Here is a 144,179-nt window from a genome sequence, read left to right on the forward strand (position 1 = left end):
TTCTTTTGGTAGCGCGCTTGGTTTCAAGTAATCGTAGAGTGGGTCAATCCAGCTCGACTCGATGGTAGTGATGTTGGCAAGCTCCTCTCTTACTTTTTCTATCGAAGGTTGTGGTAATTCTTCTATATAGATGGTTTGTTTTTTTTGAGTCAATTGTGCTCGCTAATTTGGAGAGGGCATCAGCCTCCATGTTTTTCGATCTTGGAATTTGTTTGAGATACCATGATTCAAAAACTGGTAGGAGTCATCTTACTTTGGTGAGATACGGTGTCATGGAGGAGTCTCGAGCCTCATAGTTCCCATTTACCTGGTTTACGATGAGCTATGATTCACTACATATGACTATGTGTCTGGCTCCTACTTCCTTCACTAATGTCAATCCTGCTAGCAGGGCCTTATATTCAGCTTCGTTGTTTGATGCTCGGAATAGAAACTGAAGCGTGTATTCTAGCTTTGTTCCGCAAGGTCCGTATAGTATTAATGCAGCTCTACTTCCACCCCAGTGAGTCGAGCCATCTACGTGAAGTATCCCAGGCTCCTCATCCCAGCTCGGTATCTCGCGAGGTGGGCACCACACTGGATAAAAATTATGTTGCAAGCACCATCTACCCGGGCGATTAGATTTGAAGGTACACTCAGCAATGAAATCTACCAGGACATGTGCTTTAATTGCTTTGCGCGGCTCAAACCAGATATCATATTCACTAAGCTTGATTGCCCATTTGGTGAGTCTTCCTGAGATCTCTAGTTTCAGGAAATTTGTTTCGACGACTGATCTATTAGCACCACTATGGAGTGCACTTGGAAGTAGGGTCTTAGCTTCTGGGCAGATAATACCAAGATGAAGGCAAGCTTCTCAATGTTTGGATACCTTATTTCAACAGCATGAAGTACTTTGCTAACATAGTGTGTTGGTAATTGTATTTTGTCTACCTCTCTGACAAGGATTGGGCTTTACTACTTCATCACTTGCAAAGAGATATAGAGTTTGAGCTCATCTCCTACCTCTAGCCTGGTCAGCAAAGGGAGCGAACTGAGGTATTGGTTTAGTTCGTTGAAGGCGAGCTGGCATTCCTTGGTCCACTCAAAGGCCTAGTTCTTTTTTATGGCATTGAAGAAGGGAAGACACTTCCCAGCCAATTTGGACATAAACTGGTTCAAGGCTACTATTCGTTCTGTTAACCTTTGGGTTTCCTTAACCATCTTGGGTGGTCTCATGTCTAAGATCATTGAGATTTTTGCTGGGTTATCCCAGGAACTATCCTTAACCATCTTGGGTGGTCTCGTTAGCTGACGATGTAGCCCAAGAACTTTCCTGAGGTCACAACAGAAGCACACTTGTTTGGGTTCAATCTTAGGTTGTGTTTTCGCAAAACTTTAAATACAAGATTTAAATTAGAAACTAATTCTTTTGAAAATAGAGTTTTTACAACCATGTCATTAACATAGCACTCAACTTTATTGCCAATTAACTCTGAGAAAACAAAATTCACTAATCGTTGGTAGGTCATTCCAGCATTTTATAAACTGAATGGATTGACCTTATAACAATACTGGCCTATCTCGGTGATAAATGCAATCTTCTTTCGATCCTCAAGGTCCATCAAAATCTGGTTGTAGCAAGAATAGGCATCCATAAAGCTGAGCAGTTCAAATCCTAAGGTCGCATTTACTAAGGGATCTATGCTAGGTAGGGGGAAGTTGTCTTTTGGGTAGGCGTGGTTTAAGTCCATGAAATCTATACACATCTGCCATTTTCCGTTTGCTTTTTTCACTAAAGTTGGGTTCGCCACCCAGCTCAGATACTGGACTTCCTCTATGAAGTTCGCAGCTAGAAGCTTCCCCTCTTCTTCATTTACTTTCCAGGGCAAGGTTTCTCTTCCTTTGCCGGATTGGTCTAACTGTATGGTCCACATTATGTTTATGAGTTATAAGATTAGGGTCTATACTAGGCATTTTAGTAGCTGACCAGATGAAAACATATAGATTTTTTAATAAAGGCTTACCAATTCAGATCGCAAAGGATCTTTTAGGTGGGCTCCTATTTGAAGGATTTTCTTAGGGTTGGTGTTAGAGACCAGTACTGCTACTATATCCTCAGTCGGGCAAGCTCTTTCTTCAGTGTTTTTTGGTAGAGGATCTCGGTCGATGTTGACTATCATTTTACCTTTGGCTTTCAGCAAAGCCACGTAACATTTCTGAAACTCTAGTTGATCACTGTGTAGCACTCCCACCCCTGTGACTGTTAGAAATTTTAGTGCCAAGTAGTAGGTGGACACCACAACTCACAATGCATGTAGAATTGGTCATCCCAAGATCGCATTGTAAGGCAATGAAGCTGCTACTAGTAGAAAATCATGTTCCAGGTGAGTTGTGTGTGTGTGTGGGGGGGGAGCTTGCTTCAATCGGTAGTCTGATCCTGCCAATCAGGCGAACAACTTCCCCACTAAATCCTACCAGCGGTATGTCAGCGGGCTGTAGGTCGGCCTTACTTAGTTCCATTCCTTTGAAGGCTTTAGCAAACAAGATGTTAGCCGAACTACCTGAATCTACCAAAATCCTTTTTACCTTGAATCATTGATGAGCAATTTTACCACCAAAGCGTCGCCATGAGGGTATTGGATTCCTCGCATATCATCTTCAGTGAAATAAATGACTTCTTCTGTTTGGGGGCATTTGTGTGGCGGGTTATCTTCTTGTTCCAGTTCATATATTGCATTCCTCCTAACAGATGAGGTGCATCCTACTATAATCGAGCCCCCTGTGATCACGTTGATAGTTCCTCTAACCTGTCTCTCTGGTGCTTGTTGGTTTTTAGCAAGTGGTTCCTGTTGTCTACTACTCTACGGTGCTTCCCTGTTAGCTTATGCTTCTTGAGTTCTCTCATCCTTGATGAAAAGTTTCAAGTAACCTAGCTTAATGAGGTCCTCAATTTCATTCTTCAATTCCAACAGTTCTCAATATCGTGTCCGAAGTCCTTGTGGAAATGGCAGTACTTATTCGGGTTTCTGGTGTTGGGGTCCCTCCAACTTGGGAGGCCATTTCATATAATCATTAGATTGAATATGCATGAGAAGCTCCTTTCTACGAGTGTTCAATGGCATAAATACCCTACTATACACGGGAGGTGTTCCTGGACGTCGTCCTACTCTTCTGTTTGGCAACCTGCTTTTTCGGCGTGGCAACCTGCTATGTCTTCTCCTTGGGCATCTACTTTTATGAGGTGACCTTCTCCTTCGCTTGGTTTGACTTGTGCTTGCCTCTTCATCTGTCTGCTTCCTTTTTCCTACTATTCCAGCCTCTGCTCCTACCGCTTCTTCTGCCCTAATGAATTCATGGGCAACCGTGAGGAACCTTTCCATGGTAGCTGGAGGGTGGAGTTCCTAGTTCCCATTTTAGCTTTCAATGCTTAACACCCTTTTTGGCTGCTATTAACACTACAGAGGGATCTAAATCAAGAATCTACAACCGTTCCATGTTAAAGCGTCAGATGTATTCTCTAAGTGGTTCGTTGGGCTTTTGTAGTATGCTAAATAGGCATGTAGCTGATTTTGAATGCGACGTGCTTGTGATAAATTGGTTGATGAAAGATTGGGCAAACTGGTCCTAGTTTTTTATAGATCTTGGGGCCAATCCCAAATACCATACACATACTAGCTTCTTTTGCTCCGTGAAGGAGCATTAGAGCTTGGAAACTGTTAGTGTGTTCTGTTGAGTCTGATTTTGCTTGGTAGGATTCCAAGGTAGGTGACCTGAAGTTTTTAGGGTGTAGAGCTCTGAGAATTTCCAACGCGAGAGGGGTTTCCCTGGTCAAGCTGGGTTGTTCAAATAAAGTAATTATTCTCCCTGTTGTCGTGCTACCTTCTCCCAAACAAACCTCGCCCTCTGCTCGAGCCAGTTGTATCTTCCTTCCTGTGCGGTGTGTTCTTTTCTTTTTTCTGGTGCCTTCGACAGAGCTAGCTGCATTAGATTCAACAAGGGCCTCCACATGGCTCTCTTCTGGTCCTTGCTCATCCGGGGCAGTAGTATCTTCTCTGTTTGGTGCATGGATTTGGCTACACTCTCGCGATTGGGGTAAACCTTCTTGATTCAAATTGTTGGATTGTGGGGGTTGTTGGTTGTTATGAGGCTGGCTGTCCTTTGGTGCTGCTACTTGTCCAGATATCACCGGATGCTATGGTTGACAATGATGCTGAGATTGCTGGTGAAGTTGTTGAGATTGCTGATGAAGTTGCTGCTGAGACTGCTGTTGGTGTGGTTGTTACTGGCGTGGTTGCTACTGGGACGACTGCTGCTATTGTCTAGCAATAAGAACAAACAGGTTCTCTCATGACCACATTTGTTCAGTCGTGGTATTGACATGCCATAGTAGGTCATTAAACTATCACATATCCACTACTGCGGGAGGGGCTACTGGTTCCATAGATGAGGGGGCATATTCACATTCTCTGCTTGTCGCAAAGGAACGCCGATTTGACCAATGGTGATGGTTGGGATCCGGTTGTTGATGTTATTGGTGGAAGGATTTCCTGAGGATTCCATTGAAAGGTTTCTTTGGGTAAAATGAGAAGGATAAAGAGATGAATGAAAGGAAACACAAGCTTTTTGCTATGCTTCCCACTAACCGCGCCAATTGATGAGGCACAAAATATGCCCACCAATAGATGAGGCATAGAATTTGTTCACTCCCTCTTGTCTGAAGGTCCAAGCTGAGATCTATACAAGAGAAAGAAGGTTAGAGTGCCTGTGTAAATTTTACCCAAGAGGATACTCTGATGCTTAAGTTATTGAGTGGTTCTATCAAAGAAATTGGGAGAGAGTGAGAACTTATGTATGCCTCCCTATTGGAGTGGTCCTGGGGTCTTTTTATAGCTACCTGTGGTTCAAGTGTTGTTGGGTAATGTCTCAGAGCCTCGTACAGAGCTGTTTCCTAAATTTTGGGTGTATTGGTCAGTTGATTGTTGGATCCATGCGGTGGTTACAAGTCACCTGCTGGTCTTGAGGCGGTCAACTCGGTGGACCGTTCCCTTTGTTGCGGCTATAGCACTTATGCGAGTGTTGCCTTCAGGACTGTTTCGAGTGAGCTGGTGCTGTCAGAAGATTGAGCTCGCCCTAGCTCAGCTGTGTACCAGATACTGACTGTCACGTGTTACTTTGGCATGCTATGCCGGACGCTATGGGTCGAGCTCGCCCTATCTCGGTCGTGTACCTGATGTTGGCTACCACATGTCGAGCTAGAAAGCTGTCTTGCTGAGTGGGACACTGTATTGTTGACAACATCCACATGTCCACCATCAATTAGGTTGACCAAAATGTCCCTCATCAATGCCCAAAGAAGGTACCAAAATCCGCTTCCACTGAAGATGGCACAACTTGAGATGAAGCAGGTTCAACAATGTAGTTCTTTAGCAAGAACTACAATCCAACAACTTAAATCGAGCAAGGGAGGTGAGCACAAATTGGATTTGATGTTTTCTTGCAAAAATCAGAATCAGAACTGATCTCTATTAGTTCAAGAATGGAGGTCTAATTAGGGTTACGACGGCAAGAGCAGAAGGAGATACAGAGAACTGAGAGTAATGTATTTTCTGGAGCAGTTCACCATCTCCTTTTATAGATCTTAAAAAGCACATCTCTTAATCCAATTAGAAGTTTCCTAATCCAAATCTTTATTTGGATTTAGACTCTTTAAGTGGATAAGAGATATCCTCTTATCTTATATGCTGATCGAAACCTAGATGCATACCCATATTTTCCATTGTCACATGACTGCTTAAGCTATCATGTGACACCCCTAATTAATCAAATTAATCTTGGGCCCTAGTAAGTAAATGACTCACATCCCTAATCAATTGTTGGATAACTTGGCTCTCTTTGTATGGCGTGAGACCCTAACATTGATCTCACAAAAGCCATATGGGTTCAGCCTAGCTTCTGTGACAAAGCCTGGCCAAATTCACTACTAAACACAGTGAACTCCTGAGTCCATCAGTATGGGATCTTAATAGGCCCAACATTTACACTAAATGGTCATTGAGTCCAACCATCTTATGAAGGCCTAAGGACTATGGTCTTAAGTGAGATTAACTCATTAGGTATAATAGCCTTAAATGGTCTTACACTTAATCTCTCAGCCCTTAATGATTAAATACTACCGACAAGAGAGGACCTCTCCCTCAGTTGCAAGGTACAGTGTTAAACTCTCTACTCAAATGGATCCTGGGAATTAAAACCTTTTGCAAACTATTTTCATAAAACATAATATATATTTTCATATAAATATATTTTGCAAAATAAATCTCAAACATGGTTGAAATTGACTACTAACAGTTTTGGTTTCCATCAAAGAGAGTATAGCCCCCGATCATTCACTTTGTCTGATAAAGGGGATGATCCTGTCACTATGATCACCCACTCGAGTGAATTCTTAGACTGCCCCAACATACCCAGATTTTGACCCCCAAAGGATCTCATTGATTGGCACATCAAATAGAGCCTAATCCGACCCCTAGTGCAATACCATAATCGAGTCTAGGGGTTAGGTGTAACTTTCTAGTTTTGCCCACCAGTCTCCAAGGTCCAGGGCATAACTGAAAAATGGTCCGAGATCAGTGTTTCAAACAAACACACGCTACATGTGCTTTGGGTCTAACCCTGGTAGCTGAGACAAGCTACCCCAACCTTCCTGGCAACACATTAGTGTCAGCCTTGGCAGGATAAATCTCCCTAGGTCTATCCAATGACTGAGAACATTCTAAACTAACACGAGTCTCATAAGTGTCCAATTTAAGGGTAATTACATAGAAACACACCAAATACAACATGACTGAATTATGTACTTTTATTCATTTACAATAAATATTTTATGTGCATCAATTTGATTGGAGCTAAGGGCATACACTATCTAGCAGCTTAGCTCTTTACCTAGAGTATTTTTCAGTTGTTTGATGTCCCTACCATCGGAGTTGGGAAGACTACTAATATGTGCTCTCCGGTGAGCAAGGTTTTCTATGGAAGAGAATATAGATAAATAAATGAATAATACATCCTAAAAAATGATAAAAATCATTTAAAAAGGAAAAGGGAGGGGTCTAGGTTTGATATCTCTACAAATCAGAACGTTGAAGAAGGTTGCTTAACATTTTTTCAGTTGTAGTAGTAGTAATAAAATAATAATGATAAATAATAATAATAATAATAATAATAATAATAATAATAATAATATTATTATTATTATTATTATTATTAAAAGGATAAAAATATATAGAAAAATAACAATAGGAAAAATTTTCTTTTAACTTGTTCTTGAGATTTGATTTCTTTATTATTCTTTTGCATTATTTGTTGTTTTTTATGCTTATGCTCCTTTGGGATTACCATGTGGGACCCACCAATTGGATCTAGGCGAGGGGGTGCCTAACCCCTTCTCTCTCCCATTCGAGTCTTGCCCAGACTAGTTAGCTAGTATCTTAGGCTTTGGAGTCACTACAAATTAAAACAATTTTCTTGAAATCATTCTCAGATGTCCCATTACCTTCACTTCCATAATTGATGGGTGGCGACTCCAAATCCAGCCCAAGTCAGCCATTTTCTGACGCTCACAATAAGCAATACTATTTTTTATCTTAAAATCTTCCACCATTGAGTTCAAAATTGGTTCCCAATCTCTCACTTTCTCCTCTATAGTAACAACGTATCTGTTCTCCCATACACTGTTTTCCACTTCCAATGACAACTTTGGGTTATTATGTGAACTAGCTATTATAAATGTTAACAATAATGACAAGGATAATCCACGCACTCAAGGAGATTAGGAGACCTTTGGAGATCTGGAACTATCCTCCTAGGATAATTCCTATATAATCAAGATAACCTCTATCCTAATAGTCTAATCCTATTGTAACTAACCATCCTATAATTATCTCCTTATCTGTACATTCTCTCAAACCTTGTAGAACTCCTCTCTAATTTAAACTCCTCTTCTATAAATACCATACGTCAGATGGTACCCAGCACCATCGACATTATTCTTCTCTAATTATTCTTTTGTTTTTCAGTTTTATTACTTTTTTAACTTGGTATCAGAGCCATGGCTCACAATGGAGTGCACTCAGCAGCAAGCTCAAATACAGGAAGCTTCAACCAGTTTCTGAGTTATGTGTTAGAAACATCAGTAATCAACGTTCCCAACATTTCTCTTTCGCTTCCCATCAAGATGAGTCAAGTCAACTACCTACCTTGGAGGGCATAGATGATCCTAGTTCTTAGAACCCACAAACTACTCGGTCTCGTATAAGGAACGATGCAAGCTCCTCCAATCCATATCGATGGTCCTGATGGACAGAGAGTGATAAACCCAAAATATGACAACTGGGTGCAGCTGGATCAACTTGTTCTTGGGTGGATTATTTCTTCTCTCACTAAGAGCATAGTAACAGAGGTGATCGGTCTAACCACAGCAGCCGAAGTTTGGTAGGCCCTATCTGCAACTTACTCTGCCATTTCAAGGTCGAGAGCACTTCACCTGAACAATAGCTGCAGAGCATCAAGAAAGGTTCAAAGTCAATAACCGAGTATGCCAAGAAAGCCAAGGTAATTGCCAACAACCTAGAAGCAATTTCTGAACTGGTAGGCAAAGAAAATCTTATACTCTGTATTCTTTCTGGATTGGGGACCGAGTATGAGTCCATAGTTACTGTGATCACTAATAGGACTGATTTTGATGTTCTTACTACTAATGATATACTAGGACTGCTATTAAATCATGAGGCCTGGTTGGAACAATACAACCAGCCCGCCATTGATAACCCTACCATAGTGAATTTTGCCGTCCATGGTAAAAATAAAAATAATTGGAACTCCAAAAATACAAACCGTGGGGGTGGTTCTGCTCCCGGCAATGGCAAAGGTTGTGGCGGTGGCTGCATCCGTGGAGGTTACCCAATTAGTACAATGGCGGCAAAAATAACAGTGGTGGCCATAGGAAAGGCAATTTTTCCCAAATTATATGTCAGGTCTGAAGTCATGGATGCATTTCTAAGTTTCAAGCATCATGCAGAATGCTTGTTATCTACAAAAATAAAAAATTTTCAATCGGACTAGGGAGGGGAGTTTCGCAGTCTCTCCCAGTACCTCGACTCCAAAGGCAATAATCAGCATCTGGCGTGCCCACACACTCATGAACAAAATGGTACAGCTGAAAGGAAGCACCGACACATTGTTGAGTCAACACTATCTCTATTGGCTTCCACCTCTCTCCCATTTTCCTTCTGGACTGATGCAACACAAATGAAAGTATATCTGAACAATTGCCTTCCCTCTTAGACTCTTCGTTGTCGCTCTCCATATGAGGTACTATTTCAAAGAATCCTGGATTATACATTTCTCAAAATTTTTGGTTGTGCCTGCTATCCTTTCTACAATCTTATAGTCACCATAAATTCAAATTTCGATCACAACAATGTATTTTTCTAGGATATAGTGCTGCTCATAAAGGTTACAGGTGTTTGCATCCTCCCAGGGGATGTGAATACATCAACCGGCATGTCATCTTTGATGAATCCCAGTTTCCCGGTATGCAACTCTTCCCAGTTGACCGCTCAAGTATTGATCGTACCACTTCTCCTTCAGTTACCCCTATCGAATTGGTTACAGGTCCACCGGAGTTGTGTGCAGTAGCTCCACCATCAGTTGGCATCTCTTCTCCACCATCAGCTGATGTCTCTTCTCCATAATCAGACATCCACCGCCAACCCTTGACATCATCAGAGACCTCCTCTGCTCCTCCAATATCAATTGATTCTACACCCTGCAATGATCCATCATCTGCTTCTGAGCCTCCTCGCCAAACCAGACTAGTCCAAGAGATTCTTGATGTCACTCCTGTTGTACCTCCACCTCCACAGAACTCATACCATGGTCACAAGATCGATGAATTCTTCAAAATTGTTTGCAAATTCCACTACAAGGTATCCTATTCCAGCAAAACTTCTTGCTCACATCACACTAGAGCAATGTGAACCGGCCACATATTCTAGTGCGGCCAAGCATCCAAACTGGCAGCGCGCTATGCAGCAGGAATACCGTTCCCTCATGAACAATAATACATGGGATCTTGTTCCATACCATCCAGGTATGAATGTTATCGGAACCAAATGGATTTACAAAATCAAACGTAAATTTGATGGCTCTATTGAGCGTCACAAAGCTCGCTTGGTAGCACAAGGTTTTAGCCAAGTACCAAGTCTTGACTTCTTAGACACTTTCAATCCCGTGGTTAAACAAGTTACAGTCCGTACTGTCATTGCATTAGCCGTATCTTTTGGGTTGAATATTCAGCAGCTCAACATTAACAATGCATTTCTGAATGGGTTTGTTTCTGAGGAAATTTATGAACAGAAACCCAGGGGTTTGAAGATCCTTCAAAGCCCACTCATGTCTGCAAATTATGCAAAGCTCTGTATGGACTACGACAAGCTCCATGAGCTTGGTTCTCTCAGCTGAGTTCAGCTTTCCTCAGTCTTGGCTTTCGCTGCTCCCAGGCTGACCCATCCTTATTCATATATAAGCATGGTAAGGTCTCCATATTTATTTTGGTTTATGTTGACGGCATCTTAATCACGGGATCCTCCCCGCATGTTGTCTCATGCATCATCTCCTCCCTCTCGGAGACCTTTGCGTTAAAGGACTTGGGTAACCTGCATTTGTTTTTGGGAATAGAAGCTTATTCCACTTCTACAGGATTGGTCCTAATGCAGCAATGTTATATTCTGGATTTACTTTGGCGAAACAAGCTAGCAGATGCCAAACCCATTACTTCACCCATGGCTTATGCAAATTGTTCTCTCTCCAAGGTGTAGCTCTATCGAATCCATCCGAATATAGAAGCATTGTGGGTGCCCTTCAGGACATCACCATCACTCGACCGGATATAGCCTATTCGGTCAACAAGGTTGGCATATTTCTTCATGTCCCCACAGATGCTCATTGGGCTGCCATCAAACGGATCCTCCATTACTTAAAGGGCACGTTGGATGTTGGCCTCCATTTCACGAAATCCACCTCTCTTCAGCTCCATGCGTCCAGTGATGCAGATTGGGAAACAATCTCATTGCAAATCCATCGTAAGTCCACAGGAGGCTATTGCGTACACTTGGGAAACAATCTCATTGCATGGAGTGCCAAGAAACAAGCAACTGTAGCTCATTCCAGCATAGAGGCAGAATTTCGAGCACTTGCAAATTCGGTGACAGAACTAATTTCGATCCAATCTCTCTTTTCTGATCTGGGATTCTCATCCACATCTCCTCCAGTTGCTTGGTGCGACTATGTGGAGGCCACACACCTAGCTGCACACCCGGTGTTCCAAGCACCAAGCACATATAGGTTGACTTTCATTTCTTGCGAGATCTAATTCTCAAACAGAAACTACTGGTCAAATTCATCTCTTCAGAAGACCAAATAGCCGACATCATGGCTAAAGCTCTTCCAACACCACGGTTCCTTCATCTTCAGTCCAAGCTGCAAGTCTTCGCAAAGTTGTTCCGCTTGAGGGGATGTGTTAAGGACAATGACAAGGATAATCCACACACTCAAGGAGATCGGGAGACCTCTGGAGATCTGGAATTATCCTCCTAGGATAATTCCTATCTAATCAGGATAACCTCTATCCTAATAGCCTAATCCTACTGTAACTAACCTTCCTGTAATTATCTCCTTATCTGTACATTCTCTCAAAGCTTGTAGAACTCCTTTCTAATGTAAACTCATCTTCTATAAATACCATACCTCTGATGGTACCCAGCACCATCGACATTATTCTTGATCTCCAATTATTCTTTTGTTTTTTAGTTTTATTACTTTCCTAACTATAAATGACCCTTGTTTCTTCTGATCATTGTTATAGGGCGGTCAACTTCCATAAAAACACTCAACATCTTTTCTTTCGGAGAATCCAATGCCCGAGAAACAGAGGTATTTTTGAAAATCTTCTGAAAACCTTAACCGGCCACTAATTCCCTTCCCTTCTAGCAAGCAAATCATTTGGTTATAATATTCATAAGTGAATCTGTAACAGTAACATTCCAACCTTTTATGTTCTATTATAGCACTGACTTATACCATTTATCTATTGAGCTCATGGAACTTCTTCACCCTACCATTCGAACAGAGAATACTGCCCCATCCACAAACCGTTCAGCCATCGTTTTGCTCCTTTGATTAGAAAAAAATGTAGCTTTCCTCTCCTCCTTTAACTTCAAATACCTTCGATCCTACCCTATAGAATCTTCTAAAATCAGATTTTTTGCTTCAATTTGAAAACTCCTACTCTACACCGTTGTCTCCATCGCCGACTATGCTAGAGAACTCAGATTTTGGTTTGGATTTTTAATAAACTGAATGATTTGATATGATTTTTAAAAATCAGTCACAGTTCGATTAACTGAACCGTGAGCACGACCATCATCAATAGAGTTTTTCTTGCCCTTTATTTCTAATATGTTGCTACCCTTCCATTTCTAATATCAAATGTCACTTCTCATAAGGAGGTAGTTTTGGGGGACTTGCAATGCAATCTGTTAAGAGGCTTCAATACTCTTTTTGGCTTATATGCTTCTTGTTTGGCACTCTTTTAAGTGCCATTATCTATAGTTGCCCCTTGTCTGGTTTGCATTTCTTTTCCTTCTCATGGGCTTTTTCTTTCTTTATTTTTTGTGCCTCCTTTGACAATTGAGAGATTTACTTCATTTCCTATAAAAAGGTAGGGTGGAATACTGGGATAGATAGAAAGAAAATGTTTAAATCAGCTCAACAGGCTAACAAGGGTACATATTGATTCAGGGGTTGAGGATTAATGATGATGTAGAAATGAGGGCCTCCTTTCTAGGCCTACTAACAATTTCAACTTCTTCTTAGCATTGATGGGTGGTTGGCTTCTTCCAAGCCAAGTCCACTCCCATCCCTAGGTATAGTATATGTGGCTCATGAAAGAAAGGCTTATCATTATAAGGCTCAAAGGACTAATTAGCGGTAATTGACCATACTTATTGGGCTTTATCAAGGGATTAACAAACAACCAAAGATGACTTCGCTTCCTTGAAACACACATTGTAGGGGTTTCAACACATCCAATTATTTTAGTAATGGGCTCAAACTTCCCATCCCAATTAAGGCCTATGAGGTAAACCCACCCCCGGTTCTTAAAACAACTCCCAACCTGGTTGAGAATTGGGGCCTCGGCTCCACTCTTTTATTATTATTATTATTATTATTATTATTATTATTATTATTAGTTCGATTTCCTTACACCTTTGGGCATAGCTATAGTCACAACATAATAAGGTTAAGTGAAAACATCAATGAAAAAATTCCACCCGTTCATATTAGAATTACTTCCATCTAAATCACATGTCAGAGCAAGCCATAAGATTACAAATGGAAGATAGGTTCCCATGACGGTTTGGGTGTGCCCCTTATTTTAGGAGTGTAGGTATGTAGCGCTCACTCAGACCCTCAAAGAACATCAAACTTCAAGATTAACACCACATAGTACACACGAGCAGCTAACAACCAACCCCCACGCTATGATGAACCTGCAGCACACTAGCATCCCTGCGATGAATTTGAAATATGTACTGTAGCAATCACGATAAACCCGTAGTTCACCGAGTAAAACCAGTGTTATAACCCAAAGAAACCACATCCGAACCCATCCAAGAGTCCCACGCCCTCAAGAATGTGTGATGAAGCCACACCCACTAAGGCGTGCGATGAACCCACAGCACGCAAACGTGCTCGTGACAACTAGTCAAGAGAGACCCAAGCTGAGCCCATGGCGAGGCACACATATGCCCAAAGGCATGTGGAACCCATGACAGCAAAGGACATAGCGAGCCACCACATGGAGTTAGCAAAGTGCCTCCCGCCGAATGGTGACATCACCGATGCCACACAGGATTAGTTATAATGTGCAAAAAGGCAGTAGCACACACGAGTAATGAGCGGTCTTAAAGATAAGGAAAGCCAATCCTTGAGAAGATCCTCATGAGACACATGGCAAAACCCAAGTAGTGCACCCAATAATTGACAACAAATCAAATATTCCCTTTCCCGATATGGAGTGAATATCCTCATCTCCTACCTTTTAGGATCTCAGGACCTCTCCCATAAATAGAGGTCCTTCTTATATTGAATGGTTGTCGAATCCCAAGCATTTGTCACCCAGTATTCCCTAGTATGCTCCAACTCTCCCATTCTGCATCCTTAACCTAAAGATCCTCACTTCCCTACTTACGAGACCTTTCTCTGTCTTTCAAAGAGACTGCTCCCTAACCAAGCCTTACCCCTCCTACAATAGAATCCATGGTTCTGTCTTTGATCACAAAGAATGGTCTCAAGAATGATTAACCTCACCACCGTTCCCGAAGAGCAGAACAACACTCAGGAGAATGCCTGTCTCGAGGTGGAAAACCAGCCTGAGATGGAAACACCCAATCATGCCAAGATCGAGATATTGTCAAATAAGGTTTACGGGTTCAAAGCGCTTCCAAGACCGATTCTGGAGGCTAGAACATATGCAAGAGGAGACGAGAAGCACCCTCCAAATTCTGCTCAATTGTTTGGTCCAAGCCAAACAAACCCCTATCGCCACTCTTCCCAGCGTCCCCAACTCAAACCCTAACCCAAGCCGCCATGCTTCCAACCCAACGTCTACCATCCCTGAACAACCTAACAAAGTCAACCCAACCCTAACCCAAGCGGGCCATAAACCAGCCCACCAATACCATGCCTTCTCCCACGCCGACCCAATAGTAGAGGCTCCCCTCAATTGGGACAAATTGAGGGAATAAGTCCAAGGGCTGGTAGTCGAAAGCCGTTACCAATCCCAGGACTCGGCCATCTTGCAAAAGTCGTATTCCAATCGCATCCTATACAAAGCTTATCCTGTCGGGTATACCCCTCCCCAGTAGTGGCCACAATATGATGGTTAGAGAGGTAGCCTACAGGAGCATATCAACAAGTTCAAAGACATCCTCGGTTCATTCGCTTTCGATGGAGATCTCAAGGTATGAGAGTTTTCAAAATCATTAACTGGTCCAGCCTACATGTGGTTTGTGAACCTCACCCCTAGAAGCATCAATTCATGGGGAGAGCTAGCTAAAAAATTATTGTCAAAGTTTTTCACCCTAGAGAGGAAGTTGACCATGGCTGACCTACGAAACATGGAACAAGGGCCAAGGGAGGATCTTCTGGCCTATGTTATGAGATTCTAGAAGCTCACGCACTCTGTTTTCGATGAGCATGCCACCGAGAAAAGCTTCCTCGAACAAGGTGTACAAGGTATGCGTCCCACCTTCAGGATCGACATTGAAAACATCGAAGTCGAATCCTCCAATCAACTTTGGAGGTGCACGAAAAGGATAGCGTGAACCGTTAAGGACACCTCCCCATACAACAGGAATGCAACATATGCGGTCAATAGAAGACCCAAGAATAACGGAGGAGCAAGACAAGGGCCATATTAGCGAGATAATGCCCAAGGGAAGAGAAACACACCACCACCTCTCCCCTTCCCCTGCACAAGGGAGGAGGTAATCATGATAATGAACAAGTTAGTTAAGGACAGGGTCATTAACCTACCGCCACCAATGCTAGGAATAGACACAGAGAAGGACAAGCGCAATGGGATATGGTGCAATTACCACTAGACACCACACAACGACATGATGGACTGCTTCACGTTAAGAAGGTTGTTCATGCAGAAGATAAAGCTGGACCAGTTCGTGAAGAAAGACCCAGCTTGTGTGGAAACCAAACCACTCCCAATCCGTACCCAGGGAGGCAACATCAATGTGGTTGGGGCATCTGGCCAGTACCAATCTGACGCTTTGGTAGAGAAACAAGAGTAGAGCGAAGAACTACAACAATTCTTCACCAAGCATGGGGCCAACATGATGACACAAAAGTTGGTCATCAGAACACTAGTAGAGGTATTCCAGAACCCACTATAGCCCTACAGTCGTGACCGTATGGTGTATCCGGAAGCGCATCATCAAACACTCTAAACACCAGTTTAAACATTTATAATTTTTACCGTTTCTCAAACAAGCGCGTTGTATCCATAGGGAAGCACGGGGAAAATTAATATATACTTAGATCCGGACAAAAAAATGCAATCAGGAATGGCAGAAAATATGAAAATAAAATCGATTATTGCTGACATTAAATGTTTTAAATTTAAATAAGACAATAAATAAAAATCAGAATTTAATAAAGTATGGGAATCAACAAAGAAAATAAAAGAAATAAAAAAAATGACCCAGAATCCGAATCCGATGGCGATAGCTACAGATCGACTAGACAGCTTGCAAAAACTCATCCTGACAAGAACCAGGCGTCTATCCTTTCTACAGCCCTCAAACCCCTCAAGACACCTTAGCCTTGAACCGAACAAACTCAGATCTGCAAAACAGAGAAACGAACAAGAACTAAATCTAAAAGATTGCAGAAATAAAAATAACAGAAAAGAAAATACTGGAAAGAAAAGAAAATTCTAAAAAGAAAAGGAGAAGGCACCCAATATTATGTAGGGCTGAGATTTAAGGGCTAAAGGCTGAATGGTGAAGATTAGAAGTTTGGAGGCTCCCTACAGTTAGAATGCTAAAAAGAGAGTGCCTTAGAATGGATGGTGGAGATTAGAAGGGATGGAAGGTGAGGACTTAACAGTTAGGGAAGGCGAGGGTTTGTTAAGGATCAAAAGAATAGGTTAAAAGGTGCCCTAGGGTTTGCTAAGGTGTGTGGAGCATGCTAATACAGTAGGAAGGGCGTCAAACTGGGTTTAGCAACTAGGAGGCACCCTCATGCTTTTAGTTTTTCACAAAAACACCCCCTCTCTCAGTTGGATTTAACACCAACTTCCCAAAATTAGAATTTCAGCTATGAAATGCATTTAACAAGAAAAATGGCTCATCTTGACTATTCTGATGCAAAAAATACCCTTGAATTGATGCCCTTAAGGCATCAAAATGTAGAGTTATCACACCCCCAACTTAAACATCGCTAGTCCCTTAGCAATGCAACCTTAAAATTACACTGATCATAGAGATCTTTCTCATCTCAAGATCCTCTCTGACAGAATTAGTCAAGCATCCTGATTCCAGCATTCTCAAACTTTGTATAAATCGTTATTGGGCTTAAGGGGTAAAATCATCTTGGCTTAAAAATCTCATTTACCCTTCCATTTGCAGACTGTCTTGATAATTTGATATTGATTTTAAAATTATACATGTATTCTTCTTATCATTTCTGACAATAGATTTCTACCCCTGAACTTGATATGCATACTTATTTTTTGTTACATTCCACCGTTTTACACAAATCTTGACACTTGCCTTAGGTGAAGAGACCTGGTAAGTGTTAGGTAAGTGTCTTTGGCATTCCCTTTTCCATTTGACGCAAATCTCGACACTTGACTTAGGTAAAGAGACATGGTTACTAAGTCTAGGATGTTCATTGACCTTTTTCTTTCTCTCTCTCTCTTGTTTTTTTTTTTTGCAACATTGTTCAGGGAAGTCCACTATTTCTAACAATTTGAAGAATTTTTGTCTAATTTCTCCATCTTTCTCTTCTTATCTTGGCAGGAGCAAACTTAGGAGTATTTTTCAATTTCTAAACAGTTTCAACAATATTCAACAAATAAGATCAATTTTGACTCCTATCACTTGCTACCAATTTCTATAAAATCCAATATTCTTTTATCAGTTTCCTCAAATTTTTCTGTTTGGGAATCTCTTTTAATGGAAAAAACGTTGAAATTTTTAGTGAAATTTAAATTCTACATATTTAAAGGCTTAGCTTCTCAATTTTTTTTTTTTCATTTTTCTCTCTCTCTCTTTCCTCACCCCCAACTTAAATGCCATTGTCCCTAATGGCATGACTAGAATGATGCAAAAAGGATTTGGGCCAAAGGGAACAATCAATAGGATTTTCCTGAGGGGTTCAAGGTCTTCCACCTGGTCTCGAATCAAGAAAAAAAAAACTCAAATCCTAACAGAAGAAGCACTAAAAACTACGTTGGGTTGCCTCCCAACCAATGCTAAATTTAACATCTTCATCCAGACACATTCACGCACTTCTTCCATATACATTCTCTGACTCACTTTCATCTTCATACAAACAGGGCTCAAACTGGGCTAACCAAGGGGCAGACATGGCATCTAAAAGATCATCAACTACATCTATCTTGCACTCATCTTCCCCTAGGTTAGGATATTTAGAGCCAATAAAAACATTTAACCAGACTTTCTACTCCCCAAATGAAATGTCCATTTCTCCTGATTTATAGTTAGTGTTTGCGTTAGTCGTTGCTAGAAACGAACATCTTAAGATTATTAGGATGTGCTTCAGTTCCTCAGTTGGGGTCATGTTTGGGACAATAAAATCCACAGGGAAGTGACAACCCTCTACCCTGACAATGACGTCCTCAATGACACTTTGAGGAGTCTTGACTAACCAATCAATAATTTACTGAATTACTGGGGTAGGATTTAACTCGCTGATCCTAAACCTGTCATGAATGGATGGAAGCATATTTATACTGACCCCTAGATCCAATAAGACCCGAGCGAAGGTGATTCCAGAGCATTATTCTTTGTGGGGCCAATTGTGGCTCCACCATTTGAGTACACAGCTCTTTTAAAAATTTGGCATAAGCCGGGACATGTTGGATTGCGTCAAGGAGAGGGAAGTTATATGGACTTCACTGCTCTCCACATTGCGAGTCTCTTTCTTCTTTCGCAATGACTAAACTGTGAGTGCAGTTGGAAAGGGGACCACAGGTTGGTTCACTAAAGGCTCATCTTCTAAAGTTTCCTTTCCTTCTTCTTCCCCCCTTAACTTAGGGTCTTCTTTCTCCTTTTTCTAACTCTCTCACATGGGTCCTCTAAAATCCTCCCACTCCTTAAGGTTGTAATAGCCTTGGTATTTTCAGACTGAGGGTTCTTAGGAGGTGGTTGAATTTGTTGTGGAGGAAAACCTGGTAGATGATTTCTAGGAGTCGTAACCGGTTGACTCGATATTTTCCCTACTTCTCTCCTCTTCTTGGCTTTGGCTAGTTGTCCTATTTGGCTCTCTAATCTATCGATGGACTGCTGCTGATTTAGGATTAGCTGCTAAAGTTGCACGAATTGATCATCTACTGCATGGATCTGAGGAGGTTGGGGTTAAGCCTGGTACGGTTGGACTGGTTAGTTCCTAGGGTACACCTACTGGAATGAACTATGTACTTGTGGCCTCTAAAATTGCTGAGCCATAGAGTTAAATGTGTGGTATTGCTGGGACTGTGCGTAGTTTTGACATGGTTGAGCCAGTTGAGTCCTAGGGTAATCATTGTACTCCCATTGGGTTTGGGCTTCAGACCACTAGGAGTGCCTCTCTGGCTGGGGGGGTTTCTTGGTTTTGGGCCCTATAAGTGAAGTTGGGATGATTTTCCCACCCAGGGTGGTATGAGCTAAAGAATGGGTTAGCATTGGGTTGGAAAGATGAAATGGCTGCATGTACTTTGTTTGGAATGGCTAATTGACATGGGCTCATTGTAGGGCATTGGCTAACATGATGGATCGGGCTTGCATGGATGGAACATGATGGATAAGATGACAACGTTGGGTATTGGCCACTTTGTTGATGATATGCAAGGACATGGTCAATCCTATGGTCCATCCCATTAATCTTGTCCAGTTGTCAAGACACATGGTTCTAGTTTATCAATGACACAGGTTGGAACTAGTTTCTCATTCCGCAAACTCTAACCATTGAATTCATTTTGTTTTAACCCCCTTTTTTTTTAATTTGAAATTTAAATTCTGCAATTTAAACTCAAATTTGAATTTTTAATTTTATTTATTTTTTTTAAGTTTGAACTTTAAATTTTTGAAATTTAAATTCAAATTTAGATTTTGAAATTTAAATTCAAATTTAGATTTTGAAATTTAAATTTAAATTTGATTTTTTTTTGTGTTTTTTTTTAATTTTGAAATTTAAATTCAAATTTGAATTTTTAAAATTTTATAATATTATTTTTTACTTTTTTTAATTTGAAATTTAAATTTAAATTCCTGATTTTTTTTTTGAAATTTGAAATTTAAATTCAAATTCATATTTTGAAATTTAAATTCCTAAAATTTCAATTCAAATTTAAATTCTTAAATTTTGAAAAAAAATGCAAGCAAATCAACCACACGACCTAGGGGCAGACCTAGGGCTTCCTAAACTAGTGGTTCAACCAATGTGAATCATCTTAGATTCACTTGCAATTACACCACTTCCTTTGGATAGCCAAGTAAGAAGTGGGGATGTGGGAGGCTCCCCTTGCTCTCACAAGGACCTAATTAAGTAACCACAAAACCTGCTTTGGCGTAGTCGCTTAACCTCTTTCCTTAGACACTAACCGCCGGTTATGCAAATTAATTACAAGCTTTCCTAAAATTAAGCACACCTTTGAACCAAGTGTGTGGCTTCCCAAAAGGATCTTGCTATCCAGATTTTAAATTAGGGTTTAGGGTAAACCGCATGTGAAGGGTGGTGATTTTTTGGGCCAAGGAAAAGTGATGAAATTCCCACCTTATCTTATTTAAGTTGGGTGCCTTTAAATGAATTAATGAAACAAAAACAATCAAACAAAATGAATGCAACTAATTACAATGCATGAAATTCCCACCTTATCTTATTTAAGTTGGGTGCCTTTAAATGGATTAATGAAACAAAAACAATCAAACAAAATGAATGCAACTAATTACAATGCATGAAAAATTATTTCTAAAACGTAGTTCAACAATATAACATACAAGAATAAAATAAACTAAGCACAAGAAGCAATTAAAATAAAAAGAAAACCTAGCACATTCACAAATAACAAAATAATTTCAGTGTTTAAATAATCCTATATGATGCATGCTCTAAAACATATCAAATCCTAGATGTTGGTATGCAAATGCAAAACTTTTAAAATATTATTTTTTATTTTTTATTTTTTTTTGAAATTTAAATTTTAAAATTTAAATTTCAAATTTTGAAATTCAAATTTAAATACAAATTCATGTTCGAATTAAAAGTAAAATTTAAATTCAAATTTGAAATTTAAACACATTCAAAAATTTAAACAATTTCCTATTTAATGATTAATTATTCAATTAAATAACTAAAAAGAAAGAATTAAATAAGGCAACAAATAATTATAACATACAAAAAATAAAAGAATTAATTATGCTAAAAAGATTAACAACTACCAAAATAAATTCTAACAAGAAAATTGCTATTGTAAAAATTAAACCAAAAATAAAATAAACAAAAAAAATTATGCGGCAATAAATAAAATAAAATAAAATAAAATAAATGATATTTTTTTTAAATAAAAGAAAAACACGAACCTAATAGGACAAAAATTCAAACAAGAAATTAAAATAAAGAAATAAAAATAGATCTAGAAACAAAACAAAAGTGAAATAATACTAAAAAAAATAAATCAGATCTAAAAAAATTAATTAAAAATTCAAGAATCGCTATTCAACCAAAAAAAAGAGTTCAAAAATAAAAATTAAAAAATTAAAAATAAAATGGGATGACTACACCTGAAATGGAATCCGATTTCTCTTCTCTTCTCTTCTCTCCCACAATCCCGCAACGCTCCGGTATCCCACCTTTCACTATTCCGTCCTGCAGAATCAAAGAGAAACAAGAATTAAACTGACATAACGGATCAATTAACAAAACAAAAATAAAAAAAATAATGAAATAGATCCGGACAATGCAAATAAACAATTTTCTCCGTACTTCCTTGGCAACGGCGCCAAAAACTTGGTGTGTCCGGAAGCATGTCGTTAAACACTCTAGAACACCAGTTTAAACATTTATAATTTTTATTGTTTCACAAACAACTACTAACGTAGTAAATGGGTGAGAACAAGTCGTATCCATAGGGAAGCAAGTGAAAAATTAATATATACTTAGATCCGAACAAGAGAATGCAATCGGGAATGGCAGAAAATACAAAAATAAAATATATTATTACTGAAATTAAATGTTTCAAATTTAAACAAGACAATAAATAAAAATCAGAATTTAATAAAGTATGGGAATTAACAAAGGAAATAAAAGAAATAAAAAATAATCCAGAATCTGGATACGATGGCGGTAGCTGTAGACCGGCCAGACAACTTACAGAAAACCCTCTTGACAAGAACCGGACATCTATCCTTTCTACAACCCTCGAACCCCTCGAGACACATTACCCTTGAATCGGGCGAATTCAAATCTACAAAATAGAGAAACAAACAATAATTAAATCTAAAAGATTGTAGAAAAAATAATAGAAAATAAAATAAAGAAAAGAAAAGAATGGTTGATCAGAACCAGTGGCGGAAGTTGCAAAATGGTTGAACAACTAGTAGGAACCCCTTTTGACAAGATCTGGGCGTCCTCCCCTTCTACAACCCTTGAACTCCTCAACAAACTTTAGCCTTCTTAACTCAGTGAATTGACCAACCCCTTCTCCAGGGCCCTTAGGGTCCTTTTTAAAGAGAAGGGTGGATAAAACTGAGATTAGAGAGAAAGCGGGGGGCAACAGCTGGGTTTTTGCAGAAATATGGCACCCTATGATTTAGAATGGAGGGTTATGATTGTTCTAAGGTGATCCTAAGGCTGAAAAGAAAAGGAGAGGGCACCCAATATTATGTAGGGCTGAGATTTAATGGCTAAAGGCTGAATGGTGAACATTAGAAGTTAGGTGGCTCCCTAGGGTTGGAATATTAAAAAGAGTGCCCTAGAATGGATGGTGGAGATTAGAGGGGATAGAAGGTGAGGATTTAGCAATTAGGGGTGGCAAAGGTTTGTTAAGGATGAAAAGAATAAGTAAAAAGGCACCCTAGGGTTTGCTGAGGTGTGGGGAGCATGCTAATACAGTAGGAGGGGCGCCAAATTGGGTTTAGCAACTAGGAGGCACCCTCCTGTTTTCAGTTTTTCACAAAAACACCCCCTCTCTCAACTGGACTTCACACTAGCTTCCCAAAATCTACATTTCAGCCATGAAAACTTACCATTTTTCCCCAGAATTTGAGCAGAGACCCTTAAAGGCCACAACATTGCATTTAACTGGGAAAATAGCACATGTTAACTATTCTAAGGCTGAAAGTACCCCTGAAATGATGCCCTTAAGGCATCGAAATGCAGTGTTATTGCCATAGCAATATGGAGTTCATAGTGGACGAAATGTTGGTTGCTAACCCCTATCACAATAAACCCTTATACATCATGGTGCAAATAGGGGGTTTCGATATAAGAAGATCAATGGTTGACCCAAGAAGTTCTATCAATCTCATATCTGTCCACACACTAGAATTAATGAATGTTCAGAAGGAGGATATCAAAGGACTGCCATTAGAAGCAACAAACTTCAGCAGGAATCCATCCATCACCAAAGGATTCATCGAGCTGCAAGTAGCGATTGGCCCATTCAGCATTGCGCAAGAATTCCAGGTAATCCCGGGAAGGACTTCTTACCATGCTCTCTTGGGGCGTCCATTGATACATGAATTGGTCTTCATCCCCTTGACATACCATCAATGCATCAAAGCCAGATACTGAGGGAAATCAATAAGCATCCTAGACACCAGGGCCCCATTCGATAAGTCTGAAACACACTTACAGGACGCCATCTTCACCAAGTTGGCAGATGACTATGAGATGAGGATAGCCAAAGTTGAAGGAACAAAGCTGCCTCATCCACCAAAACATAAGAAGAGAAGTAGGTGTGCCCGAATGAACAGGAGCGACGGGAAGGATTATTACACCATTATCAAGCCTGTAGGAACCACAAAACGTAAGAAGAGAAGTAGGTGCGTCCAAATGACTAGGAGTGACGGGAAGGATTATTACACCATCATCGAGGACGATGAAGGCGACGAACCACCAACAGCCAAGAAGGCGATACTTGAGGTATGACTTTACAATATACTTTATTTAGTGCAACCTAATCGCAATATGCAATAATAGAACAAATCTTGTTTATCAAAATACAGGACAACCTACACCTAATGTATGATTAGTTCTTCTCGATACCAAATACATGCTTATCTAGTCATTTCAGTTTTCTGATAAGAATCATGAGTAATGTTTCAACCGGTACTATTTCACAACATCTCAAAATGACATTGCAACAATCTTACCGTTACACAAAACTCCACCGTTGGGCATCACACAAAGGTAAAATATTCAACCACAACCCTTTAAACACAAATAAATATTTAGAAGAACACTTAATAACACGAGCAACTTCAGGAGCCGAAAGAAGATATCTTGGAATACTACGATGAAGTCAAAGCGCCTTTGAGGTGCATGATGGATTAGATCGACACGGTCGAGGAACCATTAGAGGAGATCAATTTAGTGACTGACGAAACAAACAAAAGACCTTTATACATATCCGCCAAGCTAGCACCTGAGGACAGAGAAAAGCTCATGACACTCATAAGAGTTAAGGAGGTATCCTTATCGCAAAAACCTTAGAACCTGGATCCAGCCTAACCCGTGTTCTTTCACAAAGTTTTAGGACGTCTTCGCCTGTTCATACGACCAGATGATAGGATTAGACTTAGAGCTTGTCTGCCAATCCCTGTGCATAGGCCCAAAATTCTAGCCAGTAAAGCAGCCGTAGAGGATTTTCAAGTCAGAGATAACCCTAAAAGATTAAAGAGGAAATAGAGCGGATTTTGAAAGTGGGCTTTATCAAACCTATAGCACATCCTCAGTGGCTAACCAATGTAGTCCCAGTGATGAAGAAGAATAGACAGTTGAGGTTAGTACCTTCCCACCCAGCTCTTTAGCAATAGTACATCACCCAAACACTAATTCCACATTATCACAAATGTTGTGTCAACTTTAGGGACCTAAACAAGGCATGCCCAAAAGATGAGTTCCCTCTACCCAACATGGTGGTGCTGATCGACTCCACTACAGGACATGAGCTCTCCTCCTTCGTATATGCTTACAGCGGATACAATCAGATCTTCATGGAACCCGCAGATGCACCCCACACAGCCTTCAGGACACCTATAGGGAATTTTGATTACAAGATGATACCCTTCTAACTGAAGAACGCGGGGGCCACATACAAAAGAGCGATGACTAGCGTCTTCCATGATATGATCCATAAGGAAATGGAGTGCTATGTAGATGACATATTAGTCAAAGCAAGGAAGAAGGAGGATCTCTCCTGGGTTTTGAGGAAAGTGTTCACAAGATACAGAGAGTTCAAGATGAGATTGAACCCACTAAAATGTGCATTTGGGGTGCAATCAAGAAAGTTTCTAGGCTACCGGGTAGATCAGACGGGGATACACCCAGATGAAAGAAAAGTTAAAGCCATCCTAGACCTCCCACCGCCAGTAAATGAATCCTAGCTAAAAACGTTCCTAGGGAATGTCTCATATTTAAGAAGGTTCATTCCCGGCCTCTTGCACACAGCTCTACCACTAAGAAATCTAGTCAAGAAATCTATTAAATTCAAATGGACCCAGGAGCATCAAGAAACCTTTGAGCAGTTAAAGACAACACTGGCTAGGGCGCCAATGATGTCACCACCCAAAGACAGGTGAGAATTCAGAATATACATCGCAATAGGCACAGAAGCCATAAGATGCCTATTAGCACAGGAGGATGATAGAAAATTGGAACTCCTAATTTATTACGCCAGTAGAACCCTCAAACCAATGAAGAAGAATTATTCTCACATGGACAATGTCTGGTACTGGTCTTTGCTACACAAAAATTTAGACACTACATCCTAGGGAAAAAAGTAATGCTTATTGCACGGAACGACCCAATCAAGTTCTTCATGGACAGACCTCCCCTTTCCAGCAAACTTGTCAAATGGATGATGCAGCTCAATGAGTATGAGATAAAGTACACACAGCCTAGAGCCATCAAGTGTCACGCAACGGCAGATCTATTGGCCACATTTCCATCAACATTAATTTTTCTATATCGGATGATGTTCCTATTGAGACACCAATGGTTTCCCTAGACAAAAGAAGAGAGTGGGTCCTAACCTTTGACAGGAGTAGCACAAGCACCTCGGCCGGCGCTGGAGTAACCCTAACCTCGCTTGACAGACAAACCACCGCCTACTCATTTAAACTTCAGTCCCCTTGCTCTCACAACATAGCAGAATATAAAGCATTGGTCTTTGGTCTGATCAAGGCAATAGAAGCTAGCGCAAAGAAGATAAAGGTAATTGGTGATGCTAAACTAGTGATCAGACAACTCGATGGAAGCACAACAGTGAAATAACTAACTATACCCAGATCTAGAACCTAATCCATAACCTGGACGTAGACTTTAGACATCAGAATAGAGCTAAAAACAGGTTTGCTGACGCATTAGCTACCTTAGGGTCCAAGATGCAAGCTTGCACAGAGCCAATAGATATCACTATCCTATCAGTCAACAAACAATTGATTTTTACCCTAAGAAATCAGGTGGAAGAGGAGCACAATAGCAAAGGATGATTGGAGATACAAAATAATATAAAAGCTAAAAAACCATACCATAGGGACACAAGACATCAAGTTAATCGCGAAATTCTAACTGGTAAACGGGGTACTGTACCACAGAGAATCAGATGGCGTAAGGACAAGATACCTAGGCAAATTGGAAGCTGAAGCAGTGTTGAACGACATACACAAGGCCAGCTGTGGAAATGTCACAATTACACTATTTTGTCGACTACAAAGGTTAGGTTATTACTAGCTTGTGATGAAGTGGGATTCTCCCAAGGTACAAAGAGAATGTGATAAATGTATCCCACAGATGGATGGCAGAGAATGTCTAGCAGTCTGTGAAGAAGACTGGAGGAGAATGTATATAGATTATCTACAGGAGTACACGTTGCCCATTGACATTACATTGAGGAGGAAGCTATTGTCAAAGGTTAAGCGATTCTACCTCCAAGACGGAGTACTGTATAGGAAATCACACACAAGAAAACCTTTCTGATGCCTAGCTAGCGATGAGATTAATGGAATGCTAGAAGCAGCCCATAGTTCTGAACCTGCAACTCATCAAGGGCAACTTGCACTACACAATCACATCCTACACCTAGGGTTCTACTAGCCGACCATGATGGAAGATACAAAACGGCATGTGCGCGGATGTCGCAAGTTCCAAATCTACAGCGAAAGGGTTCATAAGACTACCAATAGCCTTCACCCAATCATCACACCCTGGCCATTCCACACTTGAGGGGTAGACCTAACAGGCAAGATACACCTACCCTCTAGAGGGTGCTGTTTCATCATCATAGCCACAAATTATTTCACTAAATGGGCAGAAGCTATTCCCTTGCGATGAATCTGTGCAACCAACATAGCAAACTTTCTGAGACAAAATATAGTCCACAGATTCGGAGTACTGATGCAGATACTGATAGACAACGACCTATACATCAAAACCAAGAAGTCTGTGACCTCCTAGGGCAATTTGGTGCAAGAATATGGACATCCACAACATATTACCCCCGTGAAAATGGTTAGGCAGAGGCCACAAACAAGATTTTACTAAGGATGTTGAGAAAAATAGTGGATGATAATCAAGAGGATTGGGCAGATAAGCTGTCAGAAACCCTTTGGACTTATCGCACATCTATCAAAAAGAGTACACAGGCAACGCCCTACTCCTTAGTCTACGGTCAAGAAGTAGTGCTCCCAGTAGAGATAAGAGTTGTATCCACTAGGATAGCTTTCGTGTTGGGTAAGAAGATTAGACCAGAGGACTTAGATTCACTACTTGCAAAAAGACTAAGGTAGTTAACGAAGTTAGAGACGTGGTGTTGCAGAAGCAAATCAAGTACAAACAAGCCCTAGCCAATAACTTCAATAGACACCTGAAGCCTAGGAATTTCAAAGAGGAGGATAAAGTACTGAAGACGACTCTCAGTGTTCGGCAAGGCAAATCTGTGGGAAAGTTCACACCAACATGGGAGGGGTCATACTTAATAAAAGAAGCCCATAGTTCAGGCTACTATGTATTAAAAACTATGGACACAGGCGAAGAGGATGAAACCATAAAAGGTTATTAGTTGAAACCTTACTTTGATTAACTCTGTGTTTCTGTAATCACACAAATACATGAACATGTTTTATGAATAAATCTATGATGTTTTATTGAACTCTTTATTAGTCACTCTTTTGCTCTGTGATAGTCTATTTCCCTCCATAAAGAATTCTGATTGCGATGAAGTTGTTTTCCTTTCATTTAAGATTACACACATTTACACACTGTGAAAGTAGTGAAATGAATGGAACACTACAATTTGTGCCAATATGTGCCACATACTTGCTTACATACATATCTTGTTTATAATTCTACAATTTGTCTTACTATGCTCTCAAAGCCCCGGTAATCCCAGGTACCCTACTAAGCCCTAGCAACCCCAGACACTCTCATTATGTGGCCGGTTTCACAATTCCACTTGCTCCATGCAAAGGCCCTGGCAACCCCAGGCGCATCTCAAAGCCCCGACAACCCCAGGCACTCTATACCGCATGCTGCATGCAAAGGCCTTGGCAACCCCAGGCGCAGCTAAAAGCCCCGGCAACCCCGGACACTCTATATTGCATTCTCCATGCGAAGGCCCTGGCAAACCTGGACACTCTATACTGCATGCTCCATGCGAAGGTCCTAGCAACCCCAGGCACAGCTCAAAGCCCCAGAAACCTCGGGCACTCCATGCCACATGCTCCATGCAAAGGCCCTATCAATCCCAGGTACAGATAAAGCCTTGGCAACCCCATGTATAGATAAAGCCCTAGCAACCCCCAGGCACAGATAAAACCCTAGCAATCCCAAACACAAGTAAAGCCCTGACACCTCAAGCGCAGACAAAGCCTTACAAAACCAAGAGAGGACACACCCCCATGTAATTGTTGGGGGTTTTGTTAACAACATCGATGACTTCCCCAAAATTATGAACACAATTTGCTCTCTCCAAGTCCACGCTACTGGAGGCTCGACCAAAAAACAAGCTCACGCTGTTCATCTCCCCTAATGATTTGTGACAAAGCGACAGTACGCTTGCACTTGATCGTCATAAAACCCAACAAGGAACTCATTAACTAACACTTATTGATACCGCCATCTTGTGCGATAAGTATACGCACAAAAACAGCATGCCGCGATTAAATTTTCTATATGTTCACATTACAACCATCACTCATAGAGACCCACCAAAGGCCTCAGTCATGACAAGCGTTACACTTAATAACTCCTAAGGGCACACTAGTAGCATCACTCAACTACCTTAGCACACTACGATAAACTTTACCATACCAGTACCACAATGACAAGAAACACACGATGCGGTTGATAATTAGGAGTGCCCAGAATCTAAAAACTTTTTTTCACACATTATATGACAAAAGTAAGAATACACATCATTGAACTTTTCACTATCTACCAAAAATTATTATACAATATAATCATTGGACAACCCCGGAATAGTCCATTACAACCCAACACAACCAATGGTCACTTGGCCCACTCTTCCCGTATCGCAGATATGGTGTCCAACACTCGGCTAGTTTCTTTAAATTTCCTCAGACTTTCCAACTCTGCCTTGTAATCCTCAAGGATCTGCTCCAGTTGTGCACATTCCTCCATAAGACCTTTGAGCCTATCCACAACTCTGGTGACGCCTGCCTCAACTACCTTCCAGCGCCCATGGACATCCTTCAAAGAACAGAACAAATCGACCTAAGGTATGCCTTGACCAGCCTTCCAGAAGGCATGCGCTAATACCATGACATGCTTTTCAATCTATTCCATGAAGAAACCCATTGACGAAAAAGCTCGACAGGCCTCCAGCCAACAAGCGCAGTCAGTCAAAGATAAATCCTCTACTGGGTGGGCCATCACACGACTCTTTAGTGCAGCAATGGTGTTCAACGCAGGCCCTACAACCTCTAGATGCAGCCTTCCTTCCAGCAACCACTCAGCAGGAATCGCAGTTGACGTGAATTGGGCAACCTTTGCCCTGAACTAGTACCGGATCTATCACTGGGAAGTACAATAGCAGGATGTCATGATTATCGCAGTATTCCAACAGCTCCCGTCGTATCTAGACCAACTCCCGAGTGGCATCCCAAGTCAGTAGACACCTCAAGCGCCACAAAATTATTGACCTCAGGCCACGGAGAAGCATCCCTAGAGGCACCACCCATCGCAGCAGGGGACTGAGACTCAACAAAAGTCCCACCCCCTACACCATCAAAGGCATCAGCATCGTCAACAACAATAGTGGGCTCTGCACGATGTGTTGCTATCTCTGACCCCACAGCCGGCTGGCCGGCCTGGTGCACCCCCTAGACAACATCATCACGAACGAAGTTGCTACCTCCAACGTCCTCAGCCACTATGGAACCAAAACTGGGGAGCTGCATCGCCCTCAATTCCTCGGCCAGCTGAAAAAATCCGTGTCTAGATCCCCGGGAGGATACTCGGAGAAGGGCACTTGCAATACAGTCACATATCAACAAACTGTCACAATGGCTCTGGCCACGGGTTAAATAGTAGACAAGCAACAAAGAACAAAACACGCAACTAACACACCTCTTCCCCCGGTTCAGTGACCCCCGTAACATCCTCGTTGGACTACGCCTCATCGCAACCCACCCGCTTCAAAACAAAAGATTGTTCAATTGTCAGCCGCCATGGTAAGCAAAAAGCATAACATTCCCAAGTAGGCACAAACGCTAAGTTTGCACGAGCGCCATCATTCTCCATAGACTACAAAAATGAAAAGGAAAACAGCATTAGCACAATTTTTTAACACAACCTAGAAAGGAAAAGTAGAGCGCAAATTAAGAGAAACTTACTGAATCATCACCCTCGGGACCTCACTTGGGGAGAGGAGGAGCCTTCCTCTTCATTCACCCGCTGGAGAAACGGACGATGGCACCCCGAGGGAAAGGCACCATAACTGGCAACTCCACTGACTCCATGGCCAGTGTAGTCTCGCCCACAGCAGCTGAGGCCGGGGACCCCTGGCCACCCTCACGAACTTGCGATGAGGCCACAATCGAGGGCTCTGGTGCCCTACTAGACTAAGAAAAGTGAGGCACCCTCGTAGACCTAGCCTTTTCACTGGAAGGGGACGGCTACACTCCCCCTCATCAGTAGACGATCATTTCACAGCACGCTTGGCCTGTGACGTCCTCGGCGAACTGGGGCGAACAACAACTCCACCTCCCCTCCGGCTAGCAGCGTGACCTTCAAGTGGAGCTGACGCGTGACATAGAAGGGGGCTCGTCTACAATAGCTCCTAGAATCCCCCCAACAATGCATAGAGATATGACAAGTGGAGAGACTTTCATACCTACACCCTCCCATATCCAACCATTGGAAGCCGAGCGCACCTTGGGAAAGCATAGTTGTGATGTAGGACCCAAAACACATCCTTGTTGTCAGATGATAAGTCTGCATTTTGATGCGTTAAGGACATGATTTCAAGGGTATTTTTCGGCCTTAGAATAGTCAAGATGTGTCATTTTCCCAATTAAATGCAATGTTGTGTCTTCTAAGGGTCTCTGTGCAAATTTTGGGGGAAACTATGAAGTTTTCATGATTGAAATGCAGATTTTGGAAAGCTGGTGTGAAGTTCAGCTGAGAGAGGGGGTGTTTTTGTGAAAAACTGAAAGCAGGAGGGTGTCTCCTAGCTGCTAAACCCAATTTGGCGCCCCTCCTACTATATTAGCATGCTCCTCACTCCTTAGCAAAACCTAGGCCTCCTTTTAACACATTCTTTTCACTCTTAACAAACCCTATCCGCCCCTAACTGCTAAATCCTCACCTTCCATCACTTCTAATCTCCACCATCTATTCTAGGGCACTCTCTTTTCAGCATTCTAACCCTAGGAACCACCTAACTTCTAATCTTCACCATTCAACCTTTACCCATTAAATTTCAGCATTACATAATATTGGGTGCCTTCTCCTTTTCTTGTCAGCCTTAGGATCATCCTAGAACCATCCTAACCCTTTATTCTAAACCCTAGGGCAGCCATATTTTCACTAAAACCTAGTTGGTGTCCCCCTCTTTCTCTCTAATTCTAGTTATACCCACCATTCTCTATAGAAAGGACCCCAGGGGCCCTGGAGAAGGAGCTGGTCAATTCACCCAGTTAACAAGGCGAAGGTTTCTTGAAGATTTCAATGGTTGTAGAAGGGGAGGATGCCTAGATTTTGTCAAGAGGGGTTCCTACAAACTATTCAACCATTTTGCAACTACCACCACTAGATTTGATCAACCATTCTTTTATTTTCTTTATTTGCTATTATATTATTTTTATTTCTATATTCTTTTAGATTTAATTCTTGTTCGTTTTTCTATTTTGTATTTCTGAATTCATTTGGTTCAAGGCTAAGGTGTCTCAAGGGGTTCGAGGGTTGTAGAAAGGACGGATGTCGGGTTCTTGTCAGGAGGGGTTTTTACAAGCTGTTTGGCCGATCTGCAGCTACCGCCACCGGATCCGGATCCGGATTCTGGATTTTTTTTTTAATTTATTTCTTTTATTTCCTTTATTGATTCTCATACTTTATTAAATTCTTATTTTTATATATTGTCTTGTTTAAATTTGAAACAGTTAAGTTCAGCAATAATAGATTTTATTTTTATATTTTCTCTCATTCTTGATTGCTTCCCTATAGATACAACCCGTTCTCACTCATTTACTATGTTAGTAATTGTTTGAGAAATAGTAAAAATTATAAATGTTTAAACTACTATTTCGGAATGTTTAACGATGCGCTTCTGGAAACACCACCAGACCTCAAAAATTGGGTGACCGTGTCATCATACCCGAACTACCGAATCACCCGATTTGGTCAGTACATGGAGAGTTGCGCGAGCAATCAATATAGCCAATAACAAGAGGCCATAGGATCAACCACGCCATACTCACAATAACGCTACCCATATCAAGAGTGCACTGGTTATCCCTACCCTCCGCAACAAGCACGCCAATGTAGAACGACACGGAGTGGCACACCACCTAGGCATACGGCCTCTGCACGAAGCCGTCCAAAGAGGCCAACTTCATGCTAATCTCACTAATTTTGAGAATTTGGTGCCTCTTAGCCTGAAGCCAATGCTTTCCCCTACAAAACTCGAACACCTTCTCCTCCAACTCGTCACCGTTAAGAGTAGCAACGTGCATGCGAAGAGGAAGCAGACTTCATGCCGTCACATTAAACTCAAACCTCTCATAGATGAAAATCCAAAGGAAGGGTGCAATAATATAGCTCACACGCCTCTTGTAGCTGGGGTCATTGAATTGTTGCATAGTGTCATCCAGCTGCTCGTATAAATACCCGAGAAGCATGGACGCCAACGGAATCTGATGCCCATTGGCAACAATGATAGCTAAAGGAATCAAGACGGTGCAGAGACCATAGTCTGGTATCCCTGGGAACAAAAAACGGGAGGCCACATGGAGGATATCGGCAGCAAGGTGGCATTGAGGGCCCGCACCTCGCACCATGACGTCCTTCCCGCCATGGCACTTGAACCAGTATGCCATCCATTGATCCAATGGCACTTTTCCCTGGAAAGTGGATTGGTCCACCAACACTTTGTAAGGAGGAACTTATCCAAGAAGCTCCTCGCACAACTCCCTCCGTTTTGTGGGGACAAATTCAATATGTTGCGAATGTTGCATGGACACAACACCCCCAACTGGCAATGCAACAATGCTGCCACATCGTCCACTGTGATGGTAAATTCTCCAAATGCACCCACGAAGGTGTGGGTATGAGAACACAATGACTCAAAAGGTGCCCAACATACTTGACACCTTCCTAACCTCGGAGACTTGTGCAGCAATCCACAAATCTAAGAAGCCCAGTGTCTTGAAGCATAAGGCAATACATAGGGTTTTCAAGAATGTATCACATCCAGGCAGTATAGCTAGTGGGAGATCTTGAACTAATGGTTTGGGGCTCCCGACACTTATAGGACATAGACACATCCGCAGTGTCACAAAGACACATTAATTATGTGACAGTGATGACATCAAAAGAGTCTGTTTTTCCCTGATGATCATCCATAAGGAAGACAAAATAGATACAGAACAGAGAACGAAAGGGGGTTCGAACAGAAACTAAGGGCACAAAACACCCAACGGAGATATGACACGGAAATGGACATCAAAACACAAGAAAACGAAAGACACTAGAACTGGTTTTACGAATAAACCAAGGGTCATGACACACACGACGCGAACAACAAGTGGAGTTCCCTTCGAAAAGAAACCTAAGGCACAAAGAATTCAACAAGAGCAATAGAACTGGAACCCTGGGAAAATGCAAATAGAATGTGAAAGGAAAACCACCTCAGTTCCCTGACTTCCCCACACCAGCACGCACAGAAGACCAAACGGTGCCGAAGAAGATGAAAGGACGCCTGTACAACGCCCAAAATGACACTTAGCGAGAAATCAAACCGTATAAATTTACCAAAACACCCTCAGAGAGGCGGGGCCAAAAGGGCGCATTAATTGAAAAGATGTGCCACATCAATAACCGCCATTGCATGCGCATCGGATATCAAAATAACCCCACACGTGCGACTAACATGGAGTGGCCATCCCTAACAGGTTTCCTCCATCACCGTCGAGCACAGAATCTCGACAAGACAACAAACCACTCGCTATCAATAGGAAACATACATTGAAAAACTGATCCAACGATCGCGAAGAGGGGGCTTTACCCCTACCAAGCCCAACAATAACGCCAGTTCCTTCCTCGATAAAATAGTAGTTTGGGAAGGAAGGACAGTAAAAATAACATACCAGCCAGAGAGGCTGGTACTCATGAATGGAGCACGTCAACCTTCGTGTTCCGCGCCAATCACCCTTACACCCACATCCAGGTAGGGGCAACAATGCAAACAAATCTACGCACTAAGAGAAACATCGCTCAATGCTTGACAAGTTCACCACGACAATGATATCAAACAGTTATGGCCGAATTCAAAAGCTTCAGGGACATTTGCAATCAGGTCTTACGAACACAACACAACGCAAGAACAGTACATTAATACAAGAGACAGTTGCAGAAATAAACTCTAGCAATTCATTAAATATCAGTTTAAATAATTACATAATTACAGATACATATCTCACGAAGCAGCCAACTCCTCATTAATACTACATTTTCAAGCAGAGGCCTTCGAGCCTCGAAAGCCTTCAGCTCTCCCACCTCCACTTCATATTCCGCCACCAATTTGCGCTGATGACTGCACTCTGCCATAAGGGCCTTTAATTCTTAGTAGCTTCGGTGAGCTTTGCTTCAGCCATCTCGATATGATAGCGCACGTTCCTTAGAGATCACACATAAACCAACGATGATTCTCCAAGACCGGCCTTTAAAAATAAATGCGCCAGCAGGACAACACGTTCTTCAATACACTCGACACAAAAACCGATAGCTGAAAAACAGTCATAGGTCTTCAACCATTGCACGAAGATGAACCACAACAACTGACCGAAAGGGAAATTCATAATATCGCACATCATTGTCACAAGCGTATTCAACATAAGACCGGCAAGGATGAAAGGTAGTTCGAAGGGAGGCAACCAGCCACCTCGGATAATAGCTGCAAACTTAGCCACAAATTTCGTCACCACAAACCTGTCGCCCTGGATGAGAAACGTAGTACACAGCCTCATACCCCAAAGGGGTACATTGTTCTCATCACAATATTTCTTGAGCAACCCACGAACCAATGCGAGTTCCAAATTATCTGCTAATCTTTTAAGAGATGACTCTGCCAGAGACAACGCCGTAGAACCAATGGCCTCGCTGATATCCATCATGCGCGGGACATCAGGAACCCTAGCCTCTCTCTGTGCACTGTACTGATAACAACAACCAAGTCATCCGTCGTAAATCAATACCATGCAGCGAAAAAAAACGAGCACCTATTGCTAAAATGCAACACCCATAACTATAATTTGTATCATCTTTCGCTAATTTCCTTTTAGTCAACAGTTAGGGGGGCTATAACACATAATTAGTGTGTGACACTAACTGCTGCCAGAAGCAAATCACCAAAAGACAAGGGGTTAAGCCATAGATTATAATGAACTGTCAAACGCGAGTACAAGGTACATGGGATTTACAATTTACACAAAGCTGTAAAGTAGGCAAAACTCCATAACCAACGTATATAGGAAAACTTATCACAAAACTAGAAGACGAAAGGACAATGTGCTTATTGATAACGTCCCACACACCGATAAGCAGGGGACTAATGTAGGTATGTAGCGCTCACTCAAATCATCGGAGAACATCAAACATCAAGATTAACACCACACAGTACACACGAGCAGCTCACAACCAACCCCCACGCTGCGATGAACCCGTAGTACACTAACATCCCTTTGATAAACTCGAAATATGTACCATAGTAATCGTGATAAACCCATGGCTCACCGAGTAAAATCAGCATTAGAATCCAAAGAAACCACAATCGAACCCAATCGAGAGTCCCAAGCCCTCAAGAATGTGTGATGAAGCCACGCCTGCTAAGGCATGCGATGAACCCACAGCACGCAAATGCACTCATGGCAAAGGGTAAGGAGAGACCCAGGCCGAGCCCATGGAGAGGCATGTGGAACCCATTACAGCAAAAGACATAGCGAGCCGCCACGTGGAGTCAGCAAAGTGCCACCTGTTGAACAATGATGTCACCGATGCCACGTAGCGAAACATCAGTAGTGCATCTAATAATTGATAGCGAATCAAATATTCCCTTTCTCGATACGGAACGAATATCCTCTTCCCACCTTTTAGGATCTCGGCACCTCCCCCATAAATAGAGGTCCTCCTCGTATTGAAGGGCTATCAAATCCCAACCATTTGTCACCCAGTACTCCCGAGTACGCTCCAACTCTCCCATTCTGCATCCTTAACCTAGAGATCACCATTCCCCTACTCACAAGACCTTTCTCTGTCTTTCAAAGAGACTGCTCCCTAACCAAACCTTACCCCTCCTACAAGGAGAAGGTTCACAAGTTAATTCCAAAGAGTTCACACTCAGGGAGCTTCACTAGGACACAAGTGGACAAGCAATTTAGGGTTACTTTATTAACAAAACATTTAGAAAAGCAACCTTGTTTTCAAAATGAAAGGAAAAAAGATTGAATAAACAACTCTTCAACTAGAATTAGTTTTACTAGAACTGAAGGTCTAGGAGGCCATAGGGTTTTTCAAAGATGACTTAGTTGGGTTAAACTAGGTTTATAAAGGTCTGGACAACTCTAGGTTTGGGTATGAAATGGGAGACCTAGAAAGCTAGTAAATGATGATTGAATGTGAAGTGACTAGAACATGACTCAACAAGGTCTAACAAAGCCTAGGTTTGGTTGAACTAGTGATAAAGTTGAGATCGAATGTGACTTGAAGGGATCTAGACACAATTAGGTGTAGGTGAACCAAAGGATGACTCTATAACCACCGGCTGGTTGAAGGTCTGACTAGATGAGGAATACTCAACCAAGCTATGGTTACATTGGAGACTGAGGGACAAGTTATGACTATTTTAACACTAATCCAGGTTAGATAAGGAGCAAGCTTTCAGACATTGAACTAGATTGGTTGGACCTAGGTTAAAAAGACTATTATGTTGACACTGTACTAGGTGAGGTTAATCTGCAAATTTGGGGATAAAATGGGACTCTAGTCAGGTTAGAGTTAAAACTAACCAAATTTGTGTGAACAGGATGACCCTAAGATAGTTTAACCGAGTTGGGGTTTGACCACAAGTAGAGGAGGATACTAGGACGGTTGCATCGAATCTGTGCTTAGACCAAATGTACGATAGGGTTGAAAAACACTAGTGTTGATCGTAGCCTAAGAGATAGGGGACGACTGAATTGAGCTGAAATTGGACCAATGACAAAGAAAGATCCTAAGATGCGTGAACCAAATATGTATAAGACCGTGGCTAAAGGATAACTCTAGGATGATTAGAGGAAAAATGTAACCGTATTTTCCCATATAACAAATAAACAAAACTAAGTTTGCACTCGTGGTGTCAGCACTCATTTGCATTTACTAAAGATGAGTAGAGCTACCACTCTAAAAATTTGAAACTCAACTCAACATCTAAAAAAAAGCTCAACATCTAATTCAATTACTTCATATTTGGTTTTAGAATCCACCTCTAATTATTAATTAGATCAATTAAAAGTTATTGTTCATATATATAGAAATATTAGGTACTGATGTAGGTGCTTTCGGCAGACCACTGGCGTGTCGACACGTCGCCGAGGGCAAAGTCAATCAGCATGTTCTCAGGGCGGAGGTCGATGCCTAGCGCGGGACCAATGGCGCGACCACACATGGCAAGCTTGGATCCGCACCCGCCCAAGGTTATACCGCATCCTGACCGTCCGTGTGCATCCATTGTCAGGCGACCTCAAGTATAAATAGGGCACTAACCCCTCAAGTTAAAGGATCCCAGAACTCATCCCTCTCTAGCCTTGGGCTCTCATTTTCTCCAAGCTCTCTAGCTCTTTGATGACCTCGTCCGAACCCCTCAGACCTCATCTGCCCCCTTTTCTACGCTTTCACTAACTTGACCATCAGAGTCCCTACCTCAGGTTATCACCCAGGGCCTCTAACATTCCCTCTCTCACACAGCCGACTACAGCTAACCTCGGTCGACCTCGAGTAGACTTCACCAGCCCTCAACCACTGCACACCTCGGGCTCTCCTAACCCTTGGCCTCAATAGCCCTCAGCTCCTTCAACTAGCCAGCTCGTACAGGAAGTGAAGCAAATTTACTGTGTTGCCCTTGGCCAATCCGAGCACCAACAGTTGGCACCATTTGTGAGAACACCATTAAGAATTCCCCCCAACCTACAACTCAGCTTCCAACAGAAGGACTAGAAAGAAGAGAACTGCCCAAAAATTGGTGACTAGGAACAAACTCCAAATAGTCCTCGACTGGCTTGATAGCCTCATGCAAAGGCTAGACGAGGTGGGGTGACCAGCAGCAGGCCACCCGTTGGAAGCCTAGGGCATTGCCACAGATGCCCTTCGCGGGCTCGGCCGGCTAAGCGCCCTGTCAGATACCCCCATGCTAAGCCCTCAATGTCTGGCAAAAGTGGTCGAAGTGTGAATCAACCACCGAGAACCCTCCAACCTCCCGGTCGAAGGGAGAATGAATCAATACAGTTTTGCAACCAATGCCAACATGAAACGCCTCCTCCACCTCGCACCTCAGACCTCTACGACTACCTCGACAACTGATGGGCCAAAAGGAACAGAGATACAGCCAGCCCAACTCACTTCCGAGGAGACCTAGACGAGGTCGAGGTGCCTATCAGCTAGAAGATCACCGAACTACAAGCGTAACTCGGTGCGGTAAAAGACGAAATTCGGCAAGTAAGGGAGAGTCAAAGTGACACCTCGACAGCCCAGTACACCTACACCAGGATGGATGCCTTCACCGTCACCATCACCTCGGAGCCTCTCCCACATCATTTCAAGGCTTCCACACTGGAGACCTACGACAACAGCTCGGACCCAGACGAACACCTGGACAATTTTTGGGTACTCATGCTCCTGTACGGGTACTCCGATGCATTGATGTGTCGAGCCTTCTAGGTGACTTTCAAGGGGATAGCTTGGCGTTGGTTCTTGGGCTCCTACCTTTCTCCATCAACTCCTGGGACCAGTTCGCCAACCTATTCCTCGCCCACTCCATCATCAACTGACGATGCCAAAAGAGCATCATCTCGCTCATGGCCATCCAATAGTGACATGACGAGAGCCTGCGATCCTATTTCAACCGCTTCAAGAAAGAAGAACTAAAGGTCCGCAACCTCAACCCCATGGTCTCTATGCACACAACAATCCAAGGCCTCCTCTCCGAGTCGGCCCTTAAGTGCTCTACCACCAAGATGCCACCCAGAACCAAGGCAGAATTTTTGAAGAAGGCACAAAAATACATCACCGTCGAGGAATCCTCGGCCGGCGAGCCCCAAGATGGAGAGACCGATCTCTACCATGGTGACCACTGACATGAAGACAGCCGCGACGACGACAACAAGAAGCCGTCGGCCTCATCCTATGACCAATACACGCCACTAAACTCCACCCGAGCACACATCCTCATGCAAATAGGAGAGGAGGAGTACTTGAAGTGGCTTGGGAAGAGAAAGAGGGAACCCCAAGAGGGAAGACCCAGCAAAATACTGCTCTTTTCACCACAGCACCAGCCATGACACTGAGGACTGTTACGACCTCCAATACGAGATCGAGTCCTTAATCTGCCACGAATATCTGAAGCAGTACGTTGGCACCAACCTCATCACCTTGCCCCAGTAGCAATGATAGTAGTCAGCCACTCGTCATCAACACCTCGGCCTCGGCTGCACCCACAGGCCAAGCTATGTAATCATAAGAGCTCGGCTTCGGCTGACCATGTAAAAAGTATTTGTAATAAAGCAAGTTTTTCTCACCTCACCTCAAACCCTCAGCATACACGTTCTCATCTTGATTGAGTGACCTTTGGAAGCATACAACCTTCCCCAAGGTTACACGCTCGGACTGGACCTCAGCCCAAGGCACACAACCCTTGGAGGTTATAAGCCTAGATGCTAGGTCCCTCACCTCGGTCAACTGCTTGGCTGCGGCATACAACCTTCGCCAAGGTTACACGCCTAGACAGGACATCGACCTAAGGCATACAACCCTCCAGCAGCCACATGCCCTCGGACGACTGGCTGGTCGTGGCATACAACCTTCACCAAGGTTACATGCTTGGACCAAACATCGGCCCCAAGGCATACAGTGCACTGGAGGTCACACACCTGCTCGCCCCTTTTGACAGCGGACCTATTAGACCTCGGCTGCAACTAACATGATGTCCCTTGATTTTGGCTTCAACCTCAGAGAGACCCTCCAAGAGAGCAACTCAAGAGTTGGCATTGAACCTCCGCTCGGCTCAATTCATGACAGAACAAACATGCAAAAGGGAACAACTCCACCTCGTTGAGACTAGGGCGGTCCACAGCACCGGCCGGGCTCCCTTGCAACCTCAGCCACACACGGATTTATGCACCCTATCCCCCATGGGATGGGTAACCAGCACAGCTATGGCATGCACCACCTTTTCTTTCTCGCCAAGGAAGAGGGGCCTGTTTTTCGGTGGCGAAGCTGGCCTCGACCTTACCCACCTGGGTGCGTGAGCAGATGGGTTATTGAGCAGTGAAATCTTTGGAACTTGTGACCTCTCAAAAAGGGGCACCAACCCCTACACAGAAGAAACGCAATCGCGACAAAGGCACAATATACACAAAAATTCCACGCCAGGCAACTTAGAACAAGATTTGGACCTCGGCGGCCTCCTCAGCTACCGCAGACTGCTCCCCGAAAAATATGCCTCCTCGACTCACCATGGTTCATCACCGTGGGTGCACTCTACACCTCGGTGGCCCTCTCTGCCCGCCTCTAGGCACCCGCACGACCCTCCACTTCGGTGACCTCACCTCCTTAAGTTGGAGCACCATCACCTTGAACAACAACTGCAACTCGGCGGCCCCCTCTAGGCGTCCGTGCACCCCTCCTCTCTGGTGACCTCACCCCTTCAGCTCGGGGCAGATTCACCTCGAGCACCACCTGCACGTCGGCGGTTCCTCCTTGCTGATAACCTTGCCTCCCCGGCTCGGGGCATTAACTCCTCAAATGTCGGCCATGCCGCACGTCCCTTCTCACCAGCCATACCTCGCCTCCTTGTCTCATAAGCATCATCACCTTGGGTGGCCCCCTCTGCCCAACTCTCGATGAACGCCCACCCCTCAGCTCAGGGTAGCGCCACCTTAGACGTCCGCTACCTTACTCACAACAGAAGCACAACTGTCAACAAAAGAATTCTCCAAGCAATAGAGTGAGTACCCTCTTGGCCAAGGCACCCTCCTGGCCTACTCAAGCAGCAAGCCCCTGGCATTCAATGACATCCTTACGAAAGCACAAGCTAGCCGATGCTTATCAACGAGAAAGTGAGCCAACCACAAGAATTTTCCTACCTAGGCAAGTGAAGCCAAGGCCAGCCCACATCAAAGCTTCCTCCGCCACTAAGGGCTCATCTCGGCTCCTCGTCATGTTGACCTGGACGACCAACCCTCTACACCAGATGCCAAGGAAACACTATCATTGTCTCACGTATGGCCGCGACCCAATGCCCACCTCGGGCATGGCCCGGACCTTTAACGTCGAGACCTTCCATGCGCGCAACACCACCCGACACTGGAATCTGTCCAGTGCGAGGCCATGGCACACCCACTTGCTATAAAAGGCCACTCAGCACCTCCCAACAAGAATGACACTCTCTTCGGCCAAAGCGAAGGTCCTTAGTTGAGACCTCCACCATGGCCTCAAGAGTGGGGGTGGTGTGTCCAAAATCGCATTGTTAATGACTCTGAAACACCAGTATAAACATTTATAATTTTTTCATTTCTCGCAACAACTATAAACGTAGTAAATGGTGAGAATGGGTCATATCCACAGGGAAGCAAGGGAAAAATAATTACGTACTTAGATCCGGGAGAAGAGAACGCAAATGGGATCTACAAAAAAGAAATAAAACACAAATTAAATCTAATGAAAAATAAATTTGCAAGAAGGAAAAATTAAACTAGAAATTAAAGAACAGAAAGTAATTCTAAAACTGAAAAAAAAAAAAAAAAAAAAAAAAAAAAGTGGTTGGGATTCAAATCAAGAGGTGGCAGTAGTGGTGTTGGCGAATAACAAGTAGGAGCCCCTCCCCTTGCCTGGGCATCCTCCTCTTCCTCTACCCTTGAACTTCTCAATATCAGCCTTCCTTCTTTACTTGGGTGAATTGACCAACCCCTTCTACAGGGCCCCTGGGGTCCTTTTTACAGAAAATGGTGGATATAACTAGAATTAGAGAGAAAGAGGGGGGCGACAACTGGGTTTTAGCAAAAATATGGGTGCCCAAGGGTTTAGAATGAAGGGTTAGGATGGTTCTAAGGTGATCCAAAGGCTGAGATGAAAAGGAGAAGGCACCTAATATTATGTAAGGCTAAGATTTAATTGTTAGACAGTGTATGCCTTTATCTCCAAGCAGAACGATGTACATTATGACATTTAATGTAAATGAATAAAGTACACATTTGATTCATGTTATTATGGTGTTTTTCTATGTAATACCCTTAAACTGGACACTTATGAGACTTGTGTTAGTTTAGAATCTTCACAGCCATTGGATAGATCTAGGGAGATTTAACCTGCCAAGGCTAACACTGATGTACCGCCAAGTTGGTTGGGGTGGCTTGTCTCAGCTGCCAGGGTGAGACCTGAGGTACATGTAGTGTGGGTCTTCTTGAAACCCTGAACCGGACTAGAATTTCAGTATTGCCGTGGACCTTGGAGATAGATGTGCAAAACTAGAATGTTACACCTGACCCCTAGATTCGATTATGATATTGCACTAGGTGCCGGATTGGGCTGTCTTTGATATGCCAATCAGTGAGATCCCTAGAGGAGGTCAAAACCTGGGTATGTTGGGACAGTCCGAGAATTCATCTGAGTGGGTGATCATAGTGACAGGATCAGCCCCTTTGTCGGGCAAAGTGAATGGTCGGGGGTGCACTCTCTCTGATGGAAACCAAAACTGCCGGCAGTCGATTTCAACCATTGAAATTTGTTTTGCAAAATATATTTATATTGAGATATACATACATATATATATATATATATATATATATATATATATATATATATATATATATATTATGGTTTCAAAATGTTTGCAAAAGGTTTTAATTCCTGGGATCCATGTGAGTAGAGAGTGCAGCATTGTACCTTGTAGCTGAGGGAGAGGTCATCTCTTGTCGAGCAGTGTTTGATTATTATGGCCTGAGAGGTTAAGTGTAAAACCATTTAGAGTAATACCTAATGGGCTAATCTTGCATCTGCCCACAGTCATTGGGATTTTATAAGGTGGCTTGACCCATGGACAATTTAATGTAAATGTTGGGCCCATTAAGAGCCCATGGTGATAGACTCAGGGGTTCACTGTCTCCTACAATGAATTTGATCATTGAAAATGTAGTTTTCTAAAATAGGGAATGTGATTCCCACATGGGAGAGAGAGAAATTTTTTAAATTTCGCTCAACCTACCTATAGGGTTCAGCCATCCATATGATGGATCTCTCATCCCTTCATTAATGGCTAAAGGCTGAATGGTGAAGATTAGAAGTTAGGTGGCTCCTAGGGTTACAATGCTAAAAAGAGAGTAACCTATTATGGATGGTGGAGATTAGAAGGGATGGAAGGTGAGGATTTACCAGTTAGGGGCAGCTAAGGTTTGTTTAGAGTGAAAAGAATGGGTTAAAACGCGCCCTAAGGTTTGCTAAAACATGGGATTAGCAGCTTGGAGTTGCCCTCATGCTTTCAGTTTTTCACAAAAACACCCCCTTTCTCAGCTGGACTTCACACCAGCTTCCCAAAATCTGCATTTTAGCCATGAAAACTTCTCAGTTTTGCACAGAGACCCTTAGAGGGCACAACATTGAAATTAACTAGGAAAATGACAGAATTTCACTACTCTAATGCCGAAAATATCCCTAAATTGATGCCCTTAAGGTATCAAAATGCAGAGTTATCACACCCCCCAACTTAACCATTGCTAGTCCCTTAGCAATGCAGCCTTAAAATTATATTGATCATAGAGATCCTTCCCATCTCAAGATCATCCCTAGCAAAATTAGCCAAGTATCCTGATTCCAAAATTCTCAAACTCTGTATAGATCGTTATTAGGCTTAAGGGGTAAAATTGTCTTACTTTGAATATTACTGAAACTTGGCTTAAAAATCTTGTTTACTCTTCCATTTTCATGCTGTCTTGATACGCTGAGATTGATTTTAAAATCAGACATGCATTCTTCTTATCATTTTTGACAATGGATTTCTACCCCTGAACTTGATTTGCACACTTATTTCTATTGTTGCCTTCCACCGTTTAACGCGAATCTCGACACTTGCCTTAGGTGAAGAGACCTAGTTACTAAGTGTTAGGTGATTGTCTTTGGCATTCCCTTTACCGTTTGATTCGAATCTCGACACTTGACTTAGGGGAAGAGACCTGGCTACTAAGTCTAGGGTGTCCATTGACTTTTTATTCCCTTTTTTTTTTTGCATAACTGTTCAGGGTAGTCCAATGTTTCTAACAACTTGAAGAATTTTTGTCAACTTTCTTCATCTTTCTATTCTTTTCTTGGCAGGGGCAAACTTGGGAGTATTTTTCAATTTCTAAATGGTTTCGAAAATATTCAATTAAGACAAATTTTGACTCCTATCACTTGCTACCAATTTCTACAAAATCCAATATTCTTTTATCAGTTTCCTCAACTTTTTCTGTTTGGGAATCTTGTTTAATGGAAAAGTTTAAAATTTTTCAATGAAATTTTAATTCCGTATATTTAAAGGCTTAGCTTCTCTTTTTCTTTTCAATTTTTCTCTCTCTTTCCTTACCCCCCAACTTAAGTGCCATTGTCCCCAATGGCATAAGTAGACTAATGTAAAAAGGGCTTGGGCCAAAGGGAACAATTAATAGGTTTTCGTGAAGGGTTCAAGGTATGCCACCTGGTCTTGAATCAAGAAAATAAAAAACAAAAATAAACAATAATCTTAAAATTAACTGAGAAAAATTACATTGGGTTGCCTCCCAACCAGCGCTATGTTTAACGTCTTCAACCGGACACATTCATGCATTGTTCCCATCTATACTCCCCAACTCACTTTCATCTTTCGACATATAGGGTTCAAATTGGGCTAACCATGGAGTAGATAGGGCCTCTAAAAGATCATCAACTATATCCACCTTACACTCATCTTCCCCTGAGTTTGGATACTTAGAGGCACTAAAAATGTTTAACCAGACTTTCTGTTCCCCTAATGATATGTCCATTTCTCACGATTTATAGTTGAGATTTGTATAGACCGTTGCTAGAAACGGACATCTTAAGATTATCAGGATGTGGTTTAGTTCCTCGATTAGGGTCATGTCTAGGATAAAATCCAATGGGAAGTGACAACCCTATACCCTGACCAAGACATCGTCAATAACACTTCGAGGAGTGTTGACTAACCAATCAGCGAGTTGCAAAACTATTGTGACTGATTTTAACTCACCGATCATGAACCAATCATAAATGGATGAAGCAGATTTATACTGGCCCTAAGATCCACTAATGCCCAATCGAAGGTAATTCCAGTGATGACACAACTTATGAGAGGAGCACTAAGGTCTTTCATGTTCCAGGGGAGTTGATTTAGGAGAGTTGCACTAACATTTGCCGAGAGCATCATTTTTTGTGGGGCCAATTGTGGCTCCATCATTTGAATACACTGCTCTTTCAAGAACTTAGCATAGGCTGGGATATGTTGGATCGCATTAAGGAGAGGGATGTTAATAGAGACTTTCTGGCTCTCCTCGTTGTGACTTTCTTTGTTCTTTAGCACTATCCCAACTGTGAGTGCTATTGGAAAATGAACTATGGGTTGGTTTACTATAGGCTCTTCTTCTAAAGTACCCTTCCCTTCTTCTTATCCCCCCAACTTAGGGTGTTCCTGCCCTTTTTCTTCTTCTTCAATTTTCTTTTTCTCACACAGGTCCTCTAAAATCCTTTCACCCCTTAATGTTGTAATAGCCTTGGTATTTTTAAAATGAGGGAGGGTCCTTAGGAGGAGGTTGAACTTGTTGTGGAGGAAAACCCAATGGCTGATTTCTAGGATTCACAACCGGTTGACTTAGTAATTGCCCTACTCCTCTCCTCTTCTTGGCTTCAGCTAGCTAGCCTATTCGGCTTTCGAATCTATTGATGGACTGTTGCTGATTTAGGACCAGTTGCTGAAGCTTCATGAATTGGTCATCGACGATACAGGTTTGAGGAGGTTGTGGGTAAGCCTGATACGGTTGAACCAGTTGGTTTCTAGGGTACACCTGCTGGAATGAACTATGCACTTGTGTCCTTTGAAAATTTTGGGCCATTGAGTTAGATGGGTGGTATTACTGTTGGGACTGTCTATAGGTTTGACATGGTTGAGTCGTTTGAGTCCCTGGGTAATCATTGTACTCCCAACGAGTTTGGGCTTCAAACCATTGAGAGTGCATATCTAGCAGGGGTTTTCTTGGACTTGGGCCCTATAATTGAAGTTGGGTTGATTTTCCCACCCAGGGTTATATGGACTAGAGAATGGGTTAGCATTGGGTTGGAAAAATCTATTGGCCACATGTATTTGTTTTGGAATAACTGGTTGACATGGGCCCGCCACAGGGCACTGGTTGACATGATGGGTCGGGCTTGCACAGATGGAACATGATGGATATGACGACAAGGTTGGGTATGGGCCACTTTTTTGACGACGTGCAAGGACTTCGTCAAGTCTTTGGGCCATACCATTAATCTTGTCCAGTTGTCGAGATATGTGGTTCCAATCTATTTGTGGCTAAGGTTGGAAGTAATTTCTCATTCCACAAACTCCAGCCATTGAATTCATTTCCTCTTATTTTGTTTTAACCCCCTTTCTCTTCTTCTTTTTTTTTTTGAAATTTGAAATTTAAACTTTGAGTTTTAATTTCAAATTTAGATTTTGAATTTTAAATTCTGCAATTTAAACTCAAATTTAAAACTTTAAATTTTTTAGTTTCCTTTTTATTTGAAATTTGAAATTTAAATTTAAATTTAGAATTTGAAACTTAAATTCCTGAAATTTAAATTCAAATTTTATTTTTTTTTAATTTTTTTTCTGAAATTCGAAATTTAAATTGAAATTTAGATTTTGAAATTTAAATTCAAATTTAGATTTTGAAATTTAAAATCAAATTTGAATTTTTAAATTTTTATGATATATTTTCTTTTTTTTAATTTGAAATTTAAATTCCTAAAATTTAAATTTTTAAATTTGAAAAAAATGCAAGCAAATCAACCACACGACCTAGGGGCTGACCTAAGGTTTCCTAAACTAATGGTTCAACCAATGTGAATCCTTTTAGGTTCACTTGGAGTTACACCACTTCCTTTAGTTAGCCAGGTAAGAGGTGGGGATGTGGGAGGCTCCCCTTGCTCTCACAAGGGCTTAATTAAGTAACTACAAAACCCGCTTAGGCTTAGCCTTTTAACTTCTTTCCTTAGACACCAACCTCCAATTATGAAAAATAATTTCAAGCTCTCCTAAAATTCAACACACCTTTGAACCAAATGTGAGGCTTCCCTAAAGGATCTTTCTATCCAAATTTTAAATTAGGGATACGATGATCCGCACGTGAATGGTAGTGATTTTTGGGCCAAGGAAGGGTGATGAAATCCCCACTTTATCTTATTTAAGTTGGATGCCCTTAAATGAATTAATGGAAAGACAAAATAAACAGAACAAAATGCAACTAACAACAATGTATGAACAATTGTTTTAAAATACAACTCAACAATTAAATATAAAAGAATAAAGCAAATAAACTAAGCAAAAGGAACAATTAAAATAAAATAATATAAACCTATGCTCTAGAATATAACTTCAGCAATTATAATTTCAGTAATCAAATAAACCTATGCTCTAGAATATAAAACCCTAAATATTGGAATGAAAATGCAAGAAAAATAATAACTAATTTTTTTTATCTTTTTATTTTTTAATTCAAAATTCAAATTTTTAGAAATTAAATTTAAATTCAAATTTTAAAATTTAAATTCAAAAAATATAAATTTGAATATTCAAATTTTAAATTTTTTTAATTATTTTTTTTATTTTTTATTCAAAATTTTAAGATTTAAATTTCGAAATTTGAAATTCAAATTCAAATTCAAATTCAGATTCGAATTAAAATTTAAAATTAAATTCAGATTTGAAATTTAAACTCAATTTCAAAAATTTAAGCAATTTCTTATTTTACAATTAATTATTCAATTAAACAACTAAAAGAAAAGAAATTAAATAAAGCAACAAATAATAATTGCAAACAGAAAATAAAACAACAATTAATTGTGCTAAACATAATTAACAACTACTAAAAATAAATTCTTACAAACTAATTTTTAATCTAAAAATTAAACTAAAAATAAAATGATCAAAAAGAAAATTAGGCAAGAAGTAGATAAAATAAAAGAAGAAAAGAAATACAAATCTAAAAAAAATTAAACCAAAAATAAAATAAACAAAAGAAAAAAATTATGCTAAAAACTTTTTTTATTTATACTTTTTCGTTTTTTTTAATAAAAGAAAAACACAAATCTAAAAATTAATACGAAAAGAAAAATATCCTGCAAAAATAAATAAAAAAATGAAAATTTTTGTATTTCTTTTTTTATTTTTTATTTTTTGTTTTTTATCTGAAATAAAAGAGAGAAAAAAAATGAATCTAAGATTTAAACCGAAAATAAAACAAAATAAAATTATGCTGCAAAATAATTAAAATAAAATAAACGATGCTTTTTTGTTTTTTTTAATCTGAAATTAAAGAAAAATACAAACCTAATCAAGAAAGAAAAAATCAAACAAGAAATTAAAATAAAGAAACCAGCCCCTTCTCCAAGGCCCATGGGGTCCTTTCTATAGAGAATGGTGGATATAACTGGAATTAGAGAGAAAGAGGGGGAAGCAGCTAGGTTTTATCGAAAATATGGGTGCCCTAGGGTTTAGAATGAAGGGTTATGATGGTTATAGGTTGATCCTAATGCTGACAAGAAAAGGAGAAGGCACCCAATATTATGTAAGGCTAAAATTTAATGGCTAAAGGTTGAATGGTGAAGATTAGAAGTTAGGTGGCTCCTAGGGTTAGAATGCTGAAAAGAGAGTCCCCTAGAATGGATGGTGGAGATTAGAATGGATGGAAGGTGAGGATTTAGCAGTTAGGGGCGGCTAGGGTTTGTTAAGAGTGAAAAGAATGGATTAAAAGGTGGCCTAGGGTTTGCTAAGGAGTGGGGAGCATGCTAATACAGTAGGCAGGGCGCCAAAATGGGTTTAGCAGCTTGGAGGCATCCTCCTGCTTTCAGTTTTTCACAAAAACACCCCCTCTCTCATCTAGACTTCACACCAGCTTCCCAAAATCTGCATTTCTACCATGAAAACTTCCCAGTTTTGCACAGAATTTGCATAAACACGCTCAGAGGTCACAACATTGAGATTAACTGGGAAAAGTACACAATTTGACTACTCTAAGTTCGAAAATACCTCTGAATTGATGCCCTTAAGACATCAAAATGCAGAGTTATCATGGGGCAAACGATGTAGGTGCTTTTGGCAGGCCACTGGCACGTCGACACGTGGCCGAGGGCAGAGTCAGTCAATGTGTTCTCAGGGCAGAGGTCGGTGCCCAACATGGGACCAATGGCACGACCACACACGGTGAGCTCGGATCCGCACCTACCCAAGGTTGTACCACATCTTAACTGTCCGTGTGCATCCGCTGCCCGGTGACCTCAAGTATAAATATGGCACTACCCCCTCATGGTAAAGGATCCTAGAACCCATCCCTCTCTAGCCTTGGGCTCTTATTTTCTCCAAGCTCTCTAGCTCTTTAGCAACCTTGTCTGAACCCCTCGGACCTCATCCACCCCCTTTGCTATGCCCCCACTAACTTGACCGTGGGATTCCCCACCTCGGGTTATCACCCGGAGCCTCTAACATTCCCTCTCATGCAGGTACTCAGCCTCAGCCGACCACAGTTGACCTTGGTCAACCTCAGGTAGACTTCACCAGCCCTCGACCACTGCACACCTCGAGCTCCCCTAACCCTCAGCCTCAACAGCCCTCAACTCCTTCAGCTAGCCAACTCATACAAGAAGCAAAGCAAATTTACGATATTGTCCTCGGCCAATCCAAGCACCAACAGGTACAGTTTTTTATCAACAAAACAAGAACTTCATTCATTAATTAATATTATAATATACATAATTTATAATAAAATAAATTCCCAAAACACTCTCGTTGTATTTGTTTGAGTTTCACCCATTTGAAATCTCTGAACTCATGAGCATTGAAAAATGTGATTATCGATGTAAAACGTCGCTAACAATTCAGAACTGGTGGTGACGTTTTACATAAATCTTGATTTGCACTTCACACAAATGCCGACTAAACAGAACTGATGGTGACGTTTTACACTGCAAACCAACACAGGCTCTTTCATTCTAACCAAATTAGCATACTAATATTTAGGGTCCTTTGGTTCACAATCGGAATCAGAATCTTAATCAAAATCTTTCGGAATTGGAATCAGAATGGTTTATTCCCATAGTTTGTTTGGTTTAGACAGGAATGGGAATGGAAATTGAAATCAAAAGGAATAGGATTTTACTCCTAAATGAGGGGCAGGGAATAGCCATTCTCTAAGATGGGGGAAGGCCATTCCAGAAGGAATGAGAATGGGATTCCAATTCCATAAATAAACACTCCCTAAGATGGGGAAATGCCATTCTAGCAAGAATGGGAATGGGATTTCAATTCTGCCAAACCAAAATGATACATGTTATGCCATTGCAATTGTACATAGCAGCAAGGCTTTGTAATTAGAAAACCCTACAATCATCATCAACATCATTGTTCCATTGTCAGTTCACGTCTATTTATCGCATCTGCACTAGCAAGCAGTAGTAGTAACACCTTGGAGGTGAGAGAGATAAGTGAGAGAAGAAAAAGATGGCAGTAGAGAGGCCACTCTATCAACTACTTCGTTCATCTTCCCCACACAATGGTCATTTCCCTGCACCCAATGTTTTCAACCCATTGTTGACCTGGGCAATTGAACGGTTCAAACCGTCACCTTGCCTTCATTCCAAGTCCAGTTCTACTAAAATCCACCATTTGGTCAAAAAACATTGGCCTAGTAAAAAAAAACATTCAAGTCGCGTGATTCAACCATTGACCTATTTGACTCGATCATTGAGTTATAGATTGCACACTCAATGCATGTGCAATACTTCTAGAGGTGGGTGATCTTTTTTTTATTTTGGTAGTTTTCCGAACCCATTAATTTTGCCAAAAAATCCTTTTTTGGGCCTCAAATAAATAAAAGGCAATCTAGGAAGTACCCAAGAGTAGGTGTGTATAATTAGTCGATTCAATTCAATTTGATTAGAACCAAGGACCTAACTAACTATTTAGTTTGACATTTTTCTCCAACCAAACCGAACCGAATTAGAGTTCAGAGCCAAACGGGCCCTAACTGATTCCAGTTTGGTTTGGTTCTATTTTCGGTTCAATTGGACCCTAATTCCACATAAATGGTAAATATCATCAATTAATGAATAATTAATAATTAATAAGTGTTATTAATTAAAAAGTTAGAATAGGCCTAAAGCCCAATGCCAATGGGGAATTGTCGAAGCCTCTATTCACAAACAATTAATAATTAGTTTAGGTTTTAATTAACTATTATTAATTAAAAGTTAGAGTGGACCCAAAGCCCAATGGGGAATTGCAAAATTGGTCAATAGCAAAGATAATAATTAATAAATATAAAGTATTAAATAGAACACTAAATATTTAATATACTTAATTAAATAAAAGCACTAGTTCGGTTCAGTTCAAAATTTTAGTCAAACTGAATCGAAATTGAAAAGTGACTTCTAAAAACAAAAACTGAACCAAACTAGATTATTCAATTTGGTTTGGTTCGGTTTGTGGTTTATCATCCAAATTTGAACACCCTAGTAGAAGTTAGGACACAAAACCCAATAAAGAAAATCACATAAACCTAGTTAGATGGAAATGGGAGGGAAACATATCAATACATAAAAGAAAAAAGAAATCATTTGTCTAAAAGTAGACAAAATAAAATAAGTAGATCTATATTGCAAGGAAGGCGGCTGAAACAGGTATCATTCACCTTCAAAAGGTAGTTGCAAAGAATGTAAGGTGCATTGAGCATAAAATCATAAACAAGGTTCAAAGTATTGGAAACACAAGGTGCACCGGAAAGACGAACTTAAAAGACATATTGGGATACATTTTGGATATACATGGATATAGACGAAAAATCAAGATACACATAAATATGTTACGAAATTCAAATACATCATAAAAAATATATTATTAACAATACTTACAAGTTTTATATGATTACAAAAAAATCATTTAAATGTAAAAAACCATGATTTAATATTTATAAAAAATGTGACAGATCGAGATATAATTAGTAACTGTTAAAAAATGATGGAATAACTATAATGTGAAAAAAAAAACAAAAAAAAACTAAAATGTGAATGTATATACATCAATTTTCAAATAACCAATATAATTATCTTAATATTTATTAGTATATAAATTTTAATAATTAATTTCAGCATTTATTAATAAGCACCACTAAGAAAAGACAAAATTGACTTAAAACTAAAATGCATATAATTACAACAAACAAATTAAAGTGGTTTAGTGGTGAAGCTATGGGCATTTAAATCTAGTGAGAGAGTTAGCTAATTAATAGAATTATTGAGAGAATTGTAATTAGACATTAAAATTTAAATTTGCCTTATATATAAGAGTAATTAACTAATTAATTAAGAAGTTGGACTTAAACCGATACAGATTAGAAACGGCCCAAAACGGGCCTGTATCAGACAGACAAAGAAACGAAACTCATGATTTTTACACGTTCTGTGTATTGGTTTCTTATCGGAATGGTGCACATCACCCAATACATTACCATATTTTAAACCTCGAGCATAACACAACTTGGATTAGCTGAGCACAATGACTGTATTTCATATATTTTGACTGGTGTGAGGCATTATCATTGGTTTTAAAGTCTATTAAACAGCCAATACATTCACCTAATCCAATCATATCCCAACAATGTTAAGACCAATCCAGTCGACCCATACGGTAAGGTAGCTGATAAAGAAAACACGTTAAGGAAACGAGTCCTGGAGGATATTCCTTTTTAGGTCTGAACTCAATTTATTTTACACAAACTCCCTTTTGGTCTTTATGATTCTTCTAAGATTTGTCCATTGTTTTAATTACAAAAATACACTGCTACTTAACTCACCCACAACCATTGACAAAATCCCAAATTTTTGTAACTGAACCTTACCTTGTAAAGGTCGGCTGCAAGGCCCGTTCATTGGGTAATTCAGATAGGTTCAATCCTAAAACCAGCTAGGGTGGGAGTCAGTCACAAGAATCTGAAACCAGACCCTACCCTGTAACAGATTGGATAGGACTACTTCAAAACCAGTTCAAGGTTGGTTCCAAGTAAAACCTACCCATTTATTCGAACCAACCCAAAAATACAGTGACAAATATCGCCCAACAATGTTGGGATGGGGTCGAACCAACCCAAAAGCCTAGCCATTTAATCGTCCAGAAGATTTTGTTGCAAACAATGAAGAGTACAATCAGTTTGACAAGCGCTGCGACAAATTACTACATATTAAACCAAGACAAGTACATGCAACATAGTATAACGCCTGTTGACTGAAAAATTTGTGATATAAAGAAATGAATGCACCGTGTTGGTTTTACTTTTACTTCATTTGAAATACATGCTGTGCTCCCAGAAATTTGTTGCCTACCGTAAATAACCTTAGTCACAAACCACTGCGCAGTAGCTGCTATCCTGCTCAACCAACACTTTTTAGGCCACACGGCAGAATGGATGACTACAGCTAAGAACCATTAAAAGAATTATGCAAAATAAAAAAAAAAAGGATTCAAAATGTAGGAGAACATTTATCCTACTTCAATTTTACAGTTACATCTGCTGCTAACAAGTATGATTTCATAGAATATATGGACAACCAGTTCAGTTAGTCTTCTTCTCAGCTGCTGCATCAGTGCTGGATGAGGTTTGATCATCGTCTTCGCCACCAAAGCCAAACTCATTAACGCGTTTTTTGTCCACTGGATAAATCCACCTCTGGTAAAGATATATAAGAAAGATAACATCTGCAGCAGGTAATAGAATAAAATCAAAGTTAATAAAAATTAGGGAAAAGAAAAACCATATAAATGGAAGCTATTTCTGGAATGAAATGGTCACAACTTATAGAACTGCGTTACCCAACAATACAAAGTCAAGATGAACAAAAAAAGCCTCATTAATTGATATATTGGTTCTAGCCTTGCAGGATTTGAATAGTTAAAGTAGTTCAACTTATTGCAGTGCAGTAATCTCAAGCAGATGGTAACACCTCCAAAAATACAAGCGATTGAAAATTTAGCTTACCCTTCACAGACTAACACGTGGAGGACACACCAAACAGAACTACAACACCCTCCCCCCTTCTCACCCGACAAGCCCACACATAAAGGAAGAAAACAAATTAAAATGGTAAATGTGGACTATAATTATAAATCCTCCAGGGAAAAACATTCTTCCTTCCAGAATCATGATGCTTTTGAATAAATAGAAATGCCATCCCAGAAAGAAAAGGATTTGTAGCTTTTTTCCAGTGATTTAAAAGGTGCGCCTAATCGCACAGGTGAGGCGCATTTTAGGGTAGGCGCCTCGCCCAGGTCCTAGGCACAGCCCTTTCAAAAGGTGCACGCCTGGTGCGCCGTGCACTTCAGCCCAGGCATGCACTTTTTGAAAATTTGACGCTTTTTTGCTTTTTTTTGTGTCTAGTGGCTAGAGTTGTTTGGGCTTGCCTCGAGGGGCGTGGCACAAAGGCGGATCACAGAATCAGGAATGTAATATGTTTTACATCACATTAGCTACTTGAAGTAAATCAACTGAGAAAAAAAGAGAATGAGGGTTTTATATGTTTGAAAATGTTTTATATGTTTGATTTTATTTTTAAATTCTCACTTGAATATGCTTTACATGTTATGTTTATGTATTTTAATTTTAGATAATAGATTTTTTAAAACATTTATCTTAAAATTTAAGTTTAGATTTTTACTAATATTTTGTTTAATAATTTTTTTAATTTTTTATTTATTTTTTGGCATCTTTTTTTTATTTTTTACACCTTGCTTAAAAAAGCGCGCAACTCGCCTTGCGCCTCAGGCACAAATTGACCCTTGCACCTTTTTTGTGCCTTGTGCTTTTAAAACATTCTTTCTCCATCAACAATGCAGAGAATTGTAATGATCATTGTTCCCAATCCAGCTGAGCTGCTCAGCCATCTAGCTGAGGATGAAGTCAGGGGTTACTGATAAAAATATAACAAAAATAACAAAGGTATAATTTCTCTGTGCATCATGAGTTGTGCTTGTCATTATCCACCAAGTCAGCAGTGGAGGACAAATTCTCAGCCCAGGATAGAGAGCACAGGGCGTAGCCTTACAACTGCAGCAGTACCAAACTATTTCAATTAAAAAGATGTGATTTGGTACTGACTGCAGTAGTATAGCATTTGATTGTCGTTGAACAGAGAATTAGGGAAACATCGTAAATTGCTGTTAATTTCACTTACCATCTCGGAAAACAGACAGCCTATGGAGCATTGGCATTTTTATGACAAAGGCAAAGAGATCATCAATAATGGTATTGAGGAACTTGTATGTCATCTGTCTCCAAGGAAGATGAGCAACCGACTTCAGCTTGTAGTTTATGAACAATTGAGGACACATCATGATGAACCCTGTCAGAAGAGAGAAACCAAAAAAGACAAAAAACCACGAGTTATTAAAGATTGCACTTTATCAAGATTACAGGAAAAAATAAATAGAATGCTTCACAAGCGTCCACTAAAATCAAACCAAGGTCAGTTGCAGCCCAAACTACCCCCTTCCAAAAAAAAAACAAAGAAACTTGTCCCAATTTCTTCTTTTAACACAGATTCAATCCATATCCAAAGCAATCCAACCATCAACCGTGAAATTTTCTCAAGCAATCAAATTTGTTGTCCATCAGACCCATTCAAGATTGCCTTATGGTTTGAACCGTAGCAATAGGAAAGTGTCTTAACAATAAATAGGTTAATAAGGTGCAAATCGTGTATCCAACTTGGAGAATTTACACAGCATTGATTCAAATTTCCACAAATGTTCAACCCATGCGTGCCCAAGTTGCAGCCCTATAGTGAAATTAGAAGAGAAATGGAACTAAAAGCATGAATAGTTCTGTATGATCAATAGCAATAGCAATCATACATCATGCAGTTCTGCACTGAACACTTTGCTCTGTCCTGAACCAAATTTTGGAGATCTTAGATCCTTGTTCATAGTCTAACTCTACTTTTCTATTTAATAAATGAAAGAGATGATGAGTAAGAAGCAAAAGGAGTTAAAAATTGTTCCCTTTCGAAATTATTTTGGCAGTTTGAAGTGAAAGGAATGCACAAACATCTAAACACAAAAACAGTACAAAAGAGATTTCCCCAAGGATGTTCTCATGGTCATCCAAACTACAAAGAAAGTACAGAATAAGATAATCAGTCTTTTAATTAAGGCTAAATTGAGTGTGTGGAGTAATGCTCCTGTCTCAATACTCAAACACTATACCACTTAGCTCTATTTGAAAATGAAATCAATTGTAATCTTCTTTCCATGTTTGTGCATTTATGACCGGGAAATGAAGAGTCCTCACAAAAACAAACCATGACTAGGGATATATCAATGACATGACTTACACTGGAGTGGATCTTAACATCTTATTGGAGTGTCAGTTCTAAAAATCTATGAGAATACACTCCAACTAGCATAAAAATGATTTCCTACTACTTAGTTGTAAATCTAAAGTTCTGGTGTCATGTTACCATATAGAAATGCAATTCTGTCATCTTCTGAACTTTTTTTTATCAGCAGCAATTCTGCCATCTTCTCAACTTGGATAGTTTCATGGTCTTCCACTTTGATATATGGCATGTGTAACAAATATTCAGGTAGCCATCATGCTTCCTTATGAAAACCACAGTGACACAATCATCATCATCCATGCCTTGTCCCAACTATGTTGTTGGCTACACGAATCCTGTTTTGCCAATTCATTCTATTTGAAGACATTCCACCGTTAAAATATTAGTCCTCATATCATTTGTTGCTATTACCCATGTCCTTTTAAATTATTAGTCCTCATATCATTCCACCGTTAAAAGAGTTTTCACAATGCCAAATATATTGGATATGTACAAGGGTGTGTGTACACACATATACGCAAACTCCTGCTAACAAATAACGCAAAAGTGCCTATATATCAGGACAGCCCAATCCTTGTGTCCAATCTAGCTGAGTCACAACATCAGTATTTCCAATCATCTTATCAGTAAGGGGCTTGTATTTCATGTAAACCTCAAATCTAGGAGGACAACACAAAGAGGGGTTTTTGGACAAAGACGGTGGGCCATGACATCCATGGCTGTTATGCTAGCACGGTAGCACCAGCCTATCGATAAAATACCATGGTTTGTTGAGCATCAAATTCATGGATTTAAGTGCTAGTGATTGTTGAGATTGGGCTGATAACACTTGTTTTGTTTATAAAGTTGACTTGGAGTTATTGGGCCCAAGGCCTATTAGTTTATGTCTTAACCAAGAGTGTTTTCTTATGCTCTTTATTAGTAGCCAAAGGGTATTCTTGCCTTTGTATTTAGATTTTTTACGAGTCTATAAGATAATGAAAGGGAGCTGCCAGATCTGATTTCGGCTTGATACCATTCTTCTCAATTCTTTTCTTCTTCTCTTCTCTCCAAAATCTTCTTTTCTCTTTCCTTTCCATCACAGGTTTCTAATCAGATTGCTGTTCTTGCACTTTCTACTTGGTATCATAGCAAGACTAAGGTTTCTTTGGAGTTCTTCCATGCACCCTAGGTCGGCCAACTGCATGAGAAGATAAAGAGCTGATTGATATACTTTAGACTGCTCAGTTATTGGATTTTTTTTGGTGGGGTTCAGTCATCAAGAGGGTGATCTGTATTTTGGCATCAAAATTAGGAAAATTTTGACCTAATACTGGAGTGCGGGAGGTGGCAGTTCAGAAGCCCTTTGAAGGGATTTCTCTTCAGGTAGGATTTTCTTCCTCCAGAAAGTCCTACCCTTGTGTGTGAAATCGATCTAATTTTAGAAGCTTTCTACCTGATTATTTCTTATTTATGACCTAAATGAAATCAAAATAGAAGGTTGGAGTACTGAGCAGAAAGTCCACCAATGGCCTAGGTCTGGGTGGAAGAAGTACCAATGACTCTTTTGGGTTTGGGATTATTCCCATTGAAAAATGGATGGTACAAATTATTTAGAACGGACACAATCACATAAGGTGAATTTGGAGTTCATGGGAAATTGCAGTACATCACTGGGGAGGAGAAAAAACCTAACACAGATTCCTCCTGGTAGGCACAAGAGAATTACATGGTTGTACAATTCTACATTATCCCATATAAGTTGTTAGAATGCTCGGAGTCGGGTATTTTGGCCATTCTGGTTTATCTTCTTGAAAATGAAAGGTCTATTGTATCTGAGTTTAAGTTATGTGTCCCATCTTCTATGAGGGACAAAATAGTCTTTCTTGTAACTCTAAGTTTTATGAATAAAATTCAAGTGGGTCGGCTAGGAGAGTGGGATTTTTACATTCTCTCTTCTAGTCTGACCAAATACTCTTCTTCTCTCCTTCTTTCTCTTTTCTTTCTTCTTTCTTCTCTACTATGACCTAGAATCAACTAGGGTTTATTCACATGGTATCAGAGCAATAAGGTCTCGTGTTCTCTCTTCTTGCTGCTGTCCTTTTCCTGGGTTCGCCGCCAGCTTCACAGTAGTTCTCATCTTTCAGCTGACCTGATTGGAGATTCGATAAAGGGCATAAAAAGAAGTTGTCATTTTGAAGGCCTGGAGGTGAGAATGCCTCTGGTCGGTGCTGTGGTGGTCGTTGAAGTGGTACACTAGACCCTCTATTCAGTGTACGAAGAGGGCTGAACGTAGACAGGTATGAACACTGCTGTTGTGTGCTCAAATAATGGACTGTGAATGCTATTTTGTGCTTCAAAAAGTTAGTTGTTGTGGATCTTGGTGAGACTGATATGCATATCAATTATGTTCTTTATTTTTCTTGCTCATTTGTGTGCTGAAAGAAGAGCCGTAGACTGCTGAAGTCCACGACAGCAGTGGCGTGGTGGTGGTTGTGTCGTGGTGGCTGACATATCTATGATTCTAAATGCTTAAAAGTGAACTCCTAGACCATGCGTGTAATCAGTTCTGCAGTATGAAGAACAAGTGTTCGATATAATGACTAAGTGTTTTCAGCCTTGGCGTGTTGATGGTAAATGGTCCTGCAGTGTGCAGTCAAGGTGTTTGATGTGTTGACTGAATGATATCAGCCTTAGTGTGTAGTGTGTAATGTGCAGTTGAAGAAGTTGGAGTTGGTGGTATCATAAGTGAGACAAGTCTTGTGAAGTGTGTGAGGTTGTGGTGTATACTTGAAGGTGAAATAATTAAGATGGCTTCATCTGCAGATGGGAATGACAACAAAACAGGCATCATGCCTTCTCTTGATTATCTAAGTGTTCAAATGACATCCATCAAGTTGAATGGTGAGAACTATGTACCATGGGCAAAATCCGTGGAGGTGTTCTTGAAGGCCAAGAGGAAAGTAAAACATGAGAGAGGAGAAACCTTCATCTGATTCCCCTGGGTTCAGTGATTGGGAACAAGAAGATGCACAGATAATGATGTGGCTTTGGAACAGCATGGAACCAAAGATTAATGTGAACTTCATGTTCCTAGATACAGCCAAAGAAATCTGGGATCATGCTAAGAAGTTGTACTCTGGACAAGACAACATAACTAGGGTATATCAGTTGTACCAAGAGTACTTCAATTTGAAGCAAGGGAATCAAAGCTTAGAAGAGTACTATGCAAGTTTGAGGAACATCCACAATGAGCTTAATGTGTATCACCCTCTAACATCAAATGTCCAGATCCAACAACAGCAACGTCAACAGCTTGATGTGACTAGGTTTCTTGTGGGCTTGAAGACTGAGTATGAACCTGTTAGAGCACAGTTATTGGGGGGATCCGCTCTCCCCTCACTTGAAGTTTTTGCCCGTCCTAAGAGGACATCCATTGAGCCGGTAGAACATTCTTCCTTCTCTGATAGATCTGGTTTGGTAGTGACTAAAGGGAGTAGTCGTGGAAGTAGAAGTGTTGGTGGCAGCAGTAGACTTCCAAGCAACCATGGTGGACACATGTTAAACCGGGCTAGTGGTCGGACTGGAGGTCGAGAGTCAGGGGGGGCCGTGGAAAAGGAAGGAGTAGTGCTCAGAGAAAGTGTACACATTGTGGCTTAGAGGGGCACACAGTTAATTTCTGCTATGATTTGTGTGGTCCACCCAACACATGAGCTCACCATGCTACGTCTAAGAGTAGTAGCACAATTACTGAAAGCCAACAAAATGACCCAACCCCCTCCACATCTACTTGTGCTTCTGAGCAAGAAATGGTGAGTGTATCACGTGCAATATATGAGCAATTCCTTCAAACATCTCAGCAGAACACCGCTACACTTGCCCATTCAGGTATGGCTTGCTTAGCTTCCAAAGCCTCACCCTAGATCATTGACTCCAGAGCCTCGGACCATATGTCTGGGACTCTTGATGTATTTTCTTCCCTTTCTCGCTCCTCCACATCTCAAACAGTTACACTTGCTAATGGTTCTACATCTCCTATCTGTGGTGTTGGTGATGTTGATCTCTCCTCCTTGTCTTTAGCATCTATTTTATATGTCCCTAAGTTCTCTTTTAATCTTATGTCTGTTAACAGATTAACCAAGTCCCTTAATTGTTCTGTAACCTTCTATCCTTCTTCTTGTGTGTTTCAAGATCTCAAGACGGGAAAGAAGATTGGTGGAGGGCATGAAGCAGGAGGTTTGTATTACCTTGATGGTGGTGGCCCCCTAGTGGCTTTTCAGTCGTCTCTTACTCCTCTCCAATGGCACTGCAGACTTGGTCATCCCTCTCTCAAGGCTTTGAAGCTGCTGGTTCCTTCCTTGAGTCATCTTTCATCATTAGATTGTGAGTCATGTCAATTGGGAAAACATCATCGAGTCTCATTTAGTCCAAGAATTGATAGTCGTGTCTCAAGTCCTTTTGCTTTAGTTCATTCTGATGTATGGGGTCCAGTTAAAGTGGTGTCATACAATGGGTTCAAGTATTTTGTAATCTTTGTTGATGACTTTTCAAGGATGACATGGATCTATCTTATGAAAGACCATAGTGAATTGTTCTCTATTTTTCAGAAATTTCATGCTGAAATACGCACTCAATTTGGTGTTCATATGAAAATACTTCGCTCCAATAATGCCAAAGAATACATCTCCTCACCATTTCAGCAATACCTAGAACATCATGGAATAATTCATCAAACTTCTTGTGCCTACACCCCGCAACAAAACGGTGTAGCTGAACGGAAAAATAGGCATCTTCTTGAAGCTTCTCGGTCCTTGATGATCAATATGCATGTCCCAAAGCATTTTTGGAGTGATGCTGTTCTTACATCCTGTTTTCTAATAAATCGGATGCCCATGTCAATCCTTGGAAGTCAATCCCTTTTCTCTGTGTTGTTTCCCACTTTGTCTCCATTTCCTCTAACCCCAAGAGTCTTTGGTTGTGTTTTTTTTGTTCAACACTTGGGGCCTGGAGTAGACAAGCTAGATGCTCGAGCTACGAAGTGTATTTTTCTTGGCTACTCAAGGACTCAGAAAGGGTATAAGTGTTATAACCCAAAATTTCATAAATCGTTTGTGTGCTCTGATGTCACCTTCTTTGAATCAGTTCCATTTTTCTCAGATGTCGGGGTCTCTTCTTCTCCCTCTGTGGTTCCTCTTCCTGTACCAGTTGTGGACGCTCTTCTCATAGCTCCCATTCCTACTGCAGATGCACATCATATGCTTGTTACTACAGAGAGGCGCCAATTACTCAAGTGTATACCCGCAGAAGTGCTTCGGCCCCTCCACTTCAGCACCTGTCGACAGATCCTGCTACTGCTCCTTCTCCCTCAGATCTTGATCTCCCTATTACTCAAGTGCATACCCGCAGTTTTACATGCACTCCGCAATAGAATGGTGTAACAGGAAGGAAGAACAGGCATATTGTAGAAGTAGCAAGAAGTATGATGGTAAGCTCTACATTTCTAGTTCGATATTGGGGTGATGCAGTTCTTATAACAGTTTTCTTGGTTAATTAGATACCCTCTCATGTTCTTTGATACACTACTCCGTTTAGCCTTCTATTTCTTGAGGGAGAGATATTCCATGTTCCTTCAAGGCTATTTGGATGTGTATTTTTGTCCACATTCTGGGTCCTTACCGCTCAAAGCTAGGTCCTAAGGCTAAAAGGTGTGTTTTCTTTGGGTATGCAAGAAACAAGAAGGGGTACTTGTTATGATATGGTTTCAGGGAGTCGATATGTCACTATGAACGTCACTTTCTTTGAGGCCAACCTTTTTCTTAGAGAGTTCTTCTCAGGGGGAGTGTTTTGGGGAAAGAAGTGAACAATCTAGACTTCCCATTCCAACTTGTTTAGTCGGCTCCACTACGTCCTGCCTCTCAATTTTTTACGCGACAGCACAGGAAGGTTGATCCTACAACAGAGGAACCCACGCCACTCCCTATCAACTCACTGGAGATTCCATATTCAATTGACACAGACCTAGGTATGCCTCTTGCTCCCTCTAATGGTTCAGTTCCTATTTATATTACTACCCTTGTTTCTAACACCATTACAGAAGACCCAGACCTCCCTATTGACTCCAAAAAGGGAAGGGGAAGTGTACAACTCACTACTACCTTTGTTGGTGAGGCTCTCTCTAAACCTGAGTGGAAGACAACTACGCAAGAGGAAATGGAAGGATTGATTAAAAATCAAACATTGGAGGTTGTAAACTTACCTGATGGCAAGGAGACGGTTGGAAGTAGATGGGCTTATACAACGAAGTACAGGGCTGATGGAAGTATAGAAAGGTACAAGGCGAGGCTGGTTGCAAAAGGGTACACTCAAACTTTTGGAATAGACTACTTGGAGACCTTTGCACCGATGGCCAAGATGAGTTCAGTTCGGATCCTCTTATCTCTAGCAACTACATACTCTTGGCCCCTCTTCCAACTTGATGTGAAGAATGCTTTTCTTAACGGAAACTTGCAGGAGGTGTACATGGACCTTCCAGCTGATTTTACATGTGGCCAAAGGAAATGTATGTAGATTAAAGAAGTCTTTAGGAGTGCAATGATTGTATTTGGCTATACTCAAACTTAATCTAATCATACTCTGTGAAGAGAAGGGGATCATTTGTGTCGGTGTTGATAGTGTATGTGGATGATAGTGTCTGTGGATGAGATTGATACATTGAAGAGGACCCTACACTAAGAGTTTAAGGTGGCAAAGTCCAAGCATGGCATCATCATTTCACAGAGAAAGTATATTTTGGACCAACCACAAGAGACAAGAAAACTTGGGGCAAGGCCAGTGAATACACCTATTGATCAGAACCACAGGATGAATGCTTTAGATGGTAAGATAGTGAAGGATATTGGAAGATATCAGAGATTGGTGGATAGGTTGCTATACTTACATATTACATGACCAGACATCTCTTATGCATTAGTGTGGTAAGTCAAATAGTCAATACATGCATGCTCCACGAGTTCCAACACTAAGAGGCTATTGACAAGATATTTGCCTATTTGAAAGGACACCTAGGTAGAGGCATATTGTTTGCTGATTAAGGACACTTAAATTTAGAAGCTTACATAAATGCTGATTGGGCAGACTGCCTAGATGACAGGAGATCTACGTTAGTAATTTGCACTCTTGTAGGAGCTAACCCAGTTTAATGAAAGGGTAAGAAACAATCAAATGTAGCAAGGTCAAGTGAACAAGCTGAATACAAACTATGGCACATGGTGTTTTAGAGCTCCTCTAGGTCCATGTTAGGAGAGATTGGAATTGAAGCGGAAGAACTTATGATGCTATAATGTGATAATCAAGTAACACTTAACATTGCCTATATCCCAATTCAGCATGATAGGACAAAGCACATAGAAGTGGATATACATTTTATAACCCAACTCAGCATGATAGGATGCACATATAATGTGATAATCAAGCAACACTTTAACATTGCCTACCATATGTTGCATCTAACAAATCTAACTTACAACTAAATAATGTTCTCACAAAAGGTATTGCAAGAAACAAGCTTGCTCGTGATCTACGCAAGTTGGGAATCTGTGACATCTGATTCCAACTTGAGGGGAAGTGTTGAAATTGGACTTATAACACTTTTTTGTTTATAAATTTTAGTTAAGAGTTATTGGGTCAAAGGCCCATTAGTTTATATCTTGTAAAGAGTGTTTTCTTAGGTTATTTATTAGTAGCCAACTTACTAAGGGTATACTTGTCTTTGTATTTAGATAATGAAAGGGGCGGCCAGATCTGATTTTGGCTTGCTCCCATTCTTCTCGATTATTTTCTTCTTTCCTTCTCTCCAAAATCTTCTTTTCTCTTTCTTTAATATCATGGGCTTCCAATCAGATTGCTGTTTTTGAACTTTCTATTATGATCTATTAGGGTGACAAACTATGTAATACAAACAGAAATAAAACGTTCCATTGTACTGCAAAGAACCTGAATCTGTGGGTGTCCGATATCAAAAAACATCAATCCATTCTGGTCAATATGCATCAAAGGTACTGGTGATGGTAAAATACACATAAGTATGTACATATGCATGCAGAGTGCATGCATTAGGTGATAACCTTGGCCACCATCAATTGGTAGCTTCAGAAAAGCATAACATGTCTAGCATAGAGATTATATATATTCTTATAATGTTGCCAACGATAACAACTATCCTAAATCTTTTTACCCTCTTTTGAAAGAGCTACAACCATCCCAAATCTCCATATTAAATTATATGCATAAGGAATAACATGTTAATTTCTCTTATGATAAAGAAGTGCAGCATCATATAAGAAAAACAACCATCTAAGGACCCAGAAAAGATCTAATGGGCTTCCAATGTCAGTTTGTCTTTAATGTCACTAGTTCCATATGAAACATTTTAATTTATATACAGGTATAATAAAAAATGAAAATGAGAGAATAAAAAGAAAAAGAGGTGAAAGAGCTTACCAAACATGTAAACACAGCTTGTAAGTGAGGAAAGGATCCAAGAGTACCAACTTTTATGTCGCTCATACATTAGAGAATAAACAGAAAAGCATGCCACCAAGAGAAAGAGCACATAAGATAGATATTTCATTGCAAGATCATCATACTCCTTTGTCTTGTTTCTTGCATATGATTCCCGGTCTTTAAATCTCAACACAGGTATCCTTCCACTTCTATCAATCTAGAGAAAGAAGTACGATTGATAAATAGTGAGAAGCTAGCACCAAAGGCCTTAAAAGAGGGAATAGAGAGTTCAAGCAAAACTTAAGCTGCATATGCATAATAAGGTGAAACAAAGCGTAAGCTGGATAATAATATGGTGCCCGATGTGTGAAATAGAAATTTCTGAATATACAACCAAAAGAATTTCCAATAAGGTTCGTTTTTCAATAGAGAATCACTAACGTGTGAATGGGTCCAACCATGCCATGTAGGGCTGTCAATGGAGTCGTGATGTCCAACATAGTTGTCAAGGCGATGCCTAGGTGACAAGGCGCCCTTGGAATCTCGCCTCACCTAATCGCCAAGCCGTTTTCTATAGCGTGTTATAACAAACTTTTATATTCTTAATTTTTTTAGGTTATAATTAGAAAATAGACATTTTTAAATGTTGTATTGAACCAACACAAACATTGCTAAATGCTTAATTTGTTATTTTCTTATTTGTTAGGGTTTAATCAACACAAACATTGCTAAATGCTGCATTGCACCCTCAAAGACTTCAAAACCTGAACCAATAAGTAAGAAAAAACAGAAATAGGGTTCCATCCCCTATTTTTCGAATTTTCTTTTCTCTCTTCTTTTCTTCTCATGAATATGTTGGAATATGTTGATTTTCTATACTTTAACATGAAGTTTATACTTTTCTTATGAAAATTATGGATATTTATTAAGGAAATATGCCTACGGAACCTAGGGAACTACCCTAGGATACATGTCTTTACTTAAAAAAAATCCATTGCCTAGGATCTTGACCATACACACATTATTTCAGATTTGGATGGTCACATTTACATAATAGGATCTTGACCACATCGCATCAATTTAAGATCCAATTCCAATTAAATTTCATATAATACATATTATATAATTATACCATACACACATACATGGACAACATATAATTATATAAATTTTATAAATAATAAATTTAGTATTCTATATTTTTATATTTATAAAGTATAAGTGATTACCTTTTAACTTCTAATTTTTTTCATTTTAAGAATAATGAAGCAACTCATATTAATTCCAAGTCCAGTATGAAACCTGGTAGGATCTGAATCCAATCCAAAACCTCCAGATCTAATCAGATTCGGACTTTTTTTGGAAAATGGTAATTCCTAATTACAACTACCAAAAGAATTATTGTGATAAAAAGTTTGGCAACTCATCAATTTCTCGGTGGATAAGGATCAAGGTTCAATGTATTGATATTTCAATTTTCAACTGACCATAACTTCTTTTTTTACGTTTTTTCTCAAAATTGGTCGGGGGTCAGTCTTAGGCCTATCTACATCCTGAAATTGTTCAAAAGCCCAAAAGAGCCTTATTTAGAATATCAGTGGCCTGCTAATTGCTGCGAAATTTTGATCCTTGGTAAGGATTTCTAAGAGAGTAAATAAATAGTAATTCCATGCATAGTTGTAAAGGTGATGCCTAGGAAACAAGGCTCCCTTGGAGTCTCACCTCGCATAATCGCCAAGCAGTTTTCTATTGCGTGTTATAACAAACTTTTATATTCTTAATTTTTTGAGGTTATAATTATAAAATAGACATTTTTAAACTAAAATACTCATTTTGTGTGTTTATATACTAATTTCTTTTTGTTATTTTTGTATTTGTTAGGGTTTAATCAACACAAACATTGCTAAATGCTGTATTGAACCCTCAGAGACTTCAAAACCTGAACCAATAAGAAAAACATAAAATGTTGTCCCATCAACACATTTTCTTCTTTTTCTTTACTAATTTTGTGTTTTTATATACTAATTTCTTCTTCTTCTTCTTCCATCTTATCTTTTCATCTTCCTACAACAGAAATAGGGGTTCAGCCCCTATATTTTTTTTAATTTTCTTTTCATTCTTCTTTTTCTTCTCATGATTATGTTGGAATATGTTGATTTTCTATACTTTAACATGATGTTTATAATTTTCTTATGAAAACTATGGATATTTATTAAGGAAATATGATTATGGAACCCAGGGAACTACTCTAGGATACATGTTTTTACTTTAAAAAAATCCATCGCCTAGGCGACTAGGCGCCCCCCCTATCACCTAGCCTCGCCTTGGCGCCTTGAAAACTATGATTCCATGGTAAATTCAGAATCATGAAATAATTATTGAATACTTGTTCAACTAGAAACTTCAATGCAACTTCTCAGTTTAGTAAAGCTCCTATATCTTCTTAATCCAGCTTGTTGACTACATCCCTTACTCCAGCATGGGCTCCACCAGCTTTGGGGTTCATTAAATTGAACTTTGATGGCAGCAGTGAAGGAAACCCAGGTCTCTCAGGTATAGATGGTGTTTTCAGGAATGAAGTCAGTCAAAATATTGCCATGTTCTCAGGACCTATAGGTTGGGGGGATTCATTGAGAGCTGAAATTTTGGCAGCTCTGGAAGGGATTAAAAGAGCCCAGCAGCTGAAAATCAGCAAACTGTTGGTGGAAGGTGACTCCAGGCTGACTGTTAGCTGGCTGCAGAAGGAAGAGTCCAGTCTGTGGAAGTTTTCAAATGAAAAAAAAAAAAGAAAATCAATCAGCTAACTCAAAACATGCAAATTCGGGTTCAGTAGACTAAGAGGAGTCCTAACTCTCTGGCAGACACTGGCTAAACAAGGGGTGGGAAGAGCAATTTTTTTTTGGGAATTGTTGTAATCTGATTTTTAATTTTAGGGATGGTTAAGAGTTTTTACCCCTCCCTTCTTTTTGTAATTTTCTATCATCTTTTTCTTAATAAAAGTTGCTGTTATTGATCAAATAAATAAAGCTCCTATATCTTCTTTAGGAATGAATTAGAGATAGGAAAAGAAGGTAGTAAAATAATTATGATTCATCAGGAATAAACTGATGAACTAATTCTTACGATTTAATTCCTTATCTCCATAGAGGGTGAGAGGGTGAGAGGGTGAGAGGGTGAGGAACTAAGATGGGAGGGAAAATGGAGGGGATGGAATTCGTGCAGGCAGGTCAGTGGAGGAGATCCTTGAAGATAGAAGCAAAAAATCTCCTGTTCGAAGAGATGAGAATCAAGGGGAAGGTAAGCATGAAGGTAAGGGAAGCGAAAAAGGGTACAATATTGCTGGAAGGATTAGAAGTGATCGAGTGGCTAAGAAAGTTCATAGCTGGAGCCTGTTCAAAAGGTAAGCAGATAAAATGGCAGGATTTTAGTACACTAGAAGGGAGAAGATATGTTGTTGAATGTAAGAGGAATAGAAAGGGGTTCTTCATAGCTTTGACTGAATTTTTGGGAAGGGACAGAGGCAACTGGTGTGTCTACCTGCAGGAAAACAGAACCAAGGCTGGGGGGTAGTAGACTGGTTGCTCAAAGAGTTCTTAGTTCAAAGAGTAGCAAATGAGAAAAACGCCTCCATAAGGGAGGAGAAGGCTTATCTCAGTAACAGCAGGGTACAACAAGGCCAGTGGTCAAAAACAAAAGGCCATTGCAGAATGGTGGGAGGTCTAGAGAGAGAGGAGTGGGATAGTAAGTTTGTGATACAAGCCAAGGAAAAGGTTAATGATTGGAGGAGGGTAGCTGACTTACTGGCAACCAGGTTGAAGTTGAAGAGTGTCTTCATAGTAACCCCCTTCGATAACTGTAAAGCCATCCTAGATCCATCAGAGAATGATTTGGAAATATTAGCTATTAATGTTCAGGCTGAGTTCGGATTATTCAGTCTTCAAATAGATTCCAAAATCCAACTCCAAGGATTTTTTTGTTAAAGATGGTGTGGTGGTGCGTGTAAAAGGCTTGCTATTCCATCTATGGAAACAAGAAATAGCAGAGTCTATAGCTGTGTTGTGTGGAGGAATCTTGAAAGGTGTTTTTTGGGGCGATCTCTATTCAGTAGCAATCCTGCTAAGTGGTGTGAAGCCAGAAGAAATTCCACGAAAGGTAGAGGTACGAACAGAGGGGAGCTTTGTCTCTGTGTGGTTAGCTTCCTCCATTGAAGTAGGACTGTGGAAGGAGGCTCGGTTGGTAGGAGGGGAGAAGGAGGAAGAAGAAGCACTACGTGGACTAGTGAGATTGGGTAATTCAAATGGGAAGGGATGTTTCACTAAAAAGGGCCAACATATTCTGGGAAGCCAAAAAGCTTTGGGGCAGTTGGAAGGTCAAACCTGGAGAAAGCAAGAAGAGGGTATGACAAATGGCAAATCCTTTGCGCAGGTGGTGTCAGGGGAAAAAGACAAAAAGCTTCTACTGCCGAAAGGGAGAAGGCTGAACCAGCAATCTCAGACAAGGAAGGTTGTTGGTTCGACCATTAAAACAGGGGGGCGTGACTCCTTAAGTGGTCACGTGGGACGAAAAGAAGGGCCCAATCGAGTGGATCCCTATTATGGTGGGCCGGAGAAGGCTTTTCAAATAAAGGACTTAAAGTTGGGCTCCTATAGTCTTGAGCCCAAGGCCCATTGTAAGACAGATGGGCTGAGGGACTTGTTAAATAAGCACGTGACTGGGAGGAGGGGTGAGTTGATAGACGAGATAAATCGTCTACCTTCTTCAACCCGGAACCCTTCCTCTCGACCGAACAGTTCAGGCGCAAAAAAGTCTCAAGACTCGCAGCCTCGAGGCTCTCTACAGTGGGTCCCATCCAACTTGGCGAACCGTCTCTCACCAGATAGGTGCAACCCGAGATACATGAAGCCTAGTGATGAGAACAGAACAGGGCTTGAAGATTGGTTGAGTGAACAAAACAATAACGACGATTCTGATAGAGACGAAACGCTAAGTCTGGGAAGTTTGTCTCCGAAAAGCAACAATGATCTTCTTGAAACAGAAAGTTTGCATACAGAGTTGTTCTTAGAGGAAGAGACTGAAGAGGCAAGTGGCGGGAAGACTAGGAATGGTGAAGAAATTGGTTCTAAAGCTGTGAAAACTCCTCCTCCCTTCATCGAGGGAGCTGACCTAAGTCTAATGAATTACAGAATGTTGGTGGAGAGGAACAAGAATCGGCCGTGAGGATGGATGCGGGTATTCCAGTGTCGGAAACACAGAGAAAGGTTTTCCCAAGTGGGTAGGTCGTCAAGAAGTGATTCTTTCACCATGTCCACTTCCCAACCTTGTCCAAAAAAGGGAAAGGCCTTAAAACCATGTGTCGCCTGTCAGCAAGTCATTTTCAGTGATTCTAGTCCTACCCTCGTTCTATCAGGTATGGGTGTCAATTATGTTTTAGGCACTGACTTGTTTGCTATGCCTGTAACAGATATCCCAACTTCCCATCCAGGAGTTTCTTATGCAAGAGAGAGGGTGATAGTGGAAGGAGGAGAGAGGGTGTTGGAAGGAAGTAGTAAGGGGGAGGCGGATAGAATTTGGGAGTTGATCTGTACAATGATGGAGGAACAAAATAAAAAGGAAGGACTCGTAGAAAGATGTTGTAGCAAAAATAAGTGTGAGAAGGGTAAAATTCTTTCTCAAACATTGGCTGGAAATGATGGAGAAATTGGGAAGGGGGGGAAAAGAGGAACAAATAAGAAAAAAAGATCTGAAGTGGAAAGGCTAATCTCAGACATTGAGGGGGATTTAGAATTCAGTTGTAGAGGGGATAGGAGGAAGGGCCTAAAATGACGAGAATATGGCCTCTTATTGGGTCCTTTGCTATTTTGTATCGATGAAAATTATTAGCTGGAATGTAAGAGGGTTAGGGAGTGCAAGGAAGAGAAGGGCGATCAAAGACCTACTCCGAAGGGAAAAACCTGATATTGTGTTGTTACAAGAATCCAAACTGATGGAATTAGATGGGAGATGGGTGAGGAGTTTTTGGAGGTCTAGAGGTTTAGGTTAGAGCTCGTCTCCTTCTTGGGGAGCCTCGGGGGAGGATTGTAACACTATGGAGGGAGGATGTGGTGGAAGTAGTGGAAGAATTGATAGGCAGATTCTCAGTTTCCATTAAGTGCAAGAATGTAGAAAATGGGTGTGTATGGGTCTTAACCAATGTTTATGGCCCTAATTCCTATAGAGAGAGGAATGAGATGTGGGAGGAACTATATGCAATTAAGGGGCTATGGCATGGTCCTTGGTGCCTGGGCGGGGATTTTAATGTCATTAGATTCTCTGATGAAACCAGTAATCCCCAATAGGTAATCTCAACAAGCATGAGGAAAGTTAATGGTTTTATTGAAGATTGTGAACTGAAGGAAATACCTCTACTGCAAGCCAGTTACACTTGGTCCAACCTTCAGAAAACCCCTTTGTGCTCGAAGTTGGATAGATTCCTTTTTAACCTTGCTTGGGAGAATGGTTTGGAAAACTTGGTTGCTAGGGCATACCCAGGGTCACCTCCGATCATTGTCCTATCCAAATAGGAACTGAGTCTTTTCCTATAGGACCCAAACCTTTTAGATTCGAAAAATGTGGCTTACCCATCTAGATTTTGTGAAAAAAGTGAATGAGTGGTGGGGTGAGGAGGAGAGGGGGGTAAGATGGAAGGGGATAAAGTTCCACAAGAAATTAAAAAGGTTGAGAGCCAAAATAAAATAGTGAAATAGAGATCAGTTTGGTAGAATTGAGGAGCAAAAATTGGGCCTAATCTCTCGAATAGAGAATTTGGATGTAAAGGAATCTCACAATGGGCTGATCGAGGAGGACAGAGTGTTAAGGAGACAATTAAAAAAGGAGTTGGAAGAAGTGTTATTGAGGGAAGAAATCAGTTGGAGACAAAAATCTATACACAAGTGGATTAAGGAAGGCAATGGGAACACTAGATTCTTCCATGATTTGGCCAATGGGAGACGAAGAAAGAATTTTGTGACCAAGCTAGAGATAGGAGAGGAGGTGATTACCAACCAGGATGACATAGCCAGAAAATTTGTGGACCACTTCAAATCGATTTATAGAAGGCCTTTGAGTGAGAGAACAGTTATGGAAAGGGTGGATTGGCCAAGGATTGATGAAGGAGTGGCAAGGTGGCTGGAAAAGGATTTCGAGGAAGAAGAGATTAAGAAAGTTGTCATTCTAATGGTTAGATCCAAGGCTCTGGGTCTAGATGGCTTTACAATGGGTTTTTATCAAGACTGTTGGGAGGTGTTGAAAGAGGATCTAGCTGAAATCTTTAAGGAATTTGCAGACAATCACACTATAAGCCCTGGAATTAATGCCACCTTTTTGGCCTTGATACCTAAGAAGAATGATGCCAACCACCCAATAGATTATAGGCCTATTAGTCTGGTGACAAGCATCTATAAAATTCTGGCTAAAGTGCTCTCATTAAGAATCAAAACAGTCCTCCTTACCATCATTAGTGAAACTCAAGGGGCTTTCATTCAAGGGCGACAAATAACAGATCAGATCTTAATTGCGAATGAGTGTGGAGGAAATGAAAAGGTCTAGTAGGAAAGGATTCATTTGTAAATTGGATCTTTAAAAGGCCTATGATTTGGTGGACTGGAAGTTTCTATTAGAGGTTATGCGAAGTGGTGGTTTTGGGGACAAGTGGTGTAGTTGAATCTTTGGGTGTATCAGTACTTGTCACTACTCTATTCTGGTAAATGGTACGATGAGGGATTTTTTTCCAGCTTGCAGGGGTGTCAGGCAAGGGGATCCACTTTCACCATTCCTTTTTACCTTAGTAGCTGATGTGATTACTAGGATCATTACTAAGGCTGACAGCGAAGATGCCATCAGGGATTGGAGAATAGGGAGACACCAAGTCCCCATCACCCACCTTCAGTTTGCAGACAACCTAATGATTTTTTGTGAAGGAGGTCTTAGTGAAAAGGTAGCAAACCTAAAGGAGCTAATAAAAGGATTTGAAAGTGTCTCTAATTTGAGAATAAATCTGGAAAAGAGTTGCGTAGCAGGTATAAATTTGGAGGTAGGGGAGGTCGAGGCTATTGCGGAGTGTCTTAAGTGTTCCACCTCTGCTTGGCCCATGTCATATTTAGGGCTTCCTTTAGGGGCAAATCCTAGGGAGAGTAGATTTTGGACCCCTGTGTTAGAAAAATTTGAGAAGAGATTAGTCTCTTGGAAGAGGAACTATATCTCTTTAGGAGGAAGAATTACCCTAATAAGAGCTACCTTGGCTAATTTACCTACCTATTATTTGCCTGTCTTTAGGATACCAGTTAGGGAAGCTAGGAAGCTGGAGAAGTTGATGAGAGACTTCTTATGGGAGCCGGGACAAGAGAAAAAGGATCACTTGGTTAATTGGGAAATTGTGTGCAGAAGTAAAGAAGAGGGGGTTTAGGAATTGGGAGGGTAATTAGAAAGAATCAAGCTCTGTTAGGGAAATGGTTGTGGAGATGGCCTTTGAAAAGAGAGAGAGATTGTGGCATGAGGTGGTGGGAAGCATTCATGAGAGGTCAGAGAATGGATGGGATGCTGGTGTATCAAGGCAAGCTAACCTAGCAACACCTTGGAAGGCTATTCACAACACCCTTCCTCAATTCCTCAATTTTATCAGGTATGAAGTTTGTTCTGGCAACTCTATCCTTTTTTGGGAAGATATTTGGGTAGGAGACTCACCGTTAAAGGATTTGTTCCCCTCGCTTTTTTCTATTTCTTTGTATAAAAAAAAGAGGTGGTCTCAAAATTTATCTCACCCTTGGGAACACCCTTAGATCCTACTTGGGATTTTGGTTTTCGTAGAGGACTTAGGGATGCTGAAATTGAGTCTCTTTCTTTTTTGCTTGGGTATCTTAATCAGGTTTGTTTGGATCCCTCCAAGCCAGATAGAAGGGTTTGGACTCCTAGACCCAATGGAACCTTCACTTGTGCTTCTTTTTTCAAGTCCATCTCTCAACTTTCTACTCACCAACCCTTTCTGTCAAAAGAAATTTGGTGTAGGCCAGTCCCCCCAAAAATTATTGCTTTTTGTTGGGAAGTTTTCCATGGGAAAGTAAACACTTTAGACAACCTACAAAAGAGAAGACCTTTTCTCTGTATTTCTCCTAATTGGTGTATCCTCTGTAGAGCTCGCGGTGAGGATTGTTACCATCTATTAGTATTTTGTCCCTTTTCTGCAGACCTTTGGGCTTGGCTACTTTCGTTGTTTGGGGGTAGTTGGAGTCTACCAGCAGAAGTTCACATGCTCTTCAACCATTCTACCTTTTATTGGCCTACAAAAATAAGGAGAATTATGTGGAGATGTGCTCGTGCTACCTTGACTTGGACTATTTGGGAAGAAAGGAATCTCAGAATTTTTCAAGATAAGGAAAGGAACAGCCAAGATTTAAAAATTTGTGTTAAACAAGGCAATACATTGGCTGAAGACCTTGGAAATCTTTCGTCAATTCTCCTTTAATGACATTTGGAGAAATTGGTTAGCAGTAGCAAAGTGCTCATCTTTAAAGGCCAAATCAATTACAAGCCGGTCTCCTCCACCCAAATGCTCAATTAAGTTGAACTTTGATGGAAGCAGCACGGGTAATCCAGGATTATCCGGAATGGGGGGTACTTTGAGAAATGAGAAGGGAGAGATTTTGTTGCTCTACTCAGGTCCTTTGGGAATTGGGAATTCCATCAGGGCAAAACTTTTAGCTGTTGTACAAGGGGTCCAATTTGTAAACCAGCTGGGGGTACAACAACTAATAATCGAAGGGGATTCCAAAGTGGTGGTGGGTTGGTTGAAAAATTCTGAAGAGGCTATGTGGCAATACAAGAATGAAATGAAGAAATTTAGTTGGTTGACAAGGAATATGTTGGTCATTGTACAGTGGGTGGGGAGATCAGCAAATACCTTGTCAGATGTGTTGGCTAAGCAAGGATTAAATAGGGAAGCATTATTTTGGGCTTAGTTGTGATTCTTGTTTTTCTTTCCTAGTTTATTTGTAAGTTTCAAGGAGGGGCTGTAGCTCGCGCCTCTCACTGGGATGATGTATGAACTCACTCTAATTTGCTTCTGAATCAATAAACTTACTATTATTCATCAAAAAAAAATGAAAGATTACAGAAGCTACAATGAGCTCATAGAGTATACAAAATTTAAGCAACAACCCAATGAGAAAGAGATGGTAAAAAAGACCACACAAAATCTAATGAAATGATGATAGAGCTTACAAATTTCATTGACAAACCTAAGTTTAGGAAAGCTAATAAAAGCACTACCTATAGGCATATGCTTATCCAAATTTGCTTGATAATTAGGGCTAAGAATCAAGTACATCCATAAGGAGCAAGAGATTCACCCTTGCAAATAAGAAAAAAAACACAAAGGTTTGAGATGCAATATACCTCTATGTGCATAGCTTTACCAATTTTCCAGAACTCAATACAGCAACCAATGCCAGAACTAGCAAGGATCATCCATGAAGTATCATTGTCAAGAAGATAGAGGAATACAATCAACTGGCATATAAAGCTCACAACAACCGACTTTGCAGACAGTCCTTCCATTGACTTGTTTTTATTCCAGAACTGGATATCTACAATGTAACAATATATACAATAAATCAGCATACATTGCAGGAGAAAAAAGATTAAAACTTTATTACATACATATTCACTTACCATTCTTGAAAGCCAGGAAGTCAAATACAGAATGGAGTAATGATACAACCATTGTAATCGCCAAAAGATATGGGTTTCCTTCCAAGAAAACCCTCTGAAGAAGAAAAAAAAACACAAATGTCAGATAATGAAAGAAAGGATTAATAAAAATAAATACAGGCAAGGGAAAAACATGGCCTTGTCCCTAAACTACATGGAATTTCCTATAAGTTGAACTACACTGGACCACCAAAATAAAATTAATATGGAGAATTTTTCAGTAAATACAAAAAGTTTGACTAGCTCCTTGTGCTATATATGTATTAGGAAAAGATTTCATCTAACAATGAAATATGGTCCAGATAACCATGCTATTAAAATTCAAAATTGATCTTAATAAGTTGTGTGAAAAAAAATATGGGCTTCATCTTGCATCCGCAATTCCTTCAACATTCATTTTTTTGGTAAATAAAAAAGTGCATCCAAAGGGTGATGAGGGATCACCGCTATAAAGATAAAAACAAAAGAACAAAAATTCAAAGCTTTCAGTTCTACATTAAGGATCAAATAAGAACTAAAGACCAATCTTTAAGCCTCTTCCCACTAAAGAAGACAATGCGATCCCTACTTTTTGCCTTGCCTTCGAAAATTCTTCCGTTTCTGTTTTTTTTATCAATAAAATTCTTCAGTTTCTTTCCTTCTAAACTTCCCAACAAATAGCAAAAGGAATGCAACTCCAAATAATCTTTCCCATTCTACTTCCCCTTTAGACAAGCCAACAACCAAAAATTTCTTTAGGCAACCTTGGATCCCACAAGTCAAGGAAACTTGGGTTAATGATACAACACTCCTCCTTATCGAATTCATCAATAAACCCAAAAAAGACAAGGAGCACCAACACTGTGCATCTAATTCACAGCACCAAGGTCTTTTCCAGGCTGGAAGATGGACTCATAAGTGTAGGTCCAAGTAGCAAATTTAAGAGAGTGTATAGAAGGATAAAACTGAAAGGAAAAAAACTTGTTTGATCGAAGATCACAGAAGAGGTTTTGGCAAAAGAAGGGGTGCTGTAAGATGAAGAGGATGTTTTGGAAGAAGTTAATGAAGACGAAGAGGTATAGGGAGTGAAATTGGACAGAGTTTGAAAAATTAAGCAAAAGGTGGATGGGGAAAAGGTGGTGGAAACTGGTTTCAAATTGGGTAAGATGTTGGCCATTTTGGTTTTAGGAGGGAAAGAATACACTAGAAGAGCATTTCAGGACCTAGAACCACAGTACTCGCTGAGTGATGAAAGCCCTTGATATGTTGAGGGCTAGTTTAGAGTTTCCTGTTTGGGGAGATATTTTGTTGGGTCAGCATTCTCAGTTTTGTCAACTGAGGGTTGTGTTACTTCGGAAGCAAGTTTTCTAGGTCAATTTCTCTGAGTTTCTCACGGAAAATCCATGCCAGGAAGGTGTGGTGTGTGAAACTGTGCAGGAGAATGTGCTACATCTGTGCTTTGGTTGCTCTTTCTCAAAGCTCCTTTTTTTTTATCGATGAAACTTATGATATATTAAATTAAAATAAGTGAAAAAGCATTACAAGCTTAAATAAAGACTACAACATCGCCTAATAACCAACACTATATTACAAAGATGCCCAAAACAGATGCTGCCTATTTATCCCTTGTTTGGCAAGAGAATCAGCTAGCCCATTTGCGCTTCTTCATTTTTTTATCAATAACAGCACTTTTATTAAAAGAGATAAGTAAGATACAACCAGAAAGGAGGGGTAAAATGTCTTAACCCTCCCTTTCAAACCCGAAAAAATATATTACAGAATAGCCCAAAACAAATTAGATCTTCCCACCCCCTGTTTAGCAAAGGAGTGAGCCATGGAGTTGGTACTCCTCTTAGCCCATTGAAACCTTATGGTCATGTTCTGAGTTAGTTGCTTGATTTTCTTTCTTTCATTTGAGAGCTTCCACATGCTGGACTCTTCCATCTGCAACCATCTAACAGTCAGTTGGGAGTCACCTTCCACCTGCAACTTGCTAATATTCAACTGCTTAGCCTTTTTGACTCCTACAACTGCTAAGATTTCAGCTCTCAGAGAATCCCCCCAGCCTATAGGTCCTGAGAACATAGCAATAATTTGCCCTTCTTCGTTCCTGAAAATACCACCTATGCCTGAAGGGCCTGGATTTCCTTCACTACTACCATCAAAGTTCAATTTGATGAAACCCAAGTCTGGTGGAGCCCAAACAGGTTTTATATCACTAGACATAGAAGCTGACCGGGCCACTTCTTCCCAGTTTCTAATGATGTCTCCTACTGAATAGGCTTCAAAAAGCTTCAAAGACTTGACCCAATGAGCCACCCTAACATATACAAGTTCTATGAGGGCTTCCCTAATTTTCTCTTTTTCATGAAATAATCTTTGATTTCTTTCTTCCCAGACCGTTCAACAAATAGCAGCTCTAGCACATCTCCACAAAATTTTACCTCTCTTCTTTAGACCCCTCACTGGAGGGGAGGGCCACCTACAACCAAATAAAGAAAAGAACCAACACCAAATATCTGAAACAAAAGGGCAAGAGACAAGCAAGTGATAGCAGCTTTCACCATTCTTCTTACATAAGATGCACCAATGTGGGGATAAACACCAATTAGGCCTTTTCTTTTGAAGTAGGTCACAAGTGTTACACTTTTCTAGGATTGCTTCCCAGCAAAAAGCACCTACCCTAGGAGGGATGGGGCTACCCCAAACTTCCCGAACTGGAAAAGGAGGCCCAGGTACTGGACTAGACTGTGTCAATGCTTTGAAGAAGGAGGAGCAGAAGAAGATACCCGAGGGAACAAGAGACCACACCCTGGAGTCCACAATGGAAGGTTCAAGGACTACTTCATCCAAGATTTTAAACAGATTTGAAATGGGTTCCAACTCAGAATCTCTGAAAGCCCTTCTGAGACCCAAGTTCCAACCAGTAGCGGAATTAGACAAGTTAGCAAATGTTTCTACTGGTTCATTTTTAAACCTAAACAAAGCAAACAAAGAGGGAAACTGCTCTTTCAAGGGAAAATCCCCCACCCAAGTGTGTTCCCAAAAAAGTACAGACAAACCAGAACCAAGATTGTACCTGATAAATGAAATAAAAGACAGCAGGACAGCATGAATCAACTTCCAAGGGGAGGCTCTTGAAGCCCTAGATGATAGTCCCAGATCCTAATCATCTGCCTCTTGCCCAGGAATACTTAGGGTTATTTTAGCCCACAAATTTTCTTTTTCTTTGGACCATCTCCATAACCATTTCCCCAAAAGAGCTTCATTCTTCTTCCATTGATTTCCCAGCCCCAGTCCCCCTTCACTTTTAGGTCTTGTAACTAGATCCCACCTAACTCTATGGTCCTTTCTCTCCTCCCCAGGTTCCCATAAAAAGTCCCTCATTAAATTTTCCAACTCCCTACAAACTCTTGGGATTCTGAACACCAACAAGAAACATACTAGAAGGTTTGCCAAAGTTGACTTAAATCAGTGTTATCCTGCCCCCCAGAGACAAGTAGTTCTTCTTCCAGGAAACTAGCCTTTTAGTGAACCTGTCAATCACCAGATTCCAAAAGCTCCTTTTTTCTAGGATTGTCTCCCAAAGGAAGCCCTAAGTACTTCAATGGCCAATGAGCTATCTCACATCCTAACACTCGAGCCCTTTCCTCCACCTCTCCCTCACTAATATTAATACCAATCACACAACTCTTACCAAGATTTACCTTAAGGTTGGTCATTTGTTCAAACACCCTAATCACCATCTTCATATTGCACACCCAGCTAATCTCCTCTCCATCACAAAACAGAATTGTGTCAACTGCAAATTGTAGGTAAGTAACCAGAACCCTATCCCTCCCCACTCTCCAACCACTTATCAGATTTCTGGAATCTACCCTCTCAATAAGCCTCCCTAGCACTTAACCAATTAGGGAAAAGAGAAAAGGGGAGAGAGGGTCCCCTTGCCTAATACCTCGCATAGCTGGAAAGCGATCCACCACCTTGCCATTTACTAACACAAAATAATGGCAAGTCCTAATGCACCCTTTAATCCACTTGCACCACCTCTGCCCAAAACCACAAGACTCTAGCACTTCCAACAACAGAGACCAATCAACCAGATCATATGCCTTCTCCAAGTCCAACTTACACACTAGCCCTTTCTCACCTCTACTTCTGTAGTCTTCCACACTCTCATTTGCAATTAAGATTTGGTCCACAATTTGTCTATTCCTCACAAAGACACCTTGGCTATGGAAGATGATAGAGGGGAGCACCTCTCTAATTCTTCTGGATAACACCTTAGCAATGATCTTGTAGAGGTTGTTAACCAAACTGATGGGTCTAAACTCTTTAGGATGAGAAGCCCCAACATTCTTCGGTATTAAAGCAATAAAAGTAGAATTCAGACCTGGGTTTATCACACATTTTCAAAGAATTCCAAGAACACTGCTTGAATGTCAACCTTAATTATCTCCCACCAATCTTGATAAAAGGACATCGTGAAGCCATCAAGGCCCGGGCTTTGGATCTATCCATAGAGAAAATGGCTTCTCTGATTTCTTCCAAGTCAAACTCTCTTTCCAGCCACAACATCAACTCATTAGAGAGCTTAGGCCAATCCAACCCTTCAATCCTTAATCTCTTCTGCAGAGGCTTTCTAAAGATGGATTTGAAGTGTTACACAAAAGCCCCGGCAATCTCTTATTGTTGTGTTAAAACTGTCCCATCAAAAACCAGCTTAGATATGGTGTTCTTCTTTCTTCTGCCATTGGCTATTGCATGGAAAAATTTTGTATTCCTATCTCCTTCCTTCACCCATTTGTGTCTAGATTTATGTCTCCAACTTACTTCTTTGAAGATTATGTCCTCCAGGCTCTTCTTTAACTCCCACCTCATTTCTTTATCTCGGTCCCAAAAACATCCTCTTTCTTCCTTAGCATCTAACTCCTCTATTTTACTTATCAACTTCTACTTCTTCTCTTCTAGCCTACCATAGTGGAGAGAATTCCATTCCTTAATTTTGACCTTGAGCTCTTTTAGCTTCCAATGGAATTTCATCCCTTCCCAATTGACTTTCGGGTTACTTTCATTCCACCAGGTTTTCACTTTGTCTTTGAAATCCGGGTGAAGTAGCCACATATTTTCAAACCTGAAGGGAGAGGGCCCACTACCACCAATATTAGGCTTACCAATCATTATCAGCCAATGATCAGAAGTAACTCTGGGTAGAGCCCTTGACACCAAATCTCCCCAATGCTCCTCCCAGTCTGTGGTGAACAAGAATCTATCTAATTTGGAGCAGATAGATTCAGCTTGGAGATTAGACCAAGTGAAGCTATTATGAGAAAGGTTCAAATCCTTTAACTCAAAAGCATTAATGAACTCATTGAACCTTCTCATACTGGTAGTGCACCTTTGTCTCACCTTATTGCTCTCTTCAATGAACCTTATCACATTGAAATCCCCTCCCACATACCTCTAATATCTCCCAGTTCCTCCCAAATCTCCTTCCTTTGTTTGTAATCATTGGGACCATATACATTGGTAAGGACCCACTCAAATCCATCTGACACCTGCTTAAATTTGACAGAAATTGAGAACCTTCCCACTAATTCTTCCACTCCCTCCACTACTTCATCCTTCCACAAAGTAATTAACCCTCCAGATGAGCCCCAGGAGGGGCTCATAACCCACCTCAGTCCATTCACTCTCCACACACTTCCAGCCCACCTTTTGTCAAAAGTCGTAAGTTTAGATTCCTGAATTAAAACAATGTCTGGATTTTTTTTCTTTAAAACTTCCTTTATTAAGGCTCCTTTGGGGATGTCTTTGGGTTGTTTCAAACCTAATACGGTGAATCCAAGGTCTCCTGGAGATGTTTCTGCTTGTTGATCTACATTGAAAGGAACTTTTAAGGCAAAAATGGTTGGAGCTATGTTCCTACTGTCATATGTTGGAATGTGTGGAATGAAAGAAAAAAAAGGGATCTCTGAAATAATACATTGAAAAAGAGATGAATTTGCATTTTTGTGTGAGAAAAAGATAATAGTTTGGATGCTTCTAATTCCAAAATTTGAAGGATTTCAAAGGAAGCTCTTAATGTTGGTTTTATGGTCTTTTAAAGTACAAAATTGAGCAACTGCCCAGTCTTTCAAACAAAAAGCAACCTCACCAAACACTCCTCTCAAAACTACCCAACAGCTTAAACCCATTTAACCAACACCAAAAATCGTTCCCCGAAAATCAAAACCTCAAGCTAACAATTAATCAACAAACAATAAGGCATAATGTATTTCTTTTCCAGTTCCATGAACTTTTTTTTTGCAAATTCCTCTCTTCCCTAGGCCAACAACCCCTAACATTTTAATTACTTGAACCTCTGCTTCAACAACTTTTTCCAAATCATAACTCTCCCTCTATACCATCCTCTTCCCTTTGCACCCATCCTCCAGTTCTTTCACAACCATTTTATCTCCTTCGCCTTGAGAATCAAAACTCTTTTCTAGCTCACTCTTTTTAATCTTACTAACTTTGTCTTCAAAATTACTTCTATCATCATTCTGATTTTTATTTTTGTATTTGGTCTCCACCCCCTTGGAAACAACCTCTCTGTATGTGCAAGGGTAAGGTTGTATCATCTATCCCTCCCCAAATTGTGCATTAGCGGGAGCCTCATACACTGGGCCAGTGTTTTAAAAGCTCAAGGCACAAAAAAGGTGCAGGGGTCAATTTGTGCCTGAGGCACAAGTTGCAAGGTGAGGCACACGCCTTTTTGAAGAAAGGCGCAAAATTATAAAAAAATACTAAAAAATCAAAAAAAAAAGTCAAAAAATTCAAAAAAATGCCAAAAATTCAAAAAAGATACTAAGCATAATATTAATAAAAAATCTAAATTTGAATTTTAAAATAATGTTTTAAAAAACCTATTATCTAAAATTAAAATAGATAAACATAAGATGTAATTATGTAAAGCATATTCAAATGAGAATTTAAAAATAAAATCAAACATATAAAACATTTTCAAGCATTTAAAACCTCTAATCTCTTTTCACTCAATTGCATTACTTCACGTAGTTAATGTAATGTAAAACATATTACATTCCTGATTCTACGAGCCGCCTTTGTGCCACGCCCCTCGAGGCAAGCCTAAACAAGTCCACGTTAGCACTTAAATTCTTAGTTTTCACACAAAAAATAATGATTTTATAGTTTTACTTGCTTTTTAAGAAGACATTTTATTAGGATGAATGAATGAACCAACTTTAGGTGATGAAAGAACCTATTTCGTCTTCACCCCTTCTTCTTATAAACTCTTTAAAACTTATTACAAGGCCCCACCCCTAGAAGTCCATCCTTTAGGCAATGAATAACCTTCATGACATGAACTAAGTGCCTGCTATTTGTCTCGCTTCTCAAAAGTCTCAGCCTTCCACCAAAGTCATTGACTTTGAGGCATCAAGTCATATAACTGAATCCAAGATGTGTTATATTGCTTGTATCATACATTAACATCTACGTCTGTTACCCTTGCTGATGGTACCACATCTTCAATTTATGGTATTGCAAGTGTGTCTTTCACCCCATTAACAAGTTGGAGCTGTTTGACATATATGGTCTATTTTAAGGAGCAGTTTTAGAGTTTATGGAGTGTGTGGAATTGTGGTGTAATTTGGTCTTCTCTTGTTAAAGACATTCTTGTTCGTCCTATTTCATAATTTTATGTATAGACAAAATTGTAATTGTGTCCATACATATGGGGTGGTGAATCTTGGGTGGGATTTGAGGGAGACAGTGAGTGTTTAGAAAGGGATCATGAAATTTCAAGCTTCAGTAATTGTGTTTCGTGGAAGGTGCGGGATGGATCAAGGATAAAATTCTAGGAGGATGAGTGGTTAAAGGTGGGGAAGTTGTGTGAAGTTTGTCCAAGATTATATAGGTTGAGCAGAAAGGATATCACTATTGCCCAATGCTTTGAATGGAGGCAGAAAGAGGTGCTGGTGTCCTAGATTCATCAGTATCTCCTTGATAGAGAGGTGTTAGAATGTGAGGTGTTGCTGTCTAGACTCCAAGAGATGATGATTCAGCCAGAGATCTCAGATGCGAGATGGAAGGAGAGTAGAAATGGCAGATTTACAGTTGAACATTTCTATAGCGCCCTGGCTTGAAATCAAGTGGAAAAACATCACATTGGAGGCATGTGGGGCAATCCGATTCCTCCTAGAGGTGAAGCATTTGTGTGGTTGGTTGCAAGGAACAGCATTCTTACCCAAGATCATTTGAAGAAAAGAGGTCTCTATTTGGCAAACAGGTGCATCCTTTGCAAGATGGAATCAGAAGATGTGATGCATTTGATGGTTGACTGCGTTTGTCAGTTGCATATGGTCGTCTCTTCAACAAGGATGGGACCCTCAGTCTCCTAAGGAGATCTTTGAAAAGTGGCCAGGGATTAATGGGGCAAAAAAAGTGAAAAATTAGATGGAGTCTGTGCCTTTTGCAGTCTGTTGGGAGCTGTGGAAAAAAAAAATAAAATATAAGAATCTTTAATAACAAATAGAGGGAGAAATTTTGGATTGGACTTTGGTTCTAAATTTTGGATTTCTTTGAGTGTTTGTTAGTTGAAGCAAGAGCATTTTGTATTTATTTGTTCTTCCCTTCTTTTGTTTTGTTGTATGTTCTTTGTATTTGTGGGTGATGATACTTGTCACCTGCCACATTGCATCTCTTTTCTTTCTTATTTAATGAATTTTCTTTTTTATTTATCTTCAAAAAAATTGTAATTGTACTTCATGTTAGAAATATAAACGTATCACGTGCCTGCTAAGTGGGACAGACTACAAGTTTCCACTGAACATAAGAGTTAAGAGGCTATGAGCAATATAATTCTTCTCACCCACCTACATTCTCCCAAGATTTCTCTATTCTCAGGTTTTATTCTATCCAATCTTAACCATATTTACATGGAATAGAAGCATCCAACTAGAGTGCTGACCACTTCAGCTCAAGTTTTCATGCAGTACTGCAAGTATGAATAAATTAAGAGAAAAACCTACAACTGCTGCTTACTTGTATGCCAAACATAAATAGAACATTAACAAGTGATATAAATTGTACCTTAAGTTCATCAGCCTCTCCTTCAAGCATGCTTCCATAATTACGGTGAATCTGGAATGATTGATCAATTTGTAGGAATAATTGCCACTTTGTCATACTTATGGGACCCACCTCCAAATGTAGTGGTAATTCTGTTACTGTCTCATTGATTGGTATTAGCTTGTCTCTAAGTAACCAAAACTCATTGAAAAAAACTGTAGGATAGTAGTTCAATGTTTTAGGGTTGACATTCAAATCTGCAATCTTACGTCAAGAAACCCCATGTGATGATCATCAACACAAGAACAGAAATATGTACTTAAAGATGGAATGTTAACTAAAGATTTATCATAAACCATGTTTTAACAAGTAAACCATGCAATCAAAAACTGGAATACTGACAACATTGGTGATACGGATTTTCCCTGAAGACATGCAAATATATTAATAAAAGAAGGGAAAAAGTACTTGAATTTATGTTGCCATGTCTAGTTATACCTCAAAAACACAACAAAATAGCTTCCATACATTTACACAGTACATATACAAAAAGTATACAATTAGTTTGATTTGGTATTTTTCATCATCATCATTTAAGCCTTGTCCCAACTATATGGGGTTGGCTATATTAATCCTGCTTTGCCACTCCATTTTATTCAATGTCATATCCATCATTAAATTATGGGCAATTAAATCATTTCTTACTACTTCCACCCAACTCCTTGTTGATCTGCATCTAGCTCTTCTAGCCCCTTCAACTTGTAACAGATCACTTCTAATGGTTGTTGTGGATGGTCTTCTATGCTTGTCAAACAATCTCATTTTGCTTTCTCTCATCTAATCAAATATTGGGGCTACTCCTAGGTTCCTTTGTATTACTTCATATCTAACCCTGACCATTCTAGTTTTGCCATTCATCCATCTAAGCATTTCCATTTCTACCATGCCTATCGTTAGTCCATTTCATTTTATAACACAGGGCATGTAAATTTGGAGCAATGTTACCCATGCGATCAACTTTATGAACCACAATTTAGCCACAAGAATCAAATAGTTGGCAACTTGGTACTATGCAATCAACTTGGGCTGTTGGGTATACTTGCCCCAGGATTACCGCCAAGGCACTATCAGCCTCAAATGTCCTAGGCATATCTTAGGCTACCCAATTTTGTTGAGGTCAGAATGTTTGAACATGGCACACTTACCTATGTTAAATAGATAAAAGTTGCAATAAAAGCTAGGCAGAGTAACATTTTCCAATTAACCATAAATCACTAACATTAAAAGAAAAGGATACAAGGAGCAATATTCGGTGGAATAGCATTGTGGGGATATCTGCAAAGAATTCACAACAATTAGTACCTTTATCAAAAAGACATCTCACAAGAATGGATAATATCCATATATGTTTATGTGTATGTATGTACCATATCATGATAATGGCCAAATATGTATGTTTATGTTTGTGCATGTGTGTCTACTTATGCTAAAAAATGATAATGCAAGATGTGCCAAGCACCACAGATTTGTGCTAGCACCTGCTATTCTCACCTCTTTTATCACTCAATTCCCTCAAACAGCAAATTCCTCATCTTTCTAAAGCAATAGCCATACTGTCAGCTGATCTTGAAATCCAATTGTGGTCTATTCTCAACTCCATCTGTCCATCAACAGATGTTTTACCCCTCTCGAGACATTTCCATATGTCCATGGGCCCACTGTGTTGTAATTAAGCCATTGGAAAAATTACATGAGTCCCCCCCCACCACAAGACATTTCTCAAGTTTAGTCAGTAATCTCCTAACTCCTAAACTTCTCCTTCACATCGGAGCAATCATGTGAAGGAGCCTAAACACTAAGAGATGGGCAATCAACTCCCTTAGTAGCAAGATGTTTATTTCCCTTTTTTATTGTCTTAAACTTCTTAGGCTTTTGATGTGAATTCAGCTACCAACACCGGTCCTTAGTGTCTTTGGGCTTCTTACAATATTTTTTTATGAATGATTAGGCAATTTTATTAAAGAGAGAAAAAGGGAAGACAGAGAAGTACAATCAGCATTGAAGGAGGCACGAGATGCTGCCTCCTCAAAGGGGTAGGAGTACAGAACCAAGCACTATGAAATTATAAATTAGCCCAATACAAAGATACCCGAGAAACCCCTTACTTAGCCAAAGAGTTTGACAAAGCATCAGCTGGTATGCTGACCCATTGGAAATTGACTGTCATGCTTCCTGTAATCCATTTTACTTTCCTCAGAAGATCTCTGTAAACCCAAGTGGCAGTGTCCGGGTTCTCCTTCAACTACCAGATTTTCCACTCCAAGTTGGCTTGCAATCTGTAAACCTTGTACAGCTGGCTAGTAACTCAGATCTCTGTAAACCCAAGTGACAGTATCTGGATTCTCCTTCAACTACCAGATTTTCCACTCCAAATTGGCTTGCAATCTGTAAACCTTGTACAGCTGGCTAGTAACTCAGCTCTTGTTGAGTCACCCACCCCTACTGGGCCAGAGAATAAGGAAATAAGAATGTTGTTCTTATCCCTCAAGATTCCACCAATTCTTGAAGGCCCTCAAAATTCAACTTAATTACCCCTTTTGGAGGAGTCCACCTTGTTTGTAATCTGGACTTCTTTGGAGATATTGATGCCACCGCTGCCCAACTCATTTGAATATTTCACAGGAAAAGTCTACAAACAGTTCTGAGGTGTTCATCCATAGGATAGTTCTGGTCAGAATGCATTCCTTAACTTCCTCAGGACTCTTTTTTTTTCTTCTTCCCAGATGGTCCATACCGTGGCTGCTCTCATGCATTTCCACATAAGCTTCCCTCTCTTCGTTGGCCATCCAAGAATTGACATATCAAAGAGCATATTTACATTAGGAGTCAGGTTCTACCTGCAGCCAAATAAAGAGAAAACCCAATTCCACACATCTGTAGCAAAGGAACAAGATATTAGTAAGTGGTAACAGTCCTCGTTTTGTACTTTACACATTGTGTACCAATTTGGGTTCAAGTACAATAAAGGTCTCTTCTTATACAAGTTATCCACAGTATTAATCCTACTGTGATATACTTCCCAACAAAAAGAAGTTATTCTGGGGGAATGGACCTGGACCAAATTTCCTTCACTGGGAAGGGAATGGAGAAGAACAAAGGAACTTGACACAAGTATAGTAGCCACTCGGTACCAAAGTCCAGATTCTACTACCTGGCTTTAGGGGATCCAAGCAAATAGCCTCCAATAAAGATAAAAGCTCTGACATGCAAGCACATTCCTCATCTCTTAGACCTCTACGAAACCCAAAATCCCAAATTGGAGACAACAAGGTTATCAAGGAGGGAAAGAAACCTAGAAATAGGCACTCTCTTATAAAGGGAAATGGAGTAAACGGAGGAAAAAAGATCTTTTCGGGGTTGATTGCCCACCCAGACATCTTCCCAAAAAGCACCGAAGTACCTGAGCAAACATCATACCTTACTGACTGGAGGAATTTTGGAAGAACACTAGAGATTGCCTTCCAAGGTGTAGTGATTCGAGCCTGTCGAGATACTCCAGAAACCCAACCAGTTTCAGAACAGCCATGGATACTCTCCACCAACCAGTTTCTGGTTGAATTGTAATATTGTTTCTGTTATGGGGGCCACACCTCACACCTCTGTTGGGCTGCTTGTATTGTTATACTTTGATGTAAGATTTTGGTCTTAATAAAATTCCATTACCTATCAAAAAACAATTGCTTATTAGGTACTTCATGAGGTCATTGACACTCAAACAGCCCTTGGAGTGTGGTTGCTCATCCTCACTTGATATCTCCCTACTAGGCATTTGGCTTTCCTTGTCTATCTCTTTGCATACACCCTGCATTCATTCAAGATTTGACCTTGTTCCCCGCCCCCCGCCCCATCTGATCAGCTTTCTCCCTACTGCTCTCCACAACCAGTGTGTATTGTAGAGCTTCAATTCAGCTTTCTCCCTGATCAGTTTTATCTTCCTTTCCATCATCCTCTAAGAAAAACAGCTCTGCATTGAGGGTGTTTTGTGTATCCTAACCCATCTTGCCACTTAGATTTAGATCAACACTCCCAACACTTTAATCCTCAGAGTAACTACCTTCATCATCCATTAACCTCCTTACAAAAAATTGGGGCACAACAGGAAAAGGGTGAACTTGGAATGGTGTACAGTGTGATAAATGCGCCTAGCACCCTTTCAACTATGCTAGCCCTTGAAAGTAGAAACCTGCCCCTTGTATCCCTTCAAGAGAGTGGTGTACAGTCACAAGTGCTTGGATTCTAGTGATCACAGAGAGCCTGAGAAGTATAATTCCACGGAAACAGCAGAATCACACAATGACACAGAAAAAAATACCCTCGACAACAAACCACCCATGGGATTCCCCAAGGAAAGCAAGAATATCGACCACAAACAGTAAGTTGGTAACCATAGAAAAAGTAATTATTGGGAAAATCCTTGAAAAAAAAAATTATTGTTTGCAAGAACCATACTATGCAAAAAATGGTGTGGATTTATTCAAACACATCTCTGTCAACCTAATTGTAATTAGAATCAAGCACTACACTGATAGTCCTGTGGTTAAAGCTAAGGTTCCCAACATAGAGGCTATGGTTACTTACGAAAAAATAAAAAACATTGAGACTGTGGTTCAACCATTCAAAGTTTGACAATGTCATAATATCAAGGCTAACTCTGATCCATCAAAAAAGAAAAACTCTATATAGTTGAATCCTAACAACCGTAGATGGGCTGCTTTGGCTTAAATTTCAGGCTCTTTCTTTCTTTGGATTCAGCTCACACAATCCCCTTTCTATAGTAAATGGTTCTGTTACCAACCAGACAAGGATCAGCACAGTCTCTCTTCTCCATTTGCCATACATGTAAACAATAAAAAATCCCATAGTAATTACAGTCCCAATGTTGGATAAAAACATTGCAATGGCAGAATCCCAATTATCATTGAGGACAATGCAGAATGCTTCCATGCTCATTGGAAGACAGTTCCAACTACTGGGTTAGCCACATGAGGATCTCTTCAAGACTGAGACATATATATATGACACCAGTGACTGCTAGTCTATCATGTTAAACATATATCCTTGCTAATTATAAGTTCCTAAATCCAATGAAGAACAAAACTGAACATTGTAATCGAATATACCCTGTAAAGTCATCGACCAAATTGATTGTAATATTTGGCTTCCAAAATGAAACCCATTCTGTAGGCCCATCATCTTTAGAATCATCTTGTGTTTCTTCGTTCACCTGCAATAACGAACAAATATCTTCAGGGATACATAACATAATTAGAAAAAAAGAAAACAGAAAATTAATTAAGGAAGATGATTGAAATACATGGAGATTTTTTTTCTTGATAAAAAAAATAAAATGTATTAAAATATAAGAAAAAGCATACACAGGCATTGAAGCCTAATAAAGAAAAGATAGAAAAAACAACAGGAACATGTGGTGATAAAAAGGAATAGTCCAAGCATCTAATTAACACTTGATAATAAGACAAATAGTGCAAACATCAGAGTAAACAAAAAATTGATGTACCATGCCAATGGTCATCTACCCATTAACAAATTCATGATGCTTCAAGAAGTAATTATCCTTACTTGATAAACTAGCCAAGGTTTAAAATATCAACAAGTGTGATACCAAAAAATTGTATATCGTGTGTTTTGAACCACTGATACTTTTTTCAGCCTGATAATTGAAAGTTAGTCTAATGAGGATGAGTTCTAAAACCGTTAACCCCCAATCTCACAGTATTTATTGTATAAAAAGGCGGGCTTCATCCTCTTTTGCTGATGCAAAACAAGGGCTCATCCACATTTTTTTCCATCTTATTTTTGCCTCATTATGTTCTCTTCATTTTGTAAGATGTTTCATTTTATCTATGTGTCCTAGTTTAATTTTTAAGTTGGTTGTTCTTCTTGCTAGGTTACCTTTTGTTTATAAATGGTTGGAGGCAATGATATTGCACCGAAACACTAAAGAACTCTATATTCCTAGAATGTGAAGTTGCAATAATTGATTTAGTTGATTTCATAGTAATCTTCCATGACAAGAAGTTCATGAACTGAACTTCCGGCAAACAACAAGAAGAGGATGGAGGAGAATTTTGTCCCGGCGAATACGTGGAGGAAGATCCTGGATGTGGAGAAGAAAAGTTTCTTGTTTGAAGAAATTGGTGGAGGCTCAACACTCAAAATCAGAGAAGACAAAAGAGTTGTGGTGGTCTTAAACAGGGAGGCGGCAGGATGGTTTAAAGGTTTCCTCGATGGTAATCTGTTGACCATCACAGAGACAATGTGGAAGGGAGAACTTAGTTTGCAGAGGAAGAAGTTTTTAGTGGAAAACGAAAAATGATAAAGGAGAGTTTATTCTGTTGATTGAATTTTTTGGCTTGGGTAAAAGGCAGGTTATTTGCTTTCCCACCAGGAAAGGAAAACAGGGGTAGTTGAAGGTGGCAAAGACTTTTGATGAATTTGAACAACTTTGGTTGGAGGGACAACACACACACAGTGTTAAACCAACGGAATCACCAGATCTGCAACAGTCCTCTGGAAACATTGGTGTCAAGGAGAAGCTGCTGGACTTGGGAGGTATATGCGGAAACGCCATCTGTTCAAGAATGGTAGCCGAAGGGAGTCTGGAGGATTGGAGAAGGAAGGTGATCATGTTAACTAAAAAAGTGTTGGACTGGGATGGAGTGTTACAGAACATAGTCAAAGTTTTGCCGGCAACGGAAAAGGCAATCCTTCACCCCTTTGGTGACACGGCAGCGATATGGCAAATAATGTAGAAAATTTAATTCGAATTAACACAAGATAAGAGACAACAGTGGTGGAGAACTGGTGCCCTTCCTGGAATTAGTTGGAGGTCAACGGTGATACCATCAGTTTGGAAGTATTGGGACTTCCATTCAATCTTTGGGCAAAGGAGGTCTTTCTCCAGATTGCTACACTGGGTGTTTCTTTACAAGAGATGGATCTCTCTAACCTTCGTGCAGCAACCTTATGTATTCAATAGGGGTGTAAAAGGTATCCGATAATTTGATTCCAAATTCGATATCCGACGTAATTGAATCAAATTCGAATGTTTCGATAAATTTAACGGTCGAATTCGAATTTATACATTTTATCGATTAGATTATCGAATTCGTGTTGATCCGATTCAATAAAAATTTGAATTCGATTAATTATATACATTTAATATATATTACCAAATATAATAAAATATAAAGGTTAAAGTCATAAAGAGGGATCATGTCGAGTCCATCAAAAAAAAAGTTGACAGCTACAATTATATCACCTACTGTCATTCTCGATAAACACCTACAATTTAATTTCTTCCTCCTCTTCCCTTCCTCTCTCTCTCCCTCCGTCTTTTCTATTCGCACAGTAGCAGCAGTCCTCTTCTCTTCCTCTCCCTCAGGTTTTTTTATTCCCAATCTTTGCAAGTTGTAAACACATACGGCAGCATCAGTGATAGCAATCGAGCACCAGTCACCGGCCACTACCATTTCCTTCATCGCTGCTCAAGCTCAAGCTCAACGCCTCAAGGCCCTCAACCATCTAGCATCACCAGTCATCGTGTTGCAACAGTCCAGCATCACCGGCCAACACTGCTCACTACCATTGCATTCGCACCCCCGGAAACCCACGATTGCCGCTGTCAATCTCCTACCTCTTTTCTCAAGCTAATCACTTGTTTTTCTTTGCAAACTCAGTCTAGGCCTCATACTGGTCAAACTCGAATCGAATCGAATATTCGATTTAATAATCAAATTCGAATTCAAATTTAAACATTCGATATCCATCGAATAGCGAATCGAATTCAAATGTTGTTTTTGATAATCGGTTTCGAATTCGAATCTAGCCTGATTCGATTCGAATTCGACCCATTTACAGGCCTAGTATTCAAGATGCTAAGTCGGAGAAGATACCAAGATTGCTTGAAGTTTTCTCCAACGGAAGGTGGAGACAAGTATGGGTTGTGTAGGAAGTTGAATTGACACTCTGGGAGTGTGCAAGGAGAGAAGACGATGCTCACATGGCAAGACAAAGGCCACATGGCACAACAAGACAGGAAGCTTCGTACGCCAGAAATTGGGTTTCCCCCAAAGGAAACTAAATTGCAGGGCTCGATTACTTTAGGCTCCAAATTACCTTTATTAAACGGGTTTTCAAATTAGTTTGAATTTCAAAGGGAGGGCCATGTGTCCTACGTGGACATCTTAAAGGGGGAGTCTTTGGGAAATAAAAACTCTAGACTGGGGCTTAACCAAGGGGTCGGGTCAAGCTTTAAAGTAAATGCACGTGACAAGTTAAACGTCACGTGTAGAAGTGGTAGTGAATCAATGGGGGATGCTAATTTGGGTGTATCATCGTCCCCATCAATCCCTGACAGCAGCTGTCAAAAGGGGCTGCCAAATTTGCAGTGGGCGAGATGCTACCCTTCTTGGCAGGACAAGCCTAACCCCAGGTATGCTAGACCAAAAGAGATTCAGGGCGATGAAGATGACGATGGGCAGTAGATTGATTGCAGTGATTCCAAGGAAGAGTGCTCCTTTGATGAAGATTCCAGTATTGGGAGTGTGGATGGAACAATATAAATCTGTTTGGGTGTTGAAGTGGATTACTGCATTGGTGCCTTGTTTGCAGCAAATAAGGTCAGTGATACTATGAACATAGAGAGGCCTTCCTTCGACAAACCTCTGCAGAAGTCTTGTGAGGATGAAGGGTGCCAACAAAGCTCAGGCTTTCAGAATGTCCTAAACCACATCCAGGATCAACAAGGTCCTTCCTGTGCCCTCTTGGTTAGGAAATTCCACTCTTGTGAACAACTGAAGCAGGATGTTCAGATGGTGACTGAGCAGAGGATCTGTAAAGCTTCAAAGGAAACACCTTCAAGGGGTACGGCTCCAAATTCTGATCAGGTTACAGAAGCCATTTGTCTTCCCCAAAAGGATTTTCCTGATGCTTGCAACCCCAGGCCAGAGTCAAGGTGGTGTGGTCGTTGAAACACCTATTGTTGTTGATTTGCTCCCTCCTATGGTAGATGGTAACCCTTGCAGATGGTTCATTCCCTGTCCCTAATATGATTAAGCCCATGGATTTGAATAACTATGCTGAAAGTGTGGAAAGGGAACTTCTGGTTGGGGATCCAAAGTCTGTTTGGAGGGAGGGAAGTTTCTCCTGGGGAAATAGGAGGGAGGAAGAGTACAGAGAGGAGGGAAGAAGGGCAAAGAAGAAAGAGATATGAGGAAGAATGAAACTGATCTGATTAAAGAAAAGAAAAAAAGTAGTGGGCAGGAAGATGTTTTTGCAGGAGGGGAGATGCACGTGGAAGAGGACCAACTGATGAATTTCACCAATAGAATGGGTTTTAACCCAAAAAAAAAAAACAGATGAGGAGATTGTTCGAAAAAAGGGGGGTGGAAAAAGAAAGAAAAAAAAATGAATGAAGTGGAGAAATTAATTAATGATGTTGAAGGGGAAAAAGAGTTTAGTGCTAGGGGAGGAGGACATGAGGCTTTTAGGAAGAAAGGGTATTTTTGGGTTTTCAATTAGTTCAATGAAGATCATCAGCTGGAATGTTAGGGGGCTAGGAAGTGCCACAATAAGGAGGTTGACTAAGGAGATGTTGAAGAAAGAAAAGTCAGATATAATTCTGATCCAGGGGTCCAAGATTCAGGAGGTTGATAGGAAGTGGATCAGGAGTTTGTCAATGGTGCTATGCAACAACTTGGGGTGCTTCAGGGGAATCATAGCAATCTAGAAGGAAGATATGTTCTCTTGTTGTGAAGAGCTAGTGGGAAGATTTTCAGTCTCAATGGTGTTGAAGAATAATCAGGATGGTTTTGATTGAGTCCTAACCAATGTTTCTGGACCAAATTCCTATAGAGAAAGGAATATGATGTGAGAAGAATTGGCAAATGTTAGAGGTCTATGGAAAGGCCCTTGGTGTTTAGGAGGTGATTTTAATGTGATAAGATATGTGGATGAATCGATTGGAGGAAGACAAAGAATTACCTGGAGTATGGGGAAATTCAACAGCTTTATTTAGGATTTTGAATTAAGAGACTTCCCACTAGGTCAATCCTATTTCACTTGGTCCAATCTCCAGGCTAACCTGATTTGCTCAAGACTGGATAGGTTTTTAATGTCTCTCGATTGGGAAGAACATTGGGAGGATTTGAGGGGAAAGTCATTACCCAGAGTCACATCAGATCATAGGCCAATCTACTTGTTTCAAAAAACCATTGAGGGAGGCCCTTCTCCGTTTAGGTTTGAGAACATGTGGCTCACCCATCTGGATTTTAAGAAGGTGAAGGAGGGGTGGGATCCCCATGTGCCACAACCTATATGTGAAGGGCAAAAGTTTCTCAAAAGGCTACAAAGATTGAAAGGGGAAATTAAAGAATGTAATGAGGTAAAGTTCGGAAGATTGGAAGAGAAAAAAGGCAGCCTGGTTGCACAAATTGAGGAGATTGACAAGAAAGAGCTCCAAGGTGTGTTAAAAGGTCATGATAGAGAAAGAAGATGGCCTCTAAAGTAGGAATTAGAGGATACCTTGTTGAGAGAGGAGATTAACTAGAAGCAAAAATCAAGTGAGAGATGGATTAAAGAAGGTGATGGCAACACTAAGTTCTTTCATGCTTTAGCAAATGGCAAAAAAAAGGAAGAACTCAATTTCTTCTTTAGTAGTGTGGGGAGGAGGGGGCTGAAATTACAAATTAAGAAGAAATTTCTAAAACCGTTGTTGATCACTTCAGATCAATATTTGGTAGACCAATCACTGAGAGATGGGGTTTGGGAGAATTGGAAGGGGGAAGCTTGGAAGAAAATCAAGTGAAAGCCTTGGAGAAGAGGTTTGAGGAAAGAGAAGTTCATGAAGCCATTTTGTCTATGGATAGATCTAAGGCTCCTGAGGCTAATGGTTTCACTATGGCCTTCTATCAAGATTGTTGGGAGATGGGCTAATGGTTTCACTATGGCCTTCGATCAAGATTGTTGGGAGATGATTAAGAAAGACTTGATGAAAGTGTTCAGGGAATTCCATAGAAGTGGAGTAATCAATCTAGGGATGAACTCAACTTTCTTAGCTTTGATCCCAAAGAAGCAAGGTAATTGCCAGGAGACTTCAGACCTACACTTAGTGACCAATATTTATTAGGTAATTGCCAACATACTTTCTCTTAGGCTTAAAAAGGTGCTCCCCTCTCTCATCTCCCAATACCAAGGGGCATTCATCCAAGATAGACAAATTATTGATCAAATTATAATTGCAATTGAGTGTGTGGAGGCTCAAAAAAGGTTAAAGAGGAAGGGAGTGGCAATCAAGTTGGACTTGGAAAAAGCCTATGATCTTGTGGACTGGGACTTTTTTATCACTATAATGAGAAGGTGTGGTTTTGGGGACTTATGGTGAAAGCAAATCAATGTTTTCAAAGCGCAAGGCGCAAAAAAGGCATAGGGGTCACATTGCGCCTGAGGGGCAAGGCGAGCCACACACCTTTTAGAAGCAAGGTGCGAAAATAAAAAAATGCTAAAAATAAAAAAAAATGCCAAAAATTCAAAAAATATTAAACATAATATTAATAAAAAATATAAACTAAAATTTAAAAATAATGTTTTAAAAAACCTATTATCTAAAATTAAAATACATAAACATCAGATGTAAAGCATACTCAAATGAGAATTTAAAAATAAAACCAAACATATAAAACATTTTCAAGCATGTAAAACCTCTAATCTCTTTTTTCACTCAATTGCAGTACTTCACATAACTAACGTAATGTAAAACATATTACATTCCTGATTCTACGAGCCGACTTTGTGCCACGCCCCTCGAGGCAAGCCCAAACAAATCCACATTAGGTCTTAAATTCTTAGTTTTCACACAAAAAATAATGATTATATAGTTTTAATTGCTTTTTAAGAAGACATTTTATTAGAATGAATGAACGAACAACATAACCAAATTGGGGGTTCTCGGAGCCCCTAGCCCAGCCGTTATGTTCAAAAAAAAGCAAAAAAGTGCCAACTTTTCAAAAGGCGCACGCCTGGGTTGAGGCGTAAGGATATATATATAAAAAAAAAAATTGGTTCCCGAAAACACTTGCAAACATGTGTATTGGGGCACCAAAGATACAATACAATACACCCAATACGGGGTGTATCGTATCGAAGTTTTGATCCTTGATTGAATCCTCAAAGATTTTAGAACTTGAACCAATAAGCAAGGGAAGAACTTAAAAATTTGTCTAATCAACACATTTTCTTCTTATAGATCTTCTTCTTCCACCTTTTCTTTTCTTCTTTTCCTATAACAAAAGTAGGGACTCAGCCCCTATATTTTTTTATTTTTCTTATTGGAAACGGTAACTTCATTAAATAACTTTCCAGATTTAAGTACACCTACCAACCCCTAAGTAGGTGTTGAGCCCCCAGTTATCTTTTCTTACAAAACTGCCCAGAACATACTCTCCCTCACAATCCCTTGTTTAGCCAACATGTCAGCTAAACCATTAGCTGATCTCCTTGTCCATTTGAAGCATGCACCGATCTCCCTTGTTATATTGTGGATTTCCCTTATGGGTTGTCTATAAATCCAGGCTCCCAACTTACCAGATTGCAGCCACTCAATCAACAATTTAGAGTCTCCCTCAATCTCAATTTGGTGTAACCCCAACTGTTTTGCATATCTTACACCTTGAAGCAAGGTCATCACCTCCGCTCTCAATGAGTCCCCCACTCCTATTGGTCCTGAGAACAAAGCCACAATTCTGCCATTCTCATCTCTGAAAACTCCTCCTATACCTGAAGGGCCCGGGTTACCTCTTGAACTCCTATCAAAGTTCAATTTCACTCTTTGTTGTGTTGGTGGGGACCACAATTCCTGCACAATAGGTTTCATGGAAGTTGTAGAAGCCACCACTTCCCAATTCCTGTAAATGTCTTCAGCTGAGGAGTCTTTAAACAAATCCAATGTTTTCAACCAATGAATAGTCATAACAATTATTCCTTCGACAATTGCCTCCTTGGATTTCTCCACACCTTTAAAGATTCCATTATTCCTTTCTTCCCGAACTGACCATAAGATAGCTGCTCTTGTGGCTCTCCACATTAATCTTCCACACCTCTTCGATTGCCTGAAAAGGCTTGGATCAAAAAGGCTTGCCACATCTGGGGGAGGTGTCCACCTACAACCAAAGATAGAAGAGAACCACGTCCAAATAAAACATACAAAAGGACAAGAAATCAATAGGTGTGTGATCGTCTCACCAAATCCCAAGCAGAGGCTACAAACATGGGGTGATAGGAAAACATTTGGCCTTTTTCTTTGCAACATATCTAGATTATTGATTTTTTAGATAACCACCTCCCAACAAAAAGCCTAAACTTTTGGGGGTACAAGCTGACACCAAATCTCCTTTGAAGGAAAGCTCCTTACAGGGTTTGATGATTGAATGAGGATATCAAAACCTGCAATCTTCTCCAAAGAGAGAAGCCTTTATGGTGCTTATCCCCAGACTGGTGTACCCTTTGTAAAGCTGATGGTGAGTCTTGTTCTCATTTACTTATATCTTGCCCTTTAATTTCTTCTATTTGGGAGTGGTTTCTCTCTTTATTTGGTTGCAGGTGGACTCCTCCATTGTGCACTCATATCCTCTTCACCTATGCAATTGATCGCTGAATCAAAAAGAGGGGAAAAATCTTGTGGAGGTGCACTAAGGCAGCAATTTGTTGGACAATTTGGGAGGTAAGGACCCAAAGGATATTCGCTGAAAGAGAAAGAACTAGGGACACAATTATAGAAGTAGTTTCATTGAGGGTAGAACAATGGGTAAAAACAATGAATATCTTTGAAGATGTTTCAATAGAGACCATCATGAATAATTGGCAGGAGATAGTTGTCTCGGCTCCCAGTAAACTTAATATATGTCCGATGTGGACCCCTCCGATGGAAGACTTTATCAAACTCAACTTTGATGGAAGCAGTGAAGGAAACCAAGGGCCATCAGAGATTGCTGGTGTGTTTAGAACAGAGACAGGTTCAGTGATAGCTCTTTTTTTCTAGACCCATTGGATTTGGAGACTCTTTGAGAGCAGAGATTCAGGATCTCCTAGAGGGGGTGAAAAGGGCTAAAGAGTTGAAAATAAATAAGTTGATTATTGAAGGTGATACACAAGTGGTAATTGGTTGGGTAGAGAAGGCAAACGACGGGTTATGGGCTTACATTAATGAAAAAAGACAATGGATGTGCAGGTTCAGTGGGTTAAAAGATGTGCTAATTCATTTGCAGATACTTTGGCCAAACAGCAGGTGGGAAGAAATCATTTGTTTTGGGCTACTATGTAATTAATGTTGGGGGTGGTAAGAGGGTTTACCTCCCCCACCTGTGTATCTTAATTGTCTTATAAATTAATTAATGAAAGTTTTCTGTTACTGATCAAAAAAAATGAGGATATCAAAAAAGGAAGAGCATGTGAACACACCAGAAGGGGAAGGTTTCCAAATTCTACTGTCCACACAAGATTAATTAATTCATCCACCATTGTCATTTCCGACTCCCTTAGACCTCTCCTCAAACCCAAGTCCCAAGAGTTATCAGTAAAAACTGAAGAAAACACTTTTCTTTTATTTTCAGAAAGTGAATAAATAATAACAGGGAACCTTTCATTGAGGGGAATGTCTCCAACCCAAGCATCTTCCCAAAACATGACCTTATTTCTTGCACAAGCATCAAATTTGACATAAGAAAAGAATGAAGGTAAAATACCATGAATAGCTTTCCAAGGAGAGCACCGGGAAGCCCTGGGTCGACTCCTACATCCCAACCATTGTCTGCCAATCCATGAATGCTAATAATCACTCTAGGCCAAAGTCTGTCTTGTCCCAAAGGCAATCTCCACGATCATTTCCCCAATAATGTTGTATTTCTTAGCCTAAGATTCCCTATTCCTAGTCCCCCTTCATCTCTACTTCTAGAAACCACCTCCCACTTCACTAGGTGGTCTCTTTTGGTGTCTCTTGGTTCCCAAAGGAAGTCCCTTATAATCTTCTCTAGCTGGTTTGCTACTTTCACCGATATCCCAAAGGTAGATAGGAAGTACACTGGTAAATTAGCCAACATTGACTTTATCAAGGTTATCCTACCTCTCAAAGAAATGTAGTTTATCTTCCAATTCACAAGACTCTTTGTAAATCTCTCAATCACTGGATACCAAAAACTATCCACATTAGGATTTCCTCCCAAAGGTACTCCCAGATATTGTAATGGCCAATCTCCTACCTCACACCCCCAATATTCCAGCTAATTGAATCACCTCTTCACTCCCTAAGTTTACTCCTACCACACAACTCTTGCCCCAATTAATCTTTAGGCTAGAGATCCTCTCGAATTTATGGAAGATCCTTTTTAGGTTCATGAGTTCTTTTGATTTCCCTTCACAAAACATAATAATGTCATTTGCAAATTGTAAATGTCTAACCACCACTTCATCCTTTCCAACTCTCCAGCCTCTAATCATATTGTTGGCATCATCCCTTATGATCAACTCACTCAACACATCAGTTACCAGAGTAAAGAGGAATAGAGATAGAGGATCTCCTTGTCTTAGGCCCCTTTTGGCAAGAAAAAAATCTCTTGTTGCTCCATTTACCAAAATTGAAAAATTACATGAAGTAATGCAGCCCTTCACCCATTTACACCATCTCTCTACAAAACCCCTACGGTTAAGAATCTCCAATAGAAACTCCCAATCCACCATGTCATAGGCTCTCTCTAAATCCAACTTGCACACCAGTCCCTTTTGTTATTCCTTCTTCTAACCTCTACACCTTCATTGGCAATAAGGATTTGATAAATTATTTGTCTCCCAAATACAAAAGCCCCTTGATTTGGAGAAATCATCGAGGGAAGAACATATTTTATTCTTAGGGCTAAAACCTTGGAAATGATTTTGTACATGCTACCTATCAAACTTATGGACCTAAAATCCTTCGGCTGGATTGCATCCACTTTCTTTGGTATCAAAGCGATGAAGGTTGCATTTGCACCTGAGTTAAATTTGCCCCTCTCATAGAACTCATCAAACACCTCCATCAAGTCACCCTCAATTATTTCCCAACAATCTTGATAGAAAGCCATCGTAAAACCATCAAGTCATGGGGCTTTACATCTAGCCATCGAGAAGACTGCATTTTTGAAACCCTCCAGTCTAGGTCCTCTAAGTTTTCTCCAGACCTCCTTGGACTCTCATAGAGTGTTTTGAAATGATTCACAAAGGCTTGGGCTATGTCCTCATCTCTCATTAATACTTGCCCATTCCATTCCAATTTCAACACTAAGTTTTTCCTCCTCCCATTTTCCAACATATGGAAAAAACTAGTATTGCCATCCCCTTCCCTGAGCCATTGACATCTAGATTTTTGTCTCCAAGTAACCGCCTCTTTTCTTAGGATGTCTTCCAACTCCTTCTTCAATCCCCATCTCTCTCTCCTCTCTTCTGAACTCAAACTTCTCTCAGCTTCCTCACCATCTAGCTCCTCTATTCTACCTAGAATTTCCTTGTTTCTTTCTTTAATCTTTCCAAAACTCTCTTTATTCTACAACTTAATTCTTGCTTTCAACAATTGCAATTTCTTATAAAATCTATAACCCTTCCCTCCGAAGTCCACTTGATCTTCCTCCCACCACTCCTTCACCTTTGGCAAGAATTCAAGGTGCAAAAGCCACATATTCTCAAACCTAAGAGGGCAGGGGCCACCCCCCAATCTCTCTTGGGTCAAACTTATTGGGTAGTGGTCTGAAACAGGTCTTGGCAGAGCTGTAACTACTAAGCCCCACCAAGCCACTTCCCAGTCAGTTGTGAATAGGAACATGTCCAACTTACAACAAGTGGGAACCTCTTGAAAATTTGACCAAGTATAAATTTCCCTCTGAATAGGTAAATCCCGCAACTCAAAGCTGTCTATGAAGAGGTTAAACTTCCTCATACTCATTATAATCCAGTGATTTGGGTTGTTTGATTCACTCGAAAATCTTATGACAATAAAATCTCCTCCCAGACACCAGGGTCCCTCCCATAGACCTCTCACTACTGTTAACACCTCCCAAAGTCCCTCCCTTTCCTTATAAGAGGTGGGTCCATACACGTTAGATAAAACCCATTCCCAGTCATCCATCCTCCTCTTCAACTTGATGGACATTGAATACCTCCCAATTAACTCCTCAGTACACTCCATCTCTGCATTTTTCCACAAATTTATAATTCCCCCTGAAGCTCTCCATGATTGTGCGAATGCCCAACTTATGTCTCTTGCTGACCAAATACTTCTTACCAAATCCTATCTATATCAGACAATTTAGATTCTTGAATCAACACAATATCCGGTTTTTCTCTTCGCAACAAATCCCTAATCACTCCTCTTTTTCTTGAGCTTCCTAACCCTCTTACATTCCAGCTTATCAATTTCATGGAGACCGCGACAAAATACCCTTTAACCAAACAAACCACTCGTCGCTTCTTCTCCTTTTTTGCAACACTCCCTTTATCATAATCCACCTCACATCTTAGCCTTTCCACCTCACTTAATTTTTTCTTTCTCTGCTTTTTTACACCAGCTCCTTTAGAACTAGACTCCTCTAGCTTCTCTTTCTCCTCTTTCTTTCTATTTGGACCCTTTTTCTTTATTTTCCCCTTTTTGTTTTTTTGACCCAGCTTCTACATTTAATCTACCATCACCCTTTACTTCCTCTTCAACAATAGGATTAGGAGTGTCACCCTCCTCATCCCATTCAATTTGTCCAGCCATCTCTTCCTCCACCTGAATTCTAAGCAGTTCCATAATCAGCTCCCAAATTCTATTCCCGACTTCCATGTCTACATTTTCCGAAAATAACTCTCCTATCACCTCTGTTTCCTGTACTTGGTCATTCTGATTAGCAGACTGCATGGTTGGGTTAGTCTCCCCTATAGGCACAACAAACACAGGACTAGAAGAAACATTAGTAGCAACAAAAATCTGGTTCAAAGGAGACTTTTGTAAATAGATAGGAATTACCGGAGGATTTGGCGACCCTTTAACCCCAATCATTGGGCTAAAGTCAGAGGTATTACCTTCATAATCACCCTCTAGATAGTTAGCCGTGGGAACAGGGCAGTTTGTAGCTCTACTTAAAGGTTCTGGGTTGACTTTACAGCCCCTACTAAAATCCTGTATTTGGTCTTGTTCTGAACACAGAACTCCGCTATTCTTTGTTCTAGATTTTACTTCCCCCGAGGTGGTACCTAATCTTCCTTCCCCTTTGTCAGGCTGGATTAAGAGTCTAGAAAGAGTAGTAGAAGGATCTTCATCAAACAGTAGTTTCACGCCATCTTCTGCTCCTTCCCCAAGTCGAGAGTGGCATTTGCTTTGAATACTTCCAAGGCTAAAACCTCCAGAGTTTTCTCCTTCCTACTGTCTTCCAAACTTACCCACCCTGAACCTGAAGTTTCATCTCTGTTCTTTGTTCTATTGTACCTGAGATTCAGCTTCTCTGGACTAGTAGAGTAGGAAACCAGCCTCAGCACCCAAGCAAGCCCCAAACTAGAGCTTCTCATCGAGCCTGCAGCTGGAGAGTTGCGTCTGGAGGTAAAATTCGCCGCTGCTACAACAGTTTGGGACGATGATACACCCAAACAATGGTCCACCAAAGGTCGACCTCTTTTTGTAGTCACATGATCACTTAACTGATCACATGACGTCCTTCTTAATGGGCTAGGCTTAATTTGTCCAACAGCTCTTAAAGAGCCAGGCCTTTTCAGCACAGCAGCCCCCCATTCTCTACTAAAGTCACGTGCCTCTTTAGGTTATCATGTGACTGGGCCAACCTATTTAAGTTTTCTTGTGACTGGGCCAACCTATTTAAGTTTTCTAGTGACTGGGCCAAACCATTCGAAGGCCCACCAGAATTTACTCCCCCATTAAAGCCTGAGCAAAAGTTTCAGATCTGCCCATTGAATTTCTGACCTGCTGCTTCGAGTTCCCACAATAGGATCACAGCCTTCTGCCATCAATAGGAATAATCTGCAGTCTTTCTAATACCTTCAAAATTTGTTGAATCTCTTCACCCAGGGCTTTCCAATCTGTAACATCCTTACTCATGGATGACACTAATTTGTTCTCCCATTCTGTTTTGCCTTTATTGATCCACATTCTCATTGACCCTAACCTTGCATCAATCTGAACATCCTTGTCTGTGTTGGTTCCCTTATTTTGTGTTTCCTTCCAGTCTGTTAATTCCATCTTCTCTTCAAGCTTCTTCTGACCCTCTTCCTTTCTGATTGGAGAACTTCGTCTTTCATACACTAACACCAGAAAATCCTACATTGCTTGTATTAGCTTATCCCAACCCGATGTTTCTCTCCCTTCAAGGAAGCAAGTGAACTGTTTCATACCATTTCCATAATATTCATAGATACCCACAAATCTTCCCTTGTTGTTTTCTCTTCTTTCAGCAGCATACCTTCTTCCTTCTTCCACAAGACTACATTTCCATTCTGTTGTTCTTAATGTTCTCTTCGCTCCCTCCAGGAATCCCTGAAGCTAATTACGTTGAAGGAATCCCTTCAAGGAAGCAAGTGAACTGTTCTTTCAGCAGCATACCTTCTTCCTTCTTCCACCTTGGATATATGGTTTTACTACAAAAAAAAAAATCCATCGCCTAGGCAACTAGGTGACAAGGCGCCCCCTGTCGCCTAGCCTCGCCTTAGTGCCTTAAAAACTATGGGATGCATGCAAACAAGTCACTATTCCGTTCTAATGAATGGAACTGCAACTAATTGCATTGAAGGGGCTAGAGGCCTTAGACAAGGAGAAGGAGATCCACTCTCTCCCTTTCCTTTTACTTTGGTAGCTATGGTCTTGAGTAAACTGATTTCAAAATCTAACTCTATGCAACTAATCAAAGGCTGGTCAGTTAGGAGAGAGAGAATTTTGGTCTCACATTTGCATTTTGCAGATGATACCTTGATTTTCTATGAAGGGAAGAGCAGTGAAGATGTGGAAAACCTGAAATTAGTTGTCAAACTTGTTTGAAAGGATCTCCAACTTGAGAATCAATTGGTCTAAGAGTCTAGTGGTTGGCATCAATTTAGAAGAGAGTGAGTTGAGAGATTTGGCTGCATTGATGGGTTGTGAGACTGGAGATTGGCCTTTGTGATATCTGGGATTACCCCTTGGTGGAAACCCTCAATCGGTCAGTTTTTAGAACCTAATAGTTGAAACGTTTGAAAAAACATTGGCAAGTTGGAAGAGGAATTATATTTCTTTTGGAGGGAGAATCACATTGATCAAATCCCACTTGGAAAAATCTTCCAGTCTACTACATGTCAGTTTTTAGAATGCCCCAAGCCGTGATAAGAATAATTGAGAAAATTATGAGGGATTTTTTGTGGGAGCCTGGGGAAGGGAAAAATGATCATTTGATTAGGTGGGAGAAGGTGAAGCAATTAAAAGGTGAAGGGGATTTGGGAATTGGAAATGTAATTTTTCAAATTTTGAAAAAAGATGGCAAAAATAGGTAAGTTTTTTCAATTTTTTATAATATCTTCTAATTTCTTTTTTTCTTGAATTTTAAATTTATGTTGATCTACATTTCTTACATTCAAAATCATAATTTTTGTGTTATTAATAAATTTATGGAAATTTCATGAAGATATTTGGGGAAAATATAAATTAATAAAAATTTTGAAATTTTAATTTTTTTCTGCCTATAAAGACTAAATATGTTTTAGATCTATGGAGCAATTGAATTTCTTCTCTAGTATTTTTTTATTTTTTACATTTTCAGAATTAAAAAATAAATAATAATTAATTATATTTTATCATTTGATCACAATAATTGAATATATTATAATTCTATGGATGATCTATCATATCCATAGACCAATTGAAATTTCTTAATTAATAATTACTTTTTTATTTTTATATTTTTAGAATTAAAAAACAAGTAAATATCAATTGATCACAATGATTGAATATACTATAATTCTATGAATGATCTATCATATCCATAAAGCAATTGAAATTTCTTCTTTAATAACTATTTTTTAAATATATTATATATTGTTTATTTATTTTTTATAATTTTCGGAAATAAATAATAAATAAATATTGATTATATTTTCACTTAGAAGTTGTGCTAATGCATGTTTAATGGTTGGATAGGAGAGTTCGGTTTTTCCCATCCCATAAAACATTAAAACTTAAGAATTTTATTTATAAATTATAGTTAAGCATAGGATTTTTAATGAAATTATAATTAACTACAATATATTTCTTCATAAAACCATTAATATATATTAATTTAATGTATATACACCTCATTGAGGTCTTATATTTAGTGTTATTGATGTATTTTTATAATTTATTCAAGTATTTATAGTGTTTCCTAGCGTATCTATGCGTATCTTAGTTTTTCTCCGATACGCATGCGTATCCAAGGCGTATCCCGATACGTTTCTTAAAATTGCCTTTCCAATACACTTGGCGTTTCCGATACTTTGAACCTTGATTATCATGTTCTTGTATTGATGATTTGGCTTAAATTATTGAAACCTGAAAGACGAAACATTAGGAATTAGAAAATTAGATAACCTTTTAGTTCTTTTTTGTTGAGCCTTGGGAAAGAAGAGTGAAGACATGAACACGATGCCATGTAAAGTTCATATATATATATAATTATATGATCACATCAAATAGCAATACAATTAAGAAAATAGTTTTTTATTGCTTAAAAATGGAGTTGAACTTGATCATACCAATGGCATCTATTGAAATATGACTTTTTGAAAGTGGAGCAATTGTGGGACTCACTAGCAGTCTACTACTATAGTACTACTATCTATTTATGTTATGACTATAGGCTAAAAATTAGTACAAAGTCATTCTTTTTCCTAATTTTTGAGGGGTTTAGGTATTCTTATATTTGTTTGACAACTTTTAGAAAAATCAGAACAAATCTTATGATTTACGATATGATTCGATTCAAACCTCTTTACAATTTACGATATGATTACGATTTTTAGAATATTTGTAGCCATCCCCTAAACGTAAATTAAATTTACATACATCAATCCATCTAAAGGAAAGATGCTACTAGTCATCATCATCATCTAAGACTTATCCCAACTATACGGGGTCGGCTACATGAATCCTGTTTCACCATTCCATTCTATTTAATGCCATATCCATTGCTAAGGAAAGATACAACTAGAATTAAGACTACTTACTCTATGAACAAATTTAGCTATCCAGCTTTAATCCTTCAATAACCAGCCTCACAAGATATCCTTGAATGTTGTTGTTTTTCTTTTTTTATCAGCAAAGGAATTTCATTAATTAATTAAATCAGAAACTTAGTACAACCATTAGAGCATTCCCACCAGCCCTAGTTACATTGGACTACAATTTTGCCCAAAATAAATGAGGCCTGTCAAATCCTTGTTTTTCTAATATATCTGCCATCCCATTTGCAGTTTTTCATACCCAGATGAACTTAGTTGAAACTTGAAAGCATGTCTATAGTTCCAAGGTGCTGAGTTGACTTGCTTGGTTCAGTAAATGAGTCCAATGACTACTTGTGAATCTCCTTCAATTTCCAGATCCCCAACACCAAGCTATAGTGCTAGTTTCATTCCTTGTAATAGAGCTATTATTTCAGCCTTAACCGAGCCTTCATAGACAATTGGTCCTGAATACAAATTCACTACCACTCCTTGGGGATTTCTAAATACAACTCCCTATGCCTGCCCTTCCCAAATTGCACACAAAACTGCCATCAAAGTTCAACTTCAGCTTATTTGCAGCTGGAGGCTTCCATTCTATTCCCACATTGTCCTTATGTCTATCTGTTTGTGCCACTTCAGCCCATGTCCTTGACGACATTGGTTGAGAATTCTCGAAAGAGCTCCAAGGTTTTTACCCAATGCATCTTCCTAACTGTTATGACTTCAATCGGTTCCTCCTTATATCTACTATTTTCAATAAAGATCCTTTGGTTTCTCTTACTGCCCTCCATATAATCCTCCCACTTTTTTTTTCTTTTGCCTCAGGAAGTTGGGGTTAAACAAGGGGGAACCCATCTGCAACCAAAGAGAGCCCAAATGCAAGACACAAAAGAGCAGGAGATTAATAAACAAAGAAAGGCCCTACCACTAGCCTTGAAAAGAATACACATGTGAGGAGAGAGGCACTTGTTAAGCCTTCTTTTTTGCAACACATCACAAGTGTTAATCTTTCCAAGGAACACTTCCCAACACAAAGCTTGTACTTTAGAAGGGGAGGGATAGGTTTACAACAAATTTCCTTCACCAGTAAGTTCACCCCAAAGAGTCTGAATGGACAAGAAGGTTGAAAAAGGAGGCACAAATGAAAAGGCCATAAGGGAAGGGAGACCAGATTCCAACCTACACTTGCCAACCTTCCAACCTACTTCCTTTTAGTGTTCAGGATTCCTCCAAGGGAGGCTAAGAAACTGGAGAAGAGAATGAGGGACTTTCTATGGGAGCCAAGAGAGGTGAAAAAGGATCACTTGATCAGATGGGAGATAGTTAACAAACCAAAGAAAGAAGGGTGTTTAGGGATAGGGAACATAGTGCTGAAGAATGTAGCCCTTCTAGGGAAGTGGCTATGGAGATGGCCCCGAGAGAGAGAGAGAGAGAGAGAGAGAGATTATGGCATGAGGTGGTGGCAAGCATTCATGGTTGTGCAGGAAATGGTTGGGATTCTGGGATATCTCGCCAAGCTACCCTTACTACACCTTGGAAGGCAATACATGGTATTCTCCCTCGCTTCCTCAGATTCATCAGGTATGATGCTTGTTCTCGTAATGCTATTCTGTTCTGAGAGGATATTTGGGTGGGTACTCAACCCCTCAAAGATTGTTTCCCCTCGCTCTATTCCATTTCCCTTCACAAACTTGAGCCAATTGCAACTTTTCTCCCGAGCCCGTTAAACCCCTTGTCTTTAAACTGGGACTTTGGGTTTCGTAGAGGGTTTAGGGATGGTGAGTCGAATTGTGTTATTGAGCTAATTCATTTACTAGAATCCGTTTGCTTGGACCCCACTTCTTCTGATCAAAGGGCTTGGACTCCTCTTCCAAAAGGTACTTTTACTTGCTCTTCTTTTCTAAAATCCCTTAGTTCTAACCCCTTTTCCCAAGGATTCCCTGTCAAAGAAGTCTGGGCACGACCTATTCCCCCAAAAATTGTTGTATTCTGCTGGGAAGTCTTCTATGGGAAAATCAATACTTTGGAAAACTTACAGAAAAAGAGACCCTCGCTTTGTCTTTCCCCAAATTGGTGTTCCTTGTGTAAGGCCGAGAATGAGGACTGTTTCCATTTGTTGATCCCCTATTCCTTTGCTACAACTATATGGAGGTGGAGCCTTTGTTTATTTGGAGGTAGGTGGTCTATGCCTTCTGATTTAAGCTTATTATTCAACCCACCTGTCTTTGTTTGGCACACTAGAAGAGGTAAGGTCATGTGGAAATGTGTCAGGGCAGCCATTTTGTGGACTCTTTGGGAGGAAAGGAATGCAAGAATTTTCTTAGAGAAGGAAAGAGGGTTAGATGAAATGAAGGATTGTATCCTAACAAGAGCAATCCATTGACTGAAAATTGTGGACATCTTTGATGACTTCTCCTTTGATGACTTGTGGAGGAATTGGCTAGTAATAGCTAACACTTCAACAAAGAAGGATAGAATTGTCAGAATGGATTCCGCCTTTGGAAGGTGTCATCAAGCTGAACTTTGATGGAAGCAGCCAAGGCAACCCAGGGCCTTCAAGTATAGAGGGTATCCTAAGAAATAAGGACAGCAACATAATTTCCTTATTCTCAGGACTGGTGGGAGTGGGGGATTCCATAAGGGCAGAAATCCTTGCTGCAGTACAAGGAATTCAGATCGTCAACCAGGTTGGTGTGGAGCATCTCCTAGTTGAAGGGGACTCTCAGGTGGTAACAAGGTGGCTCCAAAATTTGGATACCACCATTTGGGGCTACAAATATCTCATTAAAAAAGTAAAGTGGTTAACCAGCAATATGAGAGTTGAGGTAAAATGGGTTAGTAGGTCTGCTAATTCTTTGGTTGATGCTTTAGCCAAATAGGGGGTTTATAGGGAAGATCTTTTTTGTGCTTCTATGTAAGTTGTTATTAATTTGGAAATCTGTACTTAACTAGCCCAGAGAGGTTGCAACTCGTGCCTTTCCTTGGGGACTTTGTGCTATTGTCTATTGTTGATTAATAAAATTATTTCAATTATCAAAAAAAAAAAGGGAGACCAAATTCAACCAAATCCTTGATAATGTTGATGTTCCAAGGTGAATAAGCCTTCTTGTTTAGGCAATTGATGGCGACTCTTGAGTTCCCCTCAATCCAAATCCTTGTACATACACTTTCCTTGACCATATTATATGAGCTTCTCTAGCCACCCATGCTTCTACAACATTTATTATGTTTTTTCTTAATTGCTTTGACTTCCATTTGATTGTTTCTCCATACTAATTTCTTGCAACACAACCCACAGTTGCTTCCTGCAGTCCTGCCTCTCAATGCATCAAAGTTGATCTTTAGTTCCTGGTAATTTAATGGTTTCCATTTGACGCAATGCCATTTATTCTGATCTATCTCCTTTTTTGATGGGTAACATGAATTTTATTAATTGGTAGAAAAGACTTACTTACATATAATGCATGATCAGTCAAAGCACCCTGTCAGTGAGGCTGGTGAGTGCCACCTTTTCCCTGCCTTGCATTACAGACCTTATTATAAAATGACCAATTACAATTGTTCCCCATTTACCCCTTGTCTAGCCATGGCTTCAACTAAAGCATGTGCTGACCTAAAAGTCCACTGGAAGCTTGCTTCCAGTTCTTTCTTTTATCAGCAATAAGAAATTTTATTAACTTAACACAAAATAATTACAAAGAAGCTGGAATTTCCCCAGACACTCCTTTTGTGTATGCCTTCCCAATTACAATTCATCCCAAAAGAGTTGATCCCTATTGACCCCTTGCTTGGCCAAAGAGTCTGCCATACCATTTGCTGCTCTTTAGCTCCAACTTTCATAGCCAATATACCAAGTTCCCTTAGCGTTTATCCATATGGCCATGTTCCTGGAGTAATGTTCCTTGGCCAAAAATGACTAGTTTGGAGTCTCCTCCAATTCCAATTGAAGGACCCCCAATTGTTGAGCTATTCTCAGCCCCAACAATAGCGCCATTGTCTCAGATTTAATAGAATCACCAACTCCAATTGGACCTAAATACAATGCCCTGACTGCAACATCTACATCCCTAAAAATTCCCTGATTATTGTCAGGCCCAGATTGCCCGTGGAGCTTCCATCAAAGCTCAGCTTCACCTTTGGAGCTACCAGTGGTTTCCACTCCACAATAGCCTTATCTTTTTCTTTTTAAGAGTGTGCGACGTCACCCCAAGCTCTCAGGACATCATCAACTAAATATTCATCATAGTCCTCCAAAGTTTTAACCCGTTATGCAACTTTTATCTTTATATGTTAAACTATCTCCTCCACAGCTTTGCATTTTTCTTTGAAAATTCTTCCATTCCTCTCTTCCCTCACAACCCATAATATTGCTGCTCTTGCTGCCCTCCACAGTATTCTACCTCTTTTTTCAAAGTGCCTCAAGAAGTTAGGACTAAACAAGCTTGCCACATTTTGGGGTGCTTCTAACCTACAACTGAAGAGGGAGCAAACCTTCCTCCAAATACAATTCACAAAAGAGCAGGAGATTAGTAAGTAGGTAATCTCATTGCTTGCTTTGCAAAGAATGCAAATTTAAGGAGAAAGGCACTTATTTGGACTTCTTTTCTTGGAGTACATTACAGGTGTTGATCTTGCCAAGAAACACTTCCCAACAGAAGTCTGGATTTTAGGTAATAACAATTGGAGATCCTTCCAGTTCTACTTCTAGAGTTCTTATTTATTTTAAGTACTAACAGTATTTCCAAGATCCTTGTTTACTGTATTCCAGCAAGGTAACCACTACCTTGGGATTGCCATAAAAGCATGTTCTTTTATCTTTTCATAAAAACACTTTAAACAGGGCTATTCCCTGAATATTGGAAAGAGGAATTTGCCAATCACTACCCAAATAGAAAATTTTGGGATCAGTATTACCCAGACTGAAATTCATATTCATGAAAAAATGACGGGGAACATGTTTAAACCCTAACCTTTTTTCCTCTAATTTAAAATCCGGCCATAAGTTAATCAATCAAAAATATTAATGAACTCAGTATGCACATAAAACAAATATATTAAATGCATTTGTAGCAAAAGTATCAAACAGACAGTAACCACCATGTGTATAAAAATAAAACATAAAACAAACCTCAGGAGGTACTTCAACTTCTTCAGAACCTTTGGAATTCCCTAACAAACTTTTCCTTTTATCAGCTTTTGACTTATGTAAGTATGTCACAACAGCTGAAACCAAGGGGGATGAATTTATGAGTGTGTGTTAAATGATAATGCAATATGATTGCTATTAATTACTAAAAGGAACAAGTGACCATTTAAAGGAATGCATACAATGTGTCCTCCCAAATGCAGCATAAGGCTGATACTCAGGATCCTTGGGGTCTGGAGGATAACCAGAACGTGCAAAGAAAACATGAGCATAGAGACTCCCGTTGTTTTTCACAGCCTACAACAAATGACACGGCATTCATCATTTTAGAAGAAACACAACTGATAAGATAACTGAGCCACTCAACTATGTTGACATGACACTTTTATGAAATCAAAAAGAAAAACAAAAACATAAAGAGGAAAGAAGAAATATATGGAAGTTAATAGATAACATCAGTTGCAGCATTTTTTGCCAATACCTCTGATGGGACATACTTCAAGGAATAGAACCTACTAGAACCTGGCCCCCAAACAGCATATGGAATATTTGCCTCATGCCAAATGAGTGCACCCTCATTAGTGAAGTCATTAAACTTTTCATTTTCAGATAGATAAACCCACATGTCCTGTTACAAATAGAATAATCAATATATAGTTTGATGTATAACTATGATAAGAAATCAAGGAAGAAGAACATAACCATAAAGAAAAAAACATGAATATTTCAATTAAAAAAAAAAAGTTAATATGAAAACACAAAGCAAACCCACGTTGATCCAAGAGAATGGCAATCAATTTATGCTATAACCATATGGAACCAAAAAAAACAAGATACCTTTGTTATGTGAAGACAAAGGAGAATTTGCCTAAATTGTTAAATAATTAAAGAAAACCATAGTTCATGGGTTCTCTAGGCAGTTGATGAACTGCGATTAAAACAATAATGACTATTTTGAGCTGATAGACACTATTCGGTGAAACTTGAAAGAACATAAAATGGTTATATAGCTAGATATGGGGTGTCTGGCCATATAAAGCAAGGTGCTTGCATTCACAAGCTAACAACGACCCAATAAAAGCATCTGAAATGCATCATTTTGACATTTTATATTTTAGTTTCAGAGTTGCAATATCCGATCTGTATTATAACTTAGTTCAAATACCCTTCCAAACAATCGGGCGCCATTCCAATTATTCAAGTTTCAACTAATTCTTGCAAAAAGCCAAGCTTCTACAGTAATACTGTATTAAAATGCAAACGTATTTACGTGGTTTTTGTCCCATACAAGATCGTAGCTAATTTGTTAGCACAGACAATGCAAACTGAAGGTAAAAATACGGTTCATGTATTGAACTGATGAACTGTTGAAGTAGAGAATAAGGCCTCTACTACAATAACTAAATATCACCATAATACTTCTACAAGAAAAATAACCAAACATAAGGATTCATATAGATATTAGGGTCTAAGAAACCTAATTTCCCTTTTACTCTCTTGATAGAAGAGGGTCAGTGTAAAGAGTGTGAACAGAGAGAGAGAAAGACTAACCAAGGGTTCAGCCTTGTTGAAGAGATTTGACATCAGCTGAGATGGCTCAGAGGGTCCTCGCTTGGGAGAGAAGAATTTGGAAGCGAAGTACCAAAACACAGCGATCCTAATTATTCCCGTCAGCGTCTGTCCAAACCCTGCTTGCTGCTGTTGCGCTTGCCCTCGACCTGGCCCTCTTGGCTGCGCTGCTCCTCCCTCACTCGCCGGTGGCGCCATCATGTTATCACAACCACCGCCACTGCAGGAGACCCAACCTAATGCTGCCGATCGACCGATTTGCCGAATGTAAAGATGCGAAGATGGTCCTTTTCTTTCTTTAAACAGATCTTTATTGGCAAACTAGCAGAAGCAAGTTGAAGTAGGAAACTTTTTACATTAGGTTTTGCGGGTTAAAAAAGGCACTTTAAAAAAATGGGACCCGTGTCATGTACGGGGCTATGCTAATTCTCAATTGAAAGTAGTTTTAGTTTTGATTCATTTTTGTTAGGTATTTTTTAATTTATCACCTAAATTATACTAATGAGATGATCTCCTAAAATTTTTCCTAAAATACCATCCCACTTTCTCCTAAATTATCTCTAATTATTATTTATCTTTTAAATTATATCTAATGCTTATTTATCACCTAAATTATCTCTATTTTTTTTGCTGTAAATAAATTATCTCTAATAGAGTTTCTTTTCTAAATTATCTCTATTTTAGTAGAGGGTTTTTCTATTAAATTATCTCTAATTCCTTTCTATCCTCTCTCCCACTTTTTATTTATATCTATCTAAAGAAATTTTGAATTAAAAAAATTAAATATTATTTAAATATTATGGCAAAATTATATAATAAATTTAAGATATTTATTACAACACAAAAAAAAAACATTCTAATATATTTAATGATATTTGTATTATTAATAATTTTATTGTTTTGCAAAATCATTATGTACTAATAATATATAAATTATGATTTTCTGTATTATTCAATTTAAATTTTATTCAAATAATAAAAAATTAATATTAAAAAGTTCGGCAAAAAGCCTTTAATTAGATTTCCTTGGAGGAATTCCTTGGTCAAAAAGTCTAAAAACATTGCTAGATCCTTTAATATACTTAATTTCAAAACCGGAAATTGATAAGATAGCTTGTCATCTAACAAAAATCTATTTTGAAACCAAATTTTTAATGTCGTTTTCAAGAATTTCTTTTGCAGATTTACAATCAATTTGCAAAGTAAAATGTAAATGTTGATTTATCAAATCTCCTTTAAATTTTGAAATGCATAAAGCAATGCTTAGCATCTCCTTTTTGACAATATAATATTTTTTTCTAGGTTTAATTCTAGGTTCTAGAGGTGAAACAAATGATTTCATCTTTTCCATTCTTATGTTGCTTTAAGATTCCTCCATATCCAATTTTGAGCATCGGTTTCTACAATCTTGGGGATCTCTAGACAAGGGATATTGAGAAATGAAAAGGTTTTTACCCTCTACTTTATTCTTCTCATTATTTGAGTGAACTGATCATTCCACTTTAGATGACTTTTCTTTACCCTCTAGTCTTTGGAGTTGGGTTCTATCCTTAATTTCATTAGGAAATTTACCTACAAATTCTATCACTCTTTGAATAAGGGCTATTTTCCCTTTGGATATTTGATATCCCAAAAATCTTACTTCTATTTAAAACAGTTTCATATTCTTAGTTGAAACAGGCAAGCCATTTTCTCTCATGATTTTTAGAAATATATTGAAGTGTTTCCAATGAGATTTCAAAGATATAGAGTATACTAATACATCGTTTATATAGACTATGATGAATTGAGTATAAAGAATAAAAATCTCATTCATAATTATCTGTAATTCAGATGGGCCATTTTTTAATTTGAAAGGCATAACATTCTATACATAGTGCCTCAAAAGAAACGATTTATTTGGATTTGCTAATGCCTGATTTTAGGTCGAATTTAGAAAATATTTCTGTCATATAAACTGTTTATTAGAGGCAACTTCAAGGGGACTTACTTGGTCCAATTAGACCTTTTGCTAATGGTTATTGAATTTCTTTCTTATAAATATATAATAATCTACTATTCATCTGAATTGGTATGACTTTAGTGAGAATTTTTGTTTCATTAAACTCTTCCTCATAAAGAAGGCTTACTCCATGCCTTTTCATAAGCCAAAATGCACTGAAAATCTCAACGCGTATTTCTTTTTCCAACTTTGTTTGGAACTTTGCTATTTCCAGTTGGGTTTTTGGATCTTTCAAGGATTTAACCAGCTGCTTTTCTTTTATTTCTAACTGCAATTTAAAAATAAGTTTTATTTTATTTTTCAAATCTTCTCTTAAAGAATTTATTTTTGGCTTTTGGAAAAACTTATAGTGATGGTTAATTCACCTATAACGGTAGTAATTCCTCCCTCTCTCATTATATGAGACGTGCATTGTTGACTTTTGAGTTTCCCACTTTCATGCTACTATCAGAAATCATGACATACTCAATTTCCTTCCTGCTATTATGTTTTTTTCAACCGGAGAAAACTATTTCCTACAAAATGTATTCTTGAAACTTGAATCGGCTTGATTGTGGAGATAGCAGAATAGACGTTTAGAGCTTAAAAGCTTCAATCGTTTTGATAGTGAGATAGAGAGAACAGTAACGGAGCATCGACGTTTACAAGTTTAGAAAAATCCGATATATTTTTCTGATCACCAACCTTCAGAGTTTGAAATTGTACAAAGAACACCGACCTTTACAGAAAAAAAAAAAGAAGAGATTTTTCAACCTTAAATACCATCGACCATTCACATCGAAATGGTCAATTTTCTAAGAAGTATTAGAAGTATTGGATGCTGGTGTAGTAGCAGGGGAGCATTTTTACCCCATAATTATAAGACCACCGACCGTTGAACGCCGGTTTTGTGAGAACTATTGGTCGCTTGCGTTGTTCTAGCAATCAAGAATCAACCACAATTTTTTGCCATTCAAACCATCCATAGATAGGTCCTATATCACGTAGGGGTGTAAAGGGATCAAATTTGAATGAGAATTAAATATTTGAATATTTGAATTGAATTCAATGGATATCGAAAATTAATATTCAAATTCGAATCCAATTAAATATTGGAATATTTGACTTGAATTCGACCAATTGATTATTTTAGGAAATTAATATATATATATATAATAAATATTTTATTTATATAAAATATATAAATTAATTATTATATATAAATTATATAAAACATTTAAATATTTTATATATTATATATAACAATTAAATAATTGGTCGAATTCAGATTTATCAAACTGAATCAGGTCATATCTGAATTCAAATCCAATTAACTATTCGATATTAATAAAGTATTCAAATTCGACCAATTAGATATCTAACTTATCCAAATTCGATTCGATTATATTGAATCTCGAATTCAAATTCAGATTTTGGAATATTATTGACACCACTAGTGTCGCAGTTTGGTTGAACTACCCTTGCACTAAAACCAGGTTAAGAATGTGATTTATTCGTCACGTCATGGATACAACAGCCAAGATCCCACCCAATATTTGAAAAAAAAAGGAGACCATGTGAATGCACGGGCTGGTGTTAATAATTAGTTTTTAATTAACTTCACCAACTTCAAATGAAAATCACTAACTTCAGCACACATTTTGTATTTTAGTAATTTCAGCACATTTTAGTATTTTAGTAATTAGTAATAGTAAATCAATGATTATTAAATAGTAATTCAGTAATTATTTAGCAAATAATAATTTACTCTCTCAAATAATAATCTATTGTTAAATAACCTACTAGTTATGAAAATTATTGAAAATTTCTAGAAAATAATCTACCAAAAATTATGAAATATTTTTCAGAAATAATCCATTACTTAAAAAAATTAAAAAATTTTATAAAATAATCTACCAAAAATTAATAAACAATCCATTATTTAATAATTTTTTTAATTAATAAATGTTCAAATTTCACATTTAGTTCAATTACATTAATCATTGTAATTTAACATTTTTAAAATAATTATTTATTGATAAAATATATTACTAGTTAGAATAATTTACTAATTTCTATAAAATCAATGATTATAGTTAACAATTATCAAATAACTTAGGGAAACTCTTTAACTAGTAATCCATAAGTATCTTTTAAATAAATAATAATTAAAAAAATTAGGAAAATAATCTCCAAAACTATTTAAATAATAATCCACTATTATTATTTAACTAAAATATTATTAAAAAGTTTAGGAAAATTACATTAGGAAATTAATCTATCAAAAAGTGTTTCATAATTATTTAAATAACAATCCATTATTTTTATTTCAATAAATAATTATTAAACAATTTAGGAAAATTATTCAATCTATCAACACCAGTCTAGGCCGCTTGGTTGACTTTGATCATATTTGGTTTTACATTAATTATCAACAAATGGTTTACTTTTAATTAAAATTAAATAAATTACCATAATTACATTAATTTACTATTATTACATTTACTTTAACTAATAGTAATTGATGAGGGATAATTTGGCCCTTTAGTGACATCATGCCATGTAGCACTTTCGAACTGTTGCATAACACCTCCATTCCACATAGGCAGTGACTTGCTTTTGCCAAAATGACGGAGTCCACCTTGGATATACCTCGTAGACCCTTGAGTGTTTCGGCGCCACCTTGGCATAAGGCCATCCTGTAGGCACCTTAGGGGATCAGGTCAGCGATCTCAAGATTGAGCCAAAGACCTTGGCATGAGGGGCGACCTCCCCCTAAGGTCCCATTGACCTGACTAAGGCATAGATGGCGACTGGCCTCCACTTTGTGCAACTTATCATATATGAACCCTTCGAAATCACATCGCTTCACCAATGGGGTTGGCTCACGCCCGCCCACTTTGAAAGTAACTGGATATGCTCTATCGCTTTATGTGGAAACTAACTCCGAGCATGAAACTACCTCAAAGCGAGGTGGGCCAGTAAGTCATGTCCTCCAAGAGATCTCGGACGCACTACATGAAGCTCATGACTACCTACACCTATATAATGGCATCCCATCAACCTGACAAGGTACGTGCAATTTAGCTCCCACGACTCTCTTGATTTCTCACTTTCCAACTCTCTCAATACACTCATCACTAACTTAAGCATTGGAATGCCTACCCCGGGTACTCTAACAGTTTTCTTGTAGCTCGGCTAGCCTACCTATTGAACCCGTCATCTGAGTTGTTCTCCAACAGGGAGCACTAGATTGTGCACCATCGGTAAATAATTTAGGCTTAAAAAGTAAATAATTTACATTAAGTCATATTAATTTATTGGTATTGTAAATAGCTATATACACTACTACTAATCAGCAACAATTTTAATAATTTTTGGAAATTATCATAAAATATTATAATTTATTGTTTTTTAATTTACTGTTAGTTAATTACTTATAGAAGATTATTAGAATTGTAGGGATGACAATTTTCTTTGTAAAATTGGGGCCTTACCTTGCCGTACCCCGAATGGGGTGAGTTTTCTTGAATCTTAAACAAGGATGGGGCAAGGACAAGGAAAACATTTTTTGTCCCAAATCAAGGACATGGTTTGCATATAATTCCCCAAACCCAATGGTAAATTAGTAAAATATCCCTAGATTTAATATTGACTTTTTAAATATCTCTAAGTTTTCCTCCTATTCTTATAATCCTATGATCCCATAATTCCATTTATAAAGTACCTTCAAATTGTCATAATCTAATTCCTTAAATACCCCCAAATTCCCATAATCCTATTTGTAAAATTGGGGATTCCCCCATCTCTGATTGGGAGTGGGTGTGTCACCCCAAACCCATCTCGCAATTGGGGATGGGACAAGGACAGTGTTACGAGGTGAGGGACAAGAAGGGGTTCTTCGTCATGTGCATCACACAGGGCTCACTAGTTCTTTCTTAAATTCAACGATGTGAATTATAAATTAAGTAAAATGCCTACCCGATGGTGAAGAAATGAAATGATCAGCCTTATGATTGAGTTTGGGATGAGAGAGAATATAAAAATACAAATATGTATAGGTTTAAAAATATCATCATATAAGGTTTTACATCGAACATATTTGTATTTGCACTCTTAATGGAGCATTTGGGAATGGATTTGGGTTTGCCTTTTGATGGAGGATGATTTAACCTGACCTATGAAACGGTGACATGTGGACACTGACTTAGCACGGGCGACAGCTCAGCATTATAGCCCAGTGTGACCAAGTGACGGGCCCATAAAGCAGCTCGCTACATTGTAGCTCACTAGAGGAGGGGCTCGCCATAACACGAGCTCCAGGTTCCCCGAGCTACCTTTAAAAAGATACTCTAAGGCAACTTTAGCTCGCGAGCTAGGGGAACTAGCTCGCCTGAGCTCCCAAGTAGACAAGTCATCCCAAGGACCAATTCCATTAAGGGTAATCATGGAGTGTTCCGAGCTCGATACAAAGTAGCTCGTGAATGAGCCGCATGAACGCTCCTCAGGAATCTTCTATCTGACAGGCCGTACCGATCAAACTGTGCCACGTCCCTTACCGATGGCGCAGTCCCTATCCTTTCGACAGTCTGCATCCACATCTCTCAGCAGGCGGAGGCGTGCTTGATCACTTTAGAGACGTGTCACTCACCCAGGTGAGAAGTACATCACAACAGCCACCTGCATAGCCCTGGCAGGTAACGACTGTGACAGGAGCTCAGTGGCGGTTATGCCTGACCTGACATGAACACTCCAATAAAATCCCTCAGGGCAGAAGAGAAACTTCTTCTGGAGACTTCAAATCTCTTGAGTATAATGAGAACGCGCTATCTGCACTCTTAGCCTTCGTCTTCTCTTTGCTTCTCATATAGAGTACTAACTTAAGCATCGGAGTATTCCCACCGGGCAAACCCCCTGGGGATTCTTCTTCTTCTTCTTCATCTCAGGTACCTTCTAAGAGTCACGTAAGTGCCAGCTAGGAGTGATCGGATCGCGTTACATCACCTTTATTTTATTTTATTTTAGAATATATTGCTGAAAACATCCCCTGGAGTTTTGGGTTGTTGTTGAAACCTCCCCTGAAGTTTGGTAATTGCAATCACCTCCCCTGAATTTTCTAATATAGTTGCAAATAGATCTCTTTGTTAGAATCCTCTAAAAAGAAGCATGGAAATGTCCAAAATACATGAAGTTACTTTTGACCAAAATGTTTATTTTTCGAATTTTCTTTTCATATCAATCGCTAGCATAAGCATTTCCATATCTTTTTTGAATTGATTTATTTTCCAAATTTTCCCTTTTATATCAATCACTCAAAAGTAAAAACGCAACTTAAAATTCTCTTTTTTTGTTCTTTAGAAAATTCTTATTATTTTTTCTATAAACACTAACTAAAATAGTAATAATAATTGCATTCATATTATAGACATTTTCATGCCTCTTATTAGAAGAGTTTCACAAAAGGGTCTACTTGCAAGTGTGTCATAAATATTTTATTTATTGATAAAGGATTTGGATTCTACCAACATAGGGAATTTGCTGGCTTTTAAGTCCTTTCTCCTCTTTTCTGTTGTATAGTGGTAAGTGAAGAGATATTCTGCTTCTTTATTCCGAATCCATTATTTCATGCCATTCCAAACGCAACCACAACAATGAAATCCAACTAGAATATATTTAGAACGTGAACAAATAGCTCATATGTGACATGGTTTAACCTTTGCATTTTAGTAAATTCCTAAAGAGTCACATTAAAGGGGTTTGCAGTTCAATGTTATTGGATGGTGATGCCAACACTCAACATACCAAGCCTTGTATAGGTTTGGCTCAACCTGTAAACCTGATCCAATCCGATTAAATGAAAAAAGTTATTGAGTCCAAGCCCGATGGTCCCATATTTAGTATATCTAAGTACCATCAAACCTAAATATACAAATATTTGAATGTTGCAATGTCAACGGGTTAAATTTAGTAGAGATTAATTCATGTCAAATCCAAATAATAAGGCCCTAATTTGAAATTGGCATAAAAAAACTGATTTTTATATATCAACACTAGCAAGGATTCGTGCGAAACACGAGATTTATTAAGCGAAAGATAAATAACAGAAAGAGTCATTTACTAAAATACCTTTATAATTTTATGGATTTACTAAAATGTACCTATAGTTGGCATTTTACTAAAACACCACTTATAATTTGCAACGGATTTAATCAATCTTTCATTAGATGATAGTGGAAAATAACAGTGTTGATCCTAATGTTCATTTAAATAAATTTAATCAAAAGAAAATAAAAATAAAAATACCAATTTTGCCTTTAATAAGACACGGACAACCACTCTATTGGCTATATTTGGCCAATTTTATTTTTTTGTATATAAAAAAGTGTTAAGGGTATTTTTGGAATAAAAAATCATGGGCCAAATGGCAAAACAAACACTCCATAATGAAAGGTTGATTAAGTAAATAAGTTATAAAATATATGAGATGTTTTAGTAAAATGAAAATTATAAGGTATGTTTAAGTAAATATGTAAAACTATAAGGTATGTTCTAGGAAATGACCCTAATATAAAAACATAAGAGTATACAATTATTTTATATTTTTCAACTTTCTAAATAATCAACAATTATTCATATTTTGTATACTACTTTTAATATATTTTTATAATACAAAAATAAACAATAATTAATTTCAGTTAGATTTATTCATCAAACTTATGAAACTGACCAACCCAATCAACTCGACCCGAGTTGGTCGGTTTTTTAGTATTTTAGGTCGACTTTGGTTAAAAAATTTCCCCATTTGACCAAGTTCGATTAGTTTCACTTTGGCCATTTGTAAACCGCCCAAAATCTAACAACCTAACCATGGACATATATATTAAATATAAATTTTAATATGAGAAAGTAAGAAAATTTCCATATTTCTTTGTCTAAAATGTTTTATTTCATAAATATAAATTTTAAATTTATTTTTTAATAATTGCACTATAATTTTTAAAATTAAATTAAATTTTTAAGTTTCAATCTATTGAACGGACTAACCTTTTGTGAAAATCGATCCAAACTGATACAACTTGAGTGGGTCAATTTTCACAAAAGGTTAATCGATTTCAACTGACCAACTCCCCAACCTGACAAGGTCAATTTGGTTGACCAAATAGTTATGATAAATATTTAGTTATTTAAATATTTAAATAATCTATAAAATATTTAAAGTTTTTTTGTTATTTGAATTTTATTTATTTAAAGCTATAACATATTATTAAATATTTGAAAAACATTTAAATTGATAATTCGAGAGAACATAATTTTAATTGTTAGTACATAATTTTGTGATATATTTTGAAAAAATATAAAAATATTATTTTGTGTTTTTAATAAATATTTTAAAATTATTATATAATTTTGTTAGAATATATAAGTAATTCCTAACTTTTAAATCCAAACTTTCTTTAGATACATATAGATAAAAAGTAGGGGAATGGATAAATAGGAATTAGATATAATTTAGGAGAGGAACTCTTTACTAAATTAGAGATCATTTTTTAGATAAATATGAATTATAGATAATTTAGAAGATAAATAGGAATTAGAGATAATATTAGAGAAGTGTGGGATAGTGGGGAGGTAGTTTAGGAGAAATTTTAGGAGAAGAGATTATTTAGGTTATGGGAAAGTGCATCTCATTTGTTGTTTAAAAAATGACATGGATTAAAAAAATAAAAAAATAAAAAATGGAGAAAATTTCTTCCCCGCTATGTTTTAATATATATATATATTAAAACAAGGCATTCTATAAATTCTTTTTTTTATTTTTTTAATTCCATGACATTTTTTTAAACAATAGTGCAATGCACATTCCCAATAACTTAAATAATCTATTCCCTGAAATTTATCCTAAAGAATCTCTTCTATAATTCCTATTTATCTTCTAAATTATCTCGAATTCTTATCTATCTCCAAAATTATGTCCAATTCCTATTTATCCTCTCCCCTACTTTTTATCTACATCTATCTAAAGAAAGTTTGGATTAAAAATAAATCACGAAATTATATAACAAAATTATATAGTAACTTTAAAATATTTATTAGAAGGACAAAAAATAAATTTATACCTTTACAAAATAAATTACCAAATTATGTTCTAACAATTTAAATCATGTTTCTTCTTGCTTATCAATTTAAATGTTTTTCAAATATTTAATAATATGTAATAGCTTTAAAATAAATAAAATTCAAATAACAAAAAAAATTTAAATATTTTATAGACTATTTAAATATTTAAATAACTAAATATTTATCATAACTAGATTTTAAGTAGTAAATAACAAAATTATGTAATAAAATTAAAAATTTTCTTCAAAGTAGAAAGATTAATATAACATAATAGTGGAATTAAGAATAATTTAATATATTACAAAATTAATAATGAAAATATGTAATAATTGTATAAATATTGCTTTAATGGATAATTAAATTCAATAAATAATTCATTTTTTTTAATTTAAATGTTTTACATATTATTTAATTATTTAAATAACTAAATATTTAACAAAACTAGATTTTTAATAGTTAAAATAAATAAATTTATAAAAATTCTGAAAAATAGAAAAAATTATAACATAATATTGAAATTACTAATAATTTAATATTTTACAGATATTGTAAATAACTAATTTCACTTATATCAAGTAATAATTCAAGAAAATAACTTCCAAATGTTTTAATATTTATTAATAATAATTTTAAACTCTTAATCTGTATTTATTATATAGTTACATATACTAAAATTAATATTTATTGTATTTCAGTAATTATTTATTTTTTTGTGATAAATGTATTTGCAATGGTTATTGTATAAATTTATTTTGTTTTGTTATTTTACAGAAAATTTTCAATAGGTATTGGAGATTAAACTACTATTATTGAAAATTTTAAATTTAACTTATTGTACTTATTGTATTTTTGTTATAACTTATTGATTAATATTTATTAGAGATTATACTTTTTGTTGACTAATTTAATATATTTAAGTACTTATTTTATTTTTGCAATTATTGTATTTTTTCATTATCAATATATTTTCAATAGTTGTGTATTTTTGTTATAAATTTTAAATAATTATTAGAGATTAAACTATTGTTATTTATCAGAGATGAGACTTTTAATTTCTCTAAAATTATGAGTGTTCATGAATTGTTTCGGTTCGGTCGTAAACTACGAGTGTTCACTATCGTCTCTCTTAATTCAATTTGCTACTATCTTACATAAGGTTTCCTCGAAGACTCTTCAACTTTGCTAGTTGCAAATTCTTGCCTAAGACTTTATTGTATCATAGGAACAAATTTTGTTGTAACTCCACAACAAACCTAGTAAAACCGGGTGGGGGCAAATAACGTTCTAAATGCAGTGTCTTTAGACATGCCTCAGAGCTTCTCCTCAAAGTTTTGTGACCCCATTTTTCCAACAACCCATCATTGTCATTCACTCTATATTACACATGAAGTTTTGTAAATGACTTCGTGCATATTCCCAAACAACTTTACATCACTTAATAGTTCAATTTTTCTACTACTAGGAGTTGGACCTTGGGGGCTGAATTGCCTAAATTGTTTAGAAAATTTTGGGGATGAATTGCTTATCATTTTTAGAAAATTTGGATTCCAACTTCTTATTTAAAAATTTCCCAATTTTGGGGGTTATTTTATTTTAATTTTTTTTTGTAGAATTTTGGTGGCTAATTTCTTATATATATAGTTTCAATTTTACAGGTTAATAGTTGCTAAATTGGTAAAAATGCTAGATCCAAATACTCGTCATTGTCCAAAACTCGCCAATGTGTAAACTCACATTGCCATGCCTAACTTATGAGTCTGTGGACCAGAAAATTTGTGACTAAATCCTAATGTGTAAGATCTAGATTTCAAACTTGCAACATAATTATGATTTTTTGTCATTATTGTATAAGTTTTGAACTTACCAACACATTATGGATAGCAAAGTTGAGAATAGGCTAATATAAGACAATATAATTATAAGAGTACATTAACAAGGTTGACTCAACTTGAACCTAGGTCTGAACCATTTTCAGACTAATTAATTATCCAATTAAAGGCTTAAGCTAGAGTTGTAATTTCCATGGACTCTGAGCAGTTGGTCTAGTTCCTGAAAATCCAGGGGGAATGGCCATGAAGAGAGAAGGAGGGAGATGAGTGGTTATAGAGAACGGTGGGGAGGAATAGGCTAAGGGGCTTCGACTAATGAATTCTTATAACTCTTGTGTCGCGGTTTACCTCCTCTTTCCTTTTTATAGGGGTGATCCTGAGGCTATAAGGAGATGAGTACACAAGAGAAATCCTCCTATTAGCAAAGGGGATCCTTGTCTTTACGTCAGCTATCAAACGAACACCATTAGGGTTTCGCCACGTGTATAGCGAGATCCTCTAGACATAAAGTTTTCTTTTTCTTAAGGATTCTAACATAGCATGTGTTGGCTACATCTCTATATGGGTTCTCTCATAGCCATGTGTCAGGGGTGAGATCTTGGTTGGATGACGTGCTCAAGCATCTCATTAATTGTCTTCGAGATGCATCGTCGTAGATTGTAATGCTTGATATATTGATTTCTCTACTTTATATTACATAAATTTTCTGCCACTTTGGCACATCATAAGTCATTGATTTCTTCGCTTTATAACACGAGTATTTTCCGCCACGCTTGCACATCGAAATTTTAACCAAGCCTTCATCATTCTTTTTAATTTATTTGCTTTTTTCCTCTTCTTTCTTTACGGCAAATGTACCATGATTCCGAAAGTTCTTGATACATAGGAAGGGTCACTTTGCCAAGAATAAAATGGCCTGAACATGATGAAACAATGATGCATGGGAATTATCTTTCGTCTCACTCCTCCTTTCTCGACTTGCCCCTCTTCCAAGCTGCTCTTCACAAAAATCTCTGTGTGCTTCTTTTGGTCCTTGCTATTTTGTAATTTCCTACCTCACAACAAAGAGGGTGTTAGCACTCGACTTTTGCTTGGTCCACCACCTGAGTCTCCAAATCACTCCAAACACTCGATTAGACCCTTTTGACCTCTTCAAAACACCCCCGAGAGCCCTTAGATCCACTGTTAAACCTGTTCGATATGAAACCGATGGCCCCAATCGACCCCTACTTACACCTCAACCAATAGGTCTGACACAACCATCAGACCCAAGATCTCCCAAAACACCTACCCATAAAATTTCAATTCAATATTCCCCTATTTACTCCCTTATCAAATGAAGATTCCATTTTGATCTTCCTCATTAGCCTAAATACTTAGAACCCAGATTACCTTGATCTTAACACACCCGAACCAATCAAACCACAAATTTAGACTCAAGGCACACCAAAACACCTGCCCACGAAGTTCCAACTCTAGATTCCCTCATTTGTCCCTCTATCAATCCAAGATCTCACTCTAAAACATCTCATGACCCAAATTCCTATAATCTTGAACCTCTAAGACTGATTAGACCTCATCATCAGATCCCAAGCACCTCCAAATACTGACCTGTAAAATTTCATCCCAAAACAACTCTGAATACACTTTAATCGCACCAAGGTTCTATTTTAAGGCTCCAGATTGATCGGATTCCAGATCCGCCTGATTCAGGCTCAGTAGGCCCAATTTAACCTTACCAATCACATCATACTATCCAAAAATTGTACCCTGTGAAATTTCACCCAAAACTACCTTTGTTTTCCCCTTTATCACACAAAGATTCTATTTCGAGCCCTTAGATTAACCAAATCGAACCCTTTCTAGATCTGCCCAATCTGGGCCAGTCGAGCCAATTTGACCCCACCAATCAACCCATATGTCTAAAAATTTGACCCCACCAATCAACCAAGATGTCTAAAAACCCCGTCCTATGAAATTTTATTCAAAACTACCCTTGTTTGCCTTTTCATCTAAAAAGATTTCGTTTCGGCTAATCTCACTAGCCCTTTACACACAGAACCCCATCTGTCAACCCTCCATTCTTGACTCAAAATCTTAGCCATTCATCTGAAACCCCCGTTTGACCTTCATCAACCCGGTTTGACCCTCCTAGACCCGGCTTAACCCAACCTACTTAAAATTACCAAATCACCCCAATTGTCTCAGAAATTATAGAATAGTCGCGACCCTCATGTAAAAAACAAAAGGATGACTATCATTTAACCTAATCGAGAGAGGAGGAAGGAGAGACTGTTCATTGTCTTCTCCGTTCGAATCAGCGGCGGAGTAAGCAATGACGACCCCTGTTCCCTGTGTTTTTGCCCGATTTTCTCTCTCCTTCATCCTTCTTTCCTCATTTTTCGCCTCTTCCCTCCCTCTTCTTACTTTCTTCTCCGTTCACAGTCTTTTCCCTGTTTTTTTCTTTCGTTCGAACCAGCGTCACAGCGAGCAACGGAGATCATTTTCTCCTACGTTTTTGCCTAGCTCCCTCTTCTTCTCCATCTTTCCTAGTCTTCCTCTTACTCTCCCTCCTTCTTGTTCTTTTATTTTCTCGCCAGAATCGGCAACACAGTGGCGGTGAGGCAGAAGCTCTCCCACCATTGACGCACCCCTTCTCTCTTCCTCTAGTTCCTATTGTTTTGAAAAGCATTTCGGTCGCCATTGCTAGTTTCGATTGTCATCTATCACACCTTCAACGCCAAACTGAGGAGTCAGACCGAATCCCTGTGCAACATCGGTGCTTGACGTGCCAGACAATCTGGGTTTCTTCACTACCAGAAGTAGACCATCCTTCCTCCCACCAAAGTTCGGCCAGTAATTGTAGTATTCGGCGACGTCCTGGGAACCAGCGCAACCTGGTAACCTCTTCTCGACCGTTTCTCTCATTTTCTTTCGTTTAGTTATTTGTTTTATTACTGTATCCATTTATGATTGAAGGGATGAGGAAGGCGAAGAGCCGATACCTTGTAAGCTCATGTACCCTTCCGAATCCTTCCCAGTTCGATTATTAGCTTTGAACATGGTTGTTTGTTCTCCTCTGTGATGCCGAACTGCTTATCTGTTTCCCCGCAATGCTAATCTCTTCCTTGCATGAATCTTTCATGTTTTTATTATTATTATTATTTTTCTATTTTTATTTTTATTTTTTTAGCTATATTCGTACTCTCCTTCGTTAATTTTATTTTTGGAATTTATCTTTGATTATCTTAGTATAAATCTTACTTTCAAGTATGTTCTCTATTACTGTGTTGGTCTCGTTGTGTTTAAATCTTATCTAATGAATTTCGCCAAACTATCAGTATGTCTGTAGCTTACTGTTTTGCCAAACCGTCGTCTTCTTTGATGCATTTCACCAGACTATGGATAGAAATTTTGCAAACAGTTTTAATTCGGCATAGATAGTTTTAATTTCATGCAAAGAAGTGGTTACCGAATAGCAAATTGTTAGTATGACAATTTCATCTTCTCTGAGTTATCTTCAGTTTTTTTATCTCTCTAATTCTCCTTTGTGTCTTTTTTTTTTTATTTTTCTTATATTTTTGGTTGTTGTGTAAATAATCTTGAAATCGATAATTTTTTTTATTCCAATCTGTTCAGCATGCGGAGTGACAAATATTGTAGGTTCTCTATAGTAATGGCAGGCTGTTATTTCTTTTTTGGACTATTTTCGTTTGATAGTATGATTTAGTCCTTTAACTAATGCAGAATTGTTAGATTCCTTTTTTTCTTCCTTTGGTTTATACATATTTGTTCTTAATTCCCCATGTGGGATCCACCTATTAGACCTGGGAGAGGGGTGTCTAATCCCTTCTCTCTCTCATTCGAAGGCTTGCCCGGACTGGTTTAGCCGGTGCCTTGGACTATTCTTGGAGGTCCCATCACCTCCATTTCCATAGCTTATAGGTGGCGATTCCATTTCTAGCCCAAATGGCAAGTGAGTCATTTTCCGATGCTCACAGACTAGCGACTCTGCTAGGGAGATCTTGGATGAAAGGTGGGGCCCACATGGTGCCCATTTGGCTTTATTGCCATTTTTGGTATATATTGCTTGTTTATCTGTTAGAATAATAATTGCTTATTTTATAGTTGTTTACTGCTTTATATATGCTTATACACATTTTGCACAGCATCCTGCATTAGATTGTAGGATCCTATTCTCTTATTAGGAGAGGGTTAGAAGCTTTAGGTGGGGCCCACATGGTGCCCATTTGGCTTTATTGCCATTTTTGGTATATATTGCTTGTTTATCTGTTAGAATAATACTTGCTTATCTATTAATGCTTATTTTATAGTTGTTTACTGCTTTATATATGCTATTTCTCTATATGCTTATACACATTTTGCACATCATCCTGCATTAGATTCTAGGATCCTATTCTCTTATTAGGAGAGGGTCAGAAGCTTTAGCCACAGGACCTGCGTACCTTCTGGCTGCGCCGATGGTTCTCAACTAACCACCAACCTAAGAAGCCCATTTGTCCAATGGGTGGAGGTTTGAAGGCTGGCAATCTTGTTGGAGCCTTTTGAGTCTAGGTGTCAACCCTCCTCTCATGCATCACATCCCACATGTTAGCCTAGTCATTTAGGATGTCAGCCACCTAATTTTCTTGCTTGCATACCCCTTTTGGGGCCACATTAAAATAGTAACATAAAATAAAAAATATAAAAGCAAAACAAAAAAAAAAGATAAAATGTCAAGAATCATTAAAAATAAAATAGGTGTAGAACATTAGGATATGTGTAGATAAAAAATAATTGTAAAACCAAAAATTCAAAAAATCATAAAAGAAAAAAAATTAAAAAAGAGTAGGAAGGTTAGGTACACATATACCTTCAAGAAAAAAAAGAGAAAAATAGAAAAGAAAAAGAAAAAAGAATGACAAGAATAAAACTTAAATTATTTAAAACAATCAAAATCTCCAAAAAAAAAATAAAAATAAAAATGTAAAAAAATATAAAATTACAAATAAAAAAAGAGAAAAAAATAAAAAAATTAGAAAAAGGGTAAAACAAAAAAAAAAAAACCATTGGAATAAAAAAGGGGTAGTAAGGTTTAGGTAAGCACAAATACACATAAAAGAGAAAAACAAAAATGGAGAAATAAAGAAAATCCAAAATCTCCAAAACAAAAATAAAAAAGAGAAAAAAAGGGGTAATAAAAAGAAAAACAAAAAATTATAATAAAAAAAGAAAAGAAAAATCGGAATTCCCATCATAAAAAAATCAAAATCAAATAAAGAGTTAAAAAATATAAAATGTTAAATCAATAGATCAAAAAAGAGAAAAAATAAAGTGTGGGTTTTTATGTAAAAAAAGAAAAAAGTTGAAAAGGAGAAAATATATAAAAGGGGTAAAATAACAAATTTCTTGAAATCCAAAAATATGTTGTAAAAAAAAGAAAAAAAAAACAAAAACAAACAATTTAATAACAAAGAGAAAGCAAAAAAAAAAAAAAAAGAAAAATCAAAGATAATAGCTAATGAAATAAGGAATTCAAAAAAATCAAAAACAAAAAAAATATATATAGATATGCATTCAAAATGAAAAAAAAATGTTAAAAAAAGGAGAAAAAGAAGCAAAAATATAAGAAAAAAGAGAAGAGGGAAAATTATAAAGAAAATAAAAAAATGATAATTTAAGTAAGAAAAATTCTGCAGGTTTGTTTTGGATGATGAAGAAAGATTAATAATGGCACAAATATATTAAAAAGAGTAAAAATAAATAAAAAATAAAAAAAATAAAAAAAAATAAAAAAAGAACTAGCATGAATTCGTAACAAATAAAGAAATGTAAAATAGAATAATAAGAATCTAAAAAATAATAATAATAATAATAAGTAAAAAATAAAAGAGAAAACAAATCAATCAATCATATTTCTTTTGCAAAATTAATTATAGAAAAAGTAAAAAATAAAAAATCAAATAAAAAGAATAAAAAAATAAAAAGTAAAAAAAGGGAGAAATCTGTTTAATTTAATCAAGAATTAAAAATCCAAAAACAAACAAGGGATAAACAATGTTATTAATTAAATAGTAAGAAAATCATGAATAAAAAGTCCAAAGGTAATAATAATATTAAAAAAAATGAAAAATGAAAAAGAGAGAGAAACAACCAAAATAAGAAAATAAAGAAAAGGGAATTAAAAAAAGAAAAAATAAAAAAATAAAAAAAAGGGAAAAATGATAAAAAAAGAAGGGAAAGGAAATGTAAAGGAATAAAAATTAAAACTAAAATTAAAATTCATAAAAAAAGAAGAAAAGGTTCCAAAAAAAAAAAAAGAAAGACAAAAATTCAAAAATTTCAAGAAATAATAAAAATTCAATTAGAGAGTGAGAGAGAACAATGAACAATTAAAAAAGAAAAAAATTATAAGTACAAATAAAAATAATATATAATCCAATAAAGGCTTCAAAAATTAAAAAAAAAAGAGAAAAAAGAAAAAAATGGAAAGAGAAGAACAGGCTAGATGGGCAAGGTTATATACTATAATGGAGATTTTTTCCTAAAGAGAATTTAAAGAATCCTTTGCCCAACGTGCATTAATTGTCATTTACCTCTCTCTCTCTTTGGAATCATGCTCAAAGATCTGGAAGAATATTCCAGTTGCCGCCCCCGTCTACATCAAATCATTTCAGATATGGGTGACAATATTTAGGCCTTAGTAGAACTATACATTGGGCAAATGTTTTGGGTTTTGCTCGCATAATACTCGATTGGCCATTACTGAAAGCAGCCTTTCAACATTGGGACCCCAACTCCATGGTATTCCGTTTTGGTAAACACCAGTTGTGTCCCACATTGGAGGAGATTGCATTCTTGTTGTACATGCCACTTAAGGATCAGATCATCTTCCCTTACTTGAAGTCAAATTACCATGTTGAGTTGGAAACATTCTTACGATGTAAGAAAACAAGCATCGATATGCCAGGTGAATGATCAGTTAGCTTAGATTTCTTACTGCAAAGAAGTAGAACCCAAAATCCAGATCGGCCCCTCAAGATGGAAGCCGAAGGTCAAAGGAATGCTTTGCTCATGGCCATTGCAAAGCATATGCTTTTCCCCATCGACCAACGAGTGCACGCGGTAGTGGCCAAAGTGGTGGAGCAATTCCAACAACCAATTGAGAAGAGGCCTACCATGGTGCCCATGGTGTTAGCACAAATTCTAAGAGCCTTGTCCTTGCTACATGTTAAAAGCAGTTGGCTGTTTTTAAGGGTCTTTGCGGTTAATACAATTGTGGCTAATCTTGTACCTACCCTCCTAGCAAAATTCAAGGGCCTTGTAAAATGGACCCGACAACCCACAACCCTCTTGTCCGACTCAGAAGGGTTACCCCAAAATGATTAGCGAATATCCGGAGGGAGTTGGTTTGGAAGACCGGGCAATCATTGCAATCTGACTGAACAACCAAAGCTGGCCTCTAAATACCGACATAGCATGTTGTTAGCTGGCTTATTAGGGGATGTTCCATATGTGCCTTTCCGATGACTCCATCAATTTGGCAACCGATAGCTGATCCCAGTGTTGGATGATATATAAGGGGATTTGGTGGACTTCCAAAGGTTTGAGCAGAAGATGAAAAAGAGGTTTGAACTGCATTGGTTCATTTGCAAGAGGGAATTTGCCATGTTACTACCAACAAACATCCCCACATGCGATGAATTGTATATGTAGTAGATAGAAGTCGGAGAAATAGCGTCGGTCATCCCACCACATTTCGAATTACCCACACCAATTCATCCACCCTCCTCTTTCACACACCATAAATTACTGATTTCTCTACTTTATATTACATAAATTTTCCGCTACTTTGGAACATCATAAGTCATTGATTTTTTCGCTTTATAACGCATAAGTATTTTCTGCCATGCTTGTACCCTATGTGATTTTCCACATTTTCAAAGATAATTCATAGTCTCCGTCACTAAGATAGGAGGGAAATCTCAGAGATGAATAAATGAGAATGGAACATAAATTAAAAACCATATCTATGCCGATTGGTATCGTAACCTAATGCTGGTCTTGACCTCTAAAAAATTGGATAAGGTGGTTAAGAATCCTGTCTTGGAGCATATGAGAGATAGGGCTTCTGAGGCCTGGAGAAGGGACTATCAAGAATGGGAGGAGAAAAACTCCCTTGCCCGGTGCTATATCATTGCCTCCCTGGGCAATCTGATACAGACGCAGTTTTATCAGATTGAACTTGCCAATGACATATTGGATAGTTTAAAGACAATGTACGAAGAGAAGAATCGTTCTACTCGGCAAAAGGTCTTGAAATAGTTAATGACTACGGTAATGTCCAAGGGGCCAGCAAGTTCATGACCATTGTCTTCGGATGATGGGTTACATCAATGAGCTTGAGGCTCTTGGATCCGGGCTGGATCATGTGACTCAGATTGATGCCATTCTCAACTCTTTGCCTCCGTCCTTCAATCCGTTCATCGTGGTGAATGTCAGCATTCAGGAACTCATCAATATGTTGTAGAGGGCCGACGGACTGATCAAGAAGGATGAGCCCCTAGCCATGCTTATCGAAGCTATCAAAAAGGACAAGAAAAGGAGGGCAAAGAGAAAGCCCCAGAAGAAGGCCACCAAACCCAAGAAACAGAGGAAAGACAAGGCATCGGATGCCTGTCATTTTTGTAAGCAGACTGGCCACTGGAAGAGGAATTGTCCTCATTACTTGGAATCCAAGAAAGGTAATTTCAAATCCAGTGTCATAGAAACCAATTTGTTGGTAATTTTTGCATCCTGGTGTATTGACTCTGGGGCTTCAACTCATGCGTGCAACTCATTACAGGGGTTCAAGGTAAGCAGAAGGCTGAATGACGAAAAAGTAATTCTTTACTTGGGGACTTCTACAAATGTTGTAGCTGCGACCATAAGAACCGTAGAATTAATTTTTAGAGAATGATCAATTGTACTGAAAGATTGTCTTTATGTACAAAATTTGAAAAAAATTTGATTTCTGTTTCAAAACTGTGTGCGGATGAATATTCTATTTTCTTTAGTAATACGATTACTATTAAAAGAAACAACAGATTCATCGCATATGGAGAACTTGAGAATGGTCTCTATGTTCTCCATCATTCTCTAGAAATTAACATAGCTAAAATTACGTCGGCTGATATCCCCAAGAAAAGAATCTGTGATACAGTTAATCCCACGTGCCTGTGGCATTACCAATTTGGCCATATCAGCATTGATCGTATCACAAGATTGGTAAAGAATGGTCCTTTGGATTTTCTAACTATAGAAGATCTTCCCACTTGTGAGCCTTGTCTTTAGGGTAAGATGACGAAATGACCATTTAACGGTAAGACTGAAAGATGTACATGCACATTTGACCTTATACATACTGATGTATGTGGTCCCCTGAGTGTTAGAACTCGTAACCAATACGTGTATTTCATTACATTTATTGATGATTATTCTTGGTATGGTTATGTGTATCTAATGAGAAACAAGTCTGAATCATTTGAAAAGTTCAAAGAGTTCAGACAAGAGCTTGAGAAACAGTTAGGGAGAGAAATTAAGACCCTTCGATTGGATTGAGGTGGCGAGTATCTCTCTAGCGAATTCAAGGACTACTTGAAGGTCAACGGGATAGTATCATAGTTACCTCCTCCTGCTACACTACAACTTAATGGTGTTTCAGAGAGGAGGAATAGGACCTTATTGGATATGGTCCGGTCACTTCTCGTGCACTCAAAGTTGCCCATATCCTTTTGGGGTTTTGCATTAGGGGCTGCAATATACGTGCTGAATCGGGTTCCAACCAAATCGGTTCTGAATAGTCCATATGAACTTTGGACCGGAAAGAAACCAAGTGTTAGACACTTGAAGATTTGGAGTTGCCCAACACACGTTAAAAGTGCAGACAAATTAGAATCCAAGACTAGTCGTTGCCTATTTGTAGCCAACCCCAAAGGCCTGTGGGTTACCTATTCTATGACCTAGGAGAACAAAAGGTGTTCTGTAGTCGGAATGCCCATTTCTTGGAGGATGATTACATCCTGAACAACCATCATCAGGAAATAGTTATTGATGAGGAGAGCTCAAGAGCAGTGGGAGGTGTCCCACAGGTTCCAGGTATTGACCAACCTAGAAGATCTACCTGGGTTTCCAGGCCAACAGTCCATTTTGGTTATGACCAGGATACTTACCTGGTGGAAGCTATGACTAATGAGGATGATCTTGTGACTTATGTGGAAGCTATGTTGGACATAGATTCTTTGAAGTGGGTAGATGCCATGAGAGCTGGGATGGACTCAATGGAGACCAATGAAGTCTGGAATCTAGTAGATCCACCCCCGGGGTAAAAGCAATTAGTTGCAAATGGATTTATAAGAGGAAGAAGGAACCCGATGGTAAGGTTGAGACCTACAAAGCTCATCTGGTGGTGAAAGGGTATACTTAGAAAGAGGGCATCGATTATGAGGAAACCTTTTCGCCCATGGCCATGCTTAAATCCATTCGGACCTTGCTATTTGTAGTAGCATACCATGATTACGAGATTTGGAAAATGGATGTCAAAATTGCGTTCCAGAATGGAGATCTTACTGAAGATATCTACCTGTAGCAACTGCAAGGTTTCATAGCTGCGGGTCAGGAACACATGGTATGTAAATTAAGTAGATCCATATATGGACTTAAGCAAGCTTCTAGGAGGTGGAACATCTGGTTTGACTCTATTGTGAAAAGGTTTTACTTTGAGCAGAATCTGGATGAGCCCTATGTTTACATGAAGTCCAGTGGGGACAAGGTTACTTTATTGGTTCTGTATGTAGACGACATTGTACTCATTGGGAATGATGTAGGAATGTTGACTACGGTGAAAGTATGGCTTTCACAGCAGTTCTCTATGAAAGATCTTGGAGAAGCCTCCTATATACTAGGTCTTCGACTCTATAGAGATAAATCGAAGAGGATAATAGGATTATTCCAATCTACTTACATTGACAAAATAGTCAAGAGATACAACATGGAGAACTCCAAGAAGGGAAATGTTCATTTCAGGCACGGAATCACTCTCTCCAAGAAGATGTCTCCCAAGAATTCTGAGGAGATTGAGTGCATGAAGGATGTTCCCTATGCTTCAGCCGTAGGGAGCATCATGTATGCCATGCTGTGCACTCGTCCTAACATTGCTTAGGCACCGACTACGGTAAGCAAATTCCAAGCCAACCCAGGGCATGAGCATTGGACCGCTGTGAAAAATATACTTAAGTACCTTCGAAGGACAAAAGAGTTTTGTTTGGTATTCGATGGTAGCTCACTATAGATCTAAGGGTATACTGATGCCGATTTGTAGTCGGATCCTGATGATAGAAAGTCTACATCTGGGTACGTTTTCACGATAGGATCGTGTGCTGTTTGTTGGAAAAACAACAAACAAGGGTCCACGACAGATTCCACAATCGAAGCCAAATACATTGCCGCAAGTGAAGTTGCCAAAGAAGCCGTGTTGATGAAAAAGTTCATTCACGAATTGGGAGTAGTTCCATCCAGCACATCACCCATCCCATTTTTGTGTGACAACAATGGAGCTATCGCTCAGGTAAGGAGCCACGAGCCCAATCGAAGTCGAAGCACATCGAGAGGAAATACCGTGTATTGTGTGAGATTGTTGGTAGAGAAGACATCCTGATTCAGAAGGTAGCATCAGCGGAGAGTGTAGCAGACCCATTGACTAAGCCACTCACACAGAAAGTGTTTGAGAAACACGTGGAAAGCATGGGACTTCGGCTTATACTAGATTGGACCTAAGTGCAAATGGGAGCTGTTAGACAATGTATGCCTTTAGCTCCAATTAGATTGATGTACATTATGACATTTATTGTAACTGAATAAAGTACATATTTGATTCATGTTATTATGATGCGTTTTTGTATAAAACCGTTAAATTGGACACTTATGAGACTCGTGTTAGTTTAGAACGTTCACATCCGTTGGATAAGTCTGGGGAGATTTATCCTGTTAAGGCTGACACTGATGTGTGCCGCCAAGTGTTGGTGTAGCCTGTCTCAGCTACTAGGGTGAGACCCGAGTTACATGCACTGTAGGTTTACTTAAAACCCTAAACCGGACCAGATTTCCAGTATTGCCCTGGATCTTGGAGATTGATGGACAAAACCGGAATGTTACACCTGACCCCTAGATTTGATTATGATACTTCACTAGGTGTCGGATTGGGCTGTCTTTGATATGCCAATCAGTGAGATCCTTAGAGGGGGTCAAAACCTGGGTATGTTGGGATAGTCTGAGAATTCATCTGAGTGGGTGATCATAGTGACAGGATCAGCCCATTTGTCGGACAAAGGTAATGATCGGGGATGCACTCTCTCTAATGGAAACCAAGACTACTGGAAGCCGATTTCAATCGTTGAAATTTGTTTTACAAAATATATTTATATAAAGATATACATATATATTACGATTTCAAAATGTTTATAAAAGGTTTTAATTCTCGGGATCCATCTTAGTAGAGAGTGCAACACTGTTTCTTGCAGCTGAGGGAGAGGTCCTCTCTTGTCGGGCAGTGTTCAATCATTATGGGCTGAGAGGTTAAGTGTAAGACCATTGAGGGTAATACCTGATGGACTAATCTTGCATCTGCTCACGGTCCCTAGGTTTTTATAAGGTGGATTGGCCCAGGGACCACTTAATGTAAGTGTTGGGCCCATTAGGAGCCCATGTGATGGGATTCATGGGGTTCACTGTCTTTCCAGTGAATTCGTTCAAGCCTTGTAACAGAGGTTGGGCTGAACCCATGTGACTGATGTGTAGAGCAATGTTTGAGTCCCACGCCATACGAAAAAGCCCAACTGAGCAGCCGTTTGGAAGGCTACTGAACACTAAGACTTATTGGGCCTAAAGCCCATTTCAAACTGGTTTAGTTAGACTAATGAAAGAGGGGCGGGTTTGGGATTTGGATCAACAGATAGGATAGCGTCTTACCCTGTCCACTCAGAGAGTCTAGATCCAAATAGAGATTTGGATTTGGAAACCTCCTAATGAGATTAGGAGAGAGCTGATCTAATCTGCAGATAAGATAAGGATTTATCCTTATCACTTAAAGAGAGTGTAGATTCAAATAAGGATTTGAATCAGGAAACTCCTAATGGGATTATGAACTGATATCTTTAAGTCTTTAAAAGGAGGAGGGGGCGAACCATTCAGATCATCCAAAAACATCTCATCCCCCCAGACATCAGATCTTAGATCACACAGAGAGAAGACAACAACAGTGTGATTGCGCCATGTTCTCCCTGCATTCTCCTTCAGTAGCTGCCTACTGCCAGTTCGATCTCTCGTTTTGTAGGAGCGATCAAGAATAGTTCTTGATATCAGTCTTTGGAGAAAGGCTGATCTGAAGTCGTGCTCACAGCCTCCATCGAATTCTTGTTAAAGGATTCGATTTTCGGGAAGAACACTACTGATTCTGCTCCACCCTACACTGTGTCATATTCAGTGGGAGTAGTCTTTGGAGATTTCTTTGGGCGTGAACACCTTCATTGGAGGATACTATTTCTTTGTATCAGGTATATCCCTCTCGTTCTGTTTTTGTTCAGATCTGGTTTGGTTCTTGGTTCAAGATTGATTCTTGAAAAATGCAGTTTTTCTAAAACAGGGAATGTGATTCCCAGATGGGAGAGAGAGAAATTTTTGAAAATTCGCCCAACCTACCTGCAGGGTTCGACCATCCATATGATGGATCTCTCATCCCTTCACCTTCCTCCCGCCACTTTTGGGCTAGTCATTGTAGTATATGGCGACATCCTGGGAACCAACGCAATCATGTAACCTCTTCTCAACCGTTTCTCTCATTTTCTTTCATTTAGTTATTTTTTTATTGTATCCATTTATGATTGTAGGGATGAGGAAGGCGAAGAGCCGATACCTTGTAAGCTCATGTACCCTTCCGAATCTTTCCCAATTCGATTATTAGCTTTGAACATGGTTTTCTGTTCTCCTTTGTGATGCCAGATTGCTTATTTGTTTCCCCGCAATGCTAATCTCTTTCTTGCATGAATTTATCTTTTTAGCTCATGAATTTATCTTTCTAATTTTCTTATTTATTTATTTATGTTTCTTATTTTTTTGGTTGTTGTTTACAAAATCTTGAATCTGATAATTTTATTTTGATTACAATCTGTTCAGCATGCAGAGTGATAGAAATTGTAGGTTTTCTATAGTAATGGCAGGTTGTTATTTCTTTTTTTGGACTATTTTCGTTTGATAGTATGATTTAGATTCCTTTTTTTCTTCCTGTAGTTTATACATATTTTTCTTAGTTCCCCATGTGGAACCCACCTGTTGGTCCCAGGTGAGGGGTGCCTAACACCTTACCTCTCTCATTCGAGTCTTACCCAGACTAATTTAGTTGGTGCCTCGAGCTATTGGAGGCACTATTAAAACGCTGTAGTTTTTGATGCTATTTTTGGAGGTCCCATCACCTCCATTTCCGTAGCTAATGAGTGGCGACTCCATTTCTAGCCCAAGTGGAAAATGATCCATTTTCCGATGCTCACACCACTATTGCCTTGAACTTTGGGAGCTTGACAACCACAATCATGGAGTCTACTCTACTTATACATACTCTCATTGTTGATTTGTTTTACTTGTTTTGTTAATTTCTTTGGGGAAAGGAGTCCATTAAATAATTTTTGAACCACATGTTAAAATTTATATGGGAGATTTTGAAAACAAACTTCATTTATTGGATAAAATTATGAATTAAGAATTAAATTTGTGAGGGTGAATTTGTAATTCGTGGGAACATTTGTGAAAGAAATGATATGTTGACTTTTATTTGTTAATTATTTAGATACAAAAACTGTAAATATATATGTAGCCATATTTTGTTTTTACTAAATTTTCTTTTTCCCGTTTATTATAATTATGATTCTATTTAGTATTTACTAAGATTAAAATCCTAATATGTTTGATAACCTTCCTAATGATTGAATTATACTTAGTATTTATTCATTTTAGATTTATAATTCATAGTTTTTTTGCTTTTCAACTTTCATTTCCAAATTTAGAATATGGAAAATTGGAAACTCAGGTTGAAAGTTCTAAACATACAAATCACGTACTGGTTGGAAGCAATCAATTATTCAATCAAGGTTCATGATTCCCTGATCCCAATTGGTTCCTCAAGCGAGTCACCTATTGAATCTCCCGAACAAAGTAATTCTCAAAGCACGAATGATGATTCAACCTATCCTCCTCATGTACTATTGTTGGTAAAAACAAAAAGAATGACATCATTATTTAGAATTACTTTAAAAAGATAAAAGTAAATAGGGAGTATAAGGTAGAGTGTAGTTATTGTCATAAAAGACTAAGGGCAATAGTCACTATGGATGAGTCTTTTGCATGACCACTATAAGGCTTGTCGAAAGGGGCTTTATAAAGAAAATAGGGCAACATGTTTTAGTGAAAGTATAGAAAAAGGTTAATGGGAAAATGTGTGTTGCTAATTACCATTTTGATTAAGATACCTCGAGGAAAAACCTTTCCACCTTGATAATTTTATATAAATATCCACTTTCAATGGTTAAACAAAATACTTTGTTGGTTTTCAACCTTTGTTTAAGGTTCATTTTTGATGTACTTCCAAAAGTGATATCTTAAGGATATTTGATTACTAGAAATCCAAGACTTTGTAGTTGTTGGAGAGAAATCCTAATAGGGTTATAAAAACTACCAATATGTGGGAAACAACCAGCAAAAAGAAAGGGTTCATAGCAATGACGAGGCATTTCATTGGGGACAATTGTGAGATGCAAAATTGGATTTTGAGGTATGTTGTCAAAGTTCTTTTGGTATTATTAGAGTTAATTGGAAATTCATTTATTATATATGTTTCTAGATTTAAAGAGTAGTTAGTTTACTAATTTAGTAAAAACAAGTTAATTTGATTTTAAGAAATTTAACTTCAGTTTATTCTTACTACTAACTTGACGTTGCATGCTTAGTTTTGCTTATGTGCCTTATCTACACACTTCTAAAATTCTTTCTAAGGCTACATTTGATTTGTGGGATGGGAATAGGAAAAAGGGAATATTCCATTTTCTTTTATTTATTTTGAGGGAAATAGGGGGAATGGGAAAGTTGTCATGGGATCCCAAAAATGAGAATGCATGGTTGCACCAAATCATTACAATTCTAGAGCCAAAGGCAACTTAGTAATTTTTGAGGTCCAACGGCTATAGGTCCCACTTGCTAAGAGTAAAAAGACGTCAGAAGCCTTAGGAGTGTTCTTAGGGGCAAGGACTTTGCTGGTCAAGTTAGCCGAGAGCTCAAAGGAAATCTAAGGTCACAATAAGCGAGTAAGTGGTAGCTCGAGTATGCATAACTGTACCTTTTGCTATGATGCTCCTTTTATAGTCAGATTTGCCCAGGAAAGGAGTGATGAGTAGCGAGTAACCATCTTGTGAATTGTAGTAATGTGGAGGGGAGCCAAAGAGGCATCAATCAACCACTGCTCCTTAATAAGTGTGTTGGGAGTTAATGCATTGAGAATGTCACGCCTCTCATAAATGCCCCATAGTGGCGTGTTACGGGAGCTACCCTATTGCCCTCAGAAGAGTGCGGAATGACCAAGGGTACCCTTGGGTGACTCAATGTGTCAGTGTTTGGTGTATTGACTGAATTTGCCTACATCACTTGTCCCCAATCTAGGGTCTGAGGCCGGGGCCGTTGGGAAGGCTGTGCTTAGGGCTCAACCGGCCTGTATGTTGGTGAGGGGTCACTAGTGACACTAACGTTTTTGTATGCAGTCTAATGTCCGTGACTGGGACTGAATCCATGTTCTACCATCAAGTAGCCATGACTAGGACGAATACCTATCTCTGTTGACAGATGGTCATGTTGGGGATGGGCATTGGCTTTTGTTATTAGAGGGTCATGTCCGAGACGAGGCAATGATTGAGTCGGCTTTAAGCTTCAACGTCATTTCATCTTTTGAGGTCAATGCCACGTGGAGGCCGTTAGCGTGGACGATTGAAGCGACGTGATTGCAGCCATTGCATGGAGTAGATCAGGACTGCCCATTTTTCTTTAAAAAGGAGAGGATACGGGGGAAATCCCATAATTCGCTCACTGTGTGTTTGTTAGGAATTTCTCAGACCATCATACTCACTTTCCTCCCAATCTTCTTGTTACACATTATTTTGGTAAGGCCCTGTCTTCCATAGTTCAACTTTTAACTCCGATCGTGAGGCAAACTCCCTTCCTG

The 144,179-nt window shown here is 38.9% G+C and overlaps 1 protein-coding gene across 1 annotated transcript; it reads right to left on the reverse strand.

Moving 5' to 3' along the window:
- Positions 1 to 54,543: 54,543 nt before the first annotated feature.
- LOC148852963 (uncharacterized) lies at positions 54,544 to 115,317 on the reverse strand. Its single transcript, XM_088944209.1, has 12 exons — positions 114,941 to 115,317; positions 113,871 to 114,017; positions 113,572 to 113,686; positions 113,372 to 113,466; positions 91,110 to 91,213; positions 87,227 to 87,264; positions 85,951 to 86,186; positions 76,837 to 76,930; positions 76,561 to 76,751; positions 66,133 to 66,352; positions 56,491 to 56,658; positions 54,544 to 55,018 (listed from the first exon to the last, which is right to left on the reverse strand). Exons 1-12 carry the CDS (start codon positions 115,157 to 115,159, stop codon positions 54,876 to 54,878), a joined length of 1,770 nt encoding a protein of 589 aa, XP_088800335.1. The 5' UTR covers positions 115,160 to 115,317; the 3' UTR covers positions 54,544 to 54,875.
- Positions 115,318 to 144,179: the final 28,862 nt, after the last annotated feature.

This window comes from Nelumbo lutea, chromosome 5 (assembly GCF_056320005.1).
Source record: "Nelumbo lutea isolate HS-2025 chromosome 5, American lotus-T2T, whole genome shotgun sequence".
Taxonomy (NCBI): domain Eukaryota; kingdom Viridiplantae; phylum Streptophyta; class Magnoliopsida; order Proteales; family Nelumbonaceae; genus Nelumbo; species Nelumbo lutea.

Excerpts from the sequence above, each read along its gene's own strand:
- LOC148852963 (XM_088944209.1), bottom strand. The coding sequence starts at position 115,159 with ATGATGGCGCCACCGGCGAGTGAGGGAGGAGCAGCGCAGCCAAGAGGG. Across the intron at positions 113,467-113,571 it reads TGCATTTGGGAGGACACATT|CTGTTGTGACATACTTACAT; the intron begins GTATGCATTCCT and ends CCTTGGTTTCAG. Across the intron at positions 56,659-66,132 it reads AAGCTGTGTTTACATGTTTG|GGTTCATCATGATGTGTCCT; the intron begins GTAAGCTCTTTC and ends CTCTTCTGACAG.